This window comes from Phyllobates terribilis, unplaced genomic scaffold (assembly GCF_046119375.1).
Source record: "Phyllobates terribilis strain yellow unplaced genomic scaffold, ASM4611937v1 Scaffold_9__5_contigs__length_417890890, whole genome shotgun sequence".
NCBI lineage: Eukaryota > Metazoa > Chordata > Amphibia > Anura > Dendrobatidae > Phyllobates > Phyllobates terribilis.
In genome coordinates this window covers 186,879,476-187,004,453 of record NW_027362769.1, presented here as the reverse complement: position 1 = coordinate 187,004,453, position 124,978 = coordinate 186,879,476, and the positions used below count along the sequence as shown (strand labels likewise).

The 124,978-nt window shown below is 46.7% G+C and overlaps 1 protein-coding gene across 2 annotated transcripts; it reads right to left on the bottom strand.

Annotated features, from left to right (window-relative positions):
- Positions 1–43,979: 43,979 nt before the first annotated feature.
- SLC15A2 (solute carrier family 15 member 2) lies at positions 43,980–121,520 on the bottom strand. 2 transcript variants are annotated; one of them, XM_073647516.1, is made up of 23 exons: positions 121,376–121,520; positions 116,753–116,814; positions 108,365–108,452; positions 103,732–103,873; positions 103,459–103,551; positions 103,266–103,365; positions 103,089–103,179; positions 102,910–102,987; positions 100,190–100,272; positions 98,463–98,549; positions 63,837–63,926; positions 63,718–63,762; positions 63,126–63,158; positions 61,255–61,343; positions 59,441–59,522; positions 54,642–54,776; positions 50,753–50,890; positions 47,717–47,763; positions 47,376–47,480; positions 46,830–46,923; positions 46,250–46,402; positions 45,287–45,391; positions 43,980–45,203 (listed from the first exon to the last, which is right to left on the bottom strand). In XM_073647516.1, exons 1-23 carry the CDS (start codon positions 121,401–121,403, stop codon positions 45,000–45,002), a joined length of 2,172 nt encoding a protein of 723 aa, XP_073503617.1. In that variant the 5' UTR covers positions 121,404–121,520; the 3' UTR covers positions 43,980–44,999. The 2 variants fall into 2 exon arrangements, with proteins under 2 accessions (XP_073503617.1, XP_073503616.1); XM_073647515.1 differs by lacking the exon at positions 121,376–121,520 and having other exon boundaries at positions 116,753–116,857.
- Positions 121,521–124,978: the final 3,458 nt, after the last annotated feature.

Here is a 124,978-nt window from a genome sequence, read left to right as displayed (position 1 = left end):
TGCCTTTTCTCCTCTCGCCCTCTCCTCCTCCCGCTCTCTTCTCCTCCTGCCCTCTCCTCCTGCCTTTTCTCCTCTCGCCCTCTCCTCCTCCCGTTCTCTTCTCCTCCTGCCTTTTCTCCTCTCGCCCTCTCCTCCTCACGCCCTCTCCTCCTCTCGCCCTCTCCTGCTCCCGCTCTCTCCTCCTCCTGCCCTCTCCTCCTCCTGCCTTTTCTCCTCTCGCCCTCTTCTCCTCCTGCCCTCTCCCACCCTCTTCTCCTCATGCCTTTTCTCCTCTCTCCCTCTCCTAATCCCGCCTTCTCCTCCTCCTGCCCTCTCCTCCTGTTCTATGTCTCCAGTCCACTCCTTTACTTATAGGTACGTCGGCCATTCCCTGTCCTGTCTTAGGGTTTCCTCCTGTTTAATATTCAGACGTCCACATAACAGCCCACATTCTCCCTGAGAGCAGCACTATAAACTCCTCACAGGGCTGCTATATACTATGGTGGCGGTCACAAGTGCATCTCACAAAATTAGAATATCATCAAAAAGTTAATTTATTTCAGTTTTTCAATATAAAAAGTGAAACTCATATATTATATAGAGTCATTACACACAGAGGGATCTATTATATAGTCATTACACAGAGGGATCTGTTATATAGAATCATTACACGCAGAGGGATCTATTATATAGAGTCATTACACACAGAGGGATCTATTATATAGAGTCATTACACACAGAGGGATCTATTATATAGAGTCATTACACGCAGAGGGATCTATTATATAGAGTCATTACACACAGAGGGATCTATTATATAGTCATTACACGCAGAGGGATCTATTATATAGAGTCATTACACGAGTGATCTATTATATAGAGTCATTACACACAGAGGGATCTATTATATAGAGTCATTACACACAGAGGGATCTATTATATAGAGTCATTACACACAGAGGGATCTATTAGATAGAGACATTACACACAGAGCGATCTATTATATAGAGCCATTACACACAGAGGGATCTATTATATAGAGTCATTACACACAGAGGGATCTATTATATAGAGTCATTACACACAGAGGGATCTATTATATAGAGTCATTACACACTGTTCTATTATATAGTCATTACACACAGTGATCTATTATATAGAGTCATTACACACAGAGGGATCTATTATATAGAGACATTACTCACAGAGGGATCTATTATATAGAGTCATTACACGCAGAGGGATCTATTATATAGAGTCATTACACACAGAGGGATCTATTATATAGAGTCATTACACACAGAGTGATCTATTATATAGAGTCATTACACACAGAGGGATCTATTATATAGATACACACAGGGATCTATTATATAGTCATTACACACAGAGGGATCTATTATATAGTCATTACACACAGAGGGATCTATTCTATAGAGTCATTACACAGAGTGATCTATTATAAAGAGTCATTACACACAGAGGGATCTATTATATAGAGCCATTACACACAGGGATCTATTATATAGAGTCATTACACACAGAGTGATCTATTATATAGAGTCATTACACACAGAGGGATCTATTATATAGAGTCATTTCACACAGAGGGATCTATTATATAGAGCCATTACACACAGAGGGATCTATTATATAGAGTCATTACACACAGAGGGATCTATTATATAGACTCATTACACACAGGGATCTATTATATAGAGTCATTACACACAGAGCGATCTATTATATAGAGTCATTACACACAGAGGGATATATTATATAGAGTCATTACACACAGAGGGATCTATTATATAGAGCCATTACACACAGAGGGATCTATTATATAGAGTCATTACACACAGAGCGATCTATTATATAGAGTCATTACACACAGAGGGATCTATTATATAGAGTCATTACACGCAGAGGGGTCTATTATATAGAGTCATTACACGCAGAGGGATCTATTATATAGAGTCATTACACGCAGAGGGATCTATTATATAGAGTCATTGCACACAGAGGGATCTATTATATAGAGTCATTGCACACAGGGATCTATTATATAGTCATTGCACACAGAGGGATCTATTATATAGAGTCATTACACAGAGGGATCTATTATATAGTCATTACACGCAGAGGGATCTATTATATAGAGTCATTACACGCAGAGGGATCTATTATATAGAGTCATTACACGCAGAGGGATCTATTATATAGAGTCATTACACGCAGAGCGATCTATTATATAGAGTCATTACACACAGTGATCTATTATATAGAGTCATTACACACAGAGGGATCTATTATATAGAGTCATTACACACAGAGGGATCTATTATATAGAGTCATTACACGGAGAGGGATCTATTATATAGAGTCATTACACGGAGAGGGATCTATTATATAGAGTCATTACACACAGCGATCTATTATATAGAGTCATTACACACAGAGGGATCTATTATATAGAGTCATTACACACAGAGTGATCTATTATATAGAGTCATTACACACAGAGGGATCTATTATGTAAAGTCATTACACACAGAGTGATCTATTATATAGAGTCATTACACACAGAGGGATCTATTATATAGAGTCATTACACACAGAGGGATCTATTATATAGTCATAACACACAGAGTGATCTATTATATAGAGTCATTACACACAGAGGGATCTATTATATAGAGTCATTACACACAGAGGGATCTATTATATAGAGTCATTACACACAGAGGGATCTATTTCACGTGTTTATTTCTGTTAAAGTTGATGATTATGGCTTACAGCCAATGAAAACACAGAAACAAACACGTGAAATAGATCACTCTGTGTGTAATGACTGTATATAATAGATCCATCTGTGTGTAATGACTGTATATAATAGATCCCTCTGTGTGTAATGACTATATAATAGATCCATCTGTGTGTAATGACTATATAATAGATCCCTCTATGTGTAATGACTCTATATAATAGATCCATCTGTGTGTAATGACTCTATATAATAGATCACTCTGTGTGTAATGACTCTATATAATAGATCACTCTGTGTGTTATGACTCTATATAATAGATCACTCTGTGTGTAATGACTCTATATAATAGATCACTCTGTGTGTAATGACTCTATATAATAGATCCCTCTGTGTGAAATGACTCTATATAATAGATCCCTCTGTGTGTAATGAGTCTATATAATAGATCCCTCTGTGTGTAATGACTCTATATAATAGATCCCTCTGTGTGTAATGACTCTACATAATAGATCACTCTGTGTGTAATGACTCTATATAATAGATCCCTCTGTGTGTAATGACTATATAATAGATCACTCTGTGTGTAATGACTCTATATAATAGATCCCTCTGCGTGTAATGACTATATAATAGATCCCTCTGTGTGTAATGACTCTATATAATAGATCCCTCTGCGTGTAATGACTCTATATAATAGATCCCTCTGTGTAATGACTCTATATAATAGATCCCTCTGCGTGTAATGACTCTATATAATAGATCCCTCTGTGTGTAATGACTCAATATAATAGATCCCTCTGCGTGTAATGACTCTATATAATAGATCCCTCTGTGTGTAATGACTATATAATAGATCCTTCTGTGTGTAATGACTCTATATAATAGATCCCTCTGTGTGTAATGACTCTATATAATAGATCCCTCTGTGTGTAATGACTCTATATAATAGATCCCTCTGCGTGTAATGACTCTATATAATAGATCCCTCTGCGTGTAATGACTCTATATAATAGATCCCTCTGCGTGTAATGACTCTATATAATAGATCCCTCTGCGTGTAATGACTCTATATAATAGGTCCCTCTGCGTGTAATGACTCTATATAATAGATCCATCTGTGTGTAATGACTCTATATAATAGATCCATCTCCGTGTAATGACTCTATATAATAGGTCCCTCTGTGTGTAATGACTCTATATAATAGATCCCTCTGTATGTAATGACTCTATATAATAGATCCCTCTGCGTGTAATGACTCTATATAATAGATCCCTCTGTGTGTAATGACTCTATATAATAGATCCCTCTGCGTGTAATGACTCTATATAATAGATCCCTCTGTGTGTAATGACTCTATATAATAGATCCCTCTGCGTGTAATGACTCTATATAATAGATCGCTCTGCGTGTAATGACTCTATATAATAGATCCTTCTGCGTGCAATGACTCTATATAATAGATCCCTCTGCGTGTAATGACTCTATATAATAGATCCCTCTGTGTGTAATGACTCTATATAATAGATCCCTCTGCGTGTAATGACTCTATATAATAGATCCTTCTGTGTGCAATGACTCTATATAATAGATCCCTCTGCGTGTAATGACTCTATATAATAGATCCCTCTGCGTGTAATGACTATATAATAGGTCCCTCTGCGTGTAATGACTCTATATAATAGATCCCTCTGTGTGTAATGACTCTATATAATAGATCCCTCTGCGTGTAATGACTCTATATAATAGGTCCCTCTGTGTGTAATGACTCTATATAATAGATCCCTCTGTGTGTAATGACTCTATATAATAGATCCCTCTGCGTGTAATGACTCTATATAATAGATCCCTCTGCGTGTAATGACTCTATATAATAGATCCCTCTGTGTGTAATGACTCTATATAATAGATCCCTCTGTGTGTAATGACTCTATATAATAGATCCCTCTGTGTGTAATGACTCTATATAATAGATCCCTCTGCGTGTAATGACTCTATATAATAGATCCCTCTGCGTGTAATAACTCTATATAATAGATCCCTCTGTGTGTAATGACTCTATATAATAGATCGCTCTGTGTGTAATTACTCTATATAATAGATCCCTCTGCGTGTAATGACTCTATATAATAGATCCCTCTGCGTGTAATAACTCTATATAATAGATCCCTCTGTGTGTAATGACTCTATAATAGATCGCTCTGCGTGTAATGACTCTATATAATAGATCCCTCTGCGTGTAATGACTCTATATAATAGATCCCTCTGTGTGTAATGACTCTATATGATAGATCCCTCTGTGTGGAATGACTCTATATAATAGATCCCTCTGTGTGGAATGACTCTATATAATAGATCCCTCTGCGTGTAATGACTCTATATAATAGATCCCTCTGCGTGTAATGACTATATAATAGATCCCTCTGTGTGTAATGACTCTATATAATAGATCCCTCTGTGTGTAATGACTCTATATAATAGATCCCTCTGTGTGTAATGACTCTATATAATAGATCCCTCTGTGTGTAATGACTCTATATAATAGATCCCTCTGTGTGTAATGACTCTATATAATAGATCCCTCTGAGTGTAATGACTCTATATAATAGATCCCTCTGTGTGTAATGACTCTATATAATAGATCCCTCTGCGTGTAATGACTCTATATAATAGATCCCTCTGCGTGTAATGACTCTATATAATAGATCCCTCTGTGTGTAATGACTCTATATAATAGATCCCTCTGTGTGTAATGACTCTATATAATAGATCCCTCTGCGTGTAATGACTATAGAATAGATCCCTCTGTGTGTAATGACTCTATATAATAGATCCCTCTGTGTGTACTGACTCTATATAATAGATCACTCTGTGTGTAATGTGTTATGCACACGCCCGGGCTAAGCGGCGTGTGCGTGTGATTGGTAGTGATTCCACTGGACCGTGCCGAAGAGTGAATGCCTGGAGGGGCGTGACTAAGTATTCACCCGATCCGACCAGGGTCGCACGACGGCATACGACGCCAGTGCACCAAGGAGGAACCGAGCAGAGGGACCAGGTGCTACTCCAGGACAGACCCCGGACACGGCTGTTGACCCACACAGGGAAATACAGGAACAGGCTGGTAGGCTGGCACACAGACTGGAGGGTATAGGCAGGCACGACTGGTATGCAGGCAGGGGGGTAAAGGCAAGCACAGCTAGAGTGCAGACAGGGAGGCACTAGCAGGTAGGAACACAGGCGGGATAGGACCCAGTACACACCGGGACTCAGGAACAATACAGGCAGAGGGTTACAGGCAAGCACAGCTAGAGTGCAGACAAGGCTGAGCAGGGCAGGACAGGACTGCCGGAGCAGCGGGCAGAAGCAGGGCAGGACAGGACTGCCGGAGCAGCGGGCAGAAGCAGGGCAGGACAGGACTGCCGGAGCAGCGGGCAGAAGCAGGGCAGGACAGGACTGCCGGAGCAGCGGGCAGAAGCAGGGCAGGACAGGACTGCCGGAGCAGCGGGCAGAAGCAGGGCAGGACAGGACTGCCGGAGCAGCGGGCAGAAGCAGGGCAGGACAGGACTGCCAGAGCAGCGGGCAGAAGCAGGGCAGGACAGGACTCTGTTCACACGGAACAGACAGGAAGGGAAAGACAGAGCCAGACACCCACAGGGTACTTGCAGTGAAGTAGCGAGTGGACCACAAACTCACAAACGGGAGTACAAAGACAACAGGCAGGAGTTAGGTACGAGTTCAGACTCTGCAGAAAAAGGAAGGGAACGGACATAGAGGCAAAACAGGTAAAGGATAGGAGAGAGTTCAGACTGGAACTGAGTGTACGGAGGAGACCGACACTGCAGCAGGATACAGGAGCAGGTCTGGGAATACTGCCCCCAGAGAGGCGGGACGAACAGGCAAGGAGCGTGTTCAGACAGGACAGACAAGATACAGGAGCGGGTCTAGGTAATCGGCCCCTAGAAGGCGGGAGGAACAGGCTAGGAGCGTGTTCAGACAGGACAGACAAGATACACAGAAAGGACTCAGTTCAGACACGGGAACTAATACCGCAAAGCAGGAGACATACAGGACTCAGTTCAGACACGGGAGCTGATACCGCAAAGCAGGAGACATACAGGACACAGTTCAGACACGGGAGCTGATACCGCAAAGCAGGAGACATACAGGACTAAGTTCAGACAGGCCTGGAAATACAGCCTCCAGGAAAGGCAGACAAGGAAACAAAGACGGGACCTGGCACCTTCAGAATGCAAGCACACACTGAAGGAAACACTATGCTCAGGCAGGGATAGAAGGGAGCTGCTGAGCTATATACCAAGTGTCAGACAGCAATAGGCTGAGGACGCACAAGGGGTGTGACCCACAGCAGGTACAAAAAGCAGGAAGTGATCGGGCGCCGCCCTTAAGCAGCAGAGACAGACACAAACAGACAGCATGGAGGGAAGCCAGAGAGACACTCTGGACAGGAGATCAAGTGCGCTCTCTTGCACAGTGGGAGATGGACCACCATGCAAGGACGCCGCCAGGTATGTTACATAATGACTATATAATAGATCCCTCTGTGTGTAATGACTCTATATAATAGATCACTCTGTGTGTAATGACTCTATATAATAGATCCCTCTGCATGTAATGACTCTATATAATAGATCCCTCTGTGTGTAATGACTCTATATAATATAGGAGTGTCACTTTTTTCATTGAAGAACTGAAATAAATTAACTTTTTGATGTTATTGTAATTTAGTGAGAAGCACCTGTATGTGGCTGCTCCACCCAGGATTTGATGACACCAGGACAGGGGGGTGCAGGGGTTGCAGTCACACTGGATCCTGAGGAGGCCCAAAAGGGGTCCCTGTAGCCCAAGTGAGAAGTCCACTACTATTATAGACCTGTGACCGTGGAGGGTCCGGGGGGCGCAGTCTGTGCTGACGACGTTGTCTGTGAACATTCACCTTTTATAGGAACTTGTAAAAGCTGCAACTATTGACGGTGAGCGAAATGGCCTTTCCTTCGTTTTTGACCCGTCGACCATTTCATCTTTTCTTTCTTTTCTTTTTCTCTCTCCCTTTTCCTTTTCTCCTTTCCTTCCTTCCTATTTCCCTTCCCTCTCTCCCTTCCTTTCCCTTCCCTCTCTTCCTTCTTTTCCCTTCCCTGTCTTCCTTCCTTTCCCTTCCCTGTCTTCCTTCCTTTCCCTTCCCTCTCTTCCTTCCTTTCCCTTCCCTCTCTTCCTTCCTTTCCCTTCCCTCTCTTCCTTCCCTTCCCTTCCCTCTCTTCCTTCCTTTCCCTTCCCTCTCTTCCTTCCTTTCCCTTCCCTCTCTTCCTTCCTTTCCCTTCCCTCTCTTCCTTCCCTTCCCTTCCCTCTCTTCCTTCCTTTCCCTTCCCTCTCTTCCTTCCTTTCCCTTCCCTCTCTTCCTTCCTTTCCCTTCCCTCTCTTCCTTCCTTTCCCTTCCCTCTCTTCCTCCCTTTCCCTTCCCTCTCTTCCTTCCTTTCCCTTTCTCTCCTCCTTCCCTTTCATACTTCATCTTGATATTTTGTATCCTCATATTCTACAAGACAAAGTATCCACACACAATGCAGCTATTAAACGCTATCCCACACAACTGGCCCTGTGTAAAAAAAAAAAAAGTAATTGCCCCCTGATCTGTGCAGCCATGTAATTAACCAGATATGCTATAATTGGGTGTAATTAGCCTGAACGCGCCCAGGTGTAATCAGTGCGGAGCATTAAACCCCTCGTTATAACCTTCTCCGCAATGTGAAAAGCCATAAAGTGATCACACAAACTGTCCCGAACTCATCTCATATCCCACCCCCATATAGTGCCCAATAAATGTCCATATAATGTTACTTTACAGTCAGCGCTGTGATCGCCAGCGGTGCCGTCTGGAAGGAAAATACCCACAGTTACCGAAACTTGAATATATAGATCATATTCACAGGAACAACTAATGATATATAAAGACTATGATTACTGTAAAAGGTGGTGACGTACGGAGCGTGCCGACACCGGAGCATCAAACGCGGGTCACACAATATTTATTCTGATAAAGTAAAAAATAATCAACTTAATAAAAGAAAAAGAAGAAAATGTAACAGACACTTTCATATAATGAAAAAACAGTGAAAAAGTTTTGGTGACGCATGTGAAAGTGTGTGCAAACACATGAATTAGGAAGACAACGAATATATGTTGAAAGAATTAAATAAGTTTAATCACATATGAAAAAGTGTAAAACATAATGTGTCATACTTTACCTATACAATACCACCATATATATAGTACACCCATAACCTTGTCTTACACTTTACTTACATAATACCACCTGATTTCTTATTCTTTTGCATGTTTGGCACTTACATGTTTCAGATCATAAAAAAAAACAATTGGAAATATAAGACAAAGATAACACAAGTCAAAACGAAATGCAGTCTTTAAACGAAGGTCTTTATTATTAAGGGAAAAAGAAATCCAAACCTACAAGATCCTGTGTGAAAAAGTGATTGCCCCCTCCACCTTAAAACATAAATTAACTGTGGTTTATCACATCTTTGGGAAGCTGAGTTCACTCTCCTCAGCCGCACACAGGCCTGATTACTGCCACACCTGTTCTCAATCAAGAAATCACTTAAATAGGACCTGCCTGACAAAGTGAAGTAGACCAAAAGCTAGACATCAGGCTGCGATCCAAAGAAATTCAGGAGCAAATGAGAAACAAAGTAATTGAAATTTATCAGTCTGGAGAAGGTTATAAAGCCAGTCCTAAAGCTTTGTGACTGCAACAAACCACAGTGAGAGCCATTATCCACAAATGGCGAAAACATGGAACAGTGGTGAACTTTCCCAGGAGTGGCCAGCCGACCAAAATTACCCCAAGAGTGCAGAGACGACTCATCCAAGAGGTCACAAAAGACCCCACAACAACATCCAAAGAAGTGCGGACCTCACTTGTCTCAGTTAAGGTCAGTGTTCATGACTCCACCACAAGAAACAGACTGGGCAAAAATGGCATGCATGGCAGAGTTTCAAGACGAAAACCACTGCTGAGCAAACGAGCATAAAGGCTCATCTCAGTTTTGCCAGAAAACATCTTGATTATCATCAAGATTTTTGGGAGAATACTCTGTGGACTGACGATACAAAAGTTTAACTATTTGTAAGGTGTATGTCCCATTACATCTGGCGTAGAAGTAACACAGCATTTCAGAAAAGGAACATCATACCAACAGTAAAATATGGTGGTAGTGTGATGGTCTGGGGCTGTTTTGCTGCTTCAGGACTTGGAAGACTTGCTGTGGTAAATGGAACCATGAATTCTGCTGTCTACCAAAAAATCCTGAAGGAGAATGTCCGGCCATCTGTTCGTAACCTCAAGCTGAAGCGCACTTGGGTTATGCAGCAGGACAATGATCCAAAACACACCAGCAAGTCCACCTCTAATGGATTAAGAAAAGCAAAATTAAGACTTTGGAGTGGCTGAGTCAAAGTCCTGACCTTAATCCGATTGAGATGCTGTAGCCGGACCTGAAAAAGGCGGTTCATGCTCGGAAACCTCCAATGTGGCTGAATTACAACAATCCTGCAAAGATGAGCGGCCAAAATTCCTCCAGAGCGTTGTAAAGACTCATTGCCAGTTATCACAAACGCTTGATTGCAGTTGTTGCTGCTAAGGGCCCAACCTGTTATTAGGTTCACTTTGTCACACATGGCCCTGTGTAACATCCCTGGCGGCGTGCTGACATGGCTTACCACCTCCCACCATGCAAGACCGCCATCTTACTTATCAGTCCAGGCTGCACACTTTGCTCCAGTACCTGCTGTGTCTCTTGTCTGATTGCTTAGGGCGGCGGCGCGGTAACTGCCTGATTCTTATAGCTACTGTGTGCGCAGTCCTAATGCGTCCCCAGCCTATTGTTGTGAGTCACTGGATACTTAAACCCCCTCCACCCAGTAGGAGGTGCCTGAGCAACACGTTCTTTCAGTGTGTTCTGTTCAACTGAGTTGCCAGGTCCTGTCCTGTATCTTGTCTGTTTCCGCCACCTTGGGGGCAGAGTACCCAGGCCCATTACCTGTACCTGTGACTTCTAGTCTGTTTCCGCCACCCTGGGGGCTGTATACCCAGGCCCGTTATCTGTATCTGTGACTTCTAGTCTGTTTCCACCATCCTAGGGGCTGTATACCCAGGCTCGTTACCTGTATCTGTGACTTCTAGTCTGTTTCCGCCACCCTGGGGGCTGAGTTCCCAGGCTCTTTCCTGTATCTTGTTCCAGGTTCAGTTCCTGTCTGAACTGAGTCCTAGCCCGTTACCTGTTTGTCTCTATGTCCAATCCTTTCCTTTTCCTGCAGTGTCTGAACCTGCACCTAACTCCTACTCATTGTCTCTGTACTTTTGTTTGTAAGTTTGGTGTCCACTCGCTACTTCATTGCAAGTACCTTGCGTGTATCTGGTTCTGCTTGTCCTGTTTCCCTGCCTCCGTATCTACCTCCTGTGTTCTAGCTATCTTCCTGTGTTTGCCAGTCTGTTCCATGTGAACAGAGCCCTGTCCTCTCTGCCTGCACCTGCGGTTCCGCTCTGCTCTGCTTGTCCTCCTCGCCTGCGGTCCTGCTCTGCTCTGCTTGTCCTCTGCGCCTGCGGTTCTGCTCTGCTTGTCCTCCGTGCCTGCGGTTCTGCTCTGCTTGTCCTCCGCGCATGCGGTTCTGCTCTGCTCTGCTTGTCCTCCACGCCTGCGGTTCTGCTCTGCTCCGCTTGTCCTCTGCGTCTGTGGTTCTGCTTTTTCTCTGCTTCGCTTGTCCTCCGCGCCTGCGGTTCTGCTCTGCTCTGCTCCGCTTGTCCTCTGCGTCTGCGGTTCTGCTTCTTCTCTGCTTCGCTTGTCCTCCGCGCCTGCAGTTCTGCTCTGCTCTGCTCCGCTTGTCCTCTGCGCCTGCGGTTCTGCTCTGCTCTGCTCCGCTTGTCCTCTGCGCCTGCGGTTCTGCTCTGCTTGTCCTCCGCGCCTGCTGCTCTGCTCTGCTTGTCCACCGCACCTGCGGCTCTGTTCCTGTATCCCAGTCTGTACTGGTCCCTATCCATCCTGCTTTCCTACCTGCCAGTATTGGCCTGTCTTCATTCCTGCCGTGCCTGCCAGTACCCGCCTGTCTGCATGCCTGCCATGCCTGCCAATACCCGCCTGTCTGCATACCTGCGTGCCTGCCAGTACCCGCCTGTGACAGTGAGAAGATGCCTGTGTGAAGCTAATCTCTTACCAAGAAGTCCCCGCAAAGTCCCACTGTTAAAAGAAAGACATGAACTGAAGCGGATACAATTTGGCAAAGAACACATCAACTGGACTAAAGAGAAATGGAGAAACATTTTGTGGACTGATGAAAGTAAAATTGTTCTTTTTGGGTCCAAGGGCTGCAGACAGTTCATCAGACGACCCCCAAACTCTGCATTCTAGCCAGAGTACACCCTGCAGACAGTAAAGCATGGTGGAAGCATCATGATATGGACATGTTTCTCTTACTATTTGTGCCAGACCTATTTACCGCATACCAGGGATCATGGACCAGTTTGCAGATATTAAAATACCTGTAGAGGTCATGTTCCCTTACGCTGAAGGATATGCCCTTGAAATCGGTGTTTCAACAAGACAACAACTTTAAACACACTAGTAAACGAGCAAAATCTTGGTTCCAGTCCAACAAGATTGAGGTTCTGGAGTGGCCAGCCCAATCCCTGGATCTTAATCCGATAGAACACTTGTGGGGTGACATCAAAAATGACGTTTCTGAGACAAAGCCAACAAATGCCCAAAAAATTGTGGGATGTAGTGAAAGCGTCCTGGGCTGGAATAACAGGGTATAGGGGCCAGAAGTTGGTTGACTCTATGCAACATAGATGTGAAGCAGCTCTAAAAAACTGTGGGTAAAAACTAAATATTAGGTTAGTGATTCACAGGAATGCTGAATCCTCAAAAAAAAAAAGAGAAGAGACATATTGTGAGTTTGTAAAGACAAATGCAGACACTGATATTTTTTAGAACAGAACAATGTTCATGTTTGTTATTTTCTGTAAAGTAGTTACAAATTATCTACATTTCTCTTCATGTTTTGAATTATAAAACAGCGAGCAATGTTCCCAATGCTGGAAATAAAAACTAGTGGAAAGATTCTGTGCGTAAGTCATGTTTCTGAACACTACTGTATGTAATACCACCATATAGTATGCACATACTGCTATAGTGGATGCTGTGTGGTTGGGTCCTGGGCGGTGGGCATCTCCCAGATCTTGCCCCTTATTTTCCCTGACTGTTTATTAGGGGGTCGGTTCCTTCTCTGAATCTAGTTTGTGCTCCGGCAGAACTTTCCACCTCTGGATGTCGACAGTCGCTGACGCTGCAGTTTTTTGCAGGTTTGATGCTTTTGAGACAATAAATCTTCTGTAAATCAATTGGCGCGGAGACGAGCTGAGCGCCGGGGCTGCGACCGTGATTGATGGACCGTAGATTGTTACAGGACAGGACAAAGTCGCGTCGCCATAAATCAGATTTCAAAACAAAATTGTCTCTTCATATTCATCCAAAACACTAACACAGATGGAGCTGTGACCGCGGCTGCCAGGAGTGATGACGGGGAACAGGCCAGAAACACCGCCAGGATAAGTGCGGCGAGCGGCACTGGCGGCCACACTTACCAGGACGTCTCCATCTGCGCCATTACTCAAGCTTTGTATCTTCCAGATCAACTCAGAACCAGCAGCAAAAATGATGAGTCTGCAGTCAACTTCTATGGCTGTATGTACAGTGCCTACAAGTAGTATTCAACCCCCTGCAGATTTAGCTGGTTTGATAAGATGCAAATAAGTTCGAGCCTTCAAACTGCAAACGAGAGTAGGTTTTATGAACAGAAGCATAAATCTTACAAACCAAAAAGTTATGTTGCTCAGTTGAATTTTATTAAATTTTAAACATAAAAGTGTGGGTCAATTATTATTCAACCCCTATGTTTAATATTTTGTGGAATAACCCTTGTTTGCAATTACAGCTAATAATCGTCTTTTATAAGACCTGATCAGGCCGGCACAGGTCTGTGGAGTTATCTTGGCCCACTCCTCCATGCAGATCTTCTCCAAGTTATCTAGGTTCTTTGGGTGTCTCATGTGGACTTTATTCTTGAGCTCCTTCCACAAGTTTTCAATTGGGTTAAGGTCAGGAGACTGACTAGGCCACTCCAACACCTTGACTTTTTCCCTCTTGAACCAGGCCTTGGTTTTCTTGGCTGTGTGCTTTGGGTCGTTGTCTTGTTGGAAGATGAAATTACGACCCATCTTAAGATCCTTGATGGAGGAGCGGAGGTTCTTGGCCAAAATCTCCAGGTAGGCCGTGCTATCCATCTTCCCATGGATGCGGACCAGATGGCCAGGCCCCTTGGCAGAGAAACAGCCCCACAGCATGATGCTGCCACCACCATGCTTGACTGTAGGGATGGTATTCTTGGGGTCGTATGCAGTGCCATCCAGTCTCCAAACGTCACGTGTGTGGTTGGCACCAAAGATCTCGATCTTGGTCTCATCAGACCATAGAACCTTGAACCAGTCTGTCTCAGAGTCCTCCAAGTGATCATGAGCAAACTGTAGACGAGCCTTGACATGACGCTTTGAAAGTAAAGGTACCTTACAGGCTCGTCTGGAACGGAGACCATTGCGGTGGAGTACGTTACTTATGGTATTGACTGAAACCAATGTCCCCACTGCCATGAGATCTTCCCGGAGCTCCTTCCTTGTTGTCCTTGGGTTAGCCTTGACTCTTCGGACAAGCCTGGCCTCGGCACGGGAGGACACTTTCAAAGGCTGTCCAGGCCGTGGAAGGCTAACAGTAGTTCCATAAGCCTTCCACTTACGGATGATGCTCCCAACAGTGGAGACAGGTAGGCCCAACTCCTTGGAAAGGGTTTTGTACCCCTTGCCAGCCTTGTGACCCTCCACGATCTTGTCTCTGATGGCCTTGGAATGCTCCTTTGTCTTTCCCATGTTGACCATGTCTGAGTGCTGTTCACAAGTTTGGGGAGGGTCTTAAATAGTCAGAAAAGGCTGGCAAAAGAGATCTTTAATCCACACATGTGAAGCTCATTATTCTTGGTGCCTGAACTACTTCTTAATACTTTTGGGGGACCAAACAGAATTCTTGTGGTTTGAGGGGTTGAATAATAAATGACACTCTGAATTAACTTTTTACGCTTTTAAAAAAAAAAATAAAAATTTGCTGCAGTGCATTTCCCACTTCCAGGCTGATCTACAGTACAAATGTCACAATGCCAAGTTAATTCCGCATGTGTCAACCAGCTAAATCTGCAGGGGGTTGAATACTACTTGTAGGCACTGTATATGAAAAGTAACACCGGTGAGGTGCAGTACCTCTCATATCCTGCACTGATTGGGGGCACTATATCACATTGTACGGGGAGGAGCAGGGTGCAGTACCCCTTATATCCTGCACTGATAGGGGCGCTGTATCAACTTGTACAGAGAGCAGGGTGCAGTACCTCCTATATCCTGAACTGATGGGGGCGCTGTATTGCCTTGTACAAAGAGCAAGGTGCAGTACCCCTTATATCCTGCACTGATGGGGACACTGTATCAACTTGTATGGAGAGCAGAGTGCAGTACCCCTTATATCCTACACTGATAGGGGCGCTGTATCAGCTTGTACAGAGAGCAGGGTGCAGTACCTCCTATATCCTGAACTGATAGGGGCGCTGTATCAGCTTGTACAGAGAGCAGGGTGTAGTACCTCCTATATCCTGCACTGATGGGGGCGCTGTATCACCTTGTACAGAGAGCAGGATGCAGTACCTCCCATATCCTGCACTGATGGGGGCGCTGTATCACCTTGTACAGAGAGCAGGGTGCAGTACCTCCTATATCCTGCACTGATGGGGGCGCTGTATCACCTTGTACAGAGAGCAGGGTGGCATACCCCTTATATCCTGCACTGATGGGGGTGCTGTATCACCTTGTACAGAGAGCAGGGTGCAGTACCCCTTATATCCTGCACTGATAGGGGCGCTGTATCAGCTTGTACAGAGAGCAGGGTGCAGTACCCCTTATATCCTGCACTGATAGGGGCGCTGTATCAGCTTGTACAGAGAGCAGGGTGGCATACCTCCTATATCCTGAACTGATGGGGGCGCTGTATTACCTTGTACAGAGAGCAGGGTGCAGTACCTCCTATATCCTGAACTGATGGGGGCGCTGTATCGCCTTGTACAGAGAGCAGTGTGCAGTACCTCCTATATCCTGCACTGATGGGGGCACTGTATCAACTTGTATGGAGAGCAGAGTGCAGTACCCCTTATATCCTGAACTGATAGGGGCGCTGTATCAGCTTGTACAGAGAGGAGGGTGCAGTACCTCCTATATCCTGAACGGATTGGGGCACTGTATCAGCTTGTACAGAGAGCAGAGTGCAGTACTCATTATATCCTGCACTGATGGGGGCGCTGCATCACCTTGTACAGAGAGCAGGGTGTAGTACCTCCTATATCCTGCACTGATGGGGGCGCTGTATCAGTTTGTACAGAGAGCAGGGTGCAGTACCTCCTATATCCTGAACTGATGGGGGCGCTATATCACCTTGTACAGAGAGCAGGGTGGCATACCTCTTATATCCTGCACTGATGGGGGCGCTGTATCACCTTGTACAGAGAGCAGGGTGGCATACCCCTTATATCCTGAACTGATCGGGGCGCTGTATCAGCTTGTACAGAGAGCAGGATGCAGTACCTCCTATATCCTGAACTGATGGGGGCGCTGTATCGCTTTGTACAGAGAGCAGAGTGCAGTACCCCTTATATCCTGAACTGATGGGGGCGCTGTATCACCTTGTACAGAGAGCAGGGTGCAGTACCTCCTATATCCTGAACTGATGGGGGCGCTGTATCAGCTTGTACAGAGAGCAGAGTGCAGTACCCCTTATATCCTGCACTGATGGGGGCGCTCCATCACCTTGTACAGAGAGCAGGGTGCAGTGCCTTCTATATCCTGCACTGATGGGGGCGCTGTGTCGCCTTGTACAGAGAGCAGGGTGCAGTACCCCTTATATCCTGAACTGATGGGGGCGCTGTATCAGCTTGTACAGAGAGCAGGGTGCAGTACCTCCTATATCCTGCACTGATGGGGCGCTGCATCACCTTGTACAGAGAGCAGGGTGCAGCACCTCCTATATCCTGCACTGATGGGGGTGCTGTATCACCTTGTACAGACAGCAGGGTGCAGTACCTCCTATATCCTGCACTGATGGGGGCGCTGTATCACCTTGTGCAGACAGCAGGGTGCAGTACCTCCTATATCCTGCACTGATGGGGGCGCTGTATCATCTTGTACAGACAGCAGGGTGCAGTACCTCCTATATCCTGCACTGATGGGGCGCTGTGTCGCCTTGTACAGAGAGCAGGGTGCAGTACCTCCTATATCCTGCACTTATGGGGGCGCTGTATCACCTTGTACAGACAGCAGGGTAGTACCTCCTATATCCTGCACTGATGGGGGTGCTGTATCACCTTGTGCAGACAGCAGGGTGCAGTACCTCCTATATCCTGCACTGATGGGGGCGCTGTATCATATTGTACAGAGAGCAGGGTGCAGTACCCCTTATATCCTGCACTGATGGGGGCGCTGTATCGCCTTGTACAGAGAGCAGGGTGCAGTACCTCCTATATCCTGCACTGATGGGGGCGCTGTATCGCCTTGTACAGAGAGCAGGGTGCAGTACCTCCTATATCCTGCACTGATGGGGGCGCTGTATCGCCTTGTACAGAGAGCAGGGTGCAGTACCTCCTATATCCTGCACTGATGGGGGCGCTGTATCATCCTTTGTGGAATAGTTCAGCACTTTCAGTCATTTCATGAGGGGTCTCTCTTGGTACCCAGGTTTGTAGGGAGGTGGTTGTGATTCCTCCTTCACCTCTGCTGGAGATTTGTGACAATGTGTCGGCGCAGAGACCTCACCTCATTGTGTAGTAATTCTGTTTATTACCTGATTCATTGAGGGCCGGTGCGGATACGACCGGGGGTTAATAGAAAACCCAATTTGTGTCTGGATGAAGGATTCTCAGGGCGGACGGCGGGAGGCCGAGCAGCCATTATTACTGCGCCATTGTAATGTGTTTGTGCCTCGGGGGCTTCGGCTGAAACACCAGAATGAGACGCAGAGACCCCCCAACAGACATTCACTGCTCCCCTAATTAGAGCTGCATTTTCTGTGCTGGTTGATAATGGAGTCGGATCGTTTTAAGGATCAGGAGACCCCGGCAGCCCCTGTAGAACCCCCCACTCCCCCAATCACCATTGGACCTTTATTCTAGAAAGACGATTTAAAGGGGAACTCCACCAAAAAAGGAAGTCTGCTGTTAGTGAGTAGTGGTGGTCACCAGCCCCGGGGGTCCCCAGTCCTCAGGTTTGTCGGGGGTCTGACGTTTCATCATTTGCTCCCCGTTCAGATTTTTCTCTGCCTCAAACCTTCAACATCATAAAACTCTCATGGATTCATGGAAATTCTTTCTATTTTTTTCTATTTACAGAAAAAAAAGCCTAAAATGTTCCCGACTCTGTTACCATTGAAAAATGGGGGGAAAACGCAAAGGGACCTGTAAGGCTGATGTACACTTTGGGTTTAGGAGTCCAGGGACGTCCACTGGACTCCTAACCAAGGAGGCAGAGACTGGCAGACGTTCTGCTGAATCTATGACCTGGGCATCGCTCCTCCTGCTCCATCACATGCAGATCTGCCAGGGACCATAGTGGGCATCCTGCCTGCAGACCTACGGGGTCACACGAGGGTCCTCAGTTGGAGATTCCCGCAGTTAGGGTCCTATAGCGGAGGATATCCACATCTCCACTGACAGAGCCACTCCTGAGGGCCCCGGAGAGCCTGCCCTCCCATGGACAGCACTACCCATGTTGGCCCATCCGGTTGAGGCGGCTCATGGGTGGTCACATATATTTCAGGGTGCACCTGGCGCCCGTCAGGGTTTATAAATCAACCGGCTGGCGGCACAAGATCAGACCATTGATGGCTGAAATAGAAAGGATTCTGATGTCTGCAGAAAGGAATTGTCTCTGCGCTTCTCATCGGGCGAGGCCTCTTCTGATCGCGCCCTTTTGGTCCTCTCGGCTTTGACTCTTCTCGGTGTCAGACCGCAGGATTCTTCTGGAAGCTTAGAATGTCTTATCTAGACCAGTTTTATATGCCCAATTTTCCAGCCTCCATCGGCAGGCGAGGGACCACCATCTGCACCGGGGTTTGGAGGGACAGATACAGAACATCCCTTTGTGGGATATTCTAGAGTTTGGAGCTGTCCCCCTGAGCATTAAAGGTCCAGGTCTTGGGGACTTTGTTCTCACCATAGACCAGCAGCTTGTCCTTGGGTGGTGAGGTCCCCAAAAGCTTCTTTGGGATGTAGACCCTTCATGGTGAGTCCAGGCACTAGTCTGGTGGTAGACGCCCCCTTTGCCCCTTTGTGTTCGGTTTGCATATGGGTCCTTACTCTTAAGACCATCCAAGGAGGGTTGTGGCTACAGGTCGAACTGGTGAATCCTTTCTCTACAATTCTGGTGGACGGTGGTCACTAAACCGGACCTGATTTTCCTGCACAAAGTGAAGCAAAACGTCATTGGTCTGGAGGATTTACTCTCCACTGACTGCGATGATCTCAGAGCTGTAATATGAGGCGCGGCCCCTATAGGGTCCATTCCTAGGGGGGAGTGGGACTTCCATCACTTCTCGTTCTTCTGCTGATCCGGTTCCACCGCTGGGGGCGACGGCTCTCTCCACCATGACTATTCCACCATGACTATTGGGCAGCAGTGAGATGCCGCCGCTCCCCATCGGTTGCACGTGGGGTCTTTGGAGAGCAGCAGCGTTACGTGGCCCCTGCAGGCATGTGAACGCCCTGGTCCTCTCTGGCGCTGTCACGGGTGAACCGTAAAATGATGATTACTCTTAGCAGTAACTTGATTTTCTGGCACCGTTGACGCCGCCCTCCTAATTCGCTCTGTCCGGCTGTTGGTTCCGGTGTTTTCTTTCTTCACGTGGTCATACGGCAAAAAAATAGAAAAGGGGAGAAAATGTTGTAGAGTTTTATGGTAATTCTGTTACCTGTAATTGCACCGGAGACCTCCCGTGTGTGCGCTGCACCGAGGGGTCAGCAGAGGACCCCCCCTTGTTTTCCATTCTCTGAGGCCGATCAGCTCCTTCCCCGGCGTTGTCCTGGGTTCTGGAAAATCAGATTATCGCAGAGTGTAATTATCATTTTTCCATCCCGTGAAATTCTGTAAATCAGCAGAGACCGATAACTGGTTTCCATCGCTCACGCGGACAGCAGGAAAGTCCTAGAAAAGTGTAAAATGCCCATCCCCCCGCTGCCAACCGGTCACCGACACAAGGTGAGAGTCCTCGCGGACACGTGGAGCGTCAGCCGCACATATGTGATCCTGCACCGAATGTAGGGACCCAAAGCGCGACACCTCACCACGGCCTCAGGGGCTGCCGGATTGGTGGCTCCTCGCACCATAGAGGCGGCTGCTGGAGAGAGATGGCGCCCAGGATCTCGTAATTCGCTCCTGGGCCGAAGTCTCCACAGCTGTAAGCAAAAGACGCGGAAGCGGCAACTGGACGGATCCTGGGAGGGTGGAAATGTCTTGGTGTCCAGGGGCCGTATTCTTGTCCGTGCTGGGGGGATCCTGTGCATTGGACCCCAATAGACCATTAATGAGCAAAGCAGATATAGGTGATAGTTATCGTACAGCTGCTCCATTGCTGCAATGAGACAGGAATCTTCCTGGTTTCTCTTATCTGTTTCTGGGAATGTAGAGTGTTTTCCAATAATGTCAGCAGAGGGCAGAAAAGTCCCCACCGCTCTGCTGACCCCATAACCGCAGAGTCTAGACCTCCTCTGGTATCAGCACAAACACTGCGCCCCCGCCGGGAGCTTCATGGCCAAGCAGCTGCCTGCAGCCGTACATCACCAAGCACGATGTCGAGCGTCGGATGGAGTGGTGTAAAGTCTCCTCCAGAGTCCAGTGGTGGCGGCGTGTTCTGTGCAGCCACGGATCGCACTTCTCTATCTGCGTCTGATGGAGGAGTCTGGTGATTCCCGGAGGACGTTACCCCCCGACTGCATTGTGCCCCCTGTACAGATGGTGGAGGAGGATAATGCTATGGGCTGTTATCAGGGGGCAGCCGCGGCCCCTCAGCTCCAGTGATGGGAAATCCTAATCTTCAGCACAAGACATTGTGGACAATTGTAGCTTCAGCTTTGTGGGAACAGTTTAGGGAAGACCCTTATCTGCCCCCCATGACTGCGCCCAGTGCAGATGGATGACAAAGAAGCCCCCGGAGGTGGATGTGGGGGGCACATACTTTCTCCATATTAATGTCTATGGATGTAGATGAGGACAGAGAAGCCCCTGGAGGTGGATGTGGGGGGCACATACTTTCTCCATATTAATGTCTATGGATGTAGATGAGGATAGAGAAGCCCCTGGAGGTGGATGTGGGGGGCACATACTTTCTCCATATTAATGTCTATGGATGTAGATGAGGACAGAGAAGCCCCTGGAGGTGGATGTGGGGGGCACATACTTTCTCCATATTAATGTCTATGGATGTAGATGAGGACAGAGAAGCCCCTGGAGGTGGATGTGGGGGGCACATACTTTCTCCATATTAATGTCTATGGATGTAGATGAGGACAGAGAAGCCCCTGGATGTGGATGTGGGGGGCACATACTTTCCTCCATATTAATGTCTATGGCTGTAGATGAGGACAGAGAAGCCCCTGGAGGTGGATGTGGGGGGCACATACTTTCTCTATATTAATGTCTATGAATGTAGATGAGGACAGAGAAGCCCCCGGAGGTGGATATGGGGGGCACATACTTTTCTCCATATTAATGTCTATGGATGTAGATGAGGACAGAGAAGTCCCTGGAGGTGAATGTGGGGGGCACATACTTTCCTCCATATTAATGTCTATGGATGTAGATGAGGACAGAGAAGCCCCTGGAGGTGGATGTGGGGGGCACATACTTTCCTCCATATTAATGTCTATGGATGTAGATGAGGACAGAGAAGCCCCTGGAGGTGGATGTGGGGGGCACATACTTTTCTCCATATTAACGTCTATGGATGTAGATGAGGACAGAGAAGCCCCTGGAGGTGGATGTGGGGGGCACATACTTTTCTCCATATTAATGTCTATGGATGTAGATGAGGACAGTGAAGCCCCCGGTGTTGGATGTGGGGGGCACATACTTTCCTCTATATTAATGTCTATGGCTGTAGATGAGGACAGAGAAGCCCCTGGAGTTGGATGTGGGGGGCACATACTTTCCTCCATATTAATGTCTATGGCTGTAGATGAGGACAGAGAAGCCCCTGGAGGTGGATGCGGGGGGCACATACTTTTCTCCATATTAATGTCTATGGATGTAGATGAGGACAGAGAAGCCCCCGGAGGTGGATGTGGGGGGCACATACTTTCCTCCATATTAATGTCTATGGGTGTAGATGAGGACAGATAAGCCCCCGGAGGTGGATGTGGGGGGCACATACTTTCCTCCATATTAATGTCTATGGATGTAGATGGATGACAGTGAAGCCCCTGGAGGTGGATGTGGGGGGCACATACGTTCTCCATATTAATGTCTATGGATGTACATGAGGACAGAGAAGCCCCTGGAGGTGGATGTGGGGGGCACATACTTTTCTCCATATTAATGTCTATGGATGTAGATGAGGACAGAGAAGCCCCTGGAGGTGGATGTGGGGGGCACATACGTTCTCCATATTAATGTCTATGGATGTACATGAGGACAGAGAAGCCCCTGGAGGTGGATGTGGGGGGCACATACTTTTCTCCATATTAATGTCTATGGATGTAGATGAGGACAGAGAAGCCCCTGGAGGTGGATGTGGGGGGCACATACGTTCTCCATATTAATGTCTATGGATGTAGATGAGGACAGAGAAGCCCCTGGAGGTGGATGTGGGGGGCACATACTTTTCTCCATATTAATGTCTATGGATGTAGATGAGGACAGAGAAGCCCCTGGAGGTGGATGTGGGGGGCACATACTTTTCTCCATATTAATGTCTATGGATGTAGATGAGGACAGAGAAGCCCCTGGAGGTGGATGTGGGGGGCACATACTTTTCTCCATATTAATGTCTATGGATGTACATGAGGACAGAGAAGCCCCTGGAGGTGGATGTGGGGGGCACATACTTTCCTCCATATTAATGTCTATGGATGTAGATGAGGACAGAGAAGCCCCTGGAGGTGGATGTGGGGGGCACATACTTTTCTCCATATTAATGTCTATGGATGTACATGAGGACAGAGAAGCCCCTGGAGGTGGATGTGGGGGGCACATACTTTTCTCCATATTAATGTCTATGGATGTAGATGAGGACAGAGAAGCCCCTGGAGGTGGATGTGGGGGGCACATACTTTTCCCCATATTAATGTCTATGGATGTAGATGAGGACAGAGAAGCTCCCGGAGGTGGATGTGGGGGGCACATACTTTCCTCCATATTAATGTCTATGGATGTAGATGAGGACAGAGAAGCCCCTGGAGGTGGATGTGGGGGGCACATACTTTCCTCCATATTAATGTCTATGGATGTAGATGAGGACAGAGAAGCCCCCGGAGGTGGATGTGGGGGGGCACATACTTTCTCCAAATTAATGTCTATGGATGTAGATGAGGACAGAGAAGCCCCCGGAGGTGGATGTGGGGGGGCACATACTTTCTCCATATTAATGTCTATGGATGTAGATGAGGACAGAGAAGCCCCTGGAGGTGGATGTGGGGGGCACATACTTTTCCCCATATTAATGTCTATGGATGTAGATGAGGACAGAGAAGCTCCCGGAGGTGGATGTGGGGGGCACATACTTTCCTCCATATTAATGTCTATGGATGTAGATGAGGACAGAGAAGCCCCCGGAGGTGGATGTGGGGGGGCACATACTTTCTCCATATTAATGTCTATGGATGTAGATGAGGACAGAGAAGCCCCTGGAGGTGGATGTGGGGGGCACATACTTTTCTCCATATTAATGTCTATGGATGTAGATGAGGACAGAGAAGCCCCCGGAGGTGGATGTGGGGGGCACATACTTTCCTCCATATTAATGTCTATGGATGTAGATGAGGACAGATAAGCGCCTGGAGGTGGATGTGGGGGGCACATACTTTCCTCCATATTAATGTCTATGGATGTAGATGAGGACAGAGAAGCCCCTGGAGGTGGATGTGGGGGGCACATACTTTCCTCCATATTAATGTCTATGGATGTAGATGAGGACAGAGAAGCCCCTGGAGGTGGATGTGGGGGGCACATACTTTTCTCCATATTAATGTCTATGGATGTAGATGAGGACAGAGAAGCCCCTGGAGGTGGATGTGGGGGGCACATACTTTCTCCATATTAATGTCTATGGATGTGGATGAGGACAGAGAAGTCCCTGGAGATGGATGTGGGGGGCACATACTTTTCTCCATATTAACGTCTATGGATGTAGATGAGGACAGTGAAGCCCCCGGTGTTGGATGTGGGGGGCACATACTTTCTCCATATTAATGTCTGTGGATGTAGATGAGGACAGAGAAGCCCCCGGAGGTGGATGTGGGGGGCACATACTTTTCTCCATATTAATGTCTATGGATGTAGATGAGGACAGAGAAGCCCCTGGAGGTGGATGTGGGGGGCACATACTTTCTCCATATTAATGTCTGTGGATGTAGATGAGGACAGAGAAGCCCCCGGTGTTGGATGTGGGGGGCACATACTTTTCTCCATATTAATGTCTATGGATGTAGATGAGGACAGAGAAGCCCCTGGAGGTGGATGTGGGGGGCACATACTTTCTCCATATTAATGTCTGTGGATGTAGATGAGGACAAAGAAGCCCCTGGAGGTGGATGTGGGGGGCACATTCTTTCCTCCATATTAATGTCTATGGATGTAGATGAGGACAGAGAAGCCCCCGGAGGTGGATGTGGGGGGCACATACTTTTCTCCACATTAATGTCTATGGATGTAGATGAGGACAGAGAAGCCCCTGGAGGTGGATGTGGGGGGCACATTCTTTCCTCCATATTAATGTCTATGGATGTAGATGAGGACAGAGAAGCCCTCGGAGGTGGATGTGGGGGGCACATACTTTTCTCCACATTAATGTCTATGGATGTAGATGAGGACAGAGAAGCCCCTGGAGGTGGATGTGGGGGGCACATACTTTCTCCATATTAATGTCTGTGGATGTAGATGAGGACAAAGAAGCCCCTGGAGGTGGATGTGGGGGGCACATTCTTTCCTCCATATTAATGTCTATGGATGTAGATGAGGACAGAGAAGCCCCCGGAGGTGGATGTGGGGGGCACATACTTTTCTCCATATTAATGTCTATGGATGTAGATGAGGACAGAGAAGCCCCTGGAGGTGGATGTGGGGGGCACATTCTTTCCTCCATATTAATGTCTATGGATGTAGATGAGGACAGAGAAGCCCCCGGAGGTGGATGTGGGGGGGCACATACTTTCTCCATATTAATGTCTATGGATGTAGATGAGGACAGAGAAGCCCCCGGAGGTGGATGTGGGGGGCACATACTTTTCTCTATATTAATGTCTATGGATGTAGATGAGGACAGAGAAGCCCCCGGAGGTGGATGTGGGGGGCACATACTTTCCTCCATATTAATGTCTATGGATGTAGATGAGGACAGAGAAGCCCCTGGAGGTGGATGTGGGGGGCACATACTTTTCTCCATATTAATGTCTATGGATGTAGATGAGGACAGAGAAGCCCCTGGAGGTGGATGTGGGGGGCACATACTTTCTCCATATTAATGTCTGTGGATGTAGATGAGGACAGAGAAGCCCCCGGTGTTGGATGTGGGGGGCACATACTTTCTCCATATTAATGTCTGTGGATGTATATGAGGACAGAGAAGCCCCCGGAGGTGGATGTGGGGGGCACATACTTTTCTCTATATTAATGTCTATGGATGTAGATGAGGACAGAGAAGCCCCTGGAGGTGGATGTGGGGGGCACATACTTTCCTCCATATTAATGTCTATGGATGTAGATGAGGACAGAGAAGCCCCTGGAGGTGGATGTAGGGGGCACATACTTTCCTCCATATTAATGTCTGTGGATGTAGATGAGGACAGAGAAGCCCCCGGTGTTGGATGTGGGGGACACATACTTTCTCCATATTAATGTCTGTGGATGTATATGAGGACAGAGAAGCCCCCGGAGGTGGATGTGGGGGGCACATACTTTTCTCTATATTAATGTCTATAGATGTAGATGAGGACAGAGAAGCCCCCGGAGGTGGATGTGGGGGGCACATACTTTTCTCTATATTAATGTCTATGGATGTAGATGAGGACAGAGAAGCCCCTGGAGGTGGATGTGGGGGGCACATACTTTCCTCCATATTAATGTCTATGGATGTAGATGAGGACAGAGAAGCCCCCGGAGGTGGATGTGGGGGGCACATACTTTCCTCCATATTAATGTCTGTGGATGTAGATGAGGACAGAGAAGACCCCGGAGGTGGATGTGGGGGTCACATACTTTCCTCCATATTAATGTCTATGGATGTAGATGAGGACAGAGAAGCCCCCGGAGGTGGATGTGGGGGGCACATACTTTCCTCCATATTAATGTCTATGGATGTAGATGAGGACAGAGAAGCCCCCGGAGGTGGATGTGGGGGGCACATACTTTCCTCCATATTAATGTCTGTGGATGTAGATGAGGACAGAGAAGCCCCTGGAGGTGGATGTGGGGGGCACATACTTTCCTCCATATTAATGTCTATGGATGTAGATGAGGATAGAGAAGCCCCTGGAGGTGGATGTGGGGGGCACATACTTTCCTCCATATTAATGTCTATGGATGTGGATGAGGACAGAGAAGCCCCCGGAGTTGGATGTGGGGGGCACATACTTTTCTCCATATTAATGTCTGTGGATGTAGATGAGGACAGAGAAGACCCCGGTGTTGGATGTGGGGGGCACATACTTTCTCCATATTAATGTCTGTGGATGTAGATGAGGACAGAGAAGCCCCTGGAGGTGGATGTGGGGGGCACATACTTTCTCCATATTAATATCTGTGGATGTAGATGAGGACAGAGAAGCCCCTGGAGGTGGATGTGGGGGGCACATACTTTCTCCATATTAATATCTGTGGATGTAGATGAGGACAGAGAAGCCCCCGGTGTTGGATGTGGGGGGCACATACTTTCTCCATATTAATGTCTGTGGATGTAGATGAGGACAGAGAAGCCCCCGGAGGTGGATGTGGGGGGCACATACTTTCTCCATATTAATGTCTATGGATGTAGATGAGGACAGAGAAGCCCCCGGAGGTGGATGTGGGGGGCACATACTTTCTCCATATTAATGTCTGTGGATGTAGATGAGGACAGAGAAGCCCCCGGAGGTGGATGTGGGGGGCACATACCTTTCTCCATATTAATGTCTATGGATGTAGATGAGGACAGAGAAGCCCCTGGAGGTGGATGTGGGGGGCACATACTTTCCTCCATATTGATGTCTATGGATGTAGATGAGGACAGAGAAGCCCCTGGAGGTGGATGTGGGGGGCACATACTTTCCTCCATATTAATGTCTATGGATGTAGATGAGGATAGAGAAGCCCCCGGAGGTGGATGTGGGGGGCACATACTTTCCTCCATATTAATGTCTATGGATGTAGATGAGGACAGAGAAGCCCCTGGAGGTGGATGTGGGGGGCACATACTTTCCTCCATATTAATGTCTATGGATGTAGATGAGGACAGAGAAGACCCTGGAGGTGGATGTGGGGGGCACATACTTTTCTCTATATTAATGTCTATGGATGTAGATGAGGACAGAGAAGCCCCGGAGGTGGATGTGGGGGGCACATACTTTCCTCCATATTAATTTCTATGGATGTAGATGAGGACAGAGAAGCCCCCGGAGGTGGATGTGGGGGGCACATACTTTTCTCCATATAATATCTATGGATGTAGATGAGGACAGAGAAGCCCCCAGAGGTGGATGTGGGGGGCACATACTTTCCTCCATATTAATGTCTATGGATGTAGATGAGGACAGAGAAGCCCCCGGAGGTGGATGTGGGGGGCACATACTTTCCTCCATATTAATGTCTATGGATGTAGATGAGGACAGAGAAGCCCCCGGAGGTGGATGTGGGGGGCACATACTTTCTCCATATTAATGTCTATGGATGTAGATGAGGACAGAGCAGCCCCCGGAGGTGGATGTGGGGGGCACATACTTTCCTCCATATTAATGTCTATGGATGTAGATGAGGACAGAGAAGCCCCTGGAGGTGGATGTGGGGGGCACATACTTTCCTCCATATTAATGTCTATGGATGTAGATGAGGACAGAGAAGCCCCTGGAGGTGGATGTGGGGGGCACATACTTTCCTCCATATTAATGTCTATGGATGTTGATGAGGATAGAGAAGCCCCTGGAGGTGGATGTGGGGGGCACATACTTTCCTCCATATTAATGTCTATGGATGTGGATGAGGACAGAGAAGCCCCTGGAGGTGGATGTGGGGGGCACATACTTTTCTCCATATTAATGTCTATGGATGTGGATGAGGACAGAGAAGCCCCTGGAGCTGGATGTGGGGGGCACATACTTTCTCCATATTAATGTCTATGGATGTAGATGAGGATAGAGAAGCCCCCGGAGGTGGATGTGGGGGGCACATAGTTTCCTCCATATTAATGTCTGTGGATGTAGATGAGGACAGAGAAGCCCCCGGAGGTGGATGTGGGGGGCACATACTTTCCTCCATATTAATGTCTGTGGATGTAGATGAGGACAGAGAAGCCCCTGGAGGTGGATGTGGGGGGGCACATACTTTCCTCCATATTAATGTCTATGGATGTAGATGAGGACAGAGAAGCCCCTGGAGGTGGATGTGGGGGGGCACATACTTTCCTCCATATTAATGTCTGTGGATGTAGATGAGGACAGAGAAGCCCCTTGAGGTGGATGTGGGGGGCACATACTTTCCTCCATATTAATGTCTATGGATGTAGATGAGGACAGAGAAGCCCCTGGAGGTGGATGTGGGGGGCACATACTTTCCTCCATATTAATGTCTGTGGATGTAGATGAGGACAGAGAAGCACCTGGAGGTGGATGTGGGGGGCACATACTTTTCTCCATATTAATGTCTGTGGCTGTAGATGAGGACAGAGAAGCCCCTGGAGGTGGATGTGGGGGGCACATACTTTCCTCCATATTAATGTCTGTGGATGTAGATGAGGACAGAGAAGCCCCTGGAGGTGGATGTGGGGGGCACATACTTTTCTCCATATTAATGTCTGTGGCTGTAGATGAGGACAGAGAAGCCCCTGGAGGTGGATGTGGGGGGCACATACTTTCCTCCATATTAATGTCTGTGGATGTAGATGAGGACAGAGAAGCCCCTGGAGGTGGATGTGGGGGGCACATACTTTCCTCCATATTAATGTCTGTGGATGTAGATGAGGACAGAGAAGCCCCTGGAGGTGGATGTGGGGGGGGCACATACTTTCCTCCATATTAATGTCTATGGATGTAGATGAGGACAGAGAAGCCCCTGGAGGTGGATGTGGGGGGCACATACTTTCCTCCATATTAATGTCTATGGATGTAGATGAGGACAGAGAAGCCCCTGGAGGTGGATGTGGGGGGCACATACTTTCTCCATATTAATGTCTGTGGATGTAGATGAGGACAGAGAAGCCCCCGGTGTTGGATGTGGGGGGCACATACTTTCTCCATATTAATGTCTGTGGATGTATATGAGGACAGAGAAGCCCCCGGAGGTGGATGTGGGGGGCACATACTTTTCTCTATATTAATGTCTATGGATGTAGATGAGGACAGAGAAGCCCCTGGAGGTGGATGTGGGGGGCACATACTTTCCTCCATATTAATGTCTATGGATGGAGATGAGGACAGAGAAGCCCCTGGAGGTGGATGTAGGGGGCACATACTTTCCTCCATATTAATGTCTGTGGATGTAGATGAGGACAGAGAAGCCCCCGGAGGTGGATGTGGGGGGCACATACTTTTCTCTATATTAATGTCTATAGATGTAGATGAGGACAGAGAAGCCCCCGGAGGTGGATGTGGGGGGCACATACTTTTCTCTATATTAATGTCTATGGATGTAGATGAGGACAGAGAAGCCCCTGGAGGTGGATGTGGGGGGCACATACTTTCCTCCATATTAATGTCTATGGATGTAGATGAGGACAGAGAAGCCCCCGGAGGTGGATGTGGGGGGCACATACTTTCCTCCATATTAATGTCTGTGGATGTAGATGAGGACAGAGAAGACCCCGGAGGTGGATGTGGGGGTCACATACTTTCCTCCATATTAATGTCTGTGGATGTAGATGAGGACAGAGAAGCCCCCGGAGGTGGATGTGGGGGGCACATACTTTCCTCCATATTAATGTCTGTGGATGTAGATGAGGACAGAGAAGCCCCCGGAGGTGGATGTGGGGGGCACATAGTTTCCTCCATATTAATGTCTGTGGATGTAGATGAGGACAGAGAAGCCCCTGTAGGTGGATGTGGGGGCACATACTTTCCTCCATATTAATGTCTATGGATGTAGATGAGGACAGAGAAGCCCCCGGAGGTGGATGTGGGGGGCACATACTTTCCTCCATATTAATGTCTATGGATGTAGATGAGGATAGAGAAGCCCCTGGAGGTGGATGTGGGGGGCACATACTTTCCTCCATATTAATGTGTATGGATGTGGATGAGGACAGAGAAGCCCCCGGAGTTGGATGTGGGGGGCACATACTTTTCTCCATATTAATGTCTGTGGATGTAGATGAGGACAGAGAAGACCCCGGTGTTGGATGTGGGGGGCACATACTTTCTCCATATTAATGTCTGTGGATGTAGATGAGGACAGAGAAGCCCTCGGTGTTGGATGTGGGGGGCAAATACTTTCCTCCATATTAATGTCTATGGATGTAGATGAGGACAGAGAAGCCCCCGGAGGTGGATGTGGGGGGCACATACTTTCTCCATATTAATGTCTATGGATGTAGATGAGGACAGAGAAGCCCCTGGAGGTGGATGTGGGGGGCACATACTTTCTCCATATTAATATCTGTGGATGTAGATGAGGACAGAGAAGCCCCCGGTGTTGGATGTGGGGGGCACATACTTTCTCCATATTAATGTCTGTGGATGTAGATGAGGACAGAGAAGCCCCCGGAGGTGGATGTGGGGGGCACATACTTTCTCCATATTAATGTCTATGGATGTAGATGAGGACAGAGAAGCCCCCGGAGGTGGATGTGGGGGGCACATACTTTCTCCATATTAATGTCTGTGGATGTAGATGAGGACAGAGAAGCCCCCGGAGGTGGATGTGGGGGGCACATACCTTTCTCCATATTAATGTCTATGGATGTAGATGAGGACAGAGAAGCCCCTGGAGGTGGATGTGGGGGGCACATACTTTCCTCCATATTGATGTCTATGGATGTAGATGAGGACAGAGAAGCCCCTGGAGGTGGATGTGGGGGGCACATACTTTCCTCCATATTAATGTCTATGGATGTAGATGAGGATAGAGAAGCCCCCGGAGGTGGATGTGGGGGGCACATACTTTCCTCCATATTAATGTCTATGGATGTAGATGAGGACAGAGAAGACCCTGGAGGTGGATGTGGGGGGCACATACTTTTCTCTATATTAATGTCTATGGATGTAGATGAGGACAGAGAAGCCCCGGAGGTGGATGTGGGGGGCACATACTTTCCTCCATATTAATTTCTATGGATGTAGATGAGGACAGAGAAGCCCCCGGAGGTGGATGTGGGGGGCACATACTTTTCTCCATATAATATCTATGGATGTAGATGAGGACAGAGAAGCCCCCAGAGGTGGATGTGGGGGGCACATACTTTCCTCCATATTAATGTCTATGGATGTAGATGAGGACAGAGAAGCCCCCGGAGGTGGATGTGGGGGGCACATACTTTCCTCCATATTAATGTCTATGGATGTAGATGAGGACAGAGAAGCCCCTGGAGGTGGATGTGGGGGGCACATACTTTCCTCCATATTAATGTCTATGGATGTAGATGAGGACAGAGCAGCCCCCGGAGGTGGATGTGGGGGGCACATACTTTCCTCCATATTAATGTCTATGGATGTAGATGAGGACAGAGAAGCCCCTGGAGGTGGATGTGGGGGGCACATACTTTCTCCATATTAATGTCTATGGATGTAGATGAGGACAGAGCAGCCCCCGGAGGTGGATGTGGGGGGCACATACTTTCCTCCATATTAATGTCTATGGATGTTGATGAGGACAGAGAAGCCCCTGGAGGTGGATGTGGGGGGCACATACTTTCCTCCATATTAATGTCTATGGATGTTGATGAGGACAGAGAAGCCCCTGGAGGTGGATGTGGGGGGCACATACTTTCCTCCATATTAATGTCTATGGATGTTGATGAGGACAGAGCAGCCCCCGGAGGTGGATGTGGGGGGCACATACTTTCCTCCATATTAATGTCTATGGATGTAGATGAGGACAGAGAAGCCCCCGGAGGTGGATGTGGGGGGCACATACTTTCTCCATATTAATGTCTATGGATGTAGATGAGGACAGAGCAGCCCCCGGAGGTGGATGTGGGGGGCACATACTTTCCTCCATATTAATGTCTATGGATGTTGATGAGGACAGAGAAGCCCCTGGAGGTGGATGTGGGGGGCACATACTTTCCTCCATATTAATGTCTATGGATGTTGATGAGGACAGAGAAGCCCCTGGAGGTGGATGTGGGGGGCACATACTTTCCTCCATATTAATGTCTATGGATGTGGATGAGGACAGAGAAGCCCCTGGAGGTGGATGTGGGGGGCACATACTTTTCTCCATATTAATGTCTATGGATGTGGATGAGGACAGAGAAGCCCCTGGAGGTGGATGTGGGGGGCACATACTTTCTCCATATTAATGTCTATGGATGTAGATGAGGATAGAGAAGCCCCCGGAGGTGGATGTGGGGGGCACATAGTTTCCTCCATATTAATGTCTGTGGATGTAGATGAGGACAGAGAAGCCCCCGGAGGTGGATGTGGGGGGCACATACTTTCCTCCATATTAATGTCTGTGGATGTAGATGAGGACAGAGAAGCCCCTGGAGGTGGATGTGGGGGGGCACATACTTTCCTCCATATTAATGTCTATGGATGTAGATGAGGACAGAGAAGCCCCTGGAGGTGGATGTGGGGGGGCACATACTTTCCTCCATATTAATGTCTGTGGATGTAGATGAGGACAGAGAAGCCCCTGGAGGTGGATGTGGGGGGCACATACTTTCCTCCATATTAATGTCTATGGATGTAGATGAGGACAGAGAAGCCCCTGGAGGTGGATGTGGGGGGCACATACTTTTCTCCATATTAATGTCTGTGGCTGTAGATGAGGACAGAGAAGCCCCTGGAGGTGGATGTGGGGGGCACATACTTTCCTCCATATTAATGTCTGTGGATGTAGATGAGGACAGAGAAGCCCCTGGAGGTGGATGTGGGGGGCACATACTTTCCTTCATATTAATGTCTATGGATGTAGATGAGGACAGAGAAGCCCCCGGAGGTGGATGTGGGGGGCACATACTTTCTCCATATTAATGTCTGTGGATGTAGATGAGGACAGAGAAGCCCCCGGAGGTGGATGTGGGGGGCACATACCTTTCTCCATATTAATGTCTATGGATGTAGATGAGGACAGAGAAGCCCCTGGAGGTGGATGTGGGGGGCACATACTTTCCTCCATATTGATGTCTATGGATGTAGATGAGGACAGAGAAGCCCCCGGAGGTGGATGTGGGGGGCACATACTTTCTCCATATTAATGTCTGTGGATGTAGATGAGGACAGAGAAGCCCCCGGAGGTGGATGTGGGGGGCACATACCTTTCTCCATATTAATGTCTATGGATGTAGATGAGGACAGAGAAGCCCCTGGAGGTGGATGTGGGGGGCACATACTTTCCTCCATATTGATGTCTATGGATGTAGATGAGGACAGAGAAGCCCCTGGAGGTGGATGTGGGGGGCACATACTTTCCTCCATATTAATGTCTATGGATGTAGATGAGGATAGAGAAGCCCCCGGAGGTGGATGTGGGGGGCACATACTTTCCTCCATATTAATGTCTATGGATGTAGATGAGGACAGAGAAGACCCTGGAGGTGGATGTGGGGGGCACATACTTTTCTCTATATTAATGTCTATGGATGTAGATGAGGACAGAGAAGCCCCGGAGGTGGATGTGGGGGGCACATACTTTCCTCCATATTCATTTCTATGGATGTAGATGAGGACAGAGAAGCCCCCGGAGGTGGATGTGGGGGGCACATACTTTTCTCCATATAATATCTATGGATGTAGATGAGGACAGAGAAGCCCCCAGAGGTGGATGTGGGGGGCACATACTTTCCTCCATATTAATGTCTATGGATGTAGATGAGGACAGAGAAGCCCCCGGAGGTGGATGTGGGGGGCACATACTTTCCTCCATATTAATGTCTATGGATGTAGATGAGGACAGAGAAGCCCCCGGAGGTGGATGTGGGGGGCACATACTTTCTCCATATTAATGTCTATGGATGTAGATGAGGACAGAGCAGCCCCCGGAGGTGGATGTGGGGGGCACATACTTTCCTCCATATTAATGTCTATGGATGTTGATGAGGACAGAGAAGCCCCTGGAGGTGGATGTGGGGGGCACATACTTTCCTCCATATTAATGTCTATGGATGTTGATGAGGACAGAGAAGCCCCCGGAGGTGGATGTGGGGGGCACATACTTTCCTCCATATTAATGTCTGTGGATGTAGATGAGGACAGAGAAGCCCCTGGAGGTGGATGTGGGGGGCACATACTTTCCTCCATATTAATGTCTATGGATGTGGATGAGGACAGAGAAGCCCCTGGAGGTGGATGTGGGGGGCACATACTTTTCTCCATATTAATGTCTATGGATGTGGATGAGGACAGAGAAGCCCCTGGAGGTGGATGTGGGGGGCACATACTTTCTCCATATTAATGTCTATGGATGTAGATGAGGATAGAGAAGCCCCCGGAGGTGGATGTGGGGGGCACATAGTTTCCTCCATATTAATGTCTGTGGATGTAGATGAGGACAGAGAAGCCCCCGGAGGTGGATGTGGGGGGGGCACATACTTTCCTCCATATTAATGTCTGTGGATGTAGATGAGGACAGAGAAGCCCCTGGAGGTGGATGTGGGGGGGCACATACTTTCCTCCATATTAATGTCTATGGATGTAGATGAGGACAGAGAAGCCCCTGGAGGTGGATGTGGGGGGGCACATACTTTCCTCCATATTAATGTCTGTGGATGTAGATGAGGACAGAGAAGCCCCTGGAGGTGGATGTGGGGGGCACATACTTTCCTCCATATTAATGTCTATGGATGTAGATGAGGACAGAGAAGCCCCTGGAGGTGGATGTGGGGGGCACATACTTTTCTCCATATTAATGTCTGTGGCTGTAGATGAGGACAGAGAAGCCCCTGGAGGTGGATGTGGGGGGCACATACTTTCCTCCATATTAATGTCTGTGGATGTAGATGAGGACAGAGAAGCCCCCGGTGTTGGATGTGGGGGGCACATACTTTCTCCATATTAATGTCTATGGATGTAGATGAGGACAGAGAAGCCCCTGGAGGTGGATGTGGGGGGCACATACTTTCCTCCATATTAATGTCTGTGGATGTAGATGAGGACAGAGAAGCCCCTGGAGGTGGATGTGGGGGGGGCACATACTTTCCTCCATATTAATGTCTATGGATGTAGATGAGGACAGAGAAGCCCCTGGAGGTGGATGTGGGGGGCACATACTTTCCTCCATATTAATGTCTGTGGATGTAGATGAGGACAGAGAAGCCCCTGGAGGTGGATGTGGGGGGCACATACTTTCCTCCATATTAATGTCTGTGGATGTAGATGAGGACAGAGAAGCCCCTGGAGGTGGATGTGGGGGGGGCACATACTTTCCTCCATATTAATGTCTATGGATGTAGATGAGGACAGAGAAGCCCCTGGAGGTGGATGTGGGGGGCACATACTTTCCTCCTTGCAGTGTATATACTTGTATATCGGTGTCAGGAGCGGGTGATGCTTGGACCTGTCGTGGCAGTGTTGGGTGCGGTCCGGCCCCATTGTGTCCCCTTGTTGGGTACGTGCCGCTCTCTATGGGTCGCTGCCATCTTCGCTTCAGTTGTTTTGTGATTTATGTCGTCTTTATGGCGCGGACACGGAGGGTAATTTATCGTCTCGGCTTCTTTCTGCATCGTCTCCTGATGAAATCGATCATTTCTTTTTCCTCACTTCTGGTTCGGTGCCAGTGGGCACAGCGCTCGCCCACCACACAGGTACCCGCACCGTGTGCACAGGCTCCATTCACCCGCGAGCAGCTCCAGATATGAACACTTTTACATTCCTGTGTCATCGGCTCCCTGTCTCCTGAAATACTCTGTGCTACTGTGGACCTTGCTCTATTCACTATATACAGTGGCTATATACAGTGGCATGTAAAAGTTTGTGCACCCCTGGTCAAAATTCCTGTTATTGTGAACAGTGAAGCAAGTTGGAGATGAAATGATCTAAAAGGCCTAAAGTTACAGATGACACATCTCCTATTTCCTTTGCAAAAAAATTATATATTTTCATCTTTTACATTTTAAAATTGCAAAAAGGAAAATGGACCAATGCAAAAGTTTGTGCCCCCTGCATGGTTAGTACCTGGTAGCGCCCCCTTTTGAAAGTATCACAGCTTGTAAACGCTTTTTGTAGTCAGACAAGAGTCTTTCTGTTCTTGTCTGAGGGATTTTCCTCCATTCTTCCTTGGAGAATTCTTCCAGTTCTGTGAGATTCCTGGGGCGTCTTGCATGCTCTGCTATTTTGAGCTCTAGCCACAGATTTTCAATGATGTTCAGATCAGGGGACTGTGAGGGCCATTGTAAAACCTTCAGCTTGCGCCTTTTGAGGTCGTCTATTGTGGATGGTGACGTGTGTTTAGGATCATTATCCATTTGTAGAAGCCATCCTCTTCATCCTCTTTTCATCTTCAGCTTTTTTACAGATTGTGGTATATTTGCATCAACAATTTGTTGAAATTTCATTGAATCCATTCTTCCCTCTACCCAGGAAATGTTCCCCGTGCCATTGGATGTAACACAACCCCAAAGCAGGATTGATCCACCCCCATGCTTAATGGTTGGTGGGATGTTCTTTTCCTGGAATTCTGTGCCCTTTTTTTTCTCCACACATACCTGTGATCATTGTGGCCACAGAAATCTATTTTACCTCATCGGTCCACAGGACTTGTTTGCAAAATGCATCAGACTTGTTTAGATGTTCTTTTGCATATTTCTGAAGCTGAACTTTATGGTGAGGAAGCAGGAGAGGTTTTCTTCTGATGACTCTTCCATGAAGGCCATATTTGTGTAGGTGTCTCTGAATAGTAGAACAATGGACCACAGCTCCAGAGTCTGCTAAATCTTTCTGAAGGTCTTTTGCAGTCAAGGGGGGGGGGTTCTGATTTGCCTCTCTAGCAATCCCATGAGCAGCTCTCACTGACATTTTTCTTGGTCTTCCAGACCTTATCTTGACCTCCACTGTTCCTGGTAACTGACATTTCTTAATTACATTTCGAACTGAGGAAAGGGCAACTTGAAAACGCTTTACTATCTTCTTATAGCTTCTCCTTCTTTGTGGCCTCCACCATTGTCAGAGCTCGGCCACTGCTTAGAAGAACTCATGGCTGCTGTGTTTGGCAGAAGGTTAAAGGAGGGTGAGGTTTAATAAAACTGGAAATTTTCATCACCAACCAGGCCTAACGATGATAGTGAAAAAGTCATAACCCTAACAGGCTGATTAAGGTCTGAAGCCTGGGTCAGTTATCTGAGCATACACATCTCCTAGGGTGCACAAACTTTTACATGTCACTGTAGCTTTCAGTCTGTGATCAGTACGTTTGTATCCTGAAATACTTTGTGCTGCTGATGACTCTTCTCTTACCGCTGTATGTCTGTCACCATCCACAAGATAATCACACCCATCTCCTGGAATACTCTGTACTGCTGCTTTTTCCCCTATGCAACCCTCACTACGTGACACCTGTTTCCTTAAACTCTTCTGAATATAAACCTGAATCTGTTCACTGTCAGCAAGCAGAGATGTAGAGAATGATGAGGGATTAATGCACAAAGTCCATTAGGTGGTTGCAGAATTTTGCAGGGAGTGGGATGATGTATGTAACGCTGGGAGCGCCGTAGCCTCAGAGCTGAACTCCGCGGTCAGTATTTAATCATGGATTTTGCTCCGTTGTTTGTTCCATCACTGACATCGACAGGAGGCAATTTCTCCAAAACGTCTTCTCTCTCTTCTCTCTGCACAGCGGAGCGTCGCTCTCATTAATCGCTGAGGGTTTGTTCCTTTGTCTGCTGCTGCCAGCAGGTAAACCCGACCTTTCCGTGCGGTCACTGCGATTCATCAGAATATTGCGGAGCCTCGAGCAGATTTATGAGGCCGAAATTCTAGTCGCTTCTCCTGGCAACCAAATATATATCCTGACGCTCGAGAAGCAGCGTACAGAGTGGAGCGAGGGCGCGTACAGAGTGGAGCGAGGGCGCGTACAGAGTGGGGCGAGGGCGCGTACAGAGTGGGGAGAGGGCGCGTACAGAGTGGGGAGAGGGCGCGTACAGAGTGGGGGGAGGGCGCGTACAGAGTGGAGCGAGGGCGCGTACAGAGTGGGGCGAGGGCGCGTACAGGGTGGGGCGAGGGCGCGTACAGGGTGGGGCGAGGGCGCGTACAGAGTGGAGCGAGGGCGCGTACAGAGTGGGGCGAGGGCACGTACAGAGTGGGGCGAGGGCGCGTACAGAGTGGAGCGAGGGCGCGTACAGAGTGGGGCGAGGGCGCGTACAGAGTGGAGCGAGGGCGCGTACAGAGTGGAGCGAGGGCGCGTACAGAGTGGGGCGAGGGCGCGTACAGAGTGGAGCGAGGGCGCGTACAGAGTGGGGCGAGGGCACGTACAGAGTGGGGCGAGGGCACGTACAGAGTGGGGCGAGGGCGCGTACAGAGTGGAGCGAGGGCGCGTACAGAGTGGGGCGAGGGCGCGTACAGAGTGGAGCGAGGGCGCGTACAGAGTGGAGCGAGGGCACGTACAGAGTGGGGCGAGGGCGCGTACAGAGTGGAGCGAGGGCGCGTACAGAGTGGGGCGAGGGCACGTACAGGGTGGAGAGAGGGCACGTACAGAGTGGGGGGAGGACGGGTACAGAGTGGGGCGAGGGCGCGTACAGAGTGGAGCGAGGGCGCGTACAGAGTGGGGCGAGGGCACGTACAGGGTGGGGAGAGGGCGCGTACAGAGTGGAGCGAGGGCGCGTACAGAGTGGGGCGAGGGCACGTACAGGGTGGGGCGAGGGCGCGTACAGAGTGGAGCGAGGGCGCGTACAGAGTGGGGCGAGGGCATGTACAGGGTGGGGCGTGGGCGCGTACAGGGTGGGGAGAGGACGGGTACAGAGTGGGGCGAGGGAGCGTACAGAGTGGGGCGAGGGCACGTACAGGGTAGGGCGAGGGCGCGTACAGGGTGGGGAGAGGACGGGTACAGAGTGGGGCGAGGGAGCGTACAGAGTGGGGCGAGGGCACGTACAGGGTGGGGCGAGGGCGCGTACAGGGTGGGGCGAGGGCGCGTACAGAGTGGGGGGAGGGTGCGTACAGAGTGGAGCGAGGGCGCGTACAGAGTGGGGCGAGGGCACGTACAGGGTGGGGCGAGGGCGCGTACAGAGTGGGGCGGGGCGCGTACAGAGTGGGGCGAGGGCACGTACAGGGTGGGGCGTGGGCGCGTACAGGGTGGGGAGAGGACGGGTACAGAGTGGGGCGAGGGAGCGTACAGAGTGGAGCGAGGGCGCGTACAGAGTGGGGCGAGGCGCGTACAGAGTGGAGCGAGGGCGCGTACAGAGTGGGGCGAGGGCACGTACAGGGTGGGGAGAGGGCGCGTACAGAGTGGGGGGAGGGTGCGTACAGAGTGGAGCGAGGGCGCGTACAGAGTGGGGCGAGGGCACGTACAGGGTGGGGCGAGGGTGCGTACAGAGTGGGGCGGGGCGCGTACAGAGTGGGGCGAGGGCACGTACAGGGTGGGGCGTGGGCGCGTACAGGGTGGGGCGAGGGCGCATACAGAGTGGGGCGAGGGCACGTACAGGGTGGGGCGAGGGCGCGTACAGAGTGGGGCGGGGCGCGTACAGAGTGGGGCGAGGGCACGTACAGGGTGGGGCGTGGGCGCGTACAGGGTGGGGAGAGGACGGGTACAGAGTGGGGCGAGGGAGCGTACAGAGTGGGGCGAGGGCACGTACAGGGTGGGGCGAGGGCGCGTACAGGGTGGGGAGAGGACGGGTACAGAGTGGGGCGAGGGAGCGTACAGAGTGGGGAGAGGGCGCGTACAGGGTGGGGAGAGGGCGCGTACAGAGTGGGGAGAGGGCGCGTACAGAGTGGGGAGAGGGCGCGTACAGAGTGGGGCGAGGGCGCGTACAGAGTGGGGGGAGGGTGCGTATAGAGTGGGGGGAGGGTGCGTATAGAGTGGGGCGAGGGCGGGTACAGAGTGGGGCGAGGGCGCGTACAGAGTGGGGGATGGGTGCGTATAGAGTGGGGCGAGGGCGCGTACAGAGTGGGGCGAGGGCGCGTACAGGGTGGGGAGAGGGCGCGTACAGGGTGGGGCGAGGGCGCGTACAGGGTGGGGAGAGGGCGCGTACAGGGTAGGGCGAGGGCGCGTACAGGGTGGGGTGAGGGCGTGTACAGGGTAGGGAGAGGGCGCGTACAGAGTGGGGCGAGGGCGCGTACAGAGTGGGGAGAGGGCGCGTACAGGGTAGGGAGAGGGCGCGTACAGAGTGGGGCGAGGGCGCGTACAGAGTGGGGAGAGGGCGCGTACAGGGTGGGGAGAGGGCGCGTACAGAGTGGGGAGAGGGTGCCTACAGGGTGGGGAGAGGGCGCGTACAGAGTGGGGTGAGGGCGCGTACTGAGTGGGGAGAGGACGCGTACAGGGTGGGGAGAGGACGCGTACAGGGTGGGGAGAGGGCGCGTACAGGGTGGGGCGAGGGCGCGTACAGGGTGGGGAGAGGGCGCGTACAGGGTGGGGAGAGGGCGCGTACAGAGTGGGGTGAGGGCGCGTACTGGGTGGGGAGAGGACGCGTACAGGGTGGGGAGAGGGCGCGTACAGGGTGGGGCGAGGGCGCGTACAGGGTGGGGAGAGGGCGCGTACAGGGTGGGGAGAGGGCGCGTACAGAGTGGGGTGAGGGCGGGTACAGAGTGGGGAGAGGGCGCGTACAGGGTGGGGAGAGGGCGCGTACAGGGTGGGGAGAGGGCGCGTACAGAGTGGGGCGAGGGCGCGTACAGGGTGGGGAGAGGGCGCGTACAGGGTGGGGAGAGGGCGCCTACAGGGTGGGGCGAGGGCGCATACAGAGTGGAGCGAGTGCGCATACAGGGTGGGGAGAGAGCGCATACGGGGTGGGGCGAGGGCGCGTACAGAGTGGAGCGAGGGCGCGTACAGGGTGGGTCGAGGGCGCGTACAGGGTGGGTCGAGGGCGCGTACAGAGTGGGGCGTGGGCGCGTACAGGGTGGGGAGAGGGCGCGTACAGGGTGGGGAGAGGGCGCGTACAGGGTGGGTCGAGGGCGCGTACAGAGTGGGGCGAGGGCGCGTACAGGGTGGGGCGAGGGCGCATACAGAGTGGGGCGAGGGAGCGTACAGAGTTTGGCGAGGGCGCGTACAGATTGGGGAGAGGGCGCGTACAGAGTGGGGCGAGGGAGCGTACAGGGTGGGGCGAGGGAGCGTACAGAGTTTGGCGAGGGCGCGTACAGAGTGGGGCGAGGGCGCGTACAGAGTGGGACGAGGGCGTGTACAGAGAGGGCCGAGGGCGCATACAGAGTGGGTAGAGAGCGCGTACAGGGTGGGGAGAGGGCGCGTACAGAGTGGAGCGAGGGCGCGTACAGGGTGGGTCGAGGGCGCGTACAGGGTGGGGCGAGGGCGCGTACAGAGTGGGGCGAGGGCGCGTACAGGGTGGGGCGAGGGCGCGTACAGGGTGGGGAGAGGGCGCGTACAGAGTGGGGCGAGGGCGCGTACAGGGTGGGGCGAGGGCACGTACAGGGTGGTGCGAAGGCGCGTACAGGGTGGAACGAGGGCGCGTACAGGGTGGTGCGAGGGCGCGTATAGGGTGGGGCGAGGGCGCGTACAGAGTGGGGCGAGGGCGCGTACAGGGTGGGGCGAGGGCACGTACAGGGTGGTGCGAGGGCGTGTACAGGGTGGGGCGAGGGCGCGTACAGGGTGGAACGAGGGCGCGTACAGGGTGGTGCGAGGGCGCGTACAGGGTGGGGAAAGGGCGCGTACAGAGTGGGGCGAGAGCGCGTACAGGGTGGGGCGACTGCGCGTACAGAATGGGCCGAGGCCGTGTACAGAGGGGGCCGAGGGCGCGTACAGAGGGGGCCAAGGGCGCGTACAGAAGGGGCCAAGGGCGCGTACAAGGTGGGCCAAGGGGGCGTACAGAATGGGCTGAGACCGTGTACAGAGGGGGCCGAGGGTGCGTACAGAGGGGGCCGAGGGCGCATACAGGGTGGGGCAAGGGCGTGTACAGGGTGGGGAGAAGGCGCGTATAGGGTGAGCTGAGGCCGTGTACAGAGGGGGCCGAGGGCACGTACAGGGTGGGCCGCATACAGAGGGGGCCGAGGCCATGTACAGAATGGGCCGAGGCTGTGTACAGAGTGGGCCGCATACAGAGGGGGCCGAGGCGGCGCCTCCAGCAGCTCATGGAAAAATTAAAGGTGAGAAGCGGATCCTTACAACACATGGTGCCAATATTTCAACTGAACTCCCATCATCCTCGGCTGCTACTCATAGGTAGTTCTGCAAGTGAAGACTGTAATGCTTTATGGCACTGCTGCAAAATTGCATGCAGTAAGAAAGGGGGCGATAGCATAATTACTCAGGGGGCACTATCTGATGGTTCAGGGTAGAGCGCCCCTGTAAGGAAACCTTTACGTTTTACGCCTCTTTTCCTCATTGATCTCCGCTGCGGTTATCTCGCGGCTTCACCTTCTCCGAGTATTGACCTTCTTCCCCGTCGCTCGGATCCATCCTCCGATCCCGTATGATCTCACAATCTCGGGCTTTTTTGATTTTCTGCCTTTTTTTTTTTTTTTTTTTTTTAATAAACTTTATTTGATGAGACAGAATATTAATGATAACATTTGACAACGTGATATCAAGCACTGAACAATCAGAAATAAATCAGGATTAGCATTTTTGTAATCTTTGATTCTTTTTATTTTTTCTTACAGCTTTTATCTGAAGATATAATCGAATAAACCCAATCGAGAGCCCAGACGTTGTTACCTCTTTCTCTTACATAATCCCCCCAGTCTCTCCCCCTTATTATATCCTAAGTCTCCCTAATGTCCCTCCTAGTTCTTCAGCACTGGACCCAGACGTATATGATACATATAGATACGTCTCCATTATCTGGGGTCTCCTGACAGGGTGGATAAGAAACGTTTTATCTTGTGATAGATTATCAAAGGTTTTAATGTGTCGGTTATTTCTGATATCTGAGGAGTTTCTTTTTCTAACCAATTTCTTAACTACTAAAAGTATCACAGGAATCATGTTAGGTCCAAACACTTTTCCTCAATATCCAAAGATATAAATTGAGAAAGACAAGACTGTGGGGTTTGCGGAATTTAACTTTCCAAATTCTTCCTCTATATGAAGTAGATACATTGGATAGGCGGCAGCATTCCCACAGGGCATGTCATAACAACGCGTTTTGGGCATCTGGATAGGAAAGACTAAATGCCGAGATGGCTTTGTGCAGCAGCTTACCCCCAATTCCTCTCCATCGCTCATTGTTCTCTTTCTCTTTTCCTGGCTCATCAGTATTTTTTCTGATAACTCTGAGTTATTGATATAATTTCTAGTTGGGATAAAGTTATTTGCTTTCCATGTGACCTGCATTTTCTTGTGTAGACGGCCATAAATAACTGATAAAGAATCGTATCTGGAGCCTTTACCTATCAATCAATCAATCAATCAATCAATCAAAATTACTCTTTTTTTCCACCTTTCCCAAATCTTTTATTAACAAACTGTAATAAGGAGTCGCCTGTTAGTTTTGCAGAATTTGGTGATTTCCCAAGTTCTATAGAGAAGACAATTCCCGCCAGTTCATCCTTCTGCCTTCTTCAGTCTTTAACAAATCTTCCGGTCTCTGAATTCCCTTCTGCTTCCGTTCTGTAAATCGCTTCTTTTGATTTCCTCGGACAAAAACTGGATCCTTCAATATCCGGATATACTTGGACACGGAACGGAGCTTGTACATTTTCTTATGTCTCTCCATGTATCTGCAGCGTCTCTAAGTTTCACCTGTGATTGGATTTCTGTGGATTTCTAATGTAGTAACATTCGTAATCGTCGGGGCGGCCGATTCTCTTTCCAATGGTGTCATAGAAAAATAGTCCCATTAATCCGGTCCCTGATACATTTAGTGCGGGCAGATAACTCATCGCTCTGATAAGGGGCGTCTGTGTCCCTCCTCCTGATTTCTGGAGACATTTTATTATATGATATTCTTGGTCTTTCTTGTGCTGCAGGAATTTTACAAAAACTGATTGTAACTTTTTAACATCTGAATATTTCAGCATTAAGCGTCTAGTTTGCAGAGGATACAATAATCATTTTTCATCAGATGCATTCTTCCTAAAAGAGATAATGTTCATCTTCTCCGTTTGATTTTCTGCCTTTATTTATACACAGTATAATGTATCACAGTATTTATGGTAATGTACATGAATTACGACAGCACGGACCCCCGAGCGCGGCCCGGACCCCCGCGCTCCTCTGATTATAGGTGGTGAGACTGTCCAAAGTGCAGCAATCGGCCCCACGTGCCTTGATTGTTTGTGCTTCTAAAGTGGCATAAAATGGAGATTAGCGTCCCGGATAAGCGTCAATTCATTGCCAAAGTTCATCATAAGGAAGAGCTGAAGGAGAATCTCCGAGCCGGGAGGACGCAGCAATAAACATCACTAATCACGAGCCCCGAGTCCGCAGCGTCTGCCGCCTCCGCCCCTCTAGATCTTCGTCTTCTTCTCCACCATGTTCATATCTTGATTCATTTCGAAGAAGTCGGGGATCTTCTTCTTCTCCTCGTTCTCGTCCTTCTCGTCCTCGTCCTTCAGGTCGTCAGGATTTACAGGGATGTAGAAATAGCCCATAATGGAGAAGATGATGCTGACGGCGATCAGGAGAGCCCCAAAGAGGATGAACTCCGCCCACTGCGGGGTGAGAAACACGCGGTGTCAGTGCGCTGGGGTCTCCTCTGCTCGGTGCAGGGGCCCTATGAGTTATATCCTCATACCTGTTCCAGGGATCCAGCCTGGGCGACAATCAGTACTATCACGTTCCCAAAAGCGACGGTCAGCAGCCAGCCGGCCTGGAGGACGGACTTCATGCTGGTGGGAGCCTGCGGAGGGGGAGAAGTTACTCGTCTGTTCACGGAATGTTCTAGAGACGTCTGGACCAGTAATAACAGAGATGTAACCCCCCCAAATGTGCAACTCGTCCTGATACGTGGGCCGTCTGCCCCCCGCTCACACCCTGTTTACTGTCAATCTGACGCTGCAAGACCTCGGATGTATGACCACAACAACTACTACTCCCATCCTGAGAGTCAATGATGAGGAGTGGTACGGATACTGGGCGGACTGGCGCCAGACCACCCATAATACAACCCACCTCCAGATCTGAGAGTGCACCCATCTAATCTGATGTGATGCAGGAGCCCGAGGGCCCAGTCCAGCCCGGTGCACCCCAGTCCCGCCCGGTACGCCCTGGTACTGCATGGTACGCCCCGGTCCGGCCAGGCACGGCCAGGTCCTGCCTGGCACGCTCCAGTCCAGCCCGGCACGCCCCAGTCGGGCTCATCACACCCCGGCCCAGCACGCCCCACTCCTGCCTGGCACGCCCCAATCCGGCTCGTCACGTCCCGGCTTGGTATGCCTCGGCCCGGCACGCCCCAGCCCGGCATGCCCCAGTCCCACCTGGCACACCCCACTCCTGCCCACCACGCCCCAATCCTGCCTGGCACGCCCCACTCCTGCCCACCACGCCCCACTCCTGCCCACCACGCCCCAATCCGGCTCGGCACGCCCCGGCTCAGCACGCCCTGGCCCGGTAAGCCCCAGTCCCGCCTGGTACGCCCCACTCCAGCCTGGCACGCCCCACTCCTGCCTGGCACGCCCCAGTCCTGCCTGGCACGCCCCAGTCCCGCCCGGCACGGCCCAATCCTGCCTGGTACACAACCGCTCTTCTGGGCCATTACCTGGGAATATGAGAACTCCAGGCCGGTGACAGAAAACATGACTTCCCCGGCGCTGATCAGGAAGTACTGCGGCACCTGCCACGCCACGTGGAAGCTGTTTGCTGCCACGTCTTCTATCTTGACGACTTCAATCCTTTTATTTGCTTCGTCCCTCTATAAACAACAAAAAATAAACGTCCTACACAGGAATAATGAGGACGCCGTATACCGGAGCGGGGACGGAGGAGGCAGAATATCACCGCGTTCATCTCCTCCCAGGAACCCTAGAAGGAAGGTGCAGCGCCCAGCGTGGGCTGTCGTGCGGCCGTCCCTGCCTCCGTCTACTACATTAACAGGATAGAAGTAAAACAGGAAAGCTACAAAACAATAAAAACTGACAGAAGAGACTTGTGTAGCTGCCGGCTGCCCAAAACAAAGAGAATTCAAAATGGAAGTGCAGCTCTGAAGCACAAACTGCTGCTACAACAAAGTGAAATATTGTGCAGCCAACGGAAGGATTAATGGATTCTGCTTGTATCATGGCCGTCCTGCTATATACAGTGGTGGAGAGAGGAGTCTGGAAACCAAACAGAAAACTTACGCTTCTCAGTACGGCCGTATACGCTCCTCCGAAATCCAGCAGTCCCAAGTCAATGGAGTACTCTGTGTTTTCAATCCAACACGGCGCATTGATCCTGTAGAGAGGAGCAGATGATGAGGGGCTGCACAGCCCAGATACAGGGACCTCCGCCCCCGCCGCTATCACAGCAGTAGGATCTCACTTTACTGCTTCAAATTAAAGATGGAGGATTTTACAACAGCCAGAAAGTGAGACTCTGGAACAGTGCAGTGCATTACTTAGATTTTACTTGGGTGGTCTACAATTGTCTGCGCCCCCCAACTGTATTCAGCCGTTATGTGTATTAGTTTCTTAAAGGGATGGTTCACTTTAACAATAATCTTTTATAAGCAGGCGGTGAGCGAAGCAGTAATGGCATAACGCTGCAGCGGGCACAGAAGTCTCTGCAGTCGGGGCACATCCCGGACCCCCGGACTGGGAATATCTGCAGATTTCCCGGGATATAACGGGGTCCGGGAAGCTCCACGATGGACAATTAATCCTAGAGCCCACCTGGGGGGCACTTACTTTCCTCTCTTCAGTTGGGTTTCTTCTGAAACGGAGCCTGGATCAATCTTGTCATTGTCTCCTCCAATTGAAATGTTGACTGACACATCGAGCATATTGATGAACCTGGAGGAAATGATGACGCTGTCAGGTGTCAGGAAGGATAATGTGCTGAACGAGGGGCGACATCCCTGATTACAGTCACATTCTTTCCTGCTGCCCCGTGTCAGTCTTCACTGCAGCTCTGACATTGTATTCCTGACTTCTGAGGCTTAGAATGAGTAGATGGCAGAGCACTGAGCGGATGGATACATGATGTATACGTGCGGATACAATGTATGGAGCAGGGGAGATGCACCTACCTGACTGATGCCTGACCATTTGATGTTTTCACGTTTCGATCTCCAGTCTAAAAAAGAAGAATCAGTTGTAAATGTCTCAAAATCGACTCCCCCTCCCCCCACGTCTGCAGACGATCAGATCCGCAGCTAAATGGTGGTTCAGAGTCCTGAGGTTGTGATATTCAAAATGTCTGTCTGCTTTCTACCTATGTATAATCAGTATATCACCAGTGTATCACCTCTGTATATTCAGTGTATCACCTCTGTATATTCAGTGTATCACTTCTGTATATTCAGTATATCACCTCTGTATATTCAGTGTATCACTTCTGTATATTCAGTGTATCACCTCTGTATATTCAGTGTATCACCTCTGTATATTCAGTGTATCACTTCTGTATATTCAGTATATCACCTCTGTATATTCAGTGTATCACCTCTGTATATTCAGTGTATCACTTCTGTATATTCAGTATATCACCTCTGTATATTCAGTGTATCACTTCTGTATATTCAGTGTATCACCTCTGTATATTCAGTGTATCACTTCTGTATATTCAGTGTATCACTTCTGTATATTCAGTATATCACCTCTGTATATTCAGTGTATCACTTCTGTATATTCAGTGTATCACCTCTGTATATTCAGTGTATCACTTCTGTATATTCAGTATATCACCTCTGTATATTCAGTGTATCACTTCTGTATATTCAGTGTATCACCTCTGTATATTCAGTATATCACTTCTGTATATTCAGTATATCACCTCTGTATATTCAGTATATCACCTCTGTATATTCAGTATATCACTTCTGTATATTCAGTATATCACCTCTGTATATTCAGTGTATCACTTCTGTATATTCAGTGTATCACCTCTGTATATTCAGTGTATCACCTCTGTATATTCATTGTATCACTTCTGTATATTCAGTATATCACCTCTGTATATTCAGTGTATCACCTCTGTATATTCAGTGTATCACTTCTGTATATTCAGTATATCACCTCTGTATATTCAGTGTATCACTTCTGTATATTCAGTGTATCACTTCTGTATATTCAGTGTATCACCTCTGTATATTCAGTGTATCACTTCTGTATATTCAGTATATCACCTCTGTATATTCAGTGTATCACTTCTGTATATTCAGTGTATCACCTCTGTATATTCAGTGTATCACTTCTGTATATTCAGCGTATCACCTCTGTATATTCAGCGTATCACTTCTGTATATTCAGTGTATCACCTCTGTATATTTAGTATATCACTTCTGTATATTCAGTATATCACCTCTGTATATTCAGTGTATCACTTCTGTATATTCAGTGTATCACCTCTGTATATTCAGTGTATCACCTCTGTATATTCAGTGTATCACTTCTGTATATTTAGTGGATCACCTCTGTATATTCAGTGTATCACTTCTGTATATTCAGTGTATCACCTCTGTATATTCAGTGTATCACTTCTGTATATTCAGTGTATCACCTCTGTATATTCAGTGTATCACCTCTGTATATTCAGTGTATCACTTCTGTATATTCAGTGTGTCACCTCTGTATATTCAGTGTATCACCTCTGTATATTCAGTGTATCACTTCTGTATATTCAGTATATCACCTCTGTATATTCAGTGTATCACTTCTGTATATTCAGTGTATCACCTCTGTATATTCAGTATATCACTTCTGTATATTCAGTGTATCACCTCTGTATATTCAGTGTATGACCTCTGTATATTCAGTATATCACCTCTGTATATTCAGTGTATCACCTCTGTATATTCAGTATATCACCTCTGTATATTCAGTATATCACCTCTGTATATTCAGTGTATCACTTCTGTATATTCAGTGTATCACCTCTGTATATTCAGTGTATCACTTCTGTATATTCAGTGTATCACCTCTGTATATTCAGTGTATCACTTCTGTATATTCAGTGTATCACCTCTGTATATTCAGTGTATCACCTCTGTATATTCAGTATATCACCTCTGTATATTCAGTGTATGACCTCTGTATATTCAGTATATCACCTCTGTATATTCAGTGTATCACTTCTGTATATTCAGTGTATCACCTCTGTATATTCAGTGTATCACTTCTGTATATTCAGTGTATCACCTCTGTATATTCAGTGTATCACCTCTGTATATTCAGTATATCACCTCTGTATATTCAGTGTATCACTTCTGTATATTCAGTATATCACTTCTGTATATTCAGTGTATCACCTCTGTATATTCAGTGTATGACCTCTGTATATTCAGTGTATCACTTCTGTATATTCAGTGTATCACCTCTGTATATTCAGTGTATCACCTCTGTATATTCAGTATATCACCTCTGTATATTCAGTGTATGACCTCTGTATATTCAGTGTATCACCTCTGTATATTCAGTGTATCACTTCTGTATATTCAGTGTATCACCTCTGTATATTCAGTATATCGCTTCTGTATATTCAGTGTATCACCTCTGTATATTCAGTGTATGACCTCTGTATATTCAGTATATCGCTTCTGTATATTCAGTGTATCACCTCTGTATATTCAGTATATCGCTTCTGTATATTCAGTGTATCACCTCTGTATATTCAGTGTATGACCTCTGTATATTCAGTATATCACCTCTGTATATTCAGTGTATCACCTCTGTATATTCAGTATATCACCTCTGTATATTCAGTATATCACCTCTGTATATTCAGTATATCACCTCTGTATATTCAGTGTATCACCTCTGTATATTCAGTGTATCACCTCTGTATATTCAGTATATCACCTCTGTATATTCAGTATATCACCTCTGTATATTCAGTATATCACCTCTGTATATTCAGTGTATCACCTCTGTATATTCAGTGTATCACCTCTGTATATTCAGTGTATCACCTCTGTATATTCAGTATATCACCTCTGTATATTCAGTATATCACCTCTGTATATTCAGTATATCACCTCTGTATATTCAGTATATCACCTCTGTATATTCAGTATATCACCTCTGTATATTCAGTATAACACCTCTCTTCCTATTCTTCCACTTACTATTAAGCATTTGTTATTTTCTACAGCAACAGAATAAGAGGTTTTTGATGTAAGAAGAACGGTGCAGATCTCAATGTTTCCCCGACTGATGATCACCGGCTGTGTATCTGTGATATTCAACTTCAAGTATTCAGGATCCTGCAGAGAAAAACATAACGGTAAACATATGGTATAACCCGGGCATCTCCTGTATATAACTATATATGTACAGCTGGTATAACCCGGGCAACCCCTGTATATAATTATATATGTACAGCTGGTATAACCTGGGCATCTTCTGTATATAATTATATATGTACAGCTGGTATAACCTGGACATCTCCTGTATATAATTATATATGTACAGCTGATATAACCTGGACATCTCCTGTATATAATTATATATGTACAGCTGGTATAACCTGGGCATCTCCTGTATATAATTATATATGTACAGCTGGTATAACCTGGACATCTCCTGTATATAATTATATATGTACAGCTGGTATAACCTGGGCATCTCCTGTATATAATTATATATGTACAGCTAGTATAACCCGGGCAACCCCTGTATATAATTATATATGTACAGCTGGTATAACCCGGGCAACCCCTGTATATAATTATATATGTACAGCTGGTATAACCTGGGCCTCTCCTGTATATAATTATATATGTACAGCTGGTATAACCCGGGCATCTCCTGTATATAATTATATATGTACAGCTGGTATAACCCGGGCAACCCCTGTATATAATTATATATGTACAGCTGGTATAACCTGGTCATCTCCTGTATATAATTATATATGTACAGCTGGTATAACGTGGGCATCTCCTGTATATAACTATATATGTACAGCTGGTATAACCTGGGCATCTTCTGTATATAATTATATATGTACAGCTGGTATAACCTGGGCCTCTCCTGTATATAATTATATATGTACAGCTGGTATAACCCGGGCATCCCCTGTATATAATTATATATGTACAGCCGGTATAACCCGGGCATCTCCTGTATATAATTATATATGTACAGCTGGTATAACCTGGACATCTCCTGTATATAATTATATATGTACAGCTGGTATAACCCGGGCAACCCCTGTATATAATTATATATGTACAGCTGGTATAACCTGGGCCTCTCCTGTATATAATTATATATGTACAGCTGGTATAACCCGGGCATCCCCTGTATATAATTATATATGTACAGCCGGTATAACCCGGGCATCCCCTGTATATAATTATATATGTACAGCTGGTATAACCTGGGCATCTCCAGTATATAATTATATATGTACAGCTGGTATAACCTGGGCATCCCCTGTATATAACTATATATGTACAGCCGGTATAACCCGGGCATCCCCTGTATATAATTATATATGTACAGCTGGTATAACCTGGGTATCTTCTCTACAACTATAGATGTACTACAGGTATACAGTCATGGCTGAAAGTGTTGGCACCCTTAACGTAGTTCCAGAAAATGAAGTATTTCTCCCAGGACATTATTGCAATTACACATGTTTTGTTATACACAGGTTTATTTCCTTTGTGTGTATTGGAACAGCACAAAAAAAAACAAAGAAAAAAAGGAAAATTGGACATAATTTCACACAAAAGCCCAAAAGTGGGCCGGACAAAATTGTTCTCACAATTTCCAAAATTGCGAGTAAACAGCTTTGTTTCCAGCATGGGATGCTCGTTCACATTCACCTGTGGCAAGTAACAGGTGTGGGCAATATGAAAATCACACCTGACCCCAGATAAAAAGGGGAGAAGTTGACTTGATCTTTGCATCAAGCATGGAGAACAGAAAGAGGAGAAGAGAACTGTCTGAGGACTCGAGAACCAAAATTGATTAACAATATCAACAATTTCAAGGTTACAAGTCCATCTCCAGGGATCTTGATGTTCTTTTGTCCACAGTGCGCAGCATAATCAAGAAGTTTACAACCCATGGCACTGCAGCTAATCTCCCTGGACGTGGACAGCAGAGAAGAAATGATGAAAAGGATAGTCTGGATGTTGGATAAGCTGCCCCAATCAAGGTCCAAAGGTATACAAGCTGTCCTGCGGGCTCAGGGTGCATCAGTGTCAGCGCAAACCATCCGTCCACGTGTGAATGAAATGGAACTTAGGGCTCTTTCACACGTCGTCAGTATCTCCGGTACGAGTGGTGACAGTTTCCACACGTACCGGAGACACTGACACACGCAGACACATTACAATCTATGGGTCTGCGCACATTTCAGTGTGTTTCCACGGACTGTGTATCCATGTGCTCCACACGTTGTCATGTCCTTTTTTTGTGGATACACGGCCCGCAAAAGTGCTTCACGCTGTACACACACGGATGACATCCTGGGAATCAGTATACAGTTAGCGCTGTTCCCAAGCGCCGGTGCTGAACGCTACCCTCATCATGGTTCCCTGCCGGCGCTGCGTTCAGCACCAGCAGGGACAGTGATGAGGGTAGTAGTAGTCTGCTCCCACAGTATCCCCATCTGTAAAAATAAGAATAAAATAATAAAATCCATATACTCACCTGTCCTGAGTCTCCCCCACTGTATCCATGCCACTGCTGACGCCGAGGAGCCAGGGAGAATGCCGCTCCAGAGCTGAGCTCAGTGAGCCGCTCATTCTCCCCGGCTCATCTGTCAGCAGTCAGAGGATTACAGCGGGGGACACTTAGGAGAGGTGAGTACATGGATTTTATTATTTTATTCTTATTTTTACACAGGGACACTGCAGGAGCAGACACTACTACCCTCATCATTGTCCCTGCTGGTGCTGATGGCAGCGCTGACAGGGAACCATGATGAGGGTAGTGTTCAGCACCGACGCTTGGGAACAGCGCTAACTGTACACCGATTCCCAGGAGGCGCTGATCCGTGTGCTCCTGATGCGGCACACGGACGGCACACGTGTGACACATGGGACACGGATATTTCCGGTACCGGAAGTATCCGGACGTGTGAAACCAGCCTTAATGGCAGGAGACCCTGGAGGACCTCACTACTGACACACAGACATAAAAAAGCTAGACTGCAGTTTGCCAAAATGTACGTGAGTAACCAAACTCCTTCTCGGAAAGCGTCTTGTAGACAGAGGAGACTATGATATAGAGCTTTTTGGTAAAGCACATCATTCTACTGTTTACCGAAAACAGAATGAGGCCTACAAAGAAAATAACACAGGACCTACAGTCAAATATGGTGGAGGGTCACAGATGTTTTTGGGTTGTTTTGCTGCCTCTGGCACTGGGTGCCTTGACTGTGTGCAAGACATCATGAAATCTGAAGATTACCAAAGGATTTTGGGTGGCAATGTAGCGCCCAGTGTCAGAAAGCTGGGCTAATGTCCTAGGTCATGGGTCTTCCAGCAGGACAATGACCCCAAACAAACTTCAAGAAGCCCCCAGAAATGGATGGAAACCAAGCGCTGGAGAGTTCTGAAGAGGCAGCAATGAGTCCGGATCTAAATCCCATTGATCCCCTGTGGAGAGATCTTACAATTGCTGTTGGGAGAAGACGTCTTTACATCTGAGAGACCTGGAGCAGATTGTAAGAAGAGTCCAAGATCCCGGCTGAGGAGGAAGAAGCTGATGGTTATAGGAGGCGACTGATTGCAGGGATTTATTCCAAAGGGGGCGACCAAATATTAAGGAGGGGGCAACAATTCTGTCCGGCCCATTTTTTGGGGTTTTGTATGAAATTATCTCCAATTTCCTGATTTTCTGTTTTGTTTGTGCTGTTTCAATACACAAAGGAAATAAACCTGAGTATAACAAAACAGGTGGAATTGTGATAATGTTCTGGGAGAAATATTTTGTTTGGCACAATTTCAAGGGTGCCAACACTTTTGGCCGTGACTGTACATTTCTTCTCATTCTTACCTGAAAGTCCTGAGAGTTCAGCTCCGGCTGCTTCACTTCATTGTTTCCTGGAGCAATAATTGTAACTTCCTGACCTGCAAAATTCAGGACCTGCAGGAAACTTTCTCCGGCTTTTGGAGCAGCTGGAATTGTTTCCTGTGGACGACAGAACATAATGGTGACTTCACTCTGACACGTCAACCCTTCAAGACACCGCAGAGCTTAGATACAGCCGGCAGCAGACAGTATACGCAGGATAGGATTAGATACACAGCTCAGCAGGCAGTATACGCAGGATAGGATTAGATACATGGCTCAGCAGGCAGTATACGCAGGATAGGATTAGATACACAGCTCAGCAGGCAGTATACGCAGGATAGGATTAGATACATGGCTCAGCAGGCAGTATACGCAGGATAGGATTAGATACATGGCTCAGCAGGCAGTATACGCAGAATAGGATTAGATACATGGCTCAGCAGACAGTATCACACAGGGGAGGATTAGATACACGGCTCAGCAGACAGTATCACACAGGATAGGATTAGATACAGCTCAGCAGACAGGATCACACAGGATAGGATTAGATACACGGCTCAGCAGGCAGTATCACACAGGATAGGATTAGATACACGGCTCAGCAGACAGTATCACACAGGATAGGATTAGATACACGGCTCAGCAGACAGTATCACACAGGAGAGGATTAGATACACGGCTCAGCAGACAGTATCACACAGGATAGGGTTAGATACACGGCTCAGCAGACAGTATCACGCAGGATAGGATTAGATACACAGCTCAGCAGACAGTATCACGCAGGATAGGATTAGATACACGGCTCAGCAGGCAGTATCACACAGGATAGGATTAGATACACGGCTCAGCAGACAGTATACGCAGGATAGGATTAGATACATGGCTCAGCAGACAGTATCACACAGGATAGGGTTAGATACACGGCTCAGCAGACAGTATCACACAGGAGGGGATTAGATACACGGCTCAGCAGACAGTATCACACAGGAGAGGATTAGATACACGGCACAGCAGACAGTATCACACAGGAGAGGATTAGATACACGGCTCAGCAGTCAGTATCACACAGGAGAGGATTAGATACAGCCGGCAGCAGACAGTATCACACAGGAGAGGATTAGATACACGGCACAGCAGACAGTATCACACAGGATAGGATTAGATACACGGCACAGCAGACAGTATCACACAGGAGAGGATTAGATACACGGCACAGCAGACAGTATCACACAGGATAGGATTAGATACACGGCTCAGCAGACAGTATACGCAGGATAGGATTAGATACACGGCTCAGCAGACAGTATCACACAGGAGAGGATTAGATACACGGCTCAGCAGACAGTATCACACAGGATAGGATTAGATACACGGCTCAGCAGACAGTATCACACAGGGGAGGATTAGATACACGGCTCAGCAGACAGTATCACACAGGATAGGATTAGATACATGGCTCAGCAGACAGTATACGCAGGATAGGATTAGATACACGGCTCAGCAGGCAGTATCACACAGGATAGGATTAGATACACGGCTCAGCAGACAGTATACGCAGGATAGGATTAGATACACGGCTCAGCAGACAGTATCACACAGGAGAGGATTAGATACACGGCTCAGCAGACAGTATCACACAGGATAGGGTTAGATACACGGCTCAGCAGACAGTATCACGCAGGATAGGATTAGATACACAGCTCAGCAGACAGTATCACGCAGGATAGGATTAGATACACGGCTCAGCAGGCAGTATCACACAGGATAGGATTAGATACACGGCTCAGCAGACAGTATACGCAGGATAGGATTAGATACATGGCTCAGCAGACAGTATCACACAGGATAGGGTTAGATACACGGCTCAGCAGACAGTATCACACAGGAGGGGATTAGATACACGGCTCAGCAGACAGTATCACACAGGAGAGGATTAGATACACGGCACAGCAGATAGTATCACACAGGAGAGGATTAGATACACGGCTCAGCAGTCAGTATCACACAGGAGAGGATTAGATACACGGCACAGCAGATAGTATCACACAGGAGAGGATTAGATACACGGCTCAGCAGACAGTATCACACAGGAGAGGATTAGATACACGGCACAGCAGACAGTATCACACAGGATAGGATTAGATACACGGCACAGCAGACAGTATCACACAGGAGAGGATTAGATACACGGCACAGCAGACAGTATCACACAGGATAGGATTAGATACACGGCTCAGCAGACAGTATACGCAGGATAGGATTAGATACACGGCACAGCAGACAGTATCACACAGGAGAGGATTAGATACACGGCTCAGCAGACAGTATCACACAGGATAGGATTAGATACACGGCTCAGCAGACAGTATCACACAGGATAGGATTAGATACACGGCACAGCAGACAGTATCACACAGGATAGGATTAGATACACGGCTCAGCAGACAGTATCACACAGGAGAGGATTAGATACAGCCGGCAGCAGACAGTATACGCAGGATAGGATTAGATACACGGCACAGCAGACAGTATCACACAGGATAGGATTAGATACACGGCTCAGCAGACAGTATCACACAGGAGAGGATTAGATACAGCCGGCAGCAGACAGTATACGCAGGATAGGATTAGATACACGGCACAGCAGACAGTATCACACAGGATAGGATTAGATACACGGCACAGCAGACAGTATCACACAGGAGAGGATTAGATACACGGCACAGCAGACAGTATCACACAGGATAGGATTAGATACACGGCTCAGCAGACAGTATCACACAGGATAGGATTAGATACAGAGCTCAGCAGACAGTATCACACAGGATAGGATTAGATACACGGCTCAGCAGACAGTATCACACAGGATTAGATACACGGCTCAGCAGACAGTATCACACAGGAGAGGATTAGATACACGGCTCAGCAGACAGTATCACACAGGAGAGGATTAGATACACGGCTCAGCAGACAGTATCACACAGGAGAGGATTAGATACACGGCTCAGCAGACAGTATCACACAGGATAGGATTAGATACACGGCTCAGCAGACAGTATCACACATGATAGGATTAGATACACGGCTCAGCAGACAGTATCACACAGGAGAGGATTAGATACACAGCTCAGCAGACAGTATCACACAGGATAGGATTAGATACACGGCTCAGCAGACAGTATCACACAGGATAGGATTAGATACACGGCACAGCAGACAGTATCACACAGGATAGGATTAGATACACGGCTCAGCAGACAGTATCACACAGGACAGGATTAGATACACGGCACAGCAGACAGTATCACACATGATAGGATTAGATACAGAGCTCAGCAGACAGTATCACACAGGAGAGGATTAGATACACGGCTCAGCAGACAGTATCACACAGGAGAGGATTAGATACAGAGCTCAGCAGACAGTATCACACAGGAGAGGATTAGATACACGGCTGAGCAGACAGTATCACACAGGAGAGGATTAGATACACGGCTCAGCAGACAGTATCACACAGGAGAGGATTAGATACACGGCTCAGCAGACAGTATCACACAGGAGAGGATTAGATACACAGCTCAGCAGACAGTATCACACAGGAGAGGATTAGATACACAGCTCAGCAGACAGTATCACACAGGATAGGATTAGATACACGGCTCAGCAGACAGTATCACACAGGATAGGATTAGATACACGGCTCAGCAGACAGTATCACACAGGAGAGGATTAGATACACGGCTCAGCAGACAGTATCACACAGGATAGGATTAGATACACGGCTCAGCAGACAGTATCACACAGGATAGGCTTAGATACACGGCTCAGCAGACAGTATCACACAGGACAGGATTAGATACATGGCTCAGCAGACAATATCACACAGGAGAGGATTAGATACACGGCTCAGCAGACAGTATCACACAGGATAGGATTAGATACACGGCTCAGCAGACAGTATCACACAGGATAGGCTTAGATACACGGCTCAGCAGACAGTATCACACAGGATAGGATTAGATACACGGCTCAGCAGACAGTATCACACAGGATAGGATTAGATACACGGCTCAGCAGACAGTATCACACAGGATAGGATTAGATACACGGCTCAGCAGACAGTATCACACAGGATAGGCTTAGATACACAGCTCAGCAGACAGTATCACACAGGATAGGATTAGATACACGGCTCAGCAGACAGTATCACACAGGATAGGATTAGATACACGGCTCAGCAGACAGTATCATACAGGATAGGATTAGATACACGGCTCAGCAGACAGTATCACACAGGATAGGATTAGATACACAGCTCAGCAGACGGTATCACACAGGATAGGATTAGATACATGGCTCAGCAGACAGTATCACACAGGATAGGATTAGATACATGGCTCAGCAGACAGTATCACACAGGATAGGATTAGATACACGGCTCAGCAGACAGTATCACACAGGATAGGATTAGATACACGGCTCAGCAGACAATATCACACAGGATAGGATTAGATACACAGCTCAGCAGACAGTATCACACAGGATAGGATTAGATACACGGCTCAGCAGACAGTATCACACAGGATAGGATTAGATACACGGCTCAGCAGACAGTATCACAATGGATAGGATTAGATACACGGCTCAGCAGACAGTATCACACAGGATAGGATTAGATACACGGCTCAGCAGACAGTATCACACAGGAGAGGATTAGATACACGGCTCAGCAGACAGTATCACACAGGACAGGATTAGATACATGGAGCGCTGTCACTTACATTTGTCTTTATCTCTACAATTGTAGCCACTGCGAAGGCCAGGGCTGCCAGGATCATACCAATTGTCATTTTGGGAATAGGCCTGAGGATGATGAGAGTGATTGTTAGGCCTCGCTCACACTGACGCTCGCACCAGTGTTAATAAATGAGTCAGTGCTGATCTGCGAGTTTTTCTTCAGCTCAGAACGGACTGAGAAAATAATCTCGGCTGCTGCGAGTGGCCGCGAATATCGGACGAGACTCGGCAATGCAAATCAATGGGTGCGAGAGAATAAAATCACAGCGCACACGGACCATGCGAGTGTCGTCTGATTTTTACGCTCACATTTCAAAGGAAACCCGACATTTCATCAGCCAATTAAAGTAAATTCAAAGCTCGAGCTGATAGAATAGATAGATAGGTGTCAGTGAGATATATAATTAGTGCTATGCGTGTAGTTTTCTGTACTTGTATTTAGGTAGTAAATAAATTACTGCCGTTTCTCACACTGCGAGAGATGACATCATGAAGGTTAACGCAGTTCAGTGGCTGTGAACTGCAGTAACCTTAATGACGTCACCGCTCGTCACAGCAGCCGGGTTCTTGCGGAGCGCAGCACAACAAGCAACAGTAGCTGCAGATCCAGTCTATGGAGCTTCATTCTCTGAACGGGACTCCATAGACTGAACAAAGAGGACGGGGATTGTCGTGGGACCTCCATTTGGATTACGGCAGACCCTGTGGATTATTTTCTTATGGTAATAAATGGGTGAAAGAGGGAAATTGTCGGGCAGTGCCTTTTACAATTAAATGACTTTTGTGCGTGTTTCTTTCTTTTGACTATGGGTTTTGCTGACATCAACCCCAAAACCATTACCCCGATTGCCAATGCACTATGGCAAGAGGGAAGAGCTGAGGCTAAGCATCAGAATTGTCACACCTAATGGATGAGCCATGTCTGGAATGGATGAAGGCTGGTCTTATTAGGCTGGGAAGGGGCCAATATCCATGGACCTTCCCAGTCTATTAATATCAGCCCACAGCTGTCTGCTTTGCCTTTGCTGGTTATTAAAAATAGGTGGGACCCCACATAATTTTTTTTTAGGGTCCCCCTTTTTAATAACTAGTGAAGGCTAAGAAGACAGCTGGGGGCTAGTGTTGAGCGAGTATGTTCTGTCCGAGTATGCTCGGGCCGAGCTCTGAGTATTTACAGCTGCTCGGTGATATGATTAAATCGCTGCCGTGTGCATGATTTGCAACTGTATGACAGCTTTATTACATGTGAGCTGGGCCCGAGCATACTCAGCGAAAGGGTTAACAGAACATACTCGCTCAACACTACTGGGGGCTGATATTAATAGACTGGGAAGCTCCAGGGATATTTATCCCTTCCCAGACTAATAAGACCAGCTCACAGCTGTCTGCTTTCATTAAAAATATGGGGACTCCACATTGTTGGTTTTTTTTTTATATTTATTCCTAAAAAGCTGCCGGATAAACTCCACCGAGCTTATTAAATATCTGACAGCTATCTATCTCTATCTCTATCAATCTATCTATATCTGTATATAAGATTGATTTATTACTTAGCAAACGAACTTTAAATTACATAGAGATTACAGTGTGTAAAAGATGATGTTAAAAACGCATTGTGTAGGGATGTCCTACTGATGCTAGCTGAGGAAATCGCATTGTACCCGCAGGACACTCGTTCTACTCCGATCAACATTGGACCATGTTTTATGCGCTAGTGTGACCCCAGCCGAACTCCTTGTATCATAAATTCCCCCTCCCCATATCAGAACAGAGGATTAATAACTCGGTCCCTGCTCACTTAAAGTTGATCTTGCAGAGTTTGATCAGCGGGTAAATGCCGAGGTCGAAGATCGGGATCAGGATGAGAATGAGCAGAGGATTCAGGATCTGATAAAGAGGAAGGAAAGATTTATTGTCTTCTCATCATATACCAGTCTGTCAAGAATTACATCAGGTCTTATCCTCCAGTCACCTCCAGAGCTGCAGTCACTATTCTGCTGTTACATCAGGTCTTATCCTCCAGTCACCTTCAGAGCTGCGGTCACTATTCTGCTGTTACATTGTGTCTTATCCTCCAGTCACCTCCAGAGCTGCAGTCACTATTCTGCTGTTACATTGTGTCTTATCCTCCAGTCACTTCCAGAGCTGCACTAACTATTCTGCTGTTACATTGTGTCTTATCCTCCAGTCACCTCCAGAGCTGCGGTCATTAATCTGCTGTTACATTGTGCCTTATCTTCCAGTCACCTCCAGAGCTGCAGCAGCTATTCTGCTGTTACATCAAGTCTTATCCTCCAGTCACCTCCAGAGCTGCAGTCACTATTCTGCTGTTACATCAAGTCTTATCCTCCAGTCACCTCCAGAGCTGTACTCACTATTCTACTGTTACATTATGTCTTATCCTCCAGTCACCTCCAGAGCTGCGGTAACTATTCTGCTGTTACATCGTGTCTTATCTTCCAGTCACCTCCAGAGCTGCACTCACTATTCTGCTGTTACATTGTGTCTTATCCTCCAGTCACCTCCAGAGCTGCAGTCACTATTCTGCTGTTACATCAAGTCTTATCCTCCAGTCACCTCCAGAGCTGTACTCACTATTCTACTGTTACATTATGTCTTATCCTCCAGTCACCTCCAGAGCTGCGGTAACTATTCTGCTGTTACATCGTGTCTTATCTTCCAGTCACCTCCAGAGCTGCACTCACTATTCTGCTGTTACATCGTGTCTTATCCTCCAGTCACCTTCAGAGCTACGGTCACTATTCTGCTGTTACATCGTGTCTTATCCTCCAGTCACTTCCAGAGCTGTACTCACTATTCTGCTGTTACATCATGTCTTATCCTCCAGTCACCTCCAGAGCTGCGGTCACTATTCTGCTGTTACATCAGGTCTTATCCTCCAGTCACCTTCAGAGCTGCGGTCACTATTCTGCTGTTACATCGTGTCTTATCCTCCAGTCACTTCCAGAGCTGCAGTCACTATTCTGCTGTTACATCATGTCTTATCCTCCAGTCACCTCCAGAGCTGCGGTCACTATTCTGCTGTTACATTGTGTCTTATCCTCCAGTCACCTCCAGAGCTGCGGTCACTATTCTGCTGTTACATTGTGTCTTATCCTCCAGTCACCTCCAGAGCTGCAGTAGCTATTCTGCTGTTACATCGTGTCTTATCCTCCAGTCACCTCCAGAGCTGCAGTCACTATGCTCCTGTTACATCGTGTCTTATCCTCCAGTCACCTCCAGAGCTGCAGTAGCTATTCTGCTGTTACATCGTGTCTTATCCTCCAGTCACCTCCAGAGCTGCAGTAGCTATTCTGCTGTTACATCGTGTCTTATCCTCCAGTCACCTCCAGAGCTGCAGTAGCTATTCTGCTGTTACATCGTGTCTTATCCTCCAGTCACCTCCAGAGCTGCAGTAGCTATTCTGCTGTTACATTGTGTCTTATCCTCCAGTCATTTCCAGAGCTGCAGTCAAAATGTTGCGCTTGCAAATTAACCACAGTGTATCAGAATAGAATTGTGACCGCAGCTTTGGCTGTGAATGGAGTATAGCAGGTGAAGTACCTCCAGTTCAGTACAATCCTTGCTAATGTTCCGTCACCTATAATGTATACACCGGGCAGCACGGCGGAGCGTCACCACTGGCCGTATATACTATATACTGCTTACCTGCATCTGGTCCGGCTGAATCACAAATCCTCCCTGAAAAGAAACAGAAATCAGCGAAATCTACGGCCGAAAACGTCAGGAAGCCAAAATTCACAGGTAAAGTCTGCGTCTCATTGATGTAGAACAGGATCTCCAGCAAAACTACAACTCCCAACGTGCTCCAAGGTCAGAGGCCCTGATGTAAAAGGCAGAAAGTCCCGGAGCCATTGTACCAATGTGCAATCAGATGGTACAGAACATAGCGCCCCCTCCTGGAGATCGCACCCTCCATCCCTACACAGGGGAGGCATGAGCTGATCCCTCCACAAGGCCAGCAGGAGAGAAGGACCAGCTGCTGCATCTCTTCTTTACTGACAGGGAGGGCAATGATTGATGCTGACGCTCCACCGCAGAAACAATGGTAATAAATGAATGTAACCTGAGCCGGGGCCCCCGCAACTCGTTCCTCATAGGGCCCCATTGCAGATGAAGAAGGAAATGCCCGAACACATACAACAAGGAGCAAAACCAGACGCTGCATGGAAACTCAGCGAGCGAAGATCGGAGCCAAAGGAGAGTGCAAAAGACGAAACCCCCGAGAACAATCACTTACAAAGTCTGCGTTCATTCTTGTAGCTTGTAGAGTCCAACGAGACCCCTGAAACGAGAAGTAATGTCACTGCGAAAAGTCTCCTGCTGACAGTTTCCTTCTTATACATTCCTCATATATACCTGCTGGTCAAAGAGCGCCCAGAACATCGGCAGCGGGATGTACAGGAACAGCACTTTTGTCACCATCTTCACCTCTGTGATCAGTTTTTTCTGAAATGAAAATCAAAGATAGAATTAAAGCAGAAAAAGCAAATGACAAGACATGAAAGTGTGTGTTACATCCTGTATTATCCTCCAGAGCTGCACTCACTATTCTGCTGGTGCAGTCACTGTGTACATACATTACATTACTGATCCTGAGTTACCTCCTGTATTATACTCCAGAGCTGCACTCACTATTCTGCTGGTGCAGTCACTGTGTACATACATTACATTACTGATCCTGAGTTACATCCTGTATTATACTCCAGAGTTGCACTCACTATTCTGCTGGTGCAGTCACTGTGTACATACATTACATTACTGATCCTGAGTTACACCCTGTATTATACTCCAGAGCTGCACTCACTATTCTGCTGGTGCAGTCACTGTGTATATACATTGCATTACTGATCCTGAGTTATATCCTGTATTATACTCCAGAGCTGCACTCACTATTCTGCTGGTGCAGTCGCTGTGTACATACATTACATTACTGATCCTGAGTTACATCCTGTATTATACTCCAGAGCTGCACTCACTATTCTGCTGGTGCAGTCACTGTGTACATACATTACATTAGTGATCCTGAGTTACATCTAGTATTATACTCCATAGTTGCACTCACTATTCTGCTGGTGCAGTCACTGTGTATATACATTACATTACTGATCCTGAGTTACATCCTGTATTATACTCCAGAGCTGCACTCACTATTCTGCTGGTGCAGTCATTGTGTACATACATTACATTACTGATCCTGAGTTACATCCTGTATTATACTCCAGAGCTGCACTCACTATTCTGCTGGTGCAGTCACTGTGTACATACATTACATTACTGATCCTGAGTTACATCCTGTATTATACTCCAGAGCTGCACTCACTATTCTGCAGGTGCAGTCACTGTGTACATACATTACTGATCCTGAGTTACCTCCTGTATTATCCTCCAGAGCTGCACTCACTATTCTGCTGCTGCAGTCACTGTGTACATACATTACATTACTGATCCTGAGTTACCTCCTGTATTATACTCCAGAGCTGCACTCACTATTCTGCTGGTGCAGTCACTGTGTACATACATTACATTACTGATCCTGAGTTACATCCTGTATTATACTCCAGAGCTGCACTCACTATTCTGCAGGTGCAGTCACTGTGTACATACATTACTGATCCTGAGTTACATCCTGTATTATACTCCAGAGCTGCACTCACTATTCTGCTGCTGCAGTCACTGTGTTACATTACTGATCCTGAGTTACATCCTGTTTTATACTCCAGAGCTGCACTCACTATTCTGCTGGTGCAGTCATTGTGTACATACATTACATTATTGATCCTGAGTTACATCCTGTATTATACTCCAGAGCTGCACTCACTATTCTGCAGGAGCAGTCACTGTGTACATACATTACTGATCCTGAATTACATCCTGTATTATACTCCAGAGCTGCACTCACTATTCTGCTGCTGCAGTCACTGTGTACATACATTTCATTACTGATCACGAGTTACCTCCTGTATTATACTCCAGAGCTGCACTCACTATTCTGCTGGTGCAGTCACTGTGTACATACATTACATTACTGATCACGAGTTACCTCCTGTATTATACTCCAGAGCTGCACTCACTATTCTGAAGATGCAGTCACTGTGTACATACATTACTGATCCTGAGTTACCTCCTGTATTATACTCCAGAGCTGCACTCACTATTCTGCTGGTGCGGTCACTGTGTATATACATTACATTATTGATCCTGAGTTACATCCTGTTTTATACTTCAGAGCTGTACTCACTATTCTGCTGGTGCAGTCACTGTGTACATACATTACATTACTGATCCTGAGTTACATCCTGTATTATACTCCAGAGCTGCACTCACTATTCTGCTGGTGCAGTCACTGTGTACATACATTACATTACTGATCCTGAGTTACATCCTGTATTATACTCCAGAGCTGCACTCACTATTCTGCAGGAGCAGTCACTGTGTACATACATTACTGATCCTGAATTACATCCTGTATTATACTCCAGAGCTGCACTCACTATTCTGCTGGTGCCGTCACTGTGTACATACATTTCATTACTGATCCTGAGTTACCTCCTGTATTATACTCCAGAGCTGCACTCACTATTCTGCTGGTGCAGTCACTGTGTATATACATTACATTACTGATCCTGAGTTACATCCTGTATTATACTCCAGAGCTGCACTCACTATTCTGCTGGTGCAGTCACTGTGTACATACATTACATTACTGATCCTGAGTTACATCCTGTATTATACTCCAGAGCTGCACTCACTATTCTGCAGGTGCAGTCACTGTGTACATACATTACTGATCCTGAGTTACATCCTGTATTATACTCCAGAGCTGCACTCACTATTCTGCTGGTGCAGTCACTGTGTGCATACATTACATTACTGATCCTGAGTTACATCCTGTATTATACTCCAGAGCTGCACTCACTATTCTGCTGGTGCAGTCACTGTGTACATACATTACTGATCCTGAGTTACATCCTGTATTATACTCCAGAGCTGCACTCACTATTCTGCTGCTGCAGTCACTGTGTTACATTACTGATCCTGAGTTACATCCTGTTTTATACTCCAGAGCTGCACTCAATATTCTGCTGGTGCAGTCACTGTGTACATACATTACATTATTGATCCTGAGTTACATCCTGTATTATACTCCAGAGCTGCACTCACTATTCTGCAGGTGCAGTCACTGTGTACATACATTACTGATCCTGAATTACATCCTGTATTATACTCCAGAGCTGCACTCACTATTCTGCTGCTGCAGTCACTGTGTACATACATTTCATTACTGATCCTGAGTTACCTCCTGTATTATACTCCAGAGCTGCACTCACTATTCTGCTGGTGCAGTCACTGTGTACATACATTACTTTACAGATCCTGAGTTACATCCAGTATTATACTCCAGAGCTGCACTCACTATTCTGAAGGTGCAGTCACTGTGTACATACATTACTGATCCTGAGTTACATCCTGTATTATACTCCAGAGCTGCACTCACTATTCTGCTGGTGCAGTCACTGTGTACGTACATTACATTACTGATCCTGAGATACATCCTGTATTATACTCCAGAGCTGCACTCACTATTCTGCTGGTGCAGTCACTGTGTACGTACATTACATTACTGATCCTGAGTTACATCCTGTATTATACTCCAGAGCTGCACTCACTATTCTGCTGGTGCAGTCACTGTGTACATACATTACATTACTGAACCTGAGTTACCTCCTGTATTATCCTCCAGAGCTGCACTCACTATTCTGCTGGTGCAGTCACTGTGTACATACATTACATTACTGAACCTGAGTTACCTCCTGTATTATACTCCAGAGCTGCACTCACTATTCTGCTGGTGCAGTCACTGTGTACATACATTACATTACTGATCCTGAGTTACCTCCTGTATTATCCTCCAGAGCTGCACTCACTATTCTGCTGGTGCAGTCACTGTGTACATACATTACATTACTGAACCTGAGTTACCTCCTGTATTATCCTCCAGAGCTGCACTCACTATTCTGCTGGTGCAGTCACTGTGTACATACATTACATTACTGAACCTGAGTTACCTCCTGTATTATCCTCCAGAGCTGCACTCACTATTCTGCTGGTGCAGTCACTGTGTACATACATTACATTACTGAACCTGAGTTACCTCCTGTATTATCCTCCAGAGCTGCACTCACTATTCTGCTGGTGCAGTCACTGTGTACATACATTACATTACTGATCCTGAGTTACCTCCTGTATTATCCTCCAGAGCTGCACTCACTATTCTGCTGGTGCAGTCACTGTGTACATACATTACATTACTGAACCTGAGTTACCTCCTGTATTATCCTCCAGAGCTGCACTCACTATTCTGCTGGTGCAGTCACTGTGTACATACATTACATTACTGAACCTGAGTTACCTCCTGTATTATCCTCCAGAGCTGCACTCACTATTCTGCTGCTGCAGTCACTGTGTACATACATTACATTACTGATCCTGAGTTACCTCCTGTATTATACTCCAGAGCTGCACTCACTATTCTGCTGGTGCAGTCACTGTGTATATACATTACATTACTGATCCTGAGTTACATCCTGTATTATACTCCAGAGCTGCACTCACTATTCTGCTGGTGCAGTCACTGTGTATATACATTACATTACTGATCCTGAGTTACATCCTGTTTTATACTCCAGAGCTGCACTCACTATTCTGCTGGTGCAGTCACTGTGTACATACATTACATTACTGATCCTGAGTTACATCCTGTATTATACTCCAGAGCTGCACTCACTATTCTGCTGGTGCAGTCACTGTGTACATACATTACATTACTGATCCTGAGTTACATCCTGTATTATACTCCAGAGCTGCACTCACTATTCTGCAGGTGCAGTCACTGTGTACATACATTACTGATCCTGAGTTACATCCTGTATTATACTCCAGAGCTGCACTCACTATTCTGCTGGTGCAGTCACTGTGTACATACATTACATTACTGATCCTGAGTTACCTCCTGTATTATACTCCAGAGCTGCACTTACTATTCTGCTGGTGCAGTCACTGTGTAGATACATTACATTACTGATCCTGAGTTACACCCTGTATTATACTCCAGAGCTGCACTCACTATTTTGCTGCTGCAGTCACTGTGTACATACTTTACATTACTGATCCTGAGTTACATCCTGTATTATACTCCAGAGCTGCACTCACTATTCTGCTGGTGCAGTCACTGTGTACATACATTACATTACTGATCCTGAGTTACACCCTGTATTATACTCCAGAGCTGCACTCACTATTCTGCTGCAGTCACTGTGTACATACATTACATTACTGATCCTGAGTTACATCCTGTATTATACTCCAGAGCTGCACTCACTATTCTGCTGCTGCAGTCACTGTGTACATACATTACTGATCCTGAGTTACATCCTGTATTATACTCCAGAGCTGCACTCACTATTCTGCAGGTGCAGTCACTGTGTACATACATTACTGATCCTGAGTTACATCCTGTATTATTCTCCAGAGCTGCACTCACTATTCTGCTGGTGCAGTCACTGTGTACATACATTACTGATCCTGAGTTACATCCTGTATTATACTCCAGAGCTGCACTCACTATTCTGCTGGTGCAGTCACTGTGTATATACATTACATTACTGATCCTGAGTTACATCCTGTTTTATACTCCAGAGCTGCACTCACTATTCTGCAGGTGCAGTCACTGTGTACATACATTACTGATCCTGAGTTACATCCTGTATTATACTCCAGAGCTGCACTCACTATTCTGCTGGTGCAGTCACTGTGTACATACATTACATTACTGATCCTGAGTTACCTCCTGTATTATCCTTCAGAGCTGCACTCACTATTCTGCTGCTGCAGTCACTGTGTACATACATTACATTACTGATCCTGAGTTACCTCCTGTATTATACTCCAGAGCTGCACTCACTATTCTGCTGGTGCAGTCACTGTGTATATACATTACATTACTGATCCTGAGTTACATCCTGTAATATACTCCAGAGCTGCACTCACTATTCTGCTGGTGCAGTCACTGTGTACATACATTACATTACTGATCCTGAGTTACATCCTGTATTATACTCCAGAGCTGCACTCACTATTCTGCAGGTGCAGTCACTGTGTACATACATTACTGATCCTGAGTTACATCCTGTATTATACTCCAGAGCTGCACTCACTATTCTGCTGGTGCAGTCACTGTGTACGTACATTACATTACTGATCCTGAGTTACATCCTGTATTATACTCCAGAGCTGCACTCACTATTCTGCTGGTGCAGTCACTGTGTACATACATTACTGATCCTGAGTTACATCCTGTATTATACTCCAGAGTTGCACTCACTATTCTGCTGGTGCAGTCACTGTGTATATACATTACATTACTGATCCTGAGTTAAATCCTGTTTTATACTCCAGAGCTGCACTCACTATTCTGCTGGTGCAGTCACTGTGTACATACATTACATTACTGATCCTGAGTTACATCCTGTATTATACTCCAGAGCTGCACTCACTATTCTGCTAGTGCAGTCACTGTGTACATACATTACATTAATGATCCTGAGTTACATCCTGTATTATACTCCAGAGCTGCACTCACTATTCTGCAGGTGCAGTCACTGTGTACATACATTACTGATCCTGAGTTACATCCTGTATTATACTCCAGAGCTGCACTCACTATTCTGCTGGTGCAGTCACTGTGTACATACATTACATTACTGATCCTGAGTTACCTCCTGTATTATCCTCCAGAGCTGCACTCACTATTCTGCTGCTGCAGTCACTGTGTACATACATTACATTACTGATCCTGAGTTACCTCCTGTATTATACTCCAGAGCTGCACTCACTATTCTGCTGGTGCAGTCACTGTGTATATACATTACATTACTGATCCTGAGTTACATCCTGTATTATACTCCAGAGCTGCACTCACTATTCTGCTGGTGCAGTCACTGTGTACATACATTACATTACTGATCCTGAGTTACATCCTGTATTATACTCCAGAGCTGCACTCACTATTCTGCAGGTGCAGTCACTGTGTACATACATTACTGATCCTGAGTTACATCCTGTATTATACTCCAGAGCTGCACTCACTATTCTGCTGGTGCAGTCACTGTGTACGTACATTACATGACTGATCCTGAGTTACATCCTGTATTATACTCCAGAGCTGCACTCAATATTCTGCTGGTGCAGTCACTGTGTACATACATTACATTATTGATCCTGAGTTACATCCTGTATTATACTCCAGAGCTGCACTCACTATTCTGCAGGTGCAGTCACTGTGTACATACATTACTGATCCTGAATTACATCCTGTATTATACTCCAGAGCTGCACTCACTATTCTGCTGCTGCAGTCACTGTGTACATACATTTCATTACTGATCCTGAGTTACCTCCTGTATTATACTCCAGAGCTGCACTCACTATTCTGCTGGTGCAGTCACTGTGTACATACATTACTTTACAGATCCTGAGTTACATCCAGTATTATACTCCAGAGCTGCACTCACTATTCTGAAGGTGCAGTCACTGTGTACATACATTACTGATCCTGAGTTACATCCTGTATTATACTCCAGAGCTGCACTCACTATTCTGCTGGTGCAGTCACTGTGTACGTACATTACATTACTGATCCTGAGATACATCCTGTATTATACTCCAGAGCTGCACTCACTATTCTGCTGGTGCAGTCACTGTGTACATACATTACTGATCCTGAGTTACATCCTGTATTATACTCCAGAGCTGCACTCACTATTCTGCTGGTGCAGTCACTGTGTATATACATTACATTACTGATCCTGAGTTACATCCTGTTTTATACTCCAGAGCTGCACTCACTATTCTGCTGGTGCAGTCACTGTGTACATACATTACATTACTGATCCTGAGTTACATCCTGTATTATACTCCAGAGCTGCACTCACTATTCTGCTAGTGCAGTCACTGTGTACATACATTACATTACTGATCCTGAGTTACATCCTGTATTATACTCCAGAGCTGCACTCACTATTCTGCAGGTGCAGTCACTGTGTACATACATTACTGATCCTGAGTTACATCCTGTATTATACTCCAGAGCTGCACTCACTATTCTGCTGGTGCAGTCACTGTGTACATACATTACATTACTGATTCTGAGTTACCTCCTGTATTATCCTTCAGAGCTGCACTCACTATTCTGCTGCTGCAGTCACTGTGTACATACATTACATTACTGATCCTGAGTTACCTCCTGTATTATACTCCAGAGCTGCACTCACTATTCTGCTGGTGCAGTCACTGTGTATATACATTACATTACTGATCCTGAGTTACTTCCTGTATTATACTCCAGAGCTGCACTCACTATTCTGCTGGTGCAGTCACTGTGTACATACATTACATTACTGATCCTGAGTTACATCCTGTATTATACTCCAGAGCTGCACTCACTATTCTGCAGGTGCAGTCACTGTGTACATACATTACTGATCCTGAGTTACATCCTGTATTATACTCCAGAGCTGCACTCACTATTCTGCTGGTGCAGTCACTGTGTACGTACATTACATTACTGATCCTGAGTTACATCCTGTATTATACTCCAGAGCTGCACTCACTATTCTGCTGGTGCAGTCTCTGTGTACATACATTACTGATCCTGAGTTACATCCTGTATTATACTCCAGAGCTGCACTCACTATTCTGCTGGTGCAGTCACTGTGTATATACATTACATTACTGATCCTGAGTTACATCCTGTTTTATACTCCAGAGCTGCACTCACTATTCTGCTGGTGCAGTCACTGTGTACATACATTACATTACTGATCCTGAGTTACATCCTGTATTATACTCCAGAGCTGCACTCACTATTCTGCTAGTGCAGTCACTGTGTACATACATTACATTAATGATCCTGAGTTACATCCTGTATTATACTCCAGAGCTGCACTCACTATTCTGCAGGTGCAGTCACTGTGTACATACATTACTGATCCTGAGTTACATCCTGTATTATACTCCAGAGCTGCACTCACTATTCTGCTGGTGCAGTCACTGTGTACATACATTACATTACTGATCCTGAGTTACCTCCTGTATTATCCTCCAGAGCTGCACTCACTATTCTGCTGCTGCAGTCACTGTGTACATACATTACATTACTGATCCTGAGTTACCTCCTGTATTATACTCCAGAGCTGCACTCACTATTCTGCTGGTGCAGTCACTGTGTATATACATTACATTACTGATCCTGAGTTACATCCTGTATTATACTCCAGAGCTGCACTCACTATTCTGCTGGTGCAGTCACTGTGTACATACATTACATTACTGATCCTGAGTTACATCCTGTATTATACTCCAGAGCTGCACTCACTATTCTGCAGGTGCAGTCACTGTGTACATACATTACTGATCCTGAGTTACATCCTGTATTATACTCCAGAGCTGCACTCACTATTCTGCTGGTGCAGTCACTGTGTACGTACATTACATGACTGATCCTGAGTTACATCCTGTATTATACTCCAGAGCTGCACTCACTATTCTGCTGGTGCAGTCACTGTGTACATACATTACTGATCCTGAGTTAAATCCTGTATTATACTCCAGAGCTGCACTCACTATTCTGCTGGTGCAGTCACTGTGTACATACATTACATTATTGATCCTGAGTTACATCCTCTATTATACTCCAGAGCTGCACTCACTATTCTGCAGGTGCAGTCACTGTGTACATACATTACTGATCCTGAATTACATCCTGTATTATACTCCAGAGCTGCACTCACTATTCTGCTGCTGCAGTCACTGTGTACATACATTTCATTACTGATCCTGAGTTACATCCTGTATTATACTCCAGAGCTGCACTCACTATTCTGCTGGTGCAGTCACTGTGTACATACATTACATTGCTGATCCTGAGTTACATTCTGTATTATACTCCAGAGCTGCACTCACTATTCTGCTGGTGCAGTCACTGTGTACATACATTACTGATCCTGAGTTACATCCTGTATTATACTCCAGAGCTGCACTCACTATTCTGCTGGTGCAGTCACTGTGTATATACATTACATTACTGATCCTGAGTTACATCCTGTTTTATACTCCAGAGCTGCACTCACTATTCTGCTGGTGCAGTCACTGTGTACATACATTACATTACTGATCCTGAGTTACATCCTGTATTATACTCCAGAGCTGCACTCACTATTCTGCTAGTGCAGTCACTGTGTACATACATTACATTAATGATCCTGAGTTACATCCTGTATTATACTCCAGAGCTGCACTCACTATTCTGCAGGTGCAGTCACTGTGTACATACATTACTGATCCTGAGTTACATCCTGTATTATACTCCAGAGCTGCACTCACTATTCTGCTGGTGCAGTCACTGTGTACATACATTACATTACTGATCCTGAGTTACCTCCTGTATTATCCTCCAGAGCTGCACTCACTATTCTGCTGCTGCAGTCACTGTGTACATACATTACATTACTGATCCTGAGTTACCTCCTGTATTATACTCCAGAGCTGCACTCACTATTCTGCTGGTGCAGTCACTGTGTATATACATTACATTACTGATCCTGAGTTACATCCTGTATTATACTCCAGAGCTGCACTCACTATTCTGCTGGTGCAGTCACTGTGTACATACATTACATTACTGATCCTGAGTTACATCCTGTATTATACTCCAGAGCTGCACTCACTATTCTGCAGGTGCAGTCACTGTGTACATACATTACTGATCCTGAGTTACATCCTGTATTATACTCCAGAGCTGCACTCACTATTCTGCTGGTGCAGTCACTGTGTACGTACATTACATGACTGATCCTGAGTTACATCCTGTATTATACTCCAGAGCTGCACTCACTATTCTGCTGGTGCAGTCACTGTGTACATACATTACTGATCCTGAGTTAAATCCTGTATTATACTCCAGAGCTGCACTCACTATTCTGCTGGTGCAGTCACTGTGTACATACATTACATTATTGATCCTGAGTTACATCCTCTATTATACTCCAGAGCTGCACTCACTATTCTGCAGGTGCAGTCACTGTGTACATACATTACTGATCCTGAATTACATCCTGTATTATACTCCAGAGCTGCACTCACTATTCTGCTGCTGCAGTCACTGTGTACATACATTTCATTACTGATCCTGAGTTACATCCTGTATTATACTCCAGAGCTGCACTCACTATTCTGCTGGTGCAGTCACTGTGTACATACATTACATTGCTGATCCTGAGTTACATTCTGTATTATACTCCAGAGCTGCACTCACTATTCTGCTGGTGCAGTCACTGTGTATATACATTACATTACTGATCCTGAGTTACATCCTGTTTTATACTCCAGAGCTGCACTCACTATTCTGCTGGTGCAGTCACTGTGTACATACATTACATTACTGATCCTGAGTTACATCCTGTATTATACTCCAGAGCTGCACTCACTATTCTGCTGGTGCAGTCACTGTGTACATACATTACATTACTGATCCTGAGTTACATCCTGTATTATACTCCAGAGCTGCACTCACTATTCTGCAGGTGCAGTCACTGTGTACATACATTACTGATCCTGAGTTACATCCTGTATTATACTCCAGAGCTGCACTCACTATTCTGCTGGTGCAGTCACTGTGTACATACATTACATTACTGATCCTGAGTTACACCCTGTATTATACTCCAGAGCTGCACTCACTATTCTGCTGCTGCAGTCACTGTGTATATACATTACATTACTGATCCTGAGTTACATCCTGTATTATACTCCAGAGCTGCACTCACTATTCTGCTGGTGCAGTCACTGTGTACATACATTACATTACTGATCCTGAGTTACACCCTGTATTATACTCCAGAGCTGCACTCACTATTCTGCTGCTGCAGTCACTGTGTACATACATTACATTACTGATCCTGAGTTACATCCTGTATTATACTCCAGAGCTGCACTCACTATTCTGCTGCTGCAGTCACTGTGTACATACATTACTGATCCTGAGTTACATCCTGTATTATACTCCAGAGCTGCACTCACTATTCTGCTGCTGCAGTCACTGTGTACATACATTACTGATCCTGAGTTACATCCTGTATTATACTCCAGAGCTGCACTCACTATTCTGCAGGTGCAGTCACTGTGTACATACATTACTGATCCTGAGTTACATCCTGTATTATACTCCAGAGCTGCACTCACTATTCTGCTGGTGCAGTCACTGTGTACATACATTACATTACTGATCCTGAGTTACCTCCTGTATTATACTCCAGAGCTGCACTCACTATTCTGCTGGTGCAGTCACTGTGTACATACATTACATTACTGATCCTGAGTTACATCCTGTATTATACTCCAGAGCTGCACTCACTATTCTGCTGGTGCAGTCACTGTGTACATATATTACATTACTGATCCTGAGTTACCTCCTGTATTATACTCCAGAGCTGCACTCACTATTCTGCTGGTGCAGTCACTGTGTACATACATTACATTACTGATCCTGAGTTACCTCCTGTATTATACTCCAGAGCTGCACTCACTATTCTGCTGGTGCAGTCACTGTGTATATACATTACATTACTGATACTGAGTTACATCCTGTTTTATACTCCAGAGCTGCACTCACTATTTTGCTGGTGCAGTCACTGTGTACATACATTACATTACTGATCCTGAGTTACATCCTGTATTATACTCCAGAGCTGCACTCACTATTCTGCTGGTACAGTCACTGTGTACATACATTACATTACTGATCTTGATTTACCTCCTGTATTATACTCCAGAGCTGCACTCACTATTCTGCTGGTGCAGTCACTGTGTACATACATTACATTACTGATCCTGAGTTACCTCCTGTATTATACTCCAGAGCTGCACTCACTATTCTGCTGGTGGAGTCACTGTGCACATACATTACATTACTGATCCTGAGTTACATCCTGTATTATACTCCAGAGCTGCACTCACTATTCTGCTGGTGCAGTCACTGTGTACATACATTACATTACTGATCCTGAGTTACATCCTGCATTATACTCCAGAGCTGCACTCACTATTCTGCTGGTGCAGTCACTGTGTACATACATTACATTACTGATCCTGAGTTACCTCCTGTATTATACTCCAGAGCTGCACTCACTATTCTGCTGGTGCAGCCACTGTGTACATACATTACATTACTGATCCTGAGTTACATCCTGCATTATACTCCAGAGCTGCACTCACTATTCTGCTGGTGCAGTCACTGTGTACATACATTACATTACTGATCCTGAGTTACCTCCTGTATTATACTCCAGAGCTGCACTCACTATTCTGCTGGTGCAGTCACTGTGTACATACATTACATTACTGATCCTGAGTTACATCCTGCATTATACTCCAGAGCTGCACTCACTATTCTGCTGGTGCAGTCACTGTGTATATACATTACATTACTGATCCTGAGTTACATCCTGTTTTATACTCCAGAGCTGCACTCACTATTCTGCTGGTGCAGTCACTGTGTACATACATTACATTACTGATCCTGAGTTACATCCTGTATTATACTCCAGAGCTGCACTCACTATTCTGCAGGTGCAGTCACTGTGTACATACATTACTGATCCTGAGTTACATCCTGTATTATACTCCAGAGCTGCACTCACTATTCTGCTGGTGCAGTCACTGTGTACATACATTACATTACTGATCCTGAGTTACACCCTGTATTATACTCCAGAGCTGCACTCACTATTCTGCTGCTGCAGTCACTGTGTATATACATTACATTACTGATCCTGAGTTACATCCTGTATTATACTCCAGAGCTGCACTCACTATTCTGCTGGTGCAGTCACTGTGTACATACATTACATTACTGATCCTGAGTTACACCCTGTATTATACTCCAGAGCTGCACTCACTATTCTGCTGCTGCAGTCACTGTGTACATACATTACATTACTGATCCTGAGTTACATCCTGTATTATACTCCAGAGCTGCACTCACTATTCTGCTGCTGCAGTCACTGTGTACATACATTACTGATCCTGAGTTACATCCTGTATTATACTCCAGAGCTGCACTCACTATTCTGCTGCTGCAGTCACTGTGTACATACATTACTGATCCTGAGTTACATCCTGTATTATACTCCAGAGCTGCACTCACTATTCTGCAGGTGCAGTCACTGTGTACATACATTACTGATCCTGAGTTACATCCTGTATTATACTCCAGAGCTGCACTCACTATTCTGCTGGTGCAGTCACTGTGTACATACATTACATTACTGATCCTGAGTTACCTCCTGTATTATACTCCAGAGCTGCACTCACTATTCTGCTGGTGCAGTCACTGTGTACATACATTACATTACTGATCCTGAGTTACATCCTGTATTATACTCCAGAGCTGCACTCACTATTCTGCTGGTGCAGTCACTGTGTACATATATTACATTACTGATCCTGAGTTACCTCCTGTATTATACTCCAGAGCTGCACTCACTATTCTGCTGGTGCAGTCACTGTGTACATACATTACATTACTGATCCTGAGTTACCTCCTGTATTATACTCCAGAGCTGCACTCACTATTCTGCTGGTGCAGTCACTGTGTATATACATTACATTACTGATACTGAGTTACATCCTGTTTTATACTCCAGAGCTGCACTCACTATTTTGCTGGTGCAGTCACTGTGTACATACATTACATTACTGATCCTGAGTTACATCCTGTATTATACTCCAGAGCTGCACTCACTATTCTGCTGGTACAGTCACTGTGTACATACATTACATTACTGATCTTGATTTACCTCCTGTATTATACTCCAGAGCTGCACTCACTATTCTGCTGGTGCAGTCACTGTGTACATACATTACATTACTGATCCTGAGTTACCTCCTGTATTATACTCCAGAGCTGCACTCACTATTCTGCTGGTGGAGTCACTGTGCACATACATTACATTACTGATCCTGAGTTACATCCTGTATTATACTCCAGAGCTGCACTCACTATTCTGCTGGTGCAGTCACTGTGTACATACATTACATTACTGATCCTGAGTTACATCCTGCATTATACTCCAGAGCTGCACTCACTATTCTGCTGGTGCAGTCACTGTGTACATACATTACATTACTGATCCTGAGTTACCTCCTGTATTATACTCCAGAGCTGCACTCACTATTCTGCTGGTGCAGCCACTGTGTACATACATTACATTACTGATCCTGAGTTACATCCTGCATTATACTCCAGAGCTGCACTCACTATTCTGCTGGTGCAGTCACTGTGTACATACATTACATTACTGATCCTGAGTTACCTCCTGTATTATACTCCAGAGCTGCACTCACTATTCTGCTGGTGCAGTCACTGTGTACATACATTACATTACTGATCCTGAGTTACATCCTGCATTATACTCCAGAGCTGCACTCACTATTCTGCTGGTGCAGTCACTGTGTATATACATTACATTACTGATCCTGAGTTACATCCTGTTTTATACTCCAGAGCTGCACTCACTATTCTGCTGGTGCAGTCACTGTGTACATACATTACATTACTGATCCTGAGTTACATCCTGTATTATACTCCAGAGCTGCACTCACTATTCTGCTGGTGCAGTTACTGTGTACATACATTACATTAGTGATCCTGAGTTACATCCTGTATTATACTCCAGAGCTGCACTCACTATTCTGCTGGGGCAGTCACGGTGTGCATACATTACATTACTGATCCTGAGTTACATCCTGAATTATACTCTAGAGCTGCACTCACTATTCTGCTGGTGCAGTCACTGTGTACATACACTACATTACTGATCCTGAGTTACCTCCTGTATTATACACCAGAGCTGCACTCACTATTCTGCTGGTGCAGTCACTGTGCACATACATTACATTACTGATCCTGAGTTACCTCCTGTATTATACTCCAGAGCTGCACTCACTATTCTGCTGGTGCAGTCACTGTGTACATACATTACATTACTGATCCTGAGTTACATCCTGTATTATACCCCAGAGCTGCACTCACTATTCTGCTGGTGCAGTCACTGTGCACATACATTACATTACTGATCCTGAGTTACCTCCTGTATTATACTCCAGAGCTGCACTCACTATTCTGCTGCTGCAGTCACTGTGTACATACATTACATTACAGATCCTGAGTTACCTCCTGTATTATACTCCAGAGCTGCACTCACTATTCTGCTGGTGCAGTCACTGTGTATATACATTACATTACTGATCCTGAGTTACATCCTGTATTATACTCCAGAGCTGCACTCACTATTCTGCTGGTGCAGTCACTGTGTACATACATTACATTACTGATCCTGAGTTACATCCTGTATTATACTCCAGAGCTGCACTCACTATTCTGCAGGTGCAGTCACTGTGTACATACATTACTGATCCTGAGTTACATCCTGTATTATACTCCAGAGCTGCACTCACTATTCTGATGGTGCAGTCACTGTGTACGTACATTACATTACTGATCCTGAGTTACATCCTGTATTATACTCCAGAGCTGCACTCACTATTCTGCTGGTGCAGTCACTGTGTACATACATTACTGATCCTGAGTTACATCCTGTATTATACTCCAGAGCTGCACTCACTATTCTGCTGGTGCAGTCACTGTGTATATACATTACATTACTGATCCTGAGTTACATCCTGTTTTATACTCCAGAGCTGCACTCACTATTCTGCTGGTGCAGTCACTGTGTACATACATTACATTACTGATCCTGAGTTACATCCTGTATTATACTCCAGAGCTGCACTCACTATTCTGCTAGTGCAGTCACTGTGTACATACATTACATTACTGATCCTGAGTTACATCCTGTATTATACTCCAGAGCTGCACTCACTATTCTGCAGGTGCAGTCACTGTGTACATACATTACTGATCCTGAGTTACATCCTGTATTATACTCCAGAGCTGCACTCACTATTCTGCTGGTGCAGTCACTGTGTACATACATTACATTACTGATCCTGAGTTACCTCCTGTATTATCCTCCAGAGCTGCACTCACTATTCTGCTGCTGCAGTCACTGTGTACATACATTACATTACTGATCCTGAGTTACCTCCTGCATTATACTCCAGAGCTGCACTCACTATTCTGCTGGTGCAGTCACTGTGTATATACATTACATTACTGATCCTGAGTTACATCCTGTATTATACTCCAGAGCTGCACTCACTATTCTGCTGGTGCAGTCACTGTGTACATACATTACATTACTGATCCTGAGTTACATCCTGTATTATACTCCAGAGCTGCACTCACTATTCTGCAGGTGCAGTCACTGTGTACAAACATTACTTATCCTGAGTTACATCCTGTATTATACTCCAGAGCTGCACTCACTATTCTGCTGGTGCAGTCACTGTGTACGTACATTACATTACTGATCCTGAGTTACATCCTGTATTATACTCCAGAGCTGCACTCACTATTCTGCTGGTGCAGTCACTGTGTACATACATTACTGATCCTGAGTTAAATCCTGTATTATACTCCAGAGCTGCACTCACTATTCTGCTGCTGCAGTCACTGTGTTACATTACTGATCCTGAGTTACATCCTGTTTTATACTCCAGAGCTGCACTCACTATTCTGCTGGTGCAGTCACTGTGTACATACATTACATTATTGATCCTGAGTTACATCCTGTATTATACTCCAGAGCTGCACTCACTATTCTGGAGGTGCAGTCACTGTGTACATACATTACTGATCCTGAATTACATCCTGTATTATACTCCAGAGCTGCACTCACTATTCTGCTGCTGCAGTCACTGTGTACATACATTTCATTACTGATCCTGAGTTACCTCCTGTATTATACTCCAGAGCTGCACTCACTATTCTGCTGGTGCAGTCACTGTGTACATACATTACTTTACAGATCCTGAGTTACATCCAGTATTATACTCCAGAGCTGCACTCACTATTCTGAAGGTGCAGTCACTGTGTACATACATTACTGATCCTGAGTTACATCCTGTATTATACTCCAGAGCTGCACTCACTATTCTGCTGGTGCAGTCACTGTGTATATACATTACTGATCCTGAGTTACATCCTGTTTTATACTCCAGAGCTGCACTCACTATTCTGCTGGTGCAGTTACTGTGTACATACATTACATTACTGATCCTGAGTTACATCCTGTATTATACTCCAGAGCTGCACTCACTATTCTGCTGGTGCAGTCACTGTGTACATACATTACATTACTGATCCTGAGTTACATCCTGTATTATACTCCAGAGCTGCACTCACTATTCTGCAGGTGCAGTCACTGTGTACATACATTACTGATCCTGAGTTACATCCTGTATTATACTCCAGAGCTGCACTCACTATTCTGATGGTGCAGTCACTGTGTACGTACATTACATTACTGATCCTGAGTTACATCCTGTATTATACTCCAGAGCTGCACTCACTATTCTGCTGGTGCAGTCACTGTGTACATACATTACTGATCCTGAGTTACATCCTGTATTATACTCCAGAGCTGCACTCACTATTCTGCTGGTGCAGTCACTGTGTATATACATTACATTACTGATCCTGAGTTACATCCTGTTTTATACTCCAGAGCTGCACTCACTATTCTGCTGGTGCAGTCACTGTGTACATACATTACATTACTGATCCTGAGTTACATCCTGTATTATACTCCAGAGCTGCACTCACTATTCTGCTAGTGCAGTCACTGTGTACATACATTACATTACTGATCCTGAGTTACATCCTGTATTATACTCCAGAGCTGCACTCACTATTCTGCAGGTGCAGTCACTGTGTACATACATTACTGATCCTGAGTTACATCCTGTATTATACTCCAGAGCTGCACTCACTATTCTGCTGGTGCAGTCACTGTGTACATACATTACATTACTGATCCTGAGTTACCTCCTGTATTATCCTCCAGAGCTGCACTCACTATTCTGCTGCTGCAGTCACTGTGTACATACATTACATTACTGATCCTGAGTTACCTCCTGTATTATACTCCAGAGCTGCACTCACTATTCTGCTGGTGCAGTCACTGTGTATATACATTACATTACTGATCCTGAGTTACATCCTGTATTATACTCCAGAGCTGCACTCACTATTCTGCTGGTGCAGTCACTGTGTACATACATTACATTACTGATCCTGAGTTACATCCTGTATTATACTCCAGAGCTGCACTCACTATTCTGCAGGTGCAGTCACTGTGTACAAACATTACTGATCCTGAGTTACATCCTGTATTATACTCCAGAGCTGCACTCACTCTTCTGCTGGTGCAGTCACTGTGTACGTACATTACATTACTGATCCTGAGTTACATCCTGTATTATACTCCAGAGCTGCACTCACTATTCTGCTGGTGCAGTCACTGTGTACATACATTACTGATCCTGAGTTAAATCCTGTATTATACTCCAGAGCTGCACTCACTATTCTGCTGCTGCAGTCACTGTGTTACATTACTGATCCTGAGTTACATCCTGTTTTATACTCCAGAGCTGCACTCACTATTCTGCTGGTGCAGTCACTGTGTACATACATTACATTATTGATCCTGAGTTACATCCTGTATTATACTCCAGAGCTGCACTCACTATTCTGCAGGTGCAGTCACTGTGTACATACATTACTGATCCTGAATTACATCCTGTATTATACTCCAGAGCTGCACTCACTATTCTGCTGCTGCAGTCACTGTGTACATACATTTCATTACTGATCCTGAGTTACCTCCTGTATTATACTCCAGAGCTGCACTCACTATTCTGCTGGTGCAGTCACTGTGTACATACATTACTTTACAGATCCTGAGTTACATCCAGTATTATACTCCAGAGCTGCACTCACTATTCTGAAGGTGCAGTCACTGTGTACATACATTACTGATCCTGAGTTACATCCTGTATTATACTCCAGAGCTGCACTCACTATTCTGCTGGTGCAGTCACTGTGTATATACATTACATTACTGATCCTGAGTTACATCCTGTTTTATACTCCAGAGCTGCACTCACTATTCTGCTGGTGCAGTTACTGTGTACATACATTACATTACTGATCCTGAGTTACATCCTGTATTATACTCCAGAGCTGCACTCACTATTCTGCTGGTGCAGTCACTGTGTACATACATTACATTACTGATCCTGAGTTACATCCTGTATTATACTCCAGAGCTGCACTCACTATTCTGCAGGTGCAGTCACTGTGTACATACATTACTGATCCTGAGTTACATCCTGTATTATACTCCAGAGCTGCACTCACTGTTCTGCTGGTGCAGTCACTGTGTACATACATTACATTACTGATCCTGAGTTACCTCCTGTATTATACTCCAGAGCTGCACTTACTATTCTGCTGGTGCAGTCACTGTGTACATACATTACATTACTGATCCTGAGTTACATCCTGTATTATACTCCAGAGCTGCACTCACTATTCTGCAGGTGCAGTCACTGTGTACATACATTACTGATCCTGAGTTACATCCTGTATTATACTCCAGAGCTGCACTCACTGTTCTGCTGGTGCAGTCACTGTGTACATACATTACATTACTGATCCTGAGTTACCTCCTGTATTATACTCCAGAGCTGCACTTACTATTCTGCTGGTGCAGTCACTGTGTACATACATTACATTGCTGATCCTGAGTTACATCCTGTATTATACTCCAGAGCTGCACTTACTATTCTGCTGGTGCAGTCACTGTGTACATACATTACATTGCTGATCCTGAGTTACATCCTGTATTATACTCCAGAGCTGCACTCACTATTCTGCTGGTGCAGTCACTGTGTATATACATTACATTACTGATCCTGAGTTACATCCAGTTTTATACTCCAGAGCTGCACTCACTATTCTGCTGGTGCAGTCACTGTGTACATACATTACATTACTGATCCTGAGTTACATCCTGTATTATACTCAAGAGCTGCACTTACTATTCTGCAGGTGCAGTCACTGTGTACATACATTACTGATCCTGAGTTACATCCTGTTTTATACTCCAGAGCTGCACTCACTATTCTGCTGGTGCAGTCACTGTGTACATACATTACATTATTGATCCTGAGTTACATCCTGTATTATACTCCAGAGCTGCACTCACTATTCTGCAGGTGCAGTCACTGTGTACATACATTACTGATCCTGAATTACATCCTGTATTATACTCCAGAGCTGCACTCACTATTCTGCTGCTGCAGTCACTGTGTACATACATTTCATTACTGATCCTGAGTTACCTCCTGTATTATACTCCAGAGCTGCACTCACTATTCTGCTGGTGCAGTCACTGTGTACATACATTACTTTACAGATCCTGAGTTACATCCAGTATTATACTCCAGAGCTGCACTCACTATTCTGAAGGTGCAGTCACTGTGTACATACATTACTGATCCTGAGTTACATCCTGTATTATACTCCAGAGCTGCACTCACTATTCTGCTGGTGCAGTCACTGTGTATATACATTACATTACTGATCCTGAGTTACATCCTGTTTTATACTCCAGAGCTGCACTCACTATTCTGCTGGTGCAGTTACTGTGTACATACATTACATTACTGATCCTGAGTTACATCCTGTATTATACTCCAGAGCTGCACTCACTATTCTGCTGGTGCAGTCACTGTGTACATACATTACATTACTGATCCTGAGTTACATCCTGTATTATACTCCAGAGCTGCACTCACTATTCTGCAGGTGCAGTCACTGTGTACATACATTACTGATCCTGAGTTACATCCTGTATTATACTCCAGAGCTGCACTCACTGTTCTGCTGGTGCAGTCACTGTGTACATACATTACATTACTGATCCTGAGTTACCTCCTGTATTATACTCCAGAGCTGCACTTACTATTCTGCTGGTGCAGTCACTGTGTACATACATTACATTACTGATCCTGAGTTACATCCTGTATTATACTCCAGAGCTGCACTCACTATTCTGCAGGTGCAGTCACTGTGTACATACATTACTGATCCTGAGTTACATCCTGTATTATACTCCAGAGCTGCACTCACTGTTCTGCTGGTGCAGTCACTGTGTACATACATTACATTACTGATCCTGAGTTACCTCCTGTATTATACTCCAGAGCTGCACTTACTATTCTGCTGGTGCAGTCACTGTGTACATACATTACATTGCTGATCCTGAGTTACATCCTGTATTATACTCCAGAGCTGCACTCACTGTTCTGCTGGTGCAGTCACTGTGTACATACATTACATTACTGATCCTGAGTTACCTCCTGTATTATACTCCAGAGCTGCACTTACTATTCTGCTGGTGCAGTCACTGTGTACATACATTACATTGCTGATCCTGAGTTACATCCTGTATTATACTCCAGAGCTGCACTCACTATTCTGCTGGTGCAGTCACTGTGTATATACATTACATTACTGATCCTGAGTTACATCCAGTTTTATACTCCAGAGCTGCACTCACTATTCTGCTGGTGCAGTCACTGTGTACATACATTACATTACTGATCCTGAGTTACATCCTGTATTATACTCCAGAGCTGCACTTACTATTCTGCTGGTGCAGTCACTGTGTACATACATTACATTACTGATCCTGAGTTACATCCTGTATTATACTCCAGAGCTGCACTCACTATTCTGCAGGTGCAGTCACTGTGTACATACATTACTGATCCTGAGTTACATCCTGTATTATACTCCAGAGCTGCACTCACTATTCTGCTGGTGCAGTCACTGTGTACATACATTACATTACTGATCCTGAGTTACCTCCTGTATTATACTCCAGAGCTGCACTTACTATTCTGCTGGTGCAGTCACTGTGTACAAACATTACATTACTGATCCTGAGTTAGACCCTGTATTATACTCCAGAGCTGCACTCACTATTCTGCTGCTGTAGTCACTGTGTACATACATTACATTACTGATCCTGAGTTACATCCTGTATTATACTCCAGAGCTGCACTCACTATTCTGCTGGTGCAGTCACTGTGTACATACATTACATTACTGATCCTGAGTTACACCCTGTATTATACTCCAGAGCTGCACTCACTATTCTGCTGCTGCAGTCACTGTGTACATACATTACATTACTGATCCTGAGTTACATCCTGTATTATACTCCAGAGCTGCACTCACTATTCTGCTGCTGCAGTCACTGTGTACATACATTACTGATCCTGAGTTACATCCTGTATTATACTCCAGAGCTGCACTCACTATTCTGCAGGTGCAGTCACTGTGTACATACATTACTGATCCTGAGTTACATCCTGTATTATACTCCAGAGCTGCACTCACTATTCTGCTGGTGCAGTCACTGTGTACATACATTACATTACTGATCCTGAGTTACCTCCTGTATTATACTCCAGAGCTGCACTCACTATTCTGCTGGTGCAGTCACTGTGTACATACATTACATTACTGATCCTGAGTTACATCCTGTATTATACTCCAGAGCTGCACTCACTATTCTGCTGGTGCAGTCACTGTGTACATACATTACTTTACTGATCCTGAGTTACCTCCTGTATTATACTCCAGAGCTGCACTCAATATTCTGCTGGTGCAGTCACTGTGTATATACATTACATTACTGATCCTGAGTTACATACTGTTTTATACTCCAGAGCTGCACTCACTATTTTGCTGGTGCAGTCACTGTGTACATACATTACATTACTGATCCTGAGTTACATCCTGTATTATACTCCAGAGCTGCACTCACTATTCTGCTGGTGCAGTCACTGTGTACATACATTACATTACTGATCCTGAGTTACCTCCTGTATTATACTCCAGAGCTGCACTCACTATTCTGCTGGTGGAGTCACTGTGCACATACATTACATTACTGATCCTGAGTTACATCCTGTATTATACTCCAGAGCTGCACTCACTATTCTGCTGGTGCAGTCACTGTGTACATACATTACATTACTGATCCTGAGTTACATCCTGTATTATACTCCAGAGCTGCACTCACTATTCTGCTGGTGCAGTCACTGTGTACATACATTACATTACTGATCCTGAGTTACATCCTGCATTATACTCCAGAGCTGCACTCACTATTCTGCTGGTGCAGTCACTGTGTACATACATTACATTACTGATCCTGAGTTACCTCCTGTATTATACTCCAGAGCTGCACTCACTATTCTGCTGGTGCAGTCACTGTGTATATACATTACATTACTGATCCTGAGTTACATCCTGTTTTATACTCCAGAGCTGCACTCACTATTCTGCTGGTGCAGTCACTGTGTACATACATTACATTACTGATCCTGAGTTACATCCTGTATTATACTCCATAGCTGCACTCACTATTCTGCTGGTGCAGTCACTGTGTACATACAATACATTACTGATCCTGAGTTACATCCTGTTTTATACTCCAGAGCTGCACTCACTATTCTGCTGGTGCAGTCACTGTGTACATACATTACATTACTGATCCTGAGTTACATCCTGTATTATACTCCATAGCTGCACTCACTATTCTGCTGGTGCAGTCACTGTGTACATACATTACATTACTGATCCTGAGTTACATCCTGTATTATACTCCAGAGCTGCACTCACTATTCTGCTGGTGCAGTCACTGTGTACATACATTACATCACTGATCCTGAGTTACATCCTCTATTATACTTCAGAGCTGCACTCACTATTCTGCTGGTGCAGTCACTGTGTACATACATTACATTACTGATCCTGAGTTACCTCCTGTATTATACTCCAGAGCTGTACTCACTATTCTGCTGGTGCAGTCACTGTGTACATACATTACATTACTGATCCTGAGTTACCTCCTGTATTATACTCCAGAGCTGCACTCACTATTCTGCTGGTACAGTCACTGTGTACATACATTACATTACTAATCCTGAGTTACATCCTGTATTATACTCCAGAGCTGCACTCACTATTCTGCTGGTGCAGTCACTGAGTACATACATTACATTACTGATCCTGAGTTACATCCTGTATTATACTCCAGAGCTGCACTCACTATTCTGCTGGTGGAGTCACTGTGTACATACATTACATTACTGATCCTGAGTTACATCCTGTATTATACTCCAGAGCTGCACTCACTATTCTGCTGGTGCAGTCACTGTGTACATACATTACATTACTGATCCTGAGTTACATCCTGTATTATACTCCAGAGCTGCACTCACTATTCTGCTGGTGCAGTCACTGTGTACATACATTACATCACTGATCCTGAGTTACATCCTCTATTATACTTCAGAGCTGCACTCACTATTCTGCTGGTGCAGTCACTGTGTACATACATTACATTACTGATCCTGAGTTACCTCCTGTATTATACTCCAGAGCTGTACTCAGTATTCTGCTGGTGCAGTCACTGTGTACATACATTACATTACTGATCCTGAGTTACCTCCTGTATTATACTCCAGAGCTGCACTCACTATTCTGCTGGTACAGTCACTGTGTACATACATTACATTACTAATCCTGAGTTACATCCTGTATTATACTCCAGAGCTGCACTCACTATTCTGCTGGTGCAGTCACTGAGTACATACATTACATTACTGATCCTGAGTTACATCCTGTATTATACTCCAGAGCTGCACTCACTATTCTGCTGGTGGAGTCACTGTGTACATACATTACATTACTGATCCTGAGTTACATCCTGTATTATACTCCAGAGCTGCACTCACTATTCTGCTGGTGCAGTCACTGTGTACATACATTACATTACTGATCCTGAGTTACCTCCTGTATTATACTCCAGAGCTGCACTCACTATTCTGCTGGTGCACTCACTGCGTACATACATTACATTACTGATCCTGAGTTACCTCCTGTATTATACTCCAGAGCTGCACTCACTATTCTGCTGGTGCAGTCACTGTGTACATACATTACATTACTGATCCTGAGTTAAATCCTGTATTATACCCCAGAGCTGCACTCACTATGCTGCTGGTGCAGTCACTGTGTACATACATTACATTACTGATCCTGAGTTACCTCCTGTATTATACTCCAGAGCTGCACTCACTATTCTGCTGGTGCAGTCACTGTGTACATACATTACATTACTGATCCTGAGTTACATCCTGTATTATACTCCAGAGCTGCACTCACTATTCTGCTGGTGCAGTCACTGTGTACATACATTACATTACTGATCCTGAGTTACATCCTGTATTATACTCCAGAGCTGCACTCACTATTCTGCTGGTGGAGTCACTGTGTACATACATTACATTACTGATCCTGAGTTACATCCTGTATTATATTCCAGAGCTGCACTCACTATTCTGCTGGTGCAGTCACTGTGTACATACATTACATTACTGATCCTGAGTTACATCCTGTATTATACTCCAGAGCTGCACTCACTATTCTGCTGGTGGAGTCACTGTGTACATACATTACATTACTGATCCTGAGTTACCTCCTGTATTATACTCCAGAGCTGCACTCACTATTCTGCTGGTGCACTCACTGCGTACATACATTACATTACTGATCCTGAGTTACCTCCTGTATTATACTCCAGAGCTGCACTCACTATTCTGCTGGTGCAGTCACTGTATACATACATTACATTACTGATCCTGAGTTAAATCCTGTATTATACCCCAGAGCTGCACTCACTATGCTGCTGGTGCAGTCACTGTGTACATACATTACATTACTGATCCTGAATTACCTCCTGTATTATACTCCAGAGCTGCACTCACTATTCTGCTGGTGCAGTCACTGTGTACATACATTGCATTACTGATCCTGAGTTACATCCTGTATTATACCCCAGAGCTGCACTCACTATGCTGCTGGTGCAGTCACTGTGTACATACATTGCATTACTGATCCTGAGTTACATCCTGTATTATACGCCAGAGCTGCACTCACTATTCTGCTGGTGCAGTCACTGTGTACATATATTACATTACTGATCCTGAGTTACCTCCTGTATTATACTCCAGAGTTGCGCTCACTATTCTGCTGGTGCAGTCACTGTGTACATACATTACATTACTGATCCTGAGTTACATCCTGTATTATACTCCAGAGCTGCACTCACTATTCTGCTGGTGCAGTCACTGTGTACATACATTACATTACTGATCCTGAGTTACATCCTGTATTATACTCCAGAGCTGCACTCACTATTCTGCTGGTGCAGTCACTGTGTACATACATTACATTACTGATCCTGAGTTACATCCTGTATTATACTCCAGAGCTGCACTCACTATTCTGCTGGTGCAGTCACTGTGTACATACATTACATTACTGATCCTGAGTTACATCCTGTATTATACCCCAGAGCTGCACTCACTATGCTGCTGGTGCAGTCACTGTGTACATACATTGCATTACTGATCCTGAGTTACATCCTGTATTATACTCCAGAGCTGCACTCACTATTCTGCTGGTGCAGTCACTGTGTACTTATATTACATTACTGATCCTGAGTTACCTCCTGTATTATACTCCAGAGTTGCGCTCACTATTCTGCTGGTGCAGTCACTGTGTACATACATTACATTACTGATCCTGAGTTACATCCTGTATTATACTCCAGAGCTGCACTCACTATTCTGCTGGTGCAGTCACTGTGTACATACATTACATTACTGATCCTGAGTTACATCCTGTATTATACTCCAGAGCTGCACTCACTATTCTGCTGGTGCAGTCACTGTGTACATACATTACATTACTGATCCTGAGTTACATCCTGTATTATACTCCAGAGCTGCACTCACTATTCTGCTGGTGCAGTCACTGTGTACATACATTACATTACTGATCCTGAGTTACATCCTGTATTATACTCCAGAGCTGCACTCACTATTCTGCTGGTGCAGTCACTGTGTACATACATTACATCACTGATCCTGAGTTACATCCTCTATTATACTTCAGAGCTGCACTCACTATTCTGCTGGTGCAGTCACTGTGTACATACATTACATTACTGATCCTGAGTTACCTCCTGTATTATACTCCAGAGCTGCACTCACTATTCTGCTGGTGCAGTCACTGTGTACATACATTACATTACTGATCCTGAGTTACCTCCTGTATTATACTCCAGAGCTGCACTCACTATTCTGCTGGTGCAGTCACTGTGTACATACATTACATTACTGATCCTGAGTTACATCCTGTATTATACTCCAGAGCTGCACTCACTATTCTGCTGGTGCAGTCACTGTGTACATACATTACCTTACTGATCCTGAGTTACATCCTGTATTGTACTCCAGAGCTGCACTCACTATTCTGCTGGTGCAGTCACTGTGTACATACATTACATTACTGATCCTGAGTTACATCCTGTATTATACTCCAGAGCTGCACTCACTATTCTGCTGGTGCAGTCACTGTGTACATACATTACATTCCTGATCCTGAGTTACATCCTGTATTATACCCCAGAGCTGCACTCACTATTCTGCTGGGGCAGTCACTGTGTACATACATTACATTACTGATCCTGAGTTACATCCTGAATTATACTCTAGAGCTGCACTCACTATTCTGCTGGTGCAGTCACTGTGTACATACATTACATTACTGATCCCGAGTTACCTCCTGTATTATACCCCAGAGCTGCACTCACTATTCTGCTGGTGCAGTCACTGTGTACATACATTACATTACTGATCCTGAGTTACATCCTGTATTATACTTCAGAGCTGTACTCACTATTCTGCTGGTGCAGTCACTGTGTACATGCATTACATTACTGATCCTGAGCTACATCCTGTATTATACTCCAGAGCTGCACTCACTATTCTGCTGGTGCAGTCACTGTGTACATACATTACATTACTGATCCCGAGTTACCTCCTGTATTATACTCCAGAGCTGCACTCACTATTCTGCTGGTGCAGTCACTGTGTACATACATTATATTACTGATCCTGAGTTACATCCTGTATTATACTCCAGAGCTGCACTCACTATTCTGCTGGTGAAGTCACTGTGTACATACATTACATTACTGATCCTGAGTTACATCCTGTATTATACTCCAGAGCTGCACTCACTATTCTGCTGGTGGAGTCACTGTGTACATGCATTACATTACTGATCCTGAGTTACCTCCTGTATTATACTCCAGAGCTGCACTCACTATTCTGCTGGTGCACTCACTGCGTACATACATTACATTACTGATCCTGAGTTACCTCCTGTATTATACTCCAGAGCTGCACTCACTATTCTGCTGGTGCAGTCACTGTGTACATACATTACATTACTGATCCTGAGTTACATCCTGTATTATACCCCAGAGCTGCACTCACTATGCTGCTGGTGCAGTCACTGTGTACATACATTACATTACTGATCCTGAGTTACCTCCTGTATTATACTCCAGAGCTGCACTCACTATTCTGCTGGTGCAGTCACTGTGTACATACATTGCATTACTGATCCTGAGTTACATCCTGTATTATACCCCAGAGCTGCACTCACTATGCTGCTGGTGCAGTCACTGTGTACATACATTGCATTACTGATCCTGAGTTACATCCTGTATTATACTCCAGAGCTGCACTCACTATTCTGCTGGTGCAGTCACTGTGTACATATATTACATTACTGATCCTGAGTTACCTCCTGTATTATACTCCAGAGCTGCGCTCACTATTCTGCTGGTGCAGTCACTGTGTACATACATTACATTACTGATCCTGAGTTACATCCTGTATTATACTCCAGAGCTGCACTCACTATTCTGCTGGTGCAGTCACTGTGTACATACATTACATCACTGATCCTGAGTTACATCCTCTATTATACTTCAGAGCTGCACTCACTATTCTGCTGGTGCAGTCACTGTGTACATACATGACATTACTGATCCTGAGTTACCTCCTGTACTATACTCCAGAGCTGCACTCACTATTCTGCTGGTGCAGTCACTGTGTACATACATTACATTACTGATCCTGAGTTACCTCCTGTATTATACTCCAGAGCTGCACTCACTATTCCGCTGGTGCAGTCACTGTGTACATACATTACATTACTGATCCTGAGTTACATCCTGTATTATACTCCAGAGCTGCACTCACTATTCTGCTGGTGCAGTCACTGTGTACATACATTACATTACTGATCCTGAGTTACATCCTGTATTATACTCCAGAGCTGCACTCACTATTCTGCTGGTGGAGTCACTGTGTACATACATTACATTACTGATCCTGAGTTACCTCCTGTATTATACTCCAGAGCTGCACTCACTATTCTGCTGGTGCAGTCACTGTGTACATACATTACATTACTGATCCTGAGTTACATCCTGTATTATACTCCAGAGCTGCGCTCACTATTCTGCTGGTGCAGTCACTGTGTACATACATTACATTACTGATCCTGAGTTACATCCTGTATTATACTCCAGAGCTGCACTCACTATTCTGCTGGTGCAGTCACTGTGTACATACATTACATCACTGATCCTGAGTTACATCCTCTATTATACTTCAGAGCTGCACTCACTATTCTGCTGGTGCAGTCACTGTGTACATACATTACATTACTGATCCTGAGTTACCTCCTGTATTATACTCCAGAGCTGCACTCACTATTCTGCTGGTGCAGTCACTGTGTACATACATTACATTACTGATCCTGAGTTACCTCCTGTATTATACTATTATACTCCAGAGCTGCACTCACTATTCTGCTGGTGCAGTCACTGTGTACATACATTACATTACTGATCCTGAGTTACATCCTGTATTATACTCCAGAGCTGCACTCACTATTCTGCTGGTGCAGTCACTGTGTACATACATTACATCACTGATCCTGAGTTACATCCTCTATTATACTTCAGAGCTGCACTCACTATTCTGCTGGTGCAGTCACTGTGTACATACATTACATTACTGATCCTGAGTTACCTCCTGTATTATACTCCAGAGCTGCACTCACTATTCTGCTGGTGCAGTCACTGTGTACATACATTACATTACTGATCCTGAGTTACCTCCTGTATTATACTATTATACTCCAGAGCTGCACTCACTATTCTGCGGGTGCAGTCACTGTGTACACATACATTACATTACTGATCCTGAGTTACATCCTGTATTATACTCCAGAGCTGCACTCACTATTCTGCTGGTGCGGTCACTGTGTACATACATTACATTACTGATCCTGAGTTACATCCTGTATTATACTCCAGAGCTGCACTCACTATTCTGCTGGTGCAGTCACTGTGTACATACATTACATTACTGATCCTGAGTTACATCCTGTATTATACTCCAGAGCTGCACTCACTATTCTGCTGGTGCAGTCACTGTGTACATACATTACATTACTGATCCTGAGTTGTTATTTTTCGGTCTCTCCTTGTTACACAGATCGGTGTCAGTACAATCTACAGGTCTTATAAAATCGGACAGATCTGGAGAATCGTGATTCCAGGAGTTTTTTTACAGCGCGATGAACGGTGTAAAGACCCACATGAATAATGGCGGACATGCCTTTATGTCACCCTGCTTGGATGTTTTCCCCGTTTCTGGTACATATATATATATATATAAGTGAATGGTGTCACATCTACGTCATTCGGCGATGCTGATGGAAAATAAAAAGCTTATGATTGTTGGAAGAAGGGGAGGAAAAAACAAAAGAACAAAAATGAAAAATCACCAGGCCGTGAGAGGGTTAATCAGCAGGCCATGAGAGGGTTAATCAGCAGGCCGTGAGAGGGTTAATCAGCAGGCCATGAGAGGGTTATTCAGCAGGCCATGAGAGGGTTAATCAGCAGGCCATGAGAGGGTTTATCAGCAGGCCATGAGAGGGTTTATCAGCAGGCCATGAGAGGGTTAATCAGCAGGCCGTGAGAGGGTTAATCAGCAGGCCGTGAGAGGGTTAATGAGCAGGCCGTGAGAGGGTTAATCAGCAGGCCATGAGAGGGTTAATGAGCAGGCCATGAGAGGGTTAATCAGCAGGCCGTGAGAGGGTTAATCAGCAGGCCGTGAGAGGGTTAATCAGCAGGCCGTGAGAGGGTTAATCAGCAGGCCATGAGAGGGTTAATCAGCAGGCCGTGAGAGGGTTAATCAGCAGGCCGTGAGAGGGTTAATCAGCAGGCCGTGAGAGGGTTAATCAGCAGGCCATGAGAGGGTTTATCAGCAGGCCATGAGAGGGTTTATCAGCAGGCCGTGAGAGGGTTAATCAGCAGGCCATGAGAGGGTTAATCAGCAGGCCATGAGAGGGTTTATCAGCAGGCCATGAGAGGGTTAATCAGCAGGCCATGAGAGGGTTAATGAGCAGGCCGTGAGAGGGTTAATCAGCAGTCCATGAGAGGGTTAATCAGCAGGCCGTGAGAGGGTTAATCAGCAGGCCATGAGAGGGTTTATCAGCAGGCCATGAGAGGGTTAATCAGCAGGCCATGAGAGGGTTAATCAGCAGGCCGTGAGAGGGTTAATCAGCAGGCCATGAGAGGGTTAATGAGCAGGCCGTGAGAGGGTTAATCAGCAGGCCATGAGAGGGTTAATCAGCAGGCCGTGAGAGTGTTAATCAGCAGGCCGTGAGAGGGTTAATCAGCAGGCCATGAGAGGGTTAATCAGCAGGCCATGAGAGGGTTTATCAGCAGGCCGTGAGAGGGTTAATCAGCAGGCCGTGAGAGGGTTAATCAGCAGGCCATGAGAGGGTTTATCAGCAGGCCGTGAGAGGGTTAATCAGCAGGCCGTGAGAGGGTTTATCAGCAGGCCGTGAGAGGGTTAATCAGCAGGCCGTGAGAGGGTTAATCAGCAGGCCGTGAGAGGGTTAATCAGCAGGCCATGAGAGGGTTAATCAGCAGGCCGTGAGAGGGTTAATCAGCAGGCCATGAGAGGGTTATTCAGCAGGCCATGAGAGGGTTAATCAGCAGGCCATGAGAGGGTTAATGAGCAGGCCATGAGAGGGTTAATGAGCAGGCCATGAGAGGGTTAATGAGCAGGCCATGAGAGGGTTAATCAGCAGGCCATGAGAGGGTTATTCAGCAGGCCATGAGAGGGTTTATCAGCAGGCCATGAGAGGGTTTATCAGCAGGCCATGAGAGGGTTAATGAGCAGGCCATGAGAGGGTTAATGAGCAGGCCATGAGAGGGTTAATCAGCAGGCCATGAGAGGGTTAATGAGCAGGCCATGAGAGGGTTAATCAGCAGGCCATGAGAGGGTTAATCAGCAGGCCATGAGAGGGTTAATCAGCAGGCCATGAGAGGGTTTATCAGCAGGCCGTGAGAGGGTTAATCAGCAGGCCATGAGAGGGTTAATCAGCAGGCCGTGAGAGGGTTAATCAGCAGGCCATGAGAGGGTTTATCAGCAGGCCATGAGAGGGTTAATCAGCAGGCCATGAGAGGGTTAATGAGCAGGCCGTGAGAGGGTTAATGAGCAGGCCATGAGAGGGTTAATCAGCAGGCCGTGAGAGGGTTAATGAGCAGGCCGTGAGAGGGTTAATCAGCAGGCCATGAGAGGGTTAATCAGCAGGCCGTGAGAGTGTTAATCAGCAGGCCGTGAGAGGGTTAATCAGCAGGCCATGAGAGGGTTTATCAGCAGGCCGTGAGAGGGTTAATCAGCAGGCCGTGAGAGGGTTAATCAGCAGGCCATGAGAGGGTTTATCAGCAGGCCGTGAGAGGGTTAATCAGCAGGCCGTGAGAGGGTTAATCAGCAGGCCGTGAGAGGGTTAATCAGCAGGCCATGAGAGGGTTAATCAGCAGGCCGTGAGAGGGTTAATCAGCAGGCCGTGAGAGGGTTAATCAGCAGGCCGTGAGAGAGTTAATCAGCAGGCCGTGAGAGGGTTAATCAGCAGGCCGTGAGAGGGTTTATCAGCAGGCCGTGAGAGGGTTAATCAGCAGGCCGTGAGAGGGTTAATCAGCAGGCCATGAGAGGGTTTATCAGCAGGCCGTGAGAGGGTTAATCAGCAGGCCGTGAGAGGGTTAATCAGCAGGCCATGAGAGGGTTAATGAGCAGGCCATGAGAGGGTTTATCAGCAGGCCATGAGAGGGTTAATCAGCAGGCCGTGAGAGGGTTAATCAGCAGGCCGTGAGAGGGTTAATCAGCAGGCCGTGAGAGGGTTAATCAGCAGGCCATGAGAGGGTTAATGAGCAGGCCATGAGAGGGTTAATCAGCAGGCCATGAGAGGGTTAATCAGCAGGCCGTGAGAGGGTTAATCAGCAGGCCGTGAGAGGGTTAATCAGCAGGCCGTGAGAGGGTTAATCAGCAGGCCATGAGAGGGTTAATCAGCAGGCCATGAGAGGGTTAATCAGCAGGCCGTGAGAGTGTTAATCAGCAGGCCGTGAGAGGGTTAATCAGCAGGCCATGAGAGGGTTAATCAGCAGGCCATGAGAGGGTTAATCAGCAGGCCGTGAGAGTGTTAATCAGCAGGCCATGAGAGGGTTAATCAGCAGGCCGTGAGAGTGTTAATCAGCAGGCCATGAGAGGGTTAATCAGCAGGCCGTGAGAGGGTTAATCAGCAGGCCGTGAGAGGGTTAATCAGCAGGGCGCTGGGCCGCAGGTTTCCTTTTTGCAGATCTGTCATCAGACAAGTGAACATTTCGCTGGTATGATGCGATGTGACCGGACGCTGATGAATGGATTATTGTATGTAATTAGGTCGCAGGGCGGCGCTCGCTCCCCCAGGAATGCCATCATTGTTGGACTATAACCCTCATTCATCCTGAGCCTGAGCCATTGTATGACCTCCCGTCCAATCAGAGCGTTTCCTGATCGGTGATTGATCCATGTCCGCCGCGGTCGTCGCCGTGTACTCACCGTATGCTTCTCGGAGGCCCAGTCCAGCCAGTGCTCCCTCTTGGGATATTGTTTGGAGCGATGGTTCCAACGGTTCTTGATGGCGAACTAAAATAAACCAGCAACACAAGATTATCACCTATGGGGTCACTCCGAGGAACGCTAGAGGCGGAGCATAAAGCTCCAGGACCCCCAGATAGGAGAAAAATGGGCCCCTGAATATGTGACTACAGGGGATCAGCTGCACCCTGCCATGAAGAACGCCAACACTTGTGCCACAGTGGTCTGTGGCCCCCAGGGTGGTGTGTGGCCCCCAGTGTCATCTGTGGCTCCCAGTGTCATCTGTGGCCCCCAGAGTCGTCTGTGGCCTAAAGGGTGGTTTGTGACCCCCAGGGTGGTCTGTGGCTCCCAGTGTCATCTGTGGCCCCCATGGTGCTCTGTGGCCCCCAGTGTCATCTGTGGCACCCAGGGTAGTCTGTGGCCCCCAGTGTGGTTGGTGACCCCCAGTGTGGTCTGTGGCTCCCAGTGTGGCCCTGTGTCATCTGTGGCCCCCAGGGTGGTCTGTGGCCCCCAGTGTGGTTGGTGACCCCCAGTGTGGTCTGTGGCTCCCAGTGTGGCCCTCAGTGTCATCTGTGGCCCCCAGGGTGGTTTGTGGCCCAGTGTGGTTGGTGACCCCCCAGTGTGGTTGGTGACCCCCAGTGTCATCTGTGGTCCCCAGGGTGGTTTGTGGCCCCCAGGATGCTGCCACCTCTGCAAACACTATAATAACGGTGCAGTAATAAATGCAAAGTGGAGATGAAGCCAATTCTGCTCCCAGTTCATCCATTTTCCAAATCTCTCTTTGCTGTTATTGAACCATTTTTGCTCAGTTTTGGAAGCTGAAATCCTTTATATGCATCGTCCTCACAAGACTCAACACCCAAATCTTCCTCCCTTCCTGATGGTTTGTTACAATGTATCAGTCTAGACAATGATGTGGGAGATGAACACATCTGCAGCAGAAGTCCCTTCTGATAGTGTCTTACAATGTATCCGGCACCTTCCTCTCCTTACACAGGATTGTCTGCACTGGATACAACTGTATCAAAACAAGAGTGTTTGTATTTTGCCAGCGAGCAAAGATCATGAAAAATGGTCGAGAGCTGAAACTCCAAGACCCTGATTCAGCTTCTGCTAACGACTTTTCTGTTTGCGCTTTATTCATTGTTTCGTTTGTGTCTTTTTTTAAAGGTAACTCTACTCGGTTTTGTCCGTTTTGTTTTTTTTGCCGTTTTGGGCGCAGTTTTCCTCATCCGGATGTTTTATCTTGAATTATCACTGGCAACTTTTTGAAATATAATAAAACTTTTCTTTTGCGCAGTTGTTCTCCAGTGGAACCGAAAACTGGTCTAATTATTTTTTTCTTTTTGTAGATTAAAGTTAATTATTTTAAGTCATGTGACACTTTACCCTAAAAAGATGCAAAAAAAAAAAGAGCACCTGGGAACCACGGATGGTGCAGTCACATGATTATATCACATGACCTCCAACACTGATGTCTTACTAATGTTGCAGTCACAGTCAAGTGCGATTATTGCTGAAAATCGACACTTCAATGAGACGGAAACGTGATCACTGCGTTCCTTTGCGTCGCCGGCATCATGAGTCACCATGAAGTTCGGAATTATCAGGATCCACAAAGGACACTTTGTTTTGAAACTTTTTGATATGTTTTCTGCATCAACAGCGAATCCTCCGCCAGAACTTACTCCAATGCACTTGAAGACGGAGGCCAGGATGTTCCCCTGCGGCGGATATTTCTTGTACATGCCGCTGCCACAGACAAACACGACTAGAAGGAACGAGAAAGAAAAAAAGTGTCAGCGGGGCAGGGGGCACACGGACAAAGTTTTCAAAGCACCCTGAAATGACCTGAGACAAAATGTCTCCATGATGTGCATGGGTCACAAACACACAGAGGACGAGTTCATCCGCACTGTGTTGTGAAAACATTCATGTAAGGATGCGGCACGGGAACATCTGACAAAGACACTGCAAGGGGTTGTGCAAAGAGCTGTGCAAGGGGCCGTGCAAGGAGCTGTGCAAGGGGCTGTGCAAGGGGCCGTGCAAGGAGCTGTGCAAGGGGCTGTGCAAGGGGCCGTGCAAGGAGCTGCGCAAGGGGCTGTGCAAGGGGCCGTGCAAGGAGCTGTGCAAGGGGCTGTGCAAGGGGCTGTGCAAGGGGCTGTGCAAGGGGCTGTGCAAGGGGCCGTTCAAGGAGCTGTGCAAGGAGCTGTGCAAGGGGCCGTGCAAGGGGCTGTGCAAGGGGCCGTGCAAGGGGCTGTGCAAGGGGCCGTGCAAGGAGCTGTCCTAGGAGCTGTGCAAGGGGCCGTGCAAGGAGCTGTGCAAGGGGCTGTGCAAGGGGCCGTGCAAGGAGCTGTGCAAGGGGCCGTGCAAGGGGCCGTGCAAGGGGCTGTGCAAGGGGCTGTGCAAGGGGCTGTGCAAGGAGCTGTGCAAGGAGCCGTGCAAGGGGCCGTGCAAGGGGCTGTGCAAGGGGCCGTGCAAGGGGCTGTGCAAGGGGCTGTGCAAGGGGCCGTGCAAGGAGCTGTGCAAGGGGCCGTGCAAGGGGCTGTGCAAGGGGCCGTGCAAGGGGCTGTGCAAGGGGCCGTGCAAGGAGCTGTGCAAGGGGCTGTGCAAGGGGCCGTGCAAGGAGCTGTGCAAGGGGCTGTGCAAGGGGCCGTGCAAGGAGCTGTGCAAGGGGCTGTGCAAGGGGCCGTTCAAGGAGCTGTGCAAGGAGCTGTGCAAGGGGCCGTGCAAGGGGCTGTGCAAGGGGCCGTGCAAGGGGCTGTGCAAGGGGCCGTGCAAGGAGCTGTGCAAGGGGCCGTGCAAGGGGCTGTGCAAGGGGCCGTGCAAGGAGCTGTGCAAGGGGCTGAGCAAAGGGCTGTGCAAAGAGCTGTGCAAGGGGCAACGCAAGGAGCCGTGCAAGGTGCTGTGCAAGGCCATGCTGTGGCCCCTATAATTTACACAAGTATAGTAATGGAGCATACTAATAATAAATATGGCACATTTTACAATGCCCACATTTCTAGGCCCTATGAAAAGTTTTCTAGGAAAGCATGAAAAGGATTAAAGACAATAAATCTGCCGTACGGTGTGAACACGACACCCAGGTTACAGCACAAGAAGAAGAAGTGGTGGATGATGGAGATCACCGGAGACATCACTGATCTGCAAATGGCTGAAACATGGAGACAACATTATCACAACCTCTGGATTCTCCAGTCCGGGGTCTGAGTCTCATCACAAATCCCGGCACCTCCGGCCTCGGCTGCTGTCACTGAGGTCATTAATGGTCGTCTGAGGAAGGTTCTGCCGCTGAATGTACAAATCATCAGGATCCGCTGCCGGCAGCTCCTGTGTAATCACCGACCAATGACTTCCACGATGTGCTCGATGGAGACAAGTCCGGAGACGCTGCCGGCAGCTCCTGTGTAATCACCGACCAATGATGTCCCTGATGTGCTCGATGGAGACAAGTCTGGAGACGCTGCCGGCAACTCCTGTGTAATCACCGACCAATGATGTCCCTGATGTGCTCGATGGAGACAAGTCTGGAGACGCTGCGGGCAGCTCCTGTGTAATCACCGACCAATGATGTCCCTGATGTGCTCGATGGAGACAAGTCCAGAGACGCTGCCGGCAACTCCTGTGTAATCACCGACCAATGATGTCCCTGATGTGCTCGATGGAGACAAGTCCGGAGACGCTGCCGGCAGCTTCTGTGTAATCACCGACCAATGATGTCCCTGATGTGCTCGATGGAGACAAGTCTGGAGACGCTGCCGGCAGCTCCTGTGTAATCACCGACCAATGATGTCCCTGATGTGCTCGATGGAGACAAGTCCGGAGACGCTGCCGGCACAGGAGCAGCTTCAGGCCACGGAGGTGGCTCAAAGTAGTGCAAGGAACATATGACGGTCCTCAGACGACCATTAATGACCTCAGTGACAGCAGCTGAGGCCGGGGGTGCCGGGATTTCTGCATGAGGCTCAGACTCCAGACTAGAGAATCCAGAGGTTGCGATAATGTTGTTTCCATTTACCAGCCTCTGCAGATGAGTGACGTCTCCGTCCGCTGATCTCCATCATCCACCACTTCTCCTTCTGGTGCTGTAATGTCAGTGTTGCGTGGACGTTGCTAATCACCCCCCCCCCCCCCGGTGTCCATCTTTGATTGTATCTGACATAGCAGCGGCCATGTCTGACGGAGTTCACAGATGTCACTCATGGTGCATACGATCCGAACGGAAACATTCCTCTACATAGGTCTCATTCATTTCACGACTACCTGAGAGGCTGATCTGATACACAGTAACGCATCCTCCACCGCTTTATAACCGATCACATTTGCCGTTCAGGGATTTGGATGACGGGATGATTATTTCCAGGAATTTTGCAGTTTTAGGGATTGAAGAAAGTTACAATCTACTTACTGAGCGCGAAAAACATCAGCGCAGCCGGAACCCCGAACGCCAACGCGTAACAATCCGTGCCGAAACACTGAACGTCTCCTACAAAGGAAGAGCAGAGTCAGAGGCTGGCACCAATGCTGGTGGAGGGGGTGAAAACTCAGGATCCGGGGGTGGGGGGCACATCTGATGTCAGTACCCACCTCGCAGCACTGGGGTCACGAAGGTGGAGATGAGGCTTCCAGCATTGATGGACAAGTAGAAGATGGAGAAGAACTTCCCTCGTTCTTGTGCCTAAAAAGAATCCAAACATCTCGGTGAGAAATACCCTCCAGGGCGATGAAAAAGTCTAAGCGCCCTCATGGATAATCACAACTTACATGTTCTTCAGCAAACTGGTCACCTCCAAAGGCAGAGACGCACGGCTTAATGCCGCCGGTACCGAAGGCGATGGCGATCAGACCAATCATAGACAGCGCCCTGTAAGGAACGGATGACAAGACGTTCAGTCCTCTGTGATGAGGTCCATGCGGCCCGCGTGCCATCATTACCCGCAGCCCATGGAGCACTTACACGTGCACATCTGTGCTCCCCACCGACGGGATGGCGCCCACTGCCTTGATCACATGACCGATGACGTACACAATGGAGAGCCAAAAAATGGTGCTGCAAGAACAGACAACAGGTGACGATCGTCCGGTGATGGACACGGCGAGCAATCTTCCCATCAGGGTATCACTCTCATCATTTCCCCCCAGCAGGCACACAGTGATATCAGCTTGGACTGATCCAAGAACATTGCGCAGCCCAAAATCACTGACACACTGAAACGCACAAGAGTCTTACTTGAATTTTCCCAACCAGGCGTCAGCAATGGGGGCGCCGATAATGGGGGTGAAGTAGCAGAGACTGGTGAAGGCGTGGTAGACCGTGGTGGACAAGTTCTCATCCCAGTGCAGGTAATTCAGGAAATACAGAGTGAGGACGGCTGGAAGGAAAGACAGATAGATGAATGGAGCCGACAAAAGTCACAATATTTACAATAATGGAAAGTGTTTTCAGACGTATTCTGGAGAAAACACCTTGAAGAACCGGGAACTGGGCTTATTGTTTATTGTCCCAAATCTCTGCTTGCTGTCAGTGAATTGGCACATTTTATATATAACCAGAGGCTGAGTGTTTCATTATACAGCGACCAAGAGCTGACGCCGGCCCTTTAATTTCCAGCCTTGTTCTTTATGGACCGGGGAGGGGGGGGATTCTCTGGTCGCGGTACGACTCCCCGGTTCCTTGTATCTCAGTGCAGAATCTGTTGTTTTGTTTGTTACATTTTTTTTATTTTCTATCTGGGGAGCGGAGATTCTGGGAAACCTTCCAGCGGTGATTCTGCTCCTGAGCGCAGCAGCCGCCATGGGAGGAAATCACTTTATATGAGGCGCAGCCATCACCGGAGCTGCCAAGAGGCGCTGGCACATCAGCCACACGACTAATGTACAGGAGGCCTCCCGCAAACTGAGGGAAAGCAGGAGCGGGCATGTTGGATTTCCATATGCCTGATCCTCGTTTCCTGCGGGAGTTAAACTGTTCCAAAACTTTCTGGCTTATTTCCCCAATAAAACACAAGTCAAATACAAAGATGGAAGCGTCTCGTGCAACTCGTTCTGTGTCGCAGCTGTCCTGTGTGTAACCCCAAAGGGCGAGAGACCGATGCTCCTGTAACCCCCAAAGGGGAGAGAGGCCGTTGCTCCTATAACCCCAAAGAGCAAGAGACCGCTGCTCCTGTAACCCCAAAGGGCGAGAGAGACCGCTGCTCCTGTAACCCCAAAGGGGAGAGAAGCCGTTGCTCCTGTAACCCCAAAGAGCAAGAGACCGCTGCTCCTGTAACCCCAAAGGGCGAGAGAGACCGCTGCTCCTGTAACCCCAAAGGGCGAGAGAGACCGCTGCTCCTGTAACCCCAAAGGGTGAGAGAAGGGCGAGAGACCGCCAGTCCTGTAGCCCCAAAGAACGAGAGACCGCTGCTCCTGTAACCTCAAAGGGGAGAGAGACCGCTGCTCCTGTAACCCCAAAGGACGAGAGGCCACCTGTCCTGTAACCCCAAAGGGCGAGAGTGGGGAAGGGGCCGTGGCGATGCGAGAGGGGTTCTTTCAATGTTACCCCCTATTGGGGCATTACTAATGATGGCAGGAATGTCCCCTGGTCCAGTCTGGAGTAACATTTTGGGGGGGCGCACGCAGTGATAAATGCGCCTTAATCATTCATTGGCGTCGCCCATAATCAGCATTGGTGCAGGACACGCGGCCTTAATGAATCGGCCCAAAGTCTGTTGGAAAGTGGCAGAACATTCCTGGGTGTATAATGATCTCTGCGCTGTGCTGCTGACCTCGATTCTGGGAGGAAAGTCATTATTAACCTACATACCGGTGTCCCAGCCCTTCCCGCAGTCTACACGGGGGGGCTGCCGGCACTGTGTACACGTGGGAGGGGGGCTGCCGGCACTGTGTGCAAGGGGGGCTGCCGGCGCTGTGTGCACGGGGGAGGGGGGGCTGCCGGCGCTGTGTGCAAGGGGGAGGGGGGGCTGCCGGCGCTGTGTGCACGGGGGAGGGGGGGCTGCCGGCACTGGGTGCTGTGTGCACTGCGGGGGTCTGCCAGCGCTGTGTGCAATGGGTGCTGTGTGCACTGTGGGGGGGCTGCCGGCGTTGTGTGGACTGTGGGGGGGCTGCCGGCGCTGTGTGCACGGGTGTGCTGTGTGCACTGGGAAGGGGGGGCTGCCGGCGCTGTGTGCACTGGGTGCTGTGTGCACTGTGGGGGGCTGCCGGCGCTGTGTGCACTGGGTGCTGTGTGCACTGTGGGGGGGCTGCCGGCGCTATGTGCACTGGGTGCTGTGTGCACTGTGGGGGGCTGCCGGCGCTGTGTGCACTGGGTGCTGTGTGCACTGTGGGGGGGCTGCCGGCGCTGTGTGCACTGGGTGCTGTGTGCACTGTGGGGGGCTGCCGGCGCTGTGTGCACTGTGGGGGGCTGCCGGCGCTGTGTGCACTGGGTGCTGTGTGCACTGGGAAGGGGGGGGCTGCCAGCGCTGTGTGCACTGGGTGCTGTGTGCACTGTGGGGGGGCTGCCGGCGCTATGTGCACTGGGTGCTGTGTGCACTGTGGGGGGCTGCCGGCGCTGTGTGCACTGGGTGCTGTGTGCACTGTGGGGGGCTGCCGGCGCTGTGTGCACTGGGTGCTGTGTGCACTGGGAAGGGGGGGGCTGCCGGCGCTGTGTGCACTGGGTGCTGTGTGCACTGTGGGGGGGCTGCCGGCGCTATGTGCACTGGGTGCTGTGTGCACTGTGGGGGGCTGCCGGCGCTGTGTGCACTGGGTGCTGTGTGCACTGTGGGGGGCTGCCGGCGCTGTGTGCACTGGGTGCTGTGTGCACTGTGGGGGGGCTGCCGGCGCTGTGTGCACTGGGTGCTGTGTGCACTGTGGGGGGGCTGCCGGCGCTATGTGCACTGGGTGCTGTGTGCACTGTGGGGGGCTGCCGACGCTGTGTGCGCTGGGTGCTGTGTGCACTGTGGGGGGGCTGCCGGCGCTGTGTGCATTGGGGGGGGGGGCTGCCGGTGCTGTGTGCACTGTAACATGGATGCAGGATCTGGCTGAGTTCTGCGCTCATCTGATCATTCACAGAGAGGTCACAGGAGGACATTCTGCCCATGAAAACAGTCAGTACAGATCCGGAGCGCGGGAACATCTTGTACAGAGGGGGGCGCAGCCTGGGGGTGATAAAGATGTCACCAGAGGTTTACAGCTCAACTTTCTGCACAACTTTTATGTCCGGTGACTCCTCTGGGGCCCAGAGTGGAGATCGGCTCTGTCCGGATATTATAGGGATGTCCGGACTGTACATTATAGGGATGCCCGGACTATACATTATAGGGATGCCCGGACTATACATTATAGGGATGCCCATACATTATAGGGATGCCCGGACTGTACATTATAGGGATGCCCGGACTATACATTATAGGGATGCCCGTACATTATAGGGATGCCCGGACTATACATTATAGGGATGCCCATACATTATAGGGATGCCCGGACTGTACATTATAGGGATGCCCGGACTATACATTATAGGGATGCCCGTACATTATAGGGATGCCCGGACTATACATTATAGGGATGTCCGTACATTATAGGGATGCCCGGACTATACATTATAGGGATGTCCGTACATTATAGGGATGCCCGGACTATACATTATAGGGATGTCCATACATTATAGGGATGCCCGGACTATACATTATAGGGATGCCCGGACTATACATTATAGGGATGCCCGGACTATACATTATAGGGATGTCCGTACATTATAGGGATGCCCGGACTATACATTATAGGGATGTCCGTACATTATAGGGATGCCCGGACTATACATTATAGGGATGCCCGGACTATACATTATAGGGATGTCCGTACATTATAGGGATGCCCGGACTGTACATTATAGGGATGCCCGGACTATACATTATAGGGATGCCCGTACATTATAGGGATGCCCGGACTGTACATTATAGGGATGCCCGGACTATACATTATAGGGATGCCCGGACTATACATTATAGGGATGCCCATACATTATAGGGATGCCCGGACTGTACATTATAGGGATGCCCGGACTATACATTATAGGGATGCCCGTACATTATAGGGATGCCCGGACTATACATTATAGGGATGCCCATACATTATAGGGATGCCCGGACTGTACATTATAGGGATGCCCGTACATTATAGGGATGCCCGGACTATACATTATAGGGATGTCCGTACATTATAGGGATGCCCGGACTATACATTATAGGGATGTCCGTACATTATAGGGATGCCCGGACTATACATTATAGGGATGTCCATACATTATAGGGATGCCCGGACTATACATTATAGGGATGCCCGGACTATACATTATAGGGATGCCCGGACTATACATTATAGGGATGTCCGTACATTATAGGGATGCCCGGACTATACATTATAGGGATGTCCGTACATTATAGGGATGCCCGGACTATACATTATAGGGATGCCCGGACTATACATTATAGGGATGTCCGTACATTATAGGGATGCCCGGACTATACATTATAGGGATGCCCGTACATTATAGGGATGCCCGGACTGTACATTATAGGGATGCCTACTGACTTCAGTCGGCCCTATAAAATGCTTCATGGCCCCAGAAGCCTCGTCCCCACCTTGGTGATGAAGGATCTGGTGGGTCAGTGCCGCCAGCTTTTCTGTCAGCATCACTGATTTTTATAACGACTGAAGACCCCATAAGAGACAGATCCGAGGTCGGGGCCGCGGCGGCTGCTGAGAACATCTTCCGGTTTATGGTACTTTGTTCCGTGCAGAAATCTTCTCGTTATTGTCCCATCATGTTCGGAGGATACGGCGGCTGCGGGAGGGGGATGGGGCTCATTCTGGGGGGCAACACTCACCTTTCATGCCGTAAAACGAGAATCGCTCGCAAAACTCGTTCACGATGATGAAGAGAATACTCAGCGGGTAGTTGGTGCCACATAATGTCTGCAAAGAGCAAGAGACCGATCAGTGCATCACGTATAGGATGGATACAGACGGCGAGATATACCGTATGCTGATGATATATACCATATATATACTGTATACTGCTGATATATACCGTATACTGATGATATATACCATATATACACCGTATACTGCTGATATATACCGTATACTGATGATATATACCATATATACACCGTATACTGCTGATATATACCGTATACTGATGATACATACCATATATATACTGAATACTGCTGATATATACCGTATACTGATGATACATACCATATATACACTGTATACTGCTGATATATACCGTATACTGATGATACATACCATATATACACTGAATACTGCTGATATATACCGTATACTGATGATATATACCATATATATACTGAATACTGCTGATATATACCGTATACTGATGATACATACCATATATACACTGAATACTGCTGATATATACCGTATACTGATGATATATACCATATATATACTGTATACTGCTGATATATACCGTATACTGATGATACATACCATATATACACCGTATACTGCTGATATATACCGTATACTGATGATACATACCATATATATACTGAATACTGCTGATATATACCGTATGCTGATGATATATACCATATATATACTGAATACTGCTGATATATACCGTATACTGATGATATATACCATATATATACTGAATACTGCTGATATATACCGTATACTGATGATATACACCATATATACACTGTATACTGCTGATATATACCGTATGCTGATGATATATACCATATATACACTGTATACTGCTGATATATACCGTATACTGCTGATATACACCATATATACACTGTATACTGCTGATATATACCGTATACTGATGATACATACCATATATATACTGAATACTGCTGATATATACCATATACTGATGATATACACCATATATATATACTGAATACTGCTGATATATACCGTATACTGATGATATATACTATATATACACTGAATACTGCTGATATATACCGTATGCTGATGATATACACCATATATATACTGAATACTGCTGATATATACCGTATACTGATGATACATACCATATATACACTGAATACTGCTGATATATACTGTATGCTGATGATATACACCATATATACACTGTATACTGCTGATATATACCGTATACTGATGATATATACCATATATACACTGTATACTGCTGATATATACCGTATATTGCTGATATACACCATATATACACTGTATACTGCTGATATATACCGTATACTGATGATACATACCATATATACACTGTATACTGCTGATATATACCGTATACTGATGATACATACCATATATATACTGTATACTGCTGATATATACCGTATACTGATGATATACACCATATATACACTGTATACTGCTGATATATACCGTATGCTGATGATATATACCATATATATATACTGAATACTGCTGATATATACCGTATGCTGATGATATATACCATATATATACTGAATACTGCTGATATATACCGTATGCTGATGATATACACCATATATACACTGTATACTGCTGATATATACCGTATACTGATGATACATACCATATATACACCGTATACTGCTGATATATACCGTATACTGATGATATATACCATATATATACTGTATACTGCTGATATATACCGTATACTGATGATATATACAATATATATATACTGAATACTGCTGATATATACCGTATGCTGATGATATATACTATATATACACTGAATACTGCTGATATATACCGTATGCTGATGATATACACCATATATATACTGAATACTGCTGATATATACCGTATACTGATGATATATACCATATATACACTGTATACTGCTGATATATACCGTATACTGATGATATATACAATATATATATACTGAATACTGCTGATATATACCGTATGCTGATGATATATACCATATATACACTGTATACTGCTGATATATACCGTATGCTGATGATATACACCATATATACACTGTATACTGCTGATATATACCGTATACTGATGATACATACCATATATATACTGTATACTGCTGATATATACCGTATGCTGATGATATATACCATATATACACTGTATACTGCTGATATATACCGTATGCTGATGATATACACCATATATACACTGTATACTGCTGATATATACCGTATACTGATGATATATACAATATATATATACTGAATACTGCTGATATATACTGTATGCTGATGATATATACCATATGTACACTGTATACTGCTGATATATACCGTATGCTGATGATATATACAATATATATACTGAATACTGCTGATATATACCGTATGCTGATGATACATACCATATATATATATACACTGTATACTGCTGATATATACCGTATGCTGATGATATACACCATATATACACTGAATACTGCTGATATATACCGTATACTGATGATACACACCATATATATATATACACTGTATACTGCTGATATATACCGTATGCTGATGATATACACCATATATACACTGTATACTGCTGATATATACCGTATACTGATGATATATACCATATATATACTGTATACTGCTGATATATACCGTATACTGATGATATATACAATATATATATACTGAATACTGCTGATATATACCGTATGCTGATGATATATACCATATATACACTGTATACTGCTGATATATACCGTATGCTGATGATATACACCATATATACACTGTATACTGCTGATATATACCGTATACTGATGATACATACCATATATATACTGTATACTGCTGATATATACCGTATACTGATGATATACACCATATATACACTGTATACTGCTGATATATACCGTATGCTGATGATATATACCATATATATACTGTATACTGCTGATATATACCGTATACTGATGATATACACCATATATACACTGTATACTGCTGATATATACCGTATACTGATGATATATACCATATATATATACTGAATACTGCTGATATATACCGTATGCTGATGATATATACCATATATATACTGTATACTGCTGATATATACCGTATACTGATGATATACACCATATATACACTGTATACTGCTGATATATACCGTATACTGATGATATATACCATATATATATACTGAATACTGCTGATATATACCGTATGCTGATGATATATACCATATATACACTGTATACTGCTGATATATACCGTATACTGATGATACATACCATATATACACTGTATACTGCTGATATATACCGTATACTGATGATATATACCATATATATATACTGAATACTGCTGATATATACCGTATACTGATGATACATACCATATATACACTGTATACTGCTGATATATACCGTATACTGATGATATACACCATATATACACTGAATACTGCTGATATATACCGTATGCTGATGATATATACCATATATATACTGTATACTGCTGATATATACCGTATAGTGATGATATACACCATATATATATACTGAATACTGCTGATATATACCGTATAGTGATGATATACACCATATATATACTGTATACTGCTGATATATACCGTATGCTGATGATACACACCATATATATATATATACTGAATACTGCTGATATATACCGTATACTGATGATATATACCATATATACACTGAATACTGCTGATATATACCGTATACTGATGATATATACCATATATATACTGTATACTGCTGATATATACCGTATACTGATGATATATACCATATATACACTGAATACTGCTGATATATACCGTATACTGATGATATATACCATATATATACTGTATACTGCTGATATATACCGTATACTGATGATATATACCATATATACACTGAATACTGCTGATATATACCGTATACTGATGATATATACCATATATACACTGAATACTGCTGATATATACCGTATACTGCTGATATATACCGTATACTGATGATACACACCATATATATATACACCGTATACTGCTGATATATACCGTATACTGATGATATATACCATATATACACTGTATACTGCTGATATATACCGTATACTGATGATATATACCATATATATACTGAATACTGCTGATATATACCGTATACTGATGATACACACCATATATATATACACCGTATACTGCTGATATATACCGTATGCTGATGATATATACCATATATACACTGTATACTGCTGATATATACCGTATACTGATGATATATACCATATATATACTGTATACTGCTGATATATACCGTATACTGATGATATATACCATATATACTATATATAATGATATACACAGATGCACAAACATTTGTCTTTGGAGCGTTGGAGGAAACCCAGGCAAACAATGGAGAACAAAAAAGCTCTGCGCAGATGTCGTTCTTGATAGGATTTCAACCCAGGCCCGAAAAGTGACATATAAACATATAAAATGGAGCGACTCCGACTCCTATAATCTATAATAAATTGGGTGCAGTCGTTCAATGCAGTTTGTGGGAAATATTTTTCCATAAGAATTTGGGAAAGTTATGAAATGTCCTATAAATGTCCGTCCTATTCCTGATCTGAGGGTCTGGACTTTACTGAGATGAATCTGTGCTGCAGTAAATTCATCACTTACACATGAGCCGCGTATGAGGGGGTCGGAGCCGTGTATGAGGGGGCCAGAGCCGTGTATGAGGGGGTCGGAGCCGTGCATGAGGGGGCCGGAGCCGTGTATGAGGGGGTCGGAGCCGTGTATGAGGGGGTCGGAGCCGTGTATGAGGGGGCCGGAGCCGTGTATGAGGGGGTCGGAGCCGTGTATGAGGGAGTCGGAGCCGCGTATGAGGGGGTCGGAGCCGTGTATGAGGGGGTCGGAGCCGCGTATGAGGGAATCGGAGCCGTGTATGAGGGGGTCGGAGCCGTGTATGAGGGAGTCGGAGCCGTGTATGAGGGAGTCGGAGCCGTGTATGAGGGGGTCGGAGCCGCGTATGAGGGAGTTGGAGCCGCGTATGAGGGAGTCGGAGCCGTGTATGAGGGGGTCGGAGCCGCGTATGAGGGAGTTGGAGCCGCGTATGAGGGAGTCGGAGCCGTGTATGAGGGAGTCGGAGCCGTGTATGAGGGGGCCGGAGCCGTGTATGAGGGGGTCGGAGCCGTGTATGAGGGGGTCGGAGCCGTGTATGAGGGGGCCGGAGCCGTGTATAAGGGAGTCGGAGTCGTGTATGAGGGGGTCGGAGCCGTGTATGAGGGGGTCGGAGCCGTGTATGAGGGGGTCGGAGCCGTGTATGAGGGAGTCGGAGCCGTGTATGAGGGAGCCGGAGCCGTGTATGAGGGGGTCGGAGTCGTGTATGAGGGGGTCGGAGCCGTGTATGAGGGAGCCGGAGCCGTGTATGAGGGGGTCGGAGCCGTGTATGAGGGGGTCTGAGTCGTGTATGAGGGGGTCGGAGCCGTGTATGAGGGGGTCGGAGCCGTGTATGAGGGGGTCGGAGCCGTGTATGAGGGGGCCGGAGCCGCGTATGAGGGGGTCGGAGCCGTGTATGAGGGAGTAGGAGCCGTGTATGAGGGAGCCGGAGCCGCGTATGAGGGGGTCGGAGCCGTGTATGAGGGGGTCGGAGCCGTGTATGAGGGGGTCGAAGCCGTGTATGAGGGGGTCAGAGCCGTGTATGAGGGAGTAGGAGCCGTGTATGAGGGAGCCGGAGCCGCGTATGAGGGGGTCGGAGCCGTGTATGAGGGGGTCGGAGCCGTGTATGAGGGGGTCGGAGTCGTGTATGAGGGGGTCGGAGCCGTGTATGAGGGGGTTGGAGCCGTGTATGAGGGGGCCAGAGCCGTGTCTGAGGGGGTCGGAGCCGTGTATGAGGGGGCCGGAGCCGTGTATGAGGGGGTCGGAGCCGTGTATGAGGGGGCCGGAGCCGTGTATGAGGGGGTCGGAGCCGTGTATGAGGGAGTCGGAGCCGCGTATGAGGGGGTCGGAGCCGTGTATGAGGGGGTCGGAGCCGCGTATGAGGGAATCGGAGCCGTGTATGAGGGGGTCGGAGCCGTGTATGAGGGAGTCGGAGCCGTGTATGAGGGAGTCGGAGCCGTGTATGAGGGGGTCGGAGCCGCGTATGAGGGAGTTGGAGCCGTGTATGAGGGAGTCGGAGCCGTGTATGAGGGAGTCGGAGCCGTGTATGAGGGGGCCGGAGCCGTGTATAAGGGAGTCGGAGTCGTGTATGAGGGGGTCGGAGCCGTGTATGAGGGGGTCGGAGCCGTGTATGAGGGGGTCGGAGCCGTGTATGAGGGAGTCGGAGCCGTGTATGAGGGAGCCGGAGCCGTGTATGAGGGGGTCGGAGTCGTGTATGAGGGGGTCGGAGCCGTGTATGAGGGAGCCGGAGCCGTGTATGAGGGGGTCGGAGCCGTGTATGAGGGGGTCTGAGTCGTGTATGAGGGGGTCAGAGTCGTGTATGAGGGGGTCGGAGCCGTGTATGAGGGAGTTGGAGCCGTGTATGAGAGAGTCGGAGTTGTGTATGAGGGGGTCGGAGTCATGTATGAGGGAGTCGGAGTTGTGTATGAGGGGGTCTGAGTCGTGTATGAGGGGGTCAGAGTCGTGTATGAGGGGGTCTGAGTCGTGTATGAGGGGGTCGGAGCCGTGTATGAGGGGGTCTGAGTCGTGTATGAGGGGGTCAGAGTCGTGTATGAGGGGGTCGGAGTCGTGTATGAGGGGGTCGGAGTCGTGTATGAGGGAGTCGGAGCCGTGTATGAGGGGGTCGGAGCCGTGTATGAGGGGGTTGGAGTCGTGTATGAGGGGGCCGGAGTCGTGTATGAGGGAGTCGGAGCCGTGTATGAGGGGGTCGGAGATGGAGTCGGAGGTTTGGCTTACCGACTCCACAGCCCGGGTAGTAGATACAATGATGGGAGTGCTCCCAGGAGTAGTAGATACAATGATGGGAGTGCTCCCAGGAGTAGTAGATACAATGATGGGAGTGCTCCCAGGAGTAGTAGTAGATACAATGATGGGAGTGTTCCCAGGAGTAGTAGATACAATGATGGGAGTGCTCCCAGGAGTAATAGTAGATACAATGATGGGAGTGCTCCCAGGAGTAGTAGATACAATGATGGGAGTGCTCCCAGGAGTAGTAGTAGATACAATGATGGGAGTGCTCCCAGGAGTAGTAGATACAATGATGGTAGTACTCCCAGGAGTAGTAGTAGATACAATGATGGGAGTGCTCCCAGGAGTAGTAGATACAATGATGGGAGTGTTCCCAGGAGTAGTAGATACAATGATGGCAGTGCTCCCAGGAGTAGTAGTAGATACAATGATGGGAGTGTTCCCAGGAGTAGTAGATACAATGATGGGAGTACTCCCAGGAGTAGTAGTAGATACAATGATGGGAGTGCTCCCAGGAGTAGTAGTAGATACAATGATGGGAGTGCTCCCAGGAGTAGTACTAGATACAATGATGGGAGTGCTCCCAGGAGTAGTAGTAGATACAATGATGGGAGTGCTCCCAGGAGTAGTAGTAGATACAATAATGGGAGTGCTCCCAGGAGTAGTAGATACAATGATGGGAGTACTCCCAGGAGTAGTAGTAGATACAATGATGGGAGTGTTCCCAGGAGTAGTAGATACAATGATGGGAGTGCTCCCAGGAGTAGTAGTAGATACAATGATGGGAGTGCTCCCAGGAGTAGTAGTAGATACAATGATGGGAGTGCTCCTAGGAGTAGTAGTAGATACAATGATGGGAGTGCTCCCAGGAGTACTAGTAGATACAATGATGGGAGTGCTCCCAGGAGTAGTAGTAGATACAATGATGGGAGTGCTCCCAGGAGTAGTAGATACAATGATGGGAGTACTCCCAGGAGTAGTAGTAGATACAATGATGGGAGTGCTCCCTGGAGTAGTAGTAGATACAATGATGGGAGTGCTCCCAGGAGTAGTAGTAGATACAATGATGGGAGTGTTCCCAGGAGTAGTAGATACAATGATGGGAGTGCTCCCAGGAGTAGTAGTAGATACAATGATGGGAGTGCTCCCAGGAGTAGTAGATGCAGAACGTTCTGTTCTCTCTGTTATCAGACATTCTCCGCATTTCCTGAGACATTGATCCTTTAATCCTCTTTCTACTTACTCTCTGTTATGAATCAGGAATAGGAAGTAATGGCAGAAATATGCGGTGGTCCGGACGGAGCAGGGTGTCTGCTCCTGGGGGTCACAGCTTAGGGGTGACAACGGTTTAACCCCTGAATACTCTCATACTCTTTGGACATCACACTTACCGGTACTCTCTTGGTGGGACTGGACTCTTTGGAGAAGAATTTCTTCACTCCGGACTTTTGTCCTGGGGGAGAGAGAAGGAACAAGTCATCTATGGGGCCAGACATGGTGCTTCAGAGCTGCGCTCTCCAAACTCCCCGAACTTCATCCTCAGGTCTCCTCCTCCCTCCCTGCTGCCTCACCTCCTGGATCCTGCACCATTAACCCTTCCTTACCAGACTCCCAAATCCCTATAGGGCATTAACCCTTTTGTCCCCGGCCATCCCTCTATTTTTGCTCATGCTGAACCCAGACAGGAGATAGCAGGTGTCTGACAGTAATAAGGCCATGTTCCCACAGTGAGTTTCTGCTGAGTTTTTTTTACCCTGTGTACTTAAAAAAAAATGCAAGTAATCTATTTTACTATCAAAAACTCACCAAAAGCTCATTGTGGGAATGGAGCCTTAAGTTTTAGTTGCTGGAGGGCCCCCAATATCTGCCATCAGGGGTCCTGAATGGAGGGTCCTAGGAAACGTCTGTCAACCTTTAATTTACCGTCAGAGGACCTGTGACACAATAACTGGCGCTCTGATCATGTACAAGTTGTCCCCCATTAGATACTATACCCCACTGTTAACCCTCTGCAGCTCCTCTGTCTCACATGTGCCCCAGGATTCAGAGATGTGATCACCACAGGGCTGATAACACAGAACAATAGCTTGTATATCTGTGTCCTGCAGCTGACAGCTGTATTGCCAGGCTCCAAGCAGAGCACACAGATATCAGCTGATAAAACTCCCACATCCTGTCCCTTTAAATCTCTCTCTCCAGTGATTCTGCGCCCCCTACAGGCCGCACGTAAATCTTACAGAAATAAGAATCGCCCTTTCCACCCAGATGTGGTGAAGATTCTGACATTTCTGCAATTAGTAAATCATTGTCCAGAAGATGAGGCTCAGACATTGATTTGGGGGTGACTCATTTTATAGTGCGTGGCTCCTTTAAGGAGATAATGTCCTGCGATATCTCTGGTGACATTTAGCTGAGACTTCTTCAGAGATAAGAGATAAGAGATATGAGAAGGTCACATTGGACTTATACAGCGTTCACGCCCTTCTTATACTGCAAATCGCCCGTAATAAATATTTAATGCGATGAGACGACGACTTTAATAAAAATCTGGACATAAAAGATAATGCAGGAAAATCTCCCATCACCACCGCCCCAATGCAGAGACTAACACTGCCGAAATGGCCCATTGTACAGGAGAGGCCTGTGCGGCCAGCAGGGGTCCCGGACCCCCAGAGGACTAAGCAAAAGGGGAACATGAGCAGGACACATCCTGATACTTCTATGTAACTGCAGAGGTTTAAGCAGGGGCGGGGCCTCGCTGGAGGGCGGAGTCTATTTCTGAGTGGGGTTTATTGCAGTTGGGTGTTGGGGAGCACTTAGGGGGGATTCAGATTGTGCCAATCACAAGTCTCGTCCTCAGTGAGGTCTGTAATCCAGTGGCCTCCAGCTGCTCATGGCAGAACCCCCTTGTTTCACACGGCACCGTTCACATGATCAGGCTTTTGCTCCTGCTATCTGGATTGTATCTGTTTGTATTTGTAAAGTAGCTTTGTGCCTCTGTTGCTTCTATTTGTAGCTACATTGTGTTTCTGTAGTAAATATTTGTGTCTGTTTCTATCTGTCCTGTATGTCTAATGTCTATATCTGTGACTATTGTATCTATACGTGTATAAATATATGTAGTCTATCTGTATCTATATGTATCTATATGAATCTATATGTATCTATCTGTATCTATCTTTATGTATCTATCTATCTGTATCTATGTATCTATCTGTATCGATCTGTATCTATCTATATGTATCTATGTATCTATCTGTATCTATCTATATGTATCTATCTATCTGTATCTATGTATCTATCTGTATCTATCTATTTATCTGTATCTATATGTATCTATATGTATCTATCTGTATATATGTATCTATCTGTAGCTATATGTATTATGTATATATCTGTATCTATATGAATCTATATGTATCTATCTATATCTATGTATTTATCTGTATCTATATGTATCTATCTGTATCTATGTATTTATCTGTATCTATCTGTATATATGTATCTATCTGTATCTATCTGTATCTATATATATCTATCTGTATCTATATGTATCTATAAGTATATATGTATATATCTGTATCTATATGTATCTATCTATCTGTATCTATCTATATGTATCTATCTATATCTATGTATTTATCTGTATCTATCTGTATATATGTATCTATCTGTATCTATATGTATCTATCTGAATCGATCTGTATATATGTATCCATCTGTATCTATGTATTTATCTGTATCTATCTGTATCTATATGTATCTATGTATTTATCTGTATCTATATGTATCGATCTGTATATATTTGTATATAGTGGATTTGTTCACACGTCTGATTTTCATCCATGGCGGTCAGGACACAATCTGCTTTTATGCACCATCACTTATTAACACTTATAAGACCAAGTACAGTTTCCTATGTTAGAATTTCACTGTATCTGTCGTACATTGGACGTTCTACGTTTCATCCGTGTGGGATCCGCTTTTTCGGCACACCCATAGACTCGAATGGGCGCAGATTTGGTCTGTGATTAAAAAAAAAAGTCATCTGAACAGCCCCATAGAATAACATTGGTCCGACAGGTGTCCGTGTGACATCAGTATTTTCACAGGCAGAAAGTCCGATGGTGTGAATGAGCCCTTACAGACGGTGAATATTCTAGTGTTAATCTGCCCCAATCCACCATGAGCTCCCAGGTCTCCATCGCTGTCGCTGTGGTACGAGGATCTTTGCATCAGTAGATTATGAGGTCGTCCATTGTACTAAGGCCGGGTCTCACCAGCGTATGTTCTGTCATCGGAGAGAATCGGACCGGTTCTGCCAATCACAGTGTGATCAGATTCTCTCAAATGAGGAAAACATGGAAAAAAAATGTCTCCATCTCCTCCTTCAGTTAACCCATAAAAAGCAGCCTGTACTCCGATGTCACCCGATGCAATCTGATTTTTTTGACCCATTGACTTGTACGGCCGAGTGCGATCTGATTTGCAGATGCAAATTGTGCTGCGATTTTTTCCTCGGAAAGAGCCCCCTCTGTGATCGCCCCCTGGTGCTGGGATATTGTACTGACGGACGCCTATAATGACAGGTTATGGAGCGGTTATACTGGATAATCTATAATCTGCAGTTTATCAGGTTGTAAACCAGGAATTGACCGACCATTACTCTGCTCTGTGCGTCTGCAAAAGTTGTGAACCAAGGCAGACGAAGCGGGCGCATAAACCTGCCGTCGCCACATAAACCCACCCCAGGAGGTGACCAGACGTACAATACAGATTATAGGGGATGGGGGGTAACCATTTGGCAAATTATATTATTAAATATTGGCTTTTATCCTGTGGGTCGCCCCCAATACTGACACAGGTGACGCCTCTAGGACCTTCACTAATCAGAGGATGGGGGTCCAGCACAAGATGGGGGTGCGGCACACACAGGATGGGGGTCCGGCATACGCTGCACTCAGCTCTATTACCCATAGACTTCAGTGGAGAATGCTGCGGCTGGGAATCAGTGGATGGGGGGTCACCCATAGACCCCTGTGCTTCCTGCATTTCTGGCTTAGTCTGTGGATATGGCAGCCCCTCCTGGTGAGGAAAGAATATGGGGGCTGGGGGTGTCTCACTGTCAAATCTGTCATACAGACGACTGACAAAAGAGCATGAAAACCCTACGGATCTGGATCAGTAGCCCCCCCAACATTGCCAAAACTAGACATAACTATGAGGAGAGAAATCAGGGTCTCCCCATCAGAATTGTGGCTGTGGAAGGGTTAAAGCTGTTCTGCCCTGAGACTCGTGTCTCTATGAGGGGCGCGGGCGCTCAGGTGCCCCCAGATAATCAGACACTTTCCTGGCACCGGTTCCGCTCCGGCTCTTGGCGCTGATCGTCCATTAGGATTATCCCAGTGATGGAGTAAGATTGTAATTATGTCCTACAGCTCCAGAGTAATGGAAGAAAGAACTGCGGCAGCCCCTTATCTCAGCTCACCGCCAGGTCAGCTACAACCAATGTCAGGAGACCCCACAAATCCCACCCTGGAACTGGGGGCACATGGGATCATGTGTGACTATAATTAATCGCCAGTCCTAGTTTTATCTGTTTCTGGGAAAGCTGGGTGACAGTCCCACATGGCCGCCCCATGGGAAATCAGTCATCCTTCCCAGGGTCTTGTATGGCAGGAGCTTGGGAAAGCCGAATGACAACTGCTCCTGGAAAGAGACAGATCCGACCGGCGATGAACAAAATCTGCACAAATTTCACAACATTTCTAAATATATTGTAAAAAAAAGAAAGAGACTGAGACCCCGCAATCAATCGTGCACCCCCAAAACAAAAAAATTTACTTATTACAACGCAGTCAGCAACCAACATCCCCTACAAATATCAGATGTGACAATCATCAGCAAAGACGGGGAATAGCAGAAAGTTCTGTAAAGTTTGTCCCAAACTCTAAATCATGAGTGTCCTAAAGCTGACAGCGCGGGGGAGGGGAGGAGAGCGGAGAATGATCTACCTGAGGACAGGTCGCCTCCTTCGCCCATGGCTGGATCTTGTGCGCTGCGATCTCCTGGCAGAATGTGCCCCAACCCCACCGATCATCACACTTTTCAGCTCCCAAATTCTGGTGAATGATTCACCCGCCGGGTCCTGCCCTCTGCCCGGGGCCAATAACATCCCCAGGAGGCTTCCACTCATTAGAGGAGATGTGAGGGGTAATTATCAGGAACCTTTGGACTGGGCCAAGATGTAAAGGATGAAGTCCGTAGATCCTGGAGGAACCTGAGAGATCCGAGGATGAAGAGACACAATATTACTAATGTGCGGATACAAAGTGTCTGATCACAAGTTATCCCGACGATCACGACATCGATCAGGAAACTCCGCGGCTCAAGAACCAATGCCGAAAAAAAACCTTCCAGGCTGTTATGTGGTGAACAACATTGAAGCATTCATTAAAGCAGTCCTCCTCCTCCTCCTCCTCTTCCCATCAAAATTTGTACCCTCTTAGTATATTGCAGTCACCTCATTATACAGCGCTGTGCACTTACAATTGCTCATTTTTCCTTTCTACTCAGATAATTCTTCTCTTTTCCATTAGGTCTATGATATCAAGTGATTTATAACTGAGGAGCTGAATCCTTCTAAGCTCTATGTAGAAGCAGCAAATCATCACTGCAAAAGTCCCAGGCAGGGGGGTGGGGAAGCAGCTGGGTCAGGAGCTGAAGAGGGGAATGATAAAAGCAGGGACAAGAGACTTCCTGTATCTACATAGAGCAGAGAAAAGAGAAGAATTAACTGGGTAGAACGGGAAAATGAGCAATTGTAAGCACACAGTGCTGTATAATATGATGGGTGCAATATAGTAAGAGGATAAACACTATGATAAGAAGTGGAAGGAGGGCACCAGGAGGAGGAGGAGGAGGAGTGCTTCTTTATTGACATCTGATAATAATTAGGAAACAAGAAATTTACTGAAGATAGGGCTTAATTCTTTTACTTCTTGGGTAAATTTCAGAGCTGGCAGCAAAAGTAGCCACGTTGTAGCATAACCACAGGTTACACAAAGATTTGCAACTTTTTACATCCATTTCCTGCTGTAAAGTGATTAATGACTTCTCCCCTTTGGGCTGCGTGCCCACTATGCGTCTTTCAAGCGTTTTTGACGTGGAATTTACGCAGCGAAAACGCTTAAAAAACGCTTGGTAATCTGTGCCCCATGATCCCCAATGATAATCCACATTGCTGTGCACATGCTGCGGAAATTTCCGCTGCGGATTATCATTGCAGAAAAATACGCAGCATGTCCATTATTTTTGCGGACACGCAGCACAATCGCCGCCATTGACTTACATTGAATCGCTTAATATCCGCATAACTACATGTGCACAAGCGGATATTAAGCGATTCAATGTGCGGATGGTACCCGGGTCTGGAGAAGAGGAGACTCATCCACACCCGGGTACCATAGTACCTGTAAAAAAAAAGAATAAAATAAAAATTATACATTATACTCACCTTCTGATGGCCCCCGGTCTCCTCTCTGATGCGTCCTGGCTCCCCGGCAGCTCGCGATGGTGTAAAAGGACCTTCCATGACGTCATTTAGTCATGTGACGGGTCACGAGACCGCTGACGTCGGCAGTCGTGTGACCTGTCACATGACTAAATGACGTCATGAAAAGTCCTTTTACATCACAGTGAGCCGTACAAGAGACCGGACAGGAGACCGGGGGCCATCGGAAGGTGAATATAATGTTTTTTTGTTTGTTTTTTTACCATTCTTATTCTTTTTTTCACTATTACTTGGTCACACTATATATGCCGGTTGCCGGTTGCATGGATTTATATAGTGTGACCAAGTTGTCAAGCACTTTCCAACTGATGCTAAAATCACAACCCGCATGCGGAAATGCAAATGAAGAACGCTTCACATCCGCATGTCCCTGGCAGGAAAAACGCATGTACAATCCGCATGTACAATCCGCATGTACAATCCGCATGCACAATCCGCATGCACAATCCGCATGGACAATCCGCATGTACAATCCGCATGGACAATCCGCATGTACAATCCGCATGTACAATCCGCATGTACAATCCGCATGTACAATCCACATGTACAATCCGCATGTACAATCCGCATGTACAATCCGCATGTACAATCCACATGTACAATCCGCATGTACAGTCCGCATGTACAATCCGCATGCGTTTTTCCTGCCAGGGAGATGCAGAAAAAATCTGCAGCATTTCTGCATCGTGGGCACATAGCCTTGCGCTTCCATCCCGGATGATTTGAGGATCTCTGTTGCTGTCAGATCTCAGCTCCGCTCTTTTCTCCGTTCTGCAGCCTGTGAAGACCTAATACCTGTCTCAGTTTAGGATTATTGTTTGCTCCCGTTGTATCCAGTGCACACAATCCTCCGACCACCTTCACTGACACATTGTAGCGCTGCTGCTGCTGTATACGGCTCCATCGCTCGCTCACATACGTCTGTAGATATGATGTCACCGATGTGTCTCACCTCCAGATGCTGAAGTGAGCGGAGCTGGAGTTCCCCTTTAAGATGTTCTAGGTTCCCCCAGATTGCTAGTCTGTGTCTGTAAACTATCAATACGGATTATTCCGCCCCGGCTCCGGGACATCGCATTGTGTGGACGCCGCTGTCATCTACTCGGGAACCATATGATGCATTATAAAGAGCCGCAGGAGGAGCAGCCGATGGAGCACACAACCCGGTGCACTGCTGGACCGATACTCTCATCATCCACCCCACCCAGAAGCTAGGCTACGTGCCCACGATCAGGAGTAGTAGTGTATTTTCGCTGTGTCCAAAAACGCTGCGTTCTCCGTTTAAGCATGTGTTTTGGAACTATGCGCATTTACCGCATCTAATGACAGTCTATTGGGGAAATACACACAGGAGAGCAGCGTCTCCGCTGCAGAAATTGACACGCTGCGGCTCGTTAACCCGCACAGCAGGTGAGTTTATGTTGCGTTAAATAGAAGCACAATGGGCAGGAGATTTCTATAAATCCTCTCTGATTGTACTGTAGAACGCAGCATTTTGGAAGCAGGAAAAATACTACTGCGCCTGATCGTGGGCACGTACCCTAACAGAACTGACCTCCCAGCAACTGTAACATTATAATAAGCTGTCCCTTTATAATCAGCTGTCCCTTTATAATCAGCTGCTCCTTTACAATCAGCTGTCCCTTTATTATCAGCTGTCACTTTATAATCAGATGTCCCTTTATAATCAGATGTCCCTTTATAATCAGCTGCCCCTTTATAATCAGCTGTCACTTTATAATCAGCTGTCACTTTATAATCAGATGTCCCTTTATAGTCAGCTGTCACTTTTTAATCAGCTGTCCCTTTATTATCAGCTGTCACTTTATAATCAGCTGTCACTTCATAATCAGCTGTCACTTTATAATCAGCTGTCACTTTATAATCAGATGTCCCTTTATAATCAGCTGTCACTTTTTAATCAGCTGTCCCTTTATTATCAGCTGTCACTTTATAATCAGCTGTCACTTTATAATCAGCTGTCCCTTTATTATCAGCTGTCACTTTATAATCAGCGGCCCCTTTATAATCAGCTGTCCCTTTA

Bases quoted from the DNA above. Each gene is read 5' to 3' on its own strand.
- SLC15A2 (XM_073647515.1), bottom strand. From the start codon at position 116,857: ATGTCTGGCCCCATAGATGACTTGTTCCTTCTCTCTCCCCCAGGACAA. The intron at 63,927-98,462 runs GTGAGTACACGG...TTTTCATTTCAG, and splicing joins GGGCCTCCGAGAAGCATACG to AAAAAACTGATCACAGAGGT. The intron at 54,777-59,440 runs GTAAGTGACAGC...TGTCGTCCACAG, and splicing joins TTGTAGAGATAAAGACAAAT to GAAACAATTCCAGCTGCTCC.